General features: G+C 40.3%; 9 protein-coding genes across 13 annotated transcripts; 3 read left to right on the top strand and 6 right to left on the bottom strand.

Annotated features, from left to right (window-relative positions):
- Positions 1-787: 787 nt before the first annotated feature.
- On the bottom strand, positions 788-5,407 carry LOC102783671 (intelectin-like). Its single transcript, XM_006787238.3, has 9 exons — positions 5,351-5,407; positions 4,902-4,954; positions 4,718-4,804; positions 4,431-4,577; positions 4,089-4,336; positions 2,699-2,863; positions 1,913-2,030; positions 1,625-1,731; positions 788-1,314 (listed from the first exon to the last, which is right to left on the bottom strand). The coding sequence occupies exons 3-9, from the start codon at positions 4,800-4,802 to the stop codon at positions 1,171-1,173; spliced, it is 1,014 nt and encodes a 337-aa protein (XP_006787301.2). The 5' UTR covers positions 4,803-4,804; positions 4,902-4,954; positions 5,351-5,407; the 3' UTR covers positions 788-1,170.
- A 12,760-nt stretch (positions 5,408-18,167) lies between these two features.
- Positions 18,168-21,078, bottom strand: LOC102791399 (D(1) dopamine receptor-like). The gene has a single exon (XM_035906348.2). The coding sequence runs from the start codon at positions 21,076-21,078 to the stop codon at positions 19,708-19,710; it is 1,371 nt and encodes a 456-aa protein (XP_035762241.2). The 3' UTR covers positions 18,168-19,707.
- An 8,937-nt stretch (positions 21,079-30,015) lies between these two features.
- Positions 30,016-37,003, bottom strand: chrna9a (cholinergic receptor, nicotinic, alpha 9a). Its single transcript, XM_006787239.3, has 7 exons — positions 36,958-37,003; positions 36,638-36,783; positions 35,117-35,271; positions 34,814-34,994; positions 34,024-34,375; positions 33,080-33,690; positions 30,016-30,619 (listed from the first exon to the last, which is right to left on the bottom strand). Exons 1-7 carry the CDS (start codon positions 37,001-37,003, stop codon positions 30,449-30,451), a joined length of 1,662 nt encoding a protein of 553 aa, XP_006787302.2. The 3' UTR covers positions 30,016-30,448.
- Positions 37,004-43,585: 6,582 nt separating this feature from the next.
- Positions 43,586-44,317, bottom strand: rhoh (ras homolog family member H). Its single transcript, XM_006787240.3, has one exon. It carries the CDS (start codon positions 44,231-44,233, stop codon positions 43,646-43,648), a length of 588 nt encoding a protein of 195 aa, XP_006787303.1. The 5' UTR covers positions 44,234-44,317; the 3' UTR covers positions 43,586-43,645.
- A 4,270-nt stretch (positions 44,318-48,587) lies between these two features.
- Positions 48,588-63,411, bottom strand: n4bp2 (NEDD4 binding protein 2). The gene is made up of 16 exons (XM_087841771.1): positions 63,021-63,411; positions 61,345-62,338; positions 60,010-60,134; positions 59,304-59,392; positions 59,008-59,084; positions 58,750-58,890; positions 55,825-58,469; positions 53,431-53,516; positions 52,937-52,982; positions 52,547-52,770; positions 52,321-52,445; positions 52,063-52,189; positions 50,802-50,978; positions 50,495-50,663; positions 49,669-49,792; positions 48,588-49,582 (listed from the first exon to the last, which is right to left on the bottom strand). The coding sequence occupies exons 1-16, from the start codon at positions 63,271-63,273 to the stop codon at positions 49,537-49,539; spliced, it is 5,448 nt and encodes a 1,815-aa protein (XP_087697897.1). The 5' UTR covers positions 63,274-63,411; the 3' UTR covers positions 48,588-49,536.
- Positions 63,412-65,096: 1,685 nt separating this feature from the next.
- pds5a (PDS5 cohesin associated factor A) lies at positions 65,097-93,174 on the top strand. 4 transcript variants are annotated; one of them, XM_006787241.3, is made up of 33 exons: positions 65,097-65,201; positions 66,117-66,266; positions 76,149-76,352; positions 77,037-77,123; positions 77,423-77,520; positions 77,791-77,917; positions 78,014-78,094; positions 78,238-78,378; positions 79,999-80,114; positions 81,409-81,503; positions 81,622-81,767; positions 82,087-82,238; positions 82,832-82,945; positions 83,287-83,368; positions 83,462-83,510; positions 84,325-84,464; positions 84,796-84,911; positions 85,409-85,514; positions 85,626-85,786; positions 86,006-86,129; positions 86,273-86,431; positions 86,618-86,686; positions 86,818-86,954; positions 87,091-87,214; positions 87,325-87,529; positions 88,045-88,159; positions 88,330-88,462; positions 88,709-88,828; positions 89,357-89,419; positions 89,578-89,726; positions 89,811-89,898; positions 89,979-90,247; positions 92,027-93,174. In XM_006787241.3, the coding sequence occupies exons 2-33, from the start codon at positions 66,156-66,158 to the stop codon at positions 92,028-92,030; spliced, it is 3,885 nt and encodes a 1,294-aa protein (XP_006787304.2). In that variant the 5' UTR covers positions 65,097-65,201; positions 66,117-66,155; the 3' UTR covers positions 92,031-93,174. The 4 variants fall into 4 exon arrangements, with proteins under 4 accessions (XP_006787304.2, XP_006787307.2, XP_087697899.1 ...); XM_006787244.3 differs by having other exon boundaries at positions 89,817-89,898; XM_006787242.3 differs by lacking the exon at positions 65,097-65,201 and adding an exon at positions 65,280-65,429.
- Positions 93,175-94,894: 1,720 nt separating this feature from the next.
- Positions 94,895-100,990, bottom strand: ube2kb (ubiquitin-conjugating enzyme E2Kb (UBC1 homolog, yeast)). The gene is made up of 7 exons (XM_006787246.2): positions 100,644-100,990; positions 99,723-99,816; positions 99,572-99,630; positions 97,962-98,044; positions 97,783-97,882; positions 97,467-97,595; positions 94,895-95,507 (listed from the first exon to the last, which is right to left on the bottom strand). The coding sequence occupies exons 1-7, from the start codon at positions 100,704-100,706 to the stop codon at positions 95,433-95,435; spliced, it is 603 nt and encodes a 200-aa protein (XP_006787309.1). The 5' UTR covers positions 100,707-100,990; the 3' UTR covers positions 94,895-95,432.
- Positions 100,991-102,668: 1,678 nt separating this feature from the next.
- smim14 (small integral membrane protein 14) lies at positions 102,669-111,817 on the top strand. Its single transcript, XM_006787247.3, has 5 exons — positions 102,669-102,826; positions 105,362-105,457; positions 106,475-106,523; positions 106,639-106,793; positions 109,497-111,817. Exons 2-5 carry the CDS (start codon positions 105,383-105,385, stop codon positions 109,533-109,535), a joined length of 318 nt encoding a protein of 105 aa, XP_006787310.1. The 5' UTR covers positions 102,669-102,826; positions 105,362-105,382; the 3' UTR covers positions 109,536-111,817.
- A 1,708-nt stretch (positions 111,818-113,525) lies between these two features.
- On the top strand, positions 113,526-119,508 carry map9 (microtubule-associated protein 9). 2 transcript variants are annotated; one of them, XM_006787248.1, is made up of 13 exons: positions 113,526-113,930; positions 114,027-114,117; positions 114,610-115,131; positions 115,213-115,379; positions 115,487-115,580; positions 115,940-116,007; positions 116,497-116,558; positions 116,650-116,812; positions 117,168-117,254; positions 117,348-117,509; positions 117,597-117,742; positions 118,061-118,196; positions 119,366-119,508. In XM_006787248.1, the coding sequence occupies exons 1-13, from the start codon at positions 113,859-113,861 to the stop codon at positions 119,483-119,485; spliced, it is 1,890 nt and encodes a 629-aa protein (XP_006787311.1). In that variant the 5' UTR covers positions 113,526-113,858; the 3' UTR covers positions 119,486-119,508. The 2 variants fall into 2 exon arrangements, with proteins under 2 accessions (XP_006787311.1, XP_035762259.1); XM_035906366.2 differs by lacking the exons at positions 113,526-113,930; positions 114,027-114,117 and adding an exon at positions 114,131-114,468.
- The last annotated feature ends 1,150 nt before the right edge of the window (positions 119,509-120,658 follow it).

Genomic DNA, 120,658 nt, shown 5'->3' on the forward strand with positions numbered 1-120,658 from the left:
TATCTAACCAGATTCTTACTCTGGATGGCATTACCTTGGCCTCCAGTAACACTGTGAGGAACCTTGGAGTCATTTTTGACCAGGATATGTCCTTCAACGCACATATTAAACAAATATGTAAGACTGCGTTCTTCCATTTGCGCAACATCTCTAAAATTAGAAATATCCTGTCTCAGAGTGATGCTGAAAAACTAGTTCATGCATTTATTACTTCCAGGCTGGACTACTGCAATTCATTATTATCAGGATGTCCAAAAAACTCACTGAAAAGCCTTCAGCTAATCCAAAATGCTGCAGCAAGAGTACTGACAGGGACTAGAAAGAGAGAGCATATTTCTCCTGTTTTGGCTTCCCTTCATTGGCTTCCTGTTAAATCCAGAATTGAATTCAAAATCCTGCTCCTCACATACAAGGTCTTAAATAATCAGGCCCCATCTTATCTTAATGACCTTGTAGTACCATATTACCCTATTAGAGCACTTCGCTCCCACTCTGCAGGCCTACTTGTTGTTCCTAGAGTATTTAAAAGTAGAATGGGAGGGAGAGCCTTCAGTTTTCAGGCCCCTCTTCTGTGGAACCAGCTTCCAGTTTGGATTCGGGAGACAGACACTATCTCTACTTTTAAGATTAGGCTTAAAACTTTCCTTTTTGCTAAAGCATATAGTTAGGGCTGGACCAGGTGACCCTGAATCCTCCCTTAGTTATGCTGCAATAGATGTAGGCTGCCGGGGGATTCCCATGATGCATTGAGTTTTTCCTTTCCAGTCACCTTTCTCACTCACTATGTGTTAATAGACCTCTCTGTGTTGAATCATATCTGTTATTAACCTCTGTCTCTCTTCCACAGCATGTCTTTTATCCTGTCTTCCTTCTCTCACCCCAACCGGTCGCAGCAGATGGCCGCCCCTCCCTGAGCCTGGTTCTGCCGGAGGTTTCTTCCTGTTAAAAGGGAGTTTTTCCTTCCCACTGTCGCCAAAGTGCTTGTTCATAAGGGGTCATATGATTGTTGGGTTTTTCTCTGTATCTATGAAGCGCCTTGAGGCGACATTTGTTGTGATTTGGCGCTATATAAATAAAATTGAATTGAAATTGAATTGACTTTGCCTGATCTGGTTACATCTGGGACTGCTGAACAGACTTTAGTCAAAGGCTACATGTACACAAATCCTCTCAGCGGTAAAACAGTAAGACAGCAGCATCGGTCATCTCTCTGGAGGCGCTCCAGCCTTGCTCCCTGCCCAGTCTGTCGTAGTCAAATGATGGGAAGTCCCCACACTGGTCAGGGTGGAAATATCCTCCTCCTCCTATACAGTACTGCAAACACACAGACACACACAAATATTGTCAGTACACTGGATATACTTTGATATACAAGGTACCGTCCCTACACGCTGCATTGGTGGCTGCCCACTGCTTCACTGGGTGAATGGGTTAAATGCAAAGGAGTAAGATTAGAGATTAGATGAAACTTTATTAATCCCTCGGGTGGGTTCCTCTGATAAATTCAGTAATTTCCCTATGAGGACTAACACATACACATTATTAAGCATTATTATTATTAAGCATTTATACCATTTGTTGTGATTACTCATTGCCTGCAGATGTGTGATGACTGATTACTCACATGTTCAGTGTTGTAACCAACAGTCGGCTTGACACCAGAGCAGATAGCCATGGCGGCACGTTCATTGTTTATTGCTCTGAATGTGATGAAGCCTGGTTCAAACTCATCTTTCAAACAAGAAACATAAAAATATCATTAACTTTGGGATGCAATCTACACTTAAAAACATTTTACTTAACCTTTTATTAGTATAGATGATAATCCACGTGTATCCTATTCATCAATAATGGTATACACACACACACACACACACACATAGATAGATAGATGGAGTTTTTATCTTCTTACTTCTTGGATTGGGTCCATACAACATTCTGGTGGACTGCTTATCCCCGCGGTCGTATACGATGGGAATAGCTGGCCCTCTGTCACCGTATGACCCAACATTGTATCTCACTGGATATTGCTGAAAAGATGAGACAGTCTTATTATGTGTAGATCTGCAGGTTTGTTTGTTAACAACATTTTTAACCACTGTTTTATTTTATACTAAAGAAGTCTCAGCTATAACTGGTTAGAAATGGCTCAGGGCTGGAGTTATTTACATATCTGTAAATAGTTTCTGACTGAAAAGCAAACAAATGTAATGCTTTTGAAAAGACATTTTAAAAATCAACATGTATGGCTGTGTGAACGTGATTTCTGGCTTCTGTGGAACAGCTACAGGCAAAACGAGAAGACTACAGAGACAACAAAAAAAGTGTCCGAAGGGAGTGAAGGAGTGCAGCCAGATATCTTCTTACCATTTACTTAAATTTAACACTATCAATTTAATTGAACAGGACATTTTGACAGAAAGACGTCATAAGTGCAATATTCTTTCTTTGTGTGAATCTTCAAGTGTTACAGAAAGAGAAAGAAATGCAAACAAAAACACTTATTTTTCAGTTTCCTTTTCCCATGCACAGACCACCCAAAGAAAGAGATCAATGGCAACAATTATTTGTACAAAGTGTCACCCATCCAGTAGTACCACCTTGTTAATGACAGACACTAGCTGACAGGTAACTTATACCTAGCGGTTTGTGACCTTTTACCCTGGTTATAAGTTCGGTTTTTGGACAACTAAATTACCTTGAAGAGCTGAAAGAGATTTCCTCCATACAGGCTGAGGAAGCGGTTTTCAGTGTGGTAGCGGAGGACGGCTGCAGCTTCCATGTTCCAGAATTCCAGCGGGAAGTTGTTGGGAATGTGCCACACAGACATGTCCTCAGCTGTTATATCGTAGTAACCTGGATTCTGGGAATGTGCACACATTACTGCTGTGACTTTAAATAAGACTTTTGCCACACTTATGCAATACTTATTTTGCAACAAATAGGTACATTTTCTCATTTCACTCAACCTTTGAAATCATGAAAGAGAACTTACTTTAAAAGTACGTTTTGAAAAAGTAAAAGACAATTCCTAAATACAGAGACTCATAACAGAGACAGTAGAACAGGCAGTAACAGCAAGATGAGACAGAGAGAGGAACAGACATGGAAAATGAGAAAAAAGAAATCAAAGCAGAAATTCTAGGACTCAACAAGGGCTCTAAACTCTTTATTATGTTCTACCTATTTACCCTCAGGTACAGCTAGTTGCAGGTAATTGTAGCTAGCTAGTTTTATATAGTAGAGTACAGTAAAGGTGCACAAATCACAAAAGTTTTACTGACTCTTTATCTTCTTTACATCTAGGTTCTGGTAAATCCAATAGAAACAGAACTAAATTTATTATCTTACTATGCCTTTTTATATGTAATGCTGATGTGAAATAATATTACAATCAGTTAAATGCAGTGGAATAAAATATGAGCTAAAAAGAAGTAGAAAGTAATAAATGGAATTACTTAACCAACCTCCAAAAAAAGTGAAGTAGTGTTAATGTCTTGTTGTATTATAATATTATTTTATGCCATGTTAGACCCCTAATTAAAGATTGTGAATTATTATGTAGCTTTGGTTTGCATTATTCTCCTGAATTAGAAGAAGGTGATAACTATTACATTTGTTAAACTGATTTGTATTACATTAGACTGCTGATTTATTGTGAATGAATGATATTGTTTTATGATGCATTATACTGCTGAGTTAGAAGAAATACTGTTCGCAGAAAGTCATCGCCTTATTTGTCTGATTGGAAGAGAACAGAGCATACTGCCCCATCTCAGCAGGAGCAGATAAACAGGGAGCCAAGGTCGTAGCTTAGGCGCTGTGTGTGAGAAAGAATGTGAATGTTTAGGCTCTGATGATTAGGAGGGGGCCACTAGAGGCTATAAGAGTTTGATCAAGGCTCCACCATTTTGAGATCTGATGCTGTCTGTGTATGGTGTCCATCTCCCACGCGTGTGTTCATTAAATCTTCGTTTGACTTGACCCGGCCGGACCAGTGTTGTTATTTTGGTTTTTCCTCCTATATCCATCCCCAATATTTGAATCCGTAACAGTCTCTTTCCACCACTGGTGATTTGTTATTTTACCTTAAAGTCATCAGAAGTGGCGCTCTCTACTGTTCCAAAGGTGTTTCTGTTGGACCAGTTCCCGTCTCCATCCGGCAGGTCAGCATTGTTGCCCTGCTGGCTGGACCAGCGATCACCCACAGTGCACCTTCCATAAATGCTGTTTTCATGGACGCTCGCCACCAGCGTCCATCCGCCTCCAGCTGTGGTCATGTCACAGTAAGTCTGGTACAGCATGCCATTGCCTGTTGTCAGGTAGTATACTCCATCTGGAAATGTTATAGCATTAAGATAACATAATTCAGTCTTAAGAGGACATAAATGCCTTGACTGTTATGTTACATTTATGAATCTTGTCCTTACCTTCTCGTTCATCATATCTGTCCCTGAGGTCTTTACAGCTCCTTGCAACACGAATGGATCTGTTCCTCACTTTCTCCAAGTGCTCAAAATTTGTCCTGGTAAAGTTCTGCTTCCTCTCAGCATACTCTCTTGTTTCTTTGATATTTACTAAAAATTAAAGCAAGTTAAAAAAAATTACATTTTGACAGCAGGAAGGGAAAGTACACAAAGTGCATGGCTATAAGCACATATATGTGTTGTATCAGGCTGTAAGGCTAATAGACATAGTTCACACATTTTTGAATTACCTATTTGTGAAGAAGGAACCTGTGCAAAGGACACATGTTCCAATGACAGCAGACCCACAAAAAGCAAAAATATGTTGTGTAACATCTCTGAGAGGGGAAACAAAACAACACAATTTAAACAATCAAACTGCTCAATGTTCTCTCACACCTTTCAGAATATGAGTATGCATGTGTGTGTTTTTACTGTGTTTCTTCTTGAAGGAGCTGTCTTGGCAATAATGAAGCTGTTTTCAGGTACTGAAAAAGAAGTGATTTGTAAAATATTTCCATATCTCCCTTTTTCTTCTATATATTCCAGGTTTTTGATCAAGAAAAACAAACAACTCAAATGACTACAAAACAGGTATGAATCTTATCTGTAGACCAACACAGCACTGATGTGTCTGTCAGCAAGATTTCACAATAAAATGCAAACCGGAACTTTATCATAAATGTGTGAGAGGAGTAAGGACAGAAAGAGAACCTATCACATTTTTGTGCAGATTTGGATTAATTTAAAAATAAAAGTGAGGATAAGCAGTTATAAACTGCTTATCAATACTCTGTATAAATAAAAATATTTTCAAGATTTTAAAAACTAGTACACCCGAAGTTTTAAACCAAAAAAAAAAAAATTGCTATTTGTATCCCTACCATGTAGATCCTGTCCTGGGTCGAAATAAGGAAGTTGGAATAAGGCTTTTATTCACGTAACAGAAGAATATATAGAGCTGTTACATCTGTCATGTGACATTAAGAGCAAAGTTTAAATTCATAAACTTTGCTCTTAATGTCAAAGTTTAAGAGCAAACTTTGCTCTTAAATAACTTGTTGTTTACTTTGCTGGTAAACAACAAGTTATTGTTTACCAGTGTTCATAAATCATTAATGTCCTTTTTATTGATACTGGATGTTGACTGACCTTGACTGTCCTGAAATGTTAAGGTTATTGACTGTGGAAAATTCCTGTTGTTTCACTTTTCCATTTTGTTTAATTATAATAAAATGATTTGTAATCCTCCTAAAGTCCACATTTAAGTGTTTATCCTTAGCTCAAACTCTTTAACATAAATTAGCGGGTGTAATATCTGACATCAGCCACTAGATGCCGTCGTTCTTGTGCCTGTATCAGGTTCATTTTCTGACCAGGACAGACAAAAACTCTGCTGCTTCCCTCCGGGTCCGTCTCATCCTGGTCTATTCTTAGAGGTTAGAGGGACACTGTGAGAGTGGGCTGGAAGGTTTTCTGACACCTCGCACTAATAATTCAACTGCCTCACACAACAGAACGAATGAAAACTGGCAGGAAAGATGCACCGACACAGCTGCACCGGCCACTTGTGGCCGTCTGTTGGAACCGTTTCTTCTTATTAATAAAGCATTGTGTGTCCTCTTCTTGCACTTCCCCAATTGTTTTCTCTCCCCCTCCAAGTGTTTTTTTTTTCAACCCTGGAGCTATTTCTGGCTCTTGTCCCGTGTACAAATGTAAATCAAAACTGTTACATAAACGCACGTCTGAATTATTTACTTTGAACGGCCTTTGAACGGACACTGGCATTGGCAAAGGTTATTTTTCTTTTAGTTTCTCTGAATGATTGTTTAATCAAAGTAATTTTAAACCTTAGTAAGCCTGCAATGTTTCATTTTAACTCAAAATGTTGTTTTACAACAATAAGATTTAGTTCTGGTCCTGCATTCATTTTTTTTATTCTGTATCTATTTTCAGTGCAGATCAAATTCTGGCAAACACACAGCTTTGACTCGGTTTAGTGGAATACTCCAGACTATCTCTACCTTTACTTTTTTTTAACTTTCTTTTTTTATCTGGCCTAATTCTCTCATGTTCTTTGACTTGAATGCATGCTCTTGTATAAGAGTTGTGTAGATGTAATTATAAACCAGGACAAAATCTAAAAAACTTTAAATGTGTTCTCTATAAATCTATAATAATGCTGAAAGCAGGGACTTCTCTCCCCCCAAAGACTTTTAGGATTATTGCAGCAAACAGGGTGAGAACGTTATGATCTGATTTCCCAAAGGACCAAAGGGGGATTATAAGATCTGTCAGATAGAGAGACTTTACAAACCACAGAGGAGAAGAGAGAGAGGTGTGCAGGGGAGTCCACGTATCCTACACATAACTGCACATTCTCATCCAAAAAAATTTTTAAGTTGGTGGGGGGGGGGTTTCTGGAAGCAACAGTTCAATCAGATTATGGTGGTTTTTAAAATAATTCAGGGATTTCCATATTATATCCCACAATTCTAAATAGATAGGAATGCCCAAAAACTAATCTGATTATGCACTGATTCACATCAGTGAGTCAGATTAAGCTACAGTTAGGGTGATGTTTCTGGGCATGGCAGAAATATCACCACCAATGGCTATCATTCAGCCTCGGTAGTAATGTGGCTTTGGTTAAATGCACCTATTCACTTACACTGACATTACTTTAAACCTCTTAATCAGAAAACAGGTATCAAATGTTCATTCAACACCTGAAATCAGGTGTTGAATGAACAATTTTTTTTTTTTTTACCTGTTCAATTTGTTGTGAATTAACAAGGAAGCAGACCTCATGGGGTAATGAAACTGCTTGTCAGTCAAAAGTTGTGTGCATAAAAATGGCTGTAATTCCTTAACAGTAAATCCAATACTTTTGTTAAAGTCTGCAAATTAAAGCAGAAATTCCACACTTCAGTCATACCTCTATTGTGTGATTTATAATGCTCTGTGCAGAGTATGCAGGGGTACAAAAGCTTTGCACTTCTAAATACTTATGGGCCTTAATCTAATTTCCAGCTCTATATGTTTATTCTGCGACTTCATTATAGTAGCTTTTCACAATTTGTACTTCAATAAAATTCTGTATGTTATTTTATTTTATATTTTGCCTAATGTTGAAACAACTGATATGATCTCTGGATTCCTTAAAGTGCCTTAAAACCCTCCCTAAAAGCCCATTTTTATCAGACTGGCAGGCCTTGTGGAAGCCATCAGCTTGTGAACTAACCCTCCATGTGGTTTAAAGATTCCAAAGAGAAACTGTAAGCCGACTGAATTTTCTTGATTGGAAAAGGCAAATAAAATCCATCAAAACTTGTCTGGGTCTAAATCCGATCCATAAGAGAATGAGGAGAATGAACATCCGCAGGAAACAAAGATTAGAGTGGGACCTCTCTCATCATCATTGTGTAGGATAAGAGTAGATTTAGCCTTCCAATCACAAACCATATGCAAAAAAAAATGGTTTGTGATTACATATACACACTCACCAGTCACCTCATTGGGTACATCTGTACAGCCTAAATCATTTAGGCATGTAGACAGGATCAAGATGACCTGCTGATGTTCAAACGGAGCTTCAGAAGAGGGAAACGGTGATGTAAGTGACTTTGAACATGGCACGGTTCTTGCTGCCTGGTCTGAGTGTTTCAGAAACTGCTGATTTGCTGAGATTTTTTTTTTTTTGCACAAACGTCTCTACAGTTTACAGGGAATGTTTAGAAGAAGGCGAAATAGCCAGTTGCTCTGTTGATGTCAGAATGGCCAGGCTTCTTCCAGCAGATAACACGCCATGTCACAAATCAAAAGCTCAAATAATCTCAAACTGGTTTCTTGAACATGACAATGAGTTTACTGTGCTCAAACGACCTCAACAGTCACCAGATCTAAATCCAATAGAGCACCTTTGGGATGTGGGGGAACAGGACATTTGCATCACGGCTGTGCAGCTGACAAATTTGCAGCAGCTGTGTGATGTCATCATGTCAACGTGGACCAAAATCTCTGAGGAATGTTTTCCAGCACCGTGTTAAATCTGCACCATGAAGAATTAAAGTCACTCTGAAAAAACAAAAGATGCCCCAATCTGGCACTAGCAAGGTGAACCTAATAAAGTGGCTAGTGAGAGTATATGTTCTGCTATGCATACAAGAAATCCACTAAATTACAGAGTGAAGTGGAAAATGTTTGTTTTCAGGAATTAAAATTCTGCTTTTTCTGTCCTGTTCTTTTTTGAAATATTTGGTCAAAGCTTTCTAATAACTAATTTAAGACCTAAACATTTATTCAACGTCTCAGACTTAGTAGAAATTCCTGTTTTCGAATTCATGAAATAGAAATTAACAGTGAATTAACATTTGGAAAATGCCTCACTTTTTCTATCTGCTCCAGATTTTACATTGAATCTTACAGTGAAGATTTTACTTCTCTTCACTTAAAAATTCTACAAAAAAAAGATAATTGGCCATAGATAGGCAACTTTATTATTATAAGGGAGGGTTATCATGAGAAACCATGTTCCTTAGAAAGCTCAGTGTAGGAATTACCTTTATTAGAGGAGTTCTCCCTATTCAAGTGCACACATCGATTAACACCTCCCTCAGAATCTCTCTGCTGCAGGGGCTCTTTTAACTCTCACACTATCAAGGTAGGCAGATGTGGCCCATAAAAACCTTCCCCTGGCGATCTACCTTGGGAGACACATTAATGCAATGAGCTTCTTTTGGGTAAGAATGAAATGAGGACAGTCATTAGTCAGTTAATATTAATAGATATAATCACTTCATCATGAACGGCACTCCAGTCAGACCATAAAAAAGACTTTTCTCACTCCCCGTGCAGCATCTGCACATTTTAAAACATTTATTTGACCTTTGTTTTATTAATCCTCTTTGGTGTGGGGAATATTCTTGTGCACGGTGCAGCTGAATGTCCCATGAAGGTTGCAAGAGCATTGCAGAGTGAATATTATAATTAGAAACATACCATGATGTCTTTCGCAACTCTTACAATGCACAGACACAAACACGGTATAACTGTTGCCTTGAGATTATATTATAGCTCTCCATATGTTTTCAGTACAACTGGGAGCTATGACTAACAATTATTTGCTGCTGTTAATTAAAGGAAGAATTTAACATACTGGGAAGGACAGGTTTCAGTTTATAGTTGGATGACAAAAATTCAGTTGCAGCTGAAAAATGAATCCATTATAGGAAGCGTGTCAGACTGATGCTGGCTATAGGAGAGAGAGAATCTGCATAAATTCACATATTAAATGAGCTGCTTTGATACACTTACAGCCTGTTATAAAGAAAAGCAGTTTTGGCTTGTATAGAAAATATTACCCTTTATAATAAGAGTATGGAAAGGGTTGAATTTTTATACCTAAAGTAAAATGTTATAACCGAGTCATTCCTCTGAGATGAACTATGCCTTCAGCTCAGCTGTCTTCAATTTGCATCAAAGTTTTATGATAGAAAATTTGAGTGTTTATATGAATGCTGTGATATTGTAGCTTCATGTATTATATACATAATTATCTCATAACCTTTTAAAGATAAGACTTTACTCACTAAGACTTTACATTGGGAATATATATACATACATATGGTATATTGTTGAATTACACAATTTATACATTACTGCAAAAAAAGCATGTAGAACACATTTTACCAGGAAATTCTGAGTCACAAAAATTAAAATCATATTTACATTCAACTTTTATCCTGGAGCAAGTATGATCACAAAAAACGTTGTAGCACAAAAACAAAGATATCAGTAGATTGTCCTGTACAAACAGAACAAGGCGTTTCCAGATGGTAGTATGATTATAACTCACTAACTAAAATATGTGGACAATTTTATTTTTTAATTTTCAAGGCCTGGATCACTCCAATGTCAAATCACCACATTTTTAGAATAAATCTTCACATTGCAAAAATAACTACTGACAATTTATGAATAGTATATAATTATATTTCAAAATAATGCGAAAATAAAACAATATTTTTCAAAGAAATTTTATTTTCATTTAAATTTTGAGCAAATATTACAAAGCTGGACCACAAAAAGAAAAATATTAGTAAATCATCTGGCCCGAATAGAGAAAAAATTCTGGGATTTTCTCAAATTATATCTCGGAAACAATTTTGTGAAACGTCCATATTTTTAATTTTTAAGACCTACATACCCATCTACTTAACATTTTGAAACCTACTGTGCAGTAAGAGTTCAAGTTCAGATATGCTAAGAGGTAAAAAAAAAAAATTATATATATACAGTGTTGGGGAGTAACGGAATACATGTACCGCCGTTACGTATTTAAAATACAAAATATGAGTAACTGTATTCCGTTACAGTTACCGTTTAAAAAGGTGGTATTTAGAATACAGTTACTTTGTTGAAATAAATGGATTACACGGCGGTACTTTCCTGTTTCATATTGTGGCGGGTCAGGCCTGTTTGGGTTTTGTTTGACAGCTACGTTCTGTTGTTCCAGGCGGCAGCGTTACGGTTGCCATGGTTACAGGGTGACGCTCTCTCTCTGCGTGTTTCCTGGGTGAGAGAGCGCCTGTTGTTGTTGTGCTAAGCTAATAGGCAGAATGCTACAGGTATAGAGATTGACAGACCACGTGACTTTCGCGCATTGCATGCCGGTAACTCGTGGCAAAACAATCCAAGTACCGCATCAAATGCAAGCATTTGCAGCACCGCAAAACGTTCATTCTTCGGTTCCAATACCTTCTTGCTTTTTCTTTGCCCCCCAAAAAAGTTATGTACAAAACGAAGGAGAACAATGCCGGACCGTACAAAGACGGACTTGATGAAAAGTCAAAGAAAAGATACGAGGAAAAAATCAAAGGAGTGAAAGGGTTAGACCCTTACGAGCACACAGAGTGGACAACATACGTTAGCGTGCTGCCCAACTTTCACCGCGCTCATATTTATAATCATACGGTTCTTGGAGTGAGTGCATACACTCATGAAGTTTAGTAACTTCAGGTCACTGCAACAAGCCCAGGTACAGTTTACCGACGGATGGGTACAGGACCATGAAATGCACCGTGTAGAACGAAAGACCATCATACGTATCATAAGTTTACCAGTCTCACAAATCGTCTTCATAAATACACATTCGTTAACCGTTTATTAATAGGACCTTTGAGCTCAACGGTAATTAATTAGTAGTGGAAATAATTTCTGGTTCGCATTACAGAAATGTAGCAGTGACAATAATATTGTATGCTGTAATCGTACTGGGCAATTAGTGATAGCATAGCGCCACAATTTCTGTTCAGCGCCAGACTTGCTTGTAACCTATATCACCAATTATGTTATGAAAAATGACTATTAACTACTACAAAACACTGACCACTGTGGAAATGTTTGGAGCAGACTAACCTGTGAGCTGGAGTGTTCTGGGACGTTATATTTGGTCTTTGAATGGCTGCAATCCAGGCCATCTGTCGCCTCTTTTTACTTCGGAAACATGGCTCGAATAATTTCTCTTCAACGACGTAATCCGATAAAAAAAAACCGATCTCTTTACCCGTCGGCTTCATGGCTGTCATGCGACCGGCTATTGCAGTTAATAATACAACAGCTTCTTGACAGTTTTTTGTGTTTCTTTTTATCGCTGTGTAACTGATTTCAATTGCAAGCCTGCGTGCGCTAGTACCTCTTGCCACGAGTTCCCAGAATTCTTTGCGGTTTTACCCTTGAATGACGTCACATTTTCAATCTCTATAGCTCTAAAGAATGTAGCATCATGGGCAGTGTAGTCCGTGCTGCAGGGAGAATGGACTGCCATACACGTTATGTGTCTGTGAGCGAGGGAGGGAGAAAAAGGAAAAGTACGAGCTGTCATCGAGCAAAAACGGGAGCTGGAAGCATGTAAATATAATAATAACCACTGCAGCCAAGAAGAGAGCCTGACGAGCCCAGTTGTAAGTAAGCTATTAAGACTCGACTGTTCGTGTTTTCATCCAAAAACAATAAGTTCCGTTGGAGCAGCCTTTCAACGCCTCTCTCTGTCTCTGCTAGCAAAGTTGACCCAGACAACAAAGTAAAGCTAGTTTTCGGCTACGAGCCCGACACAGAACCCACCGTATTAGCCAGAGGTCCCTTTACTACGGTTCGGAGCCGCGGACCTTCAGTAACAGTAATAAATCACAGCAATAGTACATTCATGTAGTTGTAAACAGCATGATAATATGTTAAGTAATCCAAAGTATTCAGAATACGTTACTCTCATTGAGTAACGTAACGGAATACGTTACAGAATACATTTTGGGGCATGTATTCTGTATTCTGTAATGGAATACATTTTAAAAGTAACCTTCCCAACACTGTATATATGTATATATATATATATATATATATATATATATATATATATATATATATATATTAGGGGTGCAACGATACTCCTATCGATATTGAACCGTTCGATACAGTGCTTTCGGTTCGGTATGCATATGTATCGAACAATACAACATTTTTAATTTATTTTATCAACTTTCCTTCTGACGATGCTGTCTGTGTTGAGCGCTCAGTGGATCTGCGCTCGACAGTGCAGCCTAGGCGGAGTAGTCGAACACAGATTCACTGAGCCTAGGGCAAGCTAGCGAGACAGAAGCTAGGCTAGTTGCAACATGGCAAATTGAACCTCCCCCACCCTCATTCAGATCTGGCGTTTGGAACTATTTTGGTTTTCATGTGACGTATGACCCTGAAGGTAAGCCTGTCATGGACAAAAGTAAAACAGTATGTTGGATGTGCCAGCAATGCTCAATTGGTGGGAACTAGTGTGTTAGCGCAGTTAGCTCGTTAATGTGTTGACGTCTTCCAGCCCCACTCATGAGGCGATCCGCGGTAGCTCGTTAACGGAGATTTGCCGTGTTGTGATATTAACGTCATTTCAGATTAACGCTGATAGCACTAGTGGGAACACAACCAATATGACTGCACATTTACTCCGACATCATCCTAGTGCAAAGACAAGTGGAAGCAGACAAAAACAAGCACGCATGCTACAAACTTTACCCGAGTCATTTAGACAGCCGTTAGCACATGATTCTCCTTATGGGGACCTGATATGTTTAATATGCTGCTGAGAATATAGCCCAGAAGAAGCGTATAGTATAGCTTTTATTTTGGAAAGAGACATTTCTCCATAATAAACTCTCTTTTCCAAAGATGAGTGATTCCTCAATCAGATACAGGGCTCGCAAAATCGCTAGCCCGACGTCCTGGGGCTTTTTTCCAGTCGGGCTACCAAAATCTATCTCTGCCCTGCCCGTCGGCCTATCGTAGGAAGGAAAAATATATGTCAATGCTTTTGCATTCTTTCGGAAATGTAGCTGGGTAATTATGTCATTGGCATCGGCCACTGTCAATATGTGACATACTGAAATCGCGTTTGAATTTGCGCTTGTTTTTTGCTTTCACTTTGCAATCCACGAACTGTGTATAGAGAGCGACAGTACTGATTGGTGAGTGATGATAATTTGCGCACCAATTCCTCTGACATCGTCTTATCAATCGTTAGCTTACTATGCAAACATGACAAGTGAAATCTCCCGCAGCTTAAACATGTGAGAGGTTGATCGCACAGAGAATCGCTGAGCGTCATGTGAGTGCGTGTGTAAAAGCAGCAGGATATATATTTTAGTTCTGCTGAGCCAAATAAGACAGGTCAGGGTGAAGAAGTGACAAAACGGAAAAGTTATGACAAATCAGACTATAAGGCAAAAAGAAAGTGCAGCTTTATGGTTTCATGGACAAAAGAATTTCTGTGGCTGCAATATGACAAGCTAAATAACCAGGGCTGCACATAAGTGGTCCGCAGGTGCGCATTCGCTGTCAAAATAAAAACGCGCACAAGATAAGAAGTTGCAACGCGTGTTTGCGTACATAAGATTTTCAGGAGGACAGACATTTGTTTAGAACTCTTAAAGATGTCGAAGAAGCTCCTTTAAGCAATTACTGTGATGTTCCTCCACCTCCAAAGAAATGTCAGAAGGAGTCCGAACCACAAAAGAAGCACGTATTCTCGGAAAAGTGGTTGCGGGAGGTGAGCTGGCTTCAAACAAATGATGAACGCACAGAGATGTGGTGCAGAATGTGCTGTGAAAATTTAATAAATGACAAATTAATAAAAAGGCATGAACATTTTTTTTGTATCGAAAAAATATCGAACCGTGACACCAAAGTATCGAACCGAACCGAACCGTGAATTTTGTGTATCGTTGCACCCCTAATATATATATATATATATACAGTGGGGCAAAAAAGTATTTAGTCAGCCACCGATTGTGCAAGTTCCCCCACTTAAAATGATGACAGAGGTCAGTAATTTGCACTAGAGGTACACTTCAACTGTGAGAGACAGAATGTGAAAAAAAAATCCATGAATTCACATGGTAGGATTTGTAAAGAATTTATTCGTAAATCAGGGTGGAAAATAAGTATTTGGTCACCTCAAACAAGGAAAATCCCTGGCTCTCACAGACCTGTAACGTCTTCTGTAGGAAGCTTTTCTGTCCCCCACTCGTTACCTGTATGAATGGCACCTGTTTGACCTCATCATCTGTATAAAAGACACCTGTCCACAGCCTCAACCAGTCAGACTCCAAACTCCGCCATGGCCAAGACCAAAGAGCTTTCGAAGGACACCAGGAAAAGAATTGTAGACCTGCACCAGACTGGGAAGAGTGAATCTACAATAGGCAAGCAGCTTGGTGTGAAAAAATCAACTGTGGGAGCAATCATCAGAAAATGGAAGACATACAAGACCACTGATAATCTCCCTCGATCTGGGGCTCCACGCAAGATCTCATCCCGTGGGGTCAAAATGATCATGAGAACGGTGAGCAAAGATCCCAGAACCACACGGGGGGACCTGGTGAATGACCTGCAGAGAGCTGGGACCAAAGTAACAAAGGTCACCATCAGTAACACACTACAACGGCAGGGAATCAAATCCCGCAGTGCCAGACGTGTTCCGCTGCTGAAGCCAGTGCATGTCCAGGCCCGTCTGAAGTTTGCCAGAGAGCACATGGATGATACAGCAGAGGATTGGGAGAATGTCATGTGGTCAGATGAAACCAAAGTAGAACTTTTTGGTATAAATTCAACTCGTCGTGTTTGGAGGAAGAAGAATACTGAGTTGCATCCCAAGAACACCATACCTACTGTGAAGCATGGGGGTGGAAACATCATGCTATGGGGCTGTTTTTCTGCCAAGGGGACAGGACGACTGATCCGTGTTAAGGACAGAATGAATGGGGCCAAGTATCGTGAGATTTTGAGCCAAAACCTCCTTCCATCAGTGAGAACTTTGAAGATGAAACGAGGCTGGGTCTTCCAACATGACAATGATCCAAAACACACCGCCCGGGCAACAAAGGAGTGGCTCCGTAAGAAGCATTTGAAAGTCCTGGAGTGGCCTAGCCAGTCTCCAGACCTCAACCCCATAGAAAATCTGTGGCGGGAGTTGAAAGTCCGTGTTGCTCAGCGACAGCCCCAAAACATCACTGCTCTTGAGAAGATCTGCATGGAGGAATGGGCCAAAATACCAGCTACTGTGTGTGCAAACCTGGTAAAGACCTATAGTAAACGTTTGACCTCCTTCCATCAGTGAGAACTTTGAAGATGAAACGAGGCTGGGTCTTCCAACATGACAATGATCCAAAACACACCGCCCGGGCAACAAAGGAGTGGCTCCGTAAGAAGCATTTGAAAGTCCTGGAGTGGCCTAGCCAGTCTCCAGACCTCAACCCCATAGAAAATCTGTGGCGGGAGTTGAAAGTCCGTGTTGCTCAGCGACAGCCCCAAAACATCACTGCTCTTGAGAAGATCTGCATGGAGGAATGGGCCAAAATACCAGCTACTGTGTGTGCAAACCTGGTAAAGACCTATAGTAAACGTTTGACCTCTGTTATTGCCAACAAAGGTTATGTTACAAAGTATTGAGTTGTATTTTTGTTATTGACCAAATACTTATTTTCCACCCTGATTTACGAATAAATTCTTTACAAATCCTACCATGTGAATTCATGGATTTTTTTTTTTCACATTCTGTCTCTCACAGTTGAAGTGTACCTCTGGTGCAAATTACTGACCTCTGTCATCATTTTAAGTGGGGGAACTTGCACAATCGGTGGCTGACTAAATACTTTTTTGCCCCACTGTATATATATACAATATGTGAAAAACTGGCCAGAAAATAAGTCAAGTAACCCTTTTTATTTTTGTTCTATTTATTTATTTTTTATTATATATGTGAAAAGTGTTTGACATATAAAGCTAAAACGTTGCAGTAAAATTTCACAGTAATCATTATATATGTTTAAAAATATGCTGATATTTAATTAAAAAAAAATATTTTCTGCCTTTATGAAAACAGTTCCATCTAGAAACTCCAGAATTTTGTTCTATAATTGTCTTTTGCAATGTAAAGTTTTTTATTACTGTGTACTCAAATATGGGAAGTTAAAGCCAGTGCTGAGACATTTTTAATGTACCGGCCCCAAATTATAGATCCACATTTATTCTGATAGGGGAAAAAAAAGTTGTGAAAATATTAAGCTAATTGTTTTGCAGCATGGTGGTTAGCACTGTTGCCTCACAGCAAGAAGGTCCTGAGTTCAATTCCATCAGGCCGGGGTCTTTTTATGTGGAGCTTGCATGTTCTCCCCGTGGGTTCTCTCCGGGTACTCCGGCTTCCTCCCACACACCAAGGACGTGCACTTAGTGGGGTTAGGTTAATTAGAAACTCTAAACTGCCCATAGGTGTGAATGTGAGTGTGAATGATTGTCTGTCTCTATGTGCTAGCCCTGCAGCAGACTGGCGACCTGTCCAGGGTGTACCCTGCTTCTCGCCCTAAGACAGCTCCAGCCCCCCTGCAACCCTGAAAAGGATAAGCAGAAGCGAATGGACGGATGGATGTTTTGCAATAGTCATGTTCAAACATTGCCTGAAAGTGGACAGACTATTTTTCAATTATATCTTGAAAAATATATTTGATATATTAAGCTAAAATGTAACTTCACTCATAATATATGTTCAAACTTTGGACCATAAAGGTTTTTATAACTCACCTGTTTGGATTTTAACGTTTAAAGTTTGGACTGTAACCACCTTGATTGAAAGCTGTGCTGACAGAGGAAGGTGTTGCAGTCACCGTCTACTAGACTAATTCTTGTCATTCAACCATGTTACTCATGTTAATGCCTCTTGGAACATTTATGATGGTTTTATTTGAAAAATTAGGTGCTATGCTATGACGTACAGCCTATTCAGGAAGGGCTTCTTTGGTTTGAGAAACAGCTAATATATTGATGTCAGGGAAAAAAGTTAACATGGGCTTAATAGAGCTTTTCACAACTCTATTCAAAAGAAAAGGAAGTTCCATTTTTTTGGATTAACAGTAGGGCTAAAGAAGTCCCAGGTTTCACAAGTGCTGGAAACATTCCTCTGAGATTTTTGTCCATGTTGGCATGATAGCATCACACTGTTGCTGCAAATTTGTTAGTTGGACATGCATGATGTCAACCTCCTGTTCCAACACATCCCAAATGTGCTCTGTTGGATTGGGATCTGTGGAGGCCATTTCAGTGCAGTGAACTCACCGTCATGTTCAAGAAACCAATTTAATATTAATTAAGCTTTGTGACATAAACGATTATCCTGATACACGATGCATCAACAAGGATGGATCCAGGCTTTGTAGCCTCAGTTTCCTGTTCTTACCTGATAGGAGTGGTACCACACGTGGTCTTCTGCTTCGGCTTCAAAATTTGACATATTGTGCCAGAGATTTTCTTCCACATACCTTAATTGGAACAATTAGTTATTTGATATACTCCTGCCTTCCTATCAGTTCGAAGCAGTCTAGCCATTTTCCTCTGACTGCTGATATCAATATCAATTTTCACCCAGAGACCTGCTGCTCACTAGACATTCAGCCCATTTTCTGTAAATCCTAAACATGCTTGCACAGAAAAAGGCACTAGCAACCATTTCATGTTTAAAGTCACTTAAACTGACTTTCTTGCCCATTCTTATGCTCAGTTTGAACTTCAGCAGGTGATCCTGACCAGTTGCTCCAGTGTGATTGGCTAATTGGATATTTGTATTAACAAGCAGTTCCAAAAGTATACCTAATCAAGTTGCCAGTGAGTATAGACTGGAAATGAGTAATACAGGTACAGAAAGTCAAGTAGAAAGTTCATCCAGAGCAGACGAAACTGCGTGCCTCTGCTCTTGTGGTGGCCATTTCTGCATCAGCCTTACTGCAAAGAATCACATCTTGTGTTTTCAGGAGTTGTCACCATAAAAGCTTCTGTGTTCTTGCTGGTCAGGACATCTTTCACAGGAACAACCACTACAAATAATTCATGATTGTTTCTTTCAGGGGAAAAAGGGAGAGGTGGCTGGGTTAGGTGGGGGTGTGCGGGGGTAACAGAGTGCACCGTGCATCCACCAAGATGCACAGCTGACGGGTGCTAATGTGAGTTACTTACATAATCCCATTTCTAGAGAGTCACAAAAATCCTGACCTCTGGTAAATCTCTCTCCACACTGGGGGAAGAGAGAGGGGAAAGCCAGCTATTTGCCTTTTGAATGGCCACTCTGCAAAACCTCTGTCATACTGAGTAAATTTTTATGTTAATCCACCCATCCATGTAAAACATCTACTCCGATCTGAAAGCTGGAGGTGAGGGTGAGAAGGATGCACCTCCCTCTGCCTGATTCAAGCATGTATTCACCTACATGTGTCCACTTTACTTCCAAAGTACAATTATATATTATTTTTTTCATAAAAGGTCATATTTTCTCTTTTTTTTCCTCCACCTAACTTAACCTGCTATTTTTATAAACTTTTCAACAGGCCCCCTTCAAATTTTGCTTCAGAATATTTTAACCTAAAGATTTTGTTGGGTACTGATCAGCAAAGATAAAGCTTATGTCTACACACAGGTAGAAACAGCTGCACCACCCACAGTTATCCAAACACACTCCCTAATCCCAAGAGGGGAAAAAGACTTTAGAAGACATCCAGATGTAGTGTAGCAGTAAGGTGGGTTATTTTGTGGGTCCTCGAGATCTCCCTGGTGGGAAAAATTCAGTGCTTCGCTTTTCCTGTCCCTCTACATCCGGGGTTTAGTCTGTTCTCCTTGTGTTTGCCTTACCCCTCGACCCCTAAAATGATCCCGCTCACATGGGAATGTGCGTCAGCTTGTCTCTGTCGCTCCTGTCCTCGGTGTCCGTCACTTGTTCCGACCTCGTCCCTCTGTGATAAAACACAGTCACCGTAGTGTTCCCACTGTCCTCACTTCCCCTCGTGTTTGTCGCGCAGGAGACGTCCAGCCTCACCTTCGTCGGGCTTTCTCGCTTGGAGTTTCCCGCCTGGTTACTCGCCATTACCGTCTCCACCGCGGCACTCACCGCGGCCAAAAAGCCGCGTCCCCGGCAGCGCAACAGGCGCAGGAAAGCGTCTCTGAAGTCCGCGTTGAACGCATATATGACCGGGTTTAAAGACGAATTGCTCCAGCCGATCCACACAAAGACATCAAAAGTTTTTTCGCTAACGCAGTAAGGGGCGCGTTGGGCCGCCGGAGCAGCTGGTCCGGGACAGAAAGGCAGAGCGCAGTTGAGGATAAAGAAAGGCAGCCAGCAGCAGACGAACACGCCCATTATGATGCTCAGAGTTTTGAGCACTTTTGTCTCTTTTCTGATGGAGACTTTGAGCTCGCAGTGTGACTGATTAGAGGGCTGGCAGTCCGGATGTAGACTGATGTGAGACTGAGACGAGCGCGTGCTCATTTCTGTGCACAGGTGCGAAATCAGTTCAGGAACGTCCGAGCGGCAACTCTGCGCGTGCTCAGCAGCCCGCTCCAAGGAGGATATCATGCGTATCTGCATCTGGGCTATCCGGTAGATGCGTGTGTATGTCACAATCATGATCGCGACCGGGATGTAGAAGCTGATGAGGGAAGAGGAGATGGCATATGTGCGGCTGAGGCTTGAGTCACAGCTGTCAATACTACTACCGTAGTGCGCCAGATTCTCCCCGGTTGGGTAACCGATCTCCGCCCGGTGCCAGTTTAGCTGCACAGGAACGAAGGAGATGACCACAGACACTGTCCAGGTCACACCGATGATGACGGATGCCACCCTCCTATTCATACTCCTCTCATAGCGAAACGGGTTGGAGATGGCCCAGTATCGGTCCACACTAATGACGCACAGGTTTAGGATGGAGGCCGTTGAACACATGATGTCGCAGGCCAGCCAGGTTTTACAGAAGCCCCCGAACGGCCAGAAACCGGCCACTTCGGCCACCGCTTTCCACGGCATCACCAGCACGGCCACCAGGAGGTCCGACAGAGCCAACGACACGATGAAGACGTTGGTTACTTTTGCGCGCAGGTGCCGATAGCGATAAACGGCCGCGCACACCGTGAAGTTACCTAAAAGTGTCCAAATGATGAGCAGCGCCAGAACACAGCCCGTTAAGACGCGGTGCGCCGGTAACCCTTCCCGGCTCCTAGCTCCTACCAGCGCCAAGCCGGTTGTATTATTCATCGCCTCGTCCTGCGCTCGGCCACATATCGAAGTGAAAGTGCGAGAATCCTCGCCACTAACAAAACAAGAGTCTTAATGGTCACCCACAGTGGCGACTGAGTGTCCTGCTCCACTCGGGCTGATCTCAGCTTCTACTCTGAGCGCAAGGCAGAATGACTGGGGACCTGATGCACCACCAGCTATGCTCACTGCTGACAGCACAGCTCCCAGACGCGCAGAGCTGAGAGAAGTTTGCCACCCGAGAAAAGCAGAAATCATGTCGAGCCATTTTTAATTTTCTCTGTGAACAGTTTCATTCTGCATTACTGTTTGAGATTAATCCCTTCCCGGTCTCTCGCTCTCTCTCTCTCTTATTTTCCTAATCTCAGGACTCTTACCATCAGTGGAGACGTTGCTGTAACTAAATGAAAGCAGGATGATTCAACACAAACACACAAAAGACTTTCCTTTACAGATGTTCCCATTAATTTAGGCCAGTTTTTCAGTTCATAGAGATTACAGCCAGAAATGCTGAAACTAAAATCCCCCCATAGAGTTTTATTATTACAATTTTTTTGTTTCATGCATTTGAATCAGGATATTCGTTTTGGTTTTCTTTGTTTGTTTTTTCCTCACAGACACATTCAGTGTCTCTAATCTTCAGTGTCTTGAATATTTATGTATGACAGGAATACGTGGCTTTTTGGTTTATTATCTAAATATGTTTGTCAAGATATTCTGTGTGACAGGCAGAGTGTGGACCCAAATGCAGGACATAGAAACAGTCCTTAACTCCAAAAAGTTGTATTGCTTTGTATTTTAGTATTCTCACAAAAACCAAAAATACAAAAGCCAAGACAGTGCTGGAATCAAAAATGCAGAAAACTCAGAAACTAAGGGAAAACTAAGGGAAAACACAAAATACGGGAGCACACTACTAGAGTGGAGCCTCAGAAAATAAATACACAAGAGGTGGGAGCACAGCTGGAACTAAAGTTAAACTAAACCCTTAACTAAACTTAAATAAAAACCTAAAAAAAAATGACACAAAAGTTACCAAAACAAAACTAACTAACTAAAACAGGAGACAGTCAAAGGAGCTTGCAAAGAAAAGCGTCTGGACTTCTTTAAGTTACTTGAAGACGTTTCACCTCTCATCCGAGAGGCTTCTTCAGTTCTAAGGTCAAATGGTGGAGAGTCCCAGATATAAACCTGGTGGGGGTGTCCCCCCACAGAGGGACAAAAGGACCCCCTGATGATCCTCTAATCGCCTGAGCCAAGGTGTGGAACTGGGTGTGGGTCCCAATCAGCCAGAGTTTCGGGTGAGTTCATTGTGAAACCTGGCCCCACCTTATCATGCGAATTCCTGAGGTCAGATGGCCCAGGGTGTGAGTGGGCGTTAAGGCATCTGGGAAGGGATCTCAAAACTGGATTATAGATGGCAGAGAGTTGGTGTCGTAAACCACCGCCTCTGTTCAAAGATGGTCGCTCACAGTGTCATCCCCTATGTAGCCGGTGTATCAGGGAAACTCAGGAGAGTCTTCTCCAAGCATGACATCCCGGTGTACTTCAGACCCAGCAACACACTCAGACAAAAACTGGTTCACCCGAAAGACAAAACGCCAAAACACAGACTTAACAATGTGGTGTATGCCGTACAGTGCAGCGAGGAATGCCCAGACCTCTACATTGGAGAGACCAAACAGCCACTTCACAAGCGCATGGCACAACACAGAAGAGCCACCTCCACAGGACAAGATTCAGCTGTCCATCTGCATCTTAAGGTCAAAGGTCACTCTTTCGAGGATGCCAATGTTCACATTTTGGACAGAGAGGACAGATGGTTTGAAAGAGGAGTGAAAGAAGCCATCTATGTCCACTGTGAGCGACCATCTTTGAACAGAGGCGGTGGTTTACGACACCAACTCTCTGCCATCTATAATCCAGTTTTGAGATCCCTTCCCAGACGCCTTAACACCCACTCACACCCTGGGCCATCTGACCTCAGGAATTCGCATGATAAGGTGGGGCCAGGTTTCACAATGAACTCACCCGAAACTCTGGCTGATTGGGACCCACACCCAGTTCCACACCTTGGCTCAGGCGATTAGAGGATCATCAGGGGGTCCTTTTGTCCCTCTGTGGGGGGACACTCCCACCAGGTTTATATCTGGGACTCTCCACCATTTGACCTTAGAACTGAAGAAGCCTCTCGGATGAGAGGTGAAACGTCTTCAAGTAACTTAAAGAAGTCCAGACGCTTTTCTTTGCAAGCTCCTTTGACTACAATGACCTGGATGACTGAGAACCTTCACAGACCTAAAACAGGAGACAGCTAAGACAGAGCCAGAGACTTAACAAGGTACGGGAAACACACAGCAGGCAGAATAAACTGAAACAGAATATAAGCAAACTATAGCCAAGAATTAGAAATATAGCCTGAGTATATAAACAAACATAATATCTGCAATCCATTAATTAAAAAAGAGTCCATAACACACAACGTTGCATCAAAAGACCCAGGACCATGACAAAATCTCTTCATCTGGTTTCTCTCAAAAATATTTGTATGTTTTCAAAATAGTAAAGTCAGTCACATCATTTGTAGTGTTTATTTTCCCTCAATCATCTAGTATCCAAACAATCATGTCCTTAATCTCATTATATTGTTTTATCAGCTAATCATTATTTTCACATAATTTCTGTAAATCCATGCTTTGGTCAAGGACACAGGAGTATTATTACAGTATTAAATTATTCAATTTCACAACAATAGTTTGACTTTCTGCTCAAAAAGAGGCTTTGACTGACCAGAGGACAGCTGGCCTGTATCCAAAGGTAACAAAATCAGTCTAGGCTAACACCTACAAAATCCAGTTTGTCACATTATCAGTCTTATAATAAGTTAACAGACTGCTGGCTGTTACTTACGATGATGGTGATATGGTGGTTTTTTTTATATTAACTCTCAGAGATTCAGACTGTATTCCCTTGTGTTTTGTTTTCCACTGTACTCATGCACTGTGTTGTACTGTTTTTTCTCTCCTCTCAGGGAGCAGTGGTTTCGACTAAGGCCTTCATCCCACCGTAGGCGTCACAGCTGGCTGCAGAACGTCCATCTTAAAAGTATGCACAGCCATTCCAACTTGCATGCCCAGGGACGTGCACTAACATTATTACAGGCTGTCACTGTGGAGAATCTGAGGTTGGCATCCAAGGAGGAAACGACCTCAAAATCTCCACAGATATTTAGCAGGATATAGCTAGCTATCCACACATAATTTCCTGCTACAGTCACCTTAAAGGGGCCGACCTGAAACACCCACTGATAGACAAAAACGCTGAGTGTGAGTCTGAGTGTGTGAGCACCTGGATTAGACAACCACTTTTGGTGCCTTTCATTTGTAAGTGAGCTATGATGTGTTAGGGATTTGACTGTGTTTTGGATCATTGTCTTGCTGAAACATCCACCTTCGTTTCATGTTCATCATCCTGGCAGAGGGCAGCAGATTTCAATCAGTTTAATCAAGAATATCTCAGTACATTTTTCCATTCATCCTTCATTTAGTTATATGGAGTGTAACAGTGCCATAATAATGGAGTCATGTATGGTGAGTGTGCATACAGGCCATAGCAGTCAAGTGCATTACTTATTGTTTCCTTTGAAACAATTGTATGTTTTGCAACAATAAGACCTCACAGGTCTCTTTGGTTTTAACCATCATGAGATATTTCTTGTGTGAAACTTTGGTAATTTTTTTTATAGGCCATCAGTTAGGACTGAACAGGCTGATATTAATTTGCACTAAGTGGCAGGATTGTTTTCTAATTACTTATAGATTTCAGCTGGTGTGATAATCTTCCATGTTTTTTCCACCTCCCTTTCTTCATGTGTTCAATACTTTTTCCTTGTGTCTTTTCTCATTTTTGCACATAACTTAATTTATAGACATTTATGGTTCAATTTCTTTGCATGTGTGGATTGGATGGGTTGTTACTGACAACTATGCTATGTCAATAACACCCTTAGAAATACATTTTCTTTAAAAAAAAATTGGCGATGTGTTCAATACTTATTTTACCCACTGTATATCTATTCATATCATTGGTTTCTCTCTAAAGATTTGCATGTACTCAAAACACTAAAGCCAGTCAGTATTTTGTGTGGCTGTGGCTCAGGAGGTAGAGCATGTCACTTGCTAATTGCAAAGTTGGTGGTTCGACTCCCGTCTGCATGCAAAATATCCAGCCACATGGAGAAGGAGACTAGAGGCCAGGATCAAGGTAGCACGGAGGGAAGTTAGCCAACTATTGCTGCTGCAGAAAGGTGCGATGAAGAAGCTGCCTAAGAAATATAGAAAGCTGTCCATACCTGAGGCCTTGGACACTGCCAAGGAAAGACTTGAAGAGGTACACCAGAGAGATAAAAGGCAGGAGAACCCTCTTCAGTGGCAGGGAAACAATATGAGAACAGGACCACCAAGGCTGGAGACAGAGCATTACTGGAAGAGCATATGGAAGAAGGACGTAACCCATAACAGCAATGCTATCAGTGGGTAGTGGATCTAAGAGCAGACCACAGCAACCTCCCTGAACAAGGTCCAGTAACCATCATAGTGGCGGTCCTCTATAGTGTTCTCTAGACAAGATCAACATGACCCTAAGAGCCTTCATCAGGAACTCAATGGGGATGTGGTGAACAACACTAAAGACCAACTTCAAGCCCATAGCACAAGTCACAGTCAATGTGGGATCTACCAAGTGGACGCTCTGTCCCCATTGCTGTTCTGCATAAGCTTGAACCCCCCTCAGTGAGATCATTGATAAGACTGGCTAAGGATATCGACTACAGAATGAAGCCATCGTCAGCCACCTCATCTACATGGATGACATCAAACTGTATGCCAGGAGCGAATGATACATCAGTTCACTGAGCTACACCACAAGGATCTACAGCAACGACATCGGAATGTCATTCAGAAGTGTGTACGCGAGCAGATCCAGAAACAACATCCGAGATCCCTGTCCAGAAGAACGCAGTCCTAGAAACAGTAAAGATACTGCGCAGGACCCTCAAGCTGCCAGGCCTCTGGTAGAGAACCCAAACTTGAAGTATATATATATACATACACATGACATACATACACATTTCTTCAGAAGACTTTGACATATACTTCTTTTCTGGAGACTTAATCTAACCCAAACTCAGACTGCTACTTTACTCACTTTATTTTCAGGTGAACTCTGAAACGAAGTCTGAGAACAAGTGTTCAGCTGAAATAAAGTAATTCACATTACTGGAATTCATATTTTGTCTCCAAAACAGAGTTAGGTCAAGACTGTATAAACAGAATAATGGTTCCCACAACATCAGTAATACAAGTGCACTCAAACACAGACGCACACAGACGCACAGGGCAGTGGATAAAAGCAGAGTTTTTGTCTGGGAACAGAAGCAGATGGCACAGTTGAAGTCGCAACATCGGTAATGAAGCTGAAATAGCACTCAAGCAATATTTGATCTTTATTAATGGCAATGGGATTTTATTCGAAAAAAGGTTTAAATGAAAGAGATAGAGATAGCAGCACAAAGCAGAGGGCGTGGAGGTGATCATCAGATTATGTCTGTCACTGTTGAGATTTTGTACTTTTTTTTGTGCTTTTGGCAGGGTAAGACATACAAAGGAATTAGGTCTCTTTGTTGAAATGAAAGTGTTTACACATGGGCATTAACTCCCTGTTGCAGGTAATGGTCAAATCAAAGAAGACAGTTTAAAGGCCACAGCATATTGTAGTAATTAATAATAGTAATTATTGTGCCAGCAAACACGTGAATGGAAAACATTTAACACAAAGTGTTAGTGCTGTTATTGTACACAGTGGTGAGTTCCAGCATTCACAAAGCTGCATTCAGTCTCATCTCTTGTCCCTGTGCTGTCTCTCTGCAGAGATCCTAACACTTACTGTCAAACTGCTTTTTCATCTTTGGGATTTCCTTGTCGCAATTTTCTCGTTCTCTTCACAGGTTGTCCTCCAGTTGTCTCTTGGGGCTTTCTTCACCAACTTTTTGTTGCTCAAACTTTATTTTGATGGGTTTTACTTCATCCTCAAAGGCCTCAGTTCTCAGCTTTTCCATCGTCTGCTTTTCCATCTGCATGTCCATTTCTTTGTGAATTTTCTTCCTCTGATCTGTGAGTCCATCATCCATTTGCTTTTTCCCCTCTTCTCCTCTGAACTCTGGACGAATGAATTTAAGTATCCTTTTTCTTTCTACTCCACCTGCTCCTCAAACATGTTGGTAACTTTGTGAGGTCTTATCAGTCAAGTCTTACTCAGAACTTCAGTCAACTGCTTCTCTTGTATCTTCTCCTTTCTGTCATTTTCCTCAGGCTCTCCCCTAAAATCCTCCCCTTTTCTCTTACCAGTTTCTCCTTCCTCTGATTTTTGCTGAACCGTCTCTAAATTTCTCTCATAGTGCTAATTTGTTACATTCTGCTGCTCCTAGTTCTTATTCAATACCCACTTCTCCATCTGTAGGTGATGAGCTACATCTTCATCCATTTTCTAGCAATTTCCTGTGATTTTGTGCTTTTTTTTAATTACCTTGCTTCATAATATCTACCAAGCAAAAGGACTTCCAGCACCTGTTCTTTGCTACAACATAGTACTTTCCATCTCTTGTGGCCAGCAGCTCAGCCAGATTCCTGCTCCACCTATCACACCCCGTTCATGGATGTGCACCACCAAGAAATGTCTATTAGTTCTGTCTCACTTCCTCTTTTTCCTCCTATCTAGGAAGTAGAGGAGGCTAATACATCTTTCTTCTTCCACTTTCTTCTTCACTTTTTGTGAACAAGAAAGGAAAAAGCAAAGTGCAAAACTGATGAATGACATGAATTATTGTTTATCCTCATTATTCTCCCAAAACACTGTAGTTCTGTAGATATCTCGGTAGGTATGTCAGACCATATGGTCCCTCTGGACTCTAACCATCATTACTGCTTTTTTTCTCATGATTGAAGAAAGTTTGTATATCTGTAGCACTCGGCTCAGCAGGCCTCTGCTCTGAGAAAACACAGTCCAGAAAGAAGCAGCCTGATAATGCAGATACAAGCAGTTTGTGAAGAGGTTGGGAGGAGTGTTGTCAACAGGATAGTAATGTGATATTTATTTATGTATTCGTCATTTAGGTACCAGGGGTCAAAAATGAGTTGTTATTCTGTCCTTGGTCAAACAATCCAAAGAAACAGACTGAAGCAGACACATCTGCACAAGAATGTCTAAAAGTGTTTACAATAACTTTGTGTTGCATCTCTTGGCGAGAGGAAATTATCCGCTAAATGTTGTCCTTCGTGTTGCTTTCATAGCACGCTGCTAACTGTAGGCTAACGCAGTATTTCTTTTTCCAAACTCCACTAGATGGAAGCAAAGATTAGTTCTTCTCATAAGAGCCCGACAGCGATGTCTTTGTGACAGCAATGACAAGGAGGACAATAGACATTTTTGTTTTTTAAATATTATGCAACAATTGATTGGTTTTTTTTATTATTGATGTAATTTTTTTAAAATACTGCAGAAAGAAAATCATTTAGTCAGCTATGAAGGAATTTATTCGGTGTCTGAAAATGGGAAGATAAATAATAATGAACTTCAATTTAAGCCTGCAATAAACTTTATTACTTCCTATTACTAATATTTCCTTCCCATTCAAAAGAGATTTAAAGAACAATGTGCTTTTTTGTTCTTGTTTTTGTTTTGTGTTTTTTATTTAGGAACATGAGAGCCAGTCAGTTCCCCAGTTCCCCTCCCCAGACCTTCACCCACTGCCAAACCAGTCGTGTTGGATCATGCTGCATGCAGTATTACATTTACTACCGTGTCTCCAGACTCTATCAAGTATGTCACATGTGCTCAGTGTGAACCTGCTGACATCTGTGAAGAGGGCAGGCACAAGAGTTGGACCTGCTTGTTCTGGTGTTCTCTGGTGAATGCTGATTGATCTGCATGGGGCACTGTTGTGACCACAGTTCCCACTAAAGGACACTGAGCCCTCATGCCAGGCTCAGAAATTTATATGTGTGTGTGTGTGTGTGTGTGTGTGTGTGTGTGTGTGTGTGTGTGTGTGTGTTTTATATGCTTGTCTACCTGATTTTAATGAGTACTGACTTATAGAAAAAGTGCTAATACATTAATTTATGATTCTATCCTCTGTTTTTACCTCTTGTACTGTTAAAGTATCTGTGGGACACTTGGTTATGCAAGTTCATTCATTAATTCATTCAGTCAGTAACTGAATCGTCTCTAATTTGACCTAATCTGCCCTCCAGAGGCTCTTTTCTGAATTGAAACATTTAAATAAAATAAACCAGGTTCATTCAGTTGCCTGCCCTCTACAGTCCAAACAGACTGCTAATCATCAAAAGACAGGTGAGGGAAAATGACTGTCTGTGATATGGATAAGATATAATGTTAAGTTTATAAACTGCATTTTATATATAAAAAAAAAAAGGACAATAAGAAGGGGACAGCATTCACACACACACCAAATAAGATTTAAACCACCACAAACTGAGCAACAATCATTTTTAATAACACAATATCAAAGGTTTATTTTTAATTGTGCCATTGAGCAAAGTGTAAATTAGCAATAAGGTAGAGTGCATCACCCTTTATTGTGAAAAAGTATCACTAAGGTCAGATAGTGTGTTAAAAGTCTTTGTGAGGAGGTAAATGTTCACTTTTTCTCTTCAAGTATGGAGAACTTGTAAACCAATGTCAGTTTCATGTGGCTTTAACAGCATTAACTTACACGATCTACCAGTGATAGTGTCTATAAGGACAGATGTGATTCATCATAGGCTGTGTCATCGACATTTACACTGTTTCAAAAGTATTTCAGGTTTTCCTCTTGGTGCTCCCTCCCACATCGTAGCCAACTCTGGAAAATAGCATCCTCTGGTTGCTTAAAACGTAAGGCAAGAAATGTAATGCCTATCGCTGGATGTTTGGCTGTTAGCTCATCAATAATAGAGTCCATGCATGTTCAAGGCAAGGCCTGGATTGTCTTACTGCTCCACTGCTCTGTGATACATGCAAACAGATCTTACATAAACTAACCGAGAGGCTTTCCGTGCACACGCGTGGTTAAATGGATGATTTGTGTGCAGTGACCTCGTCTTCTTTACGTCAAAACAAAACAAAAACCCCAGACAAACACTCACATACATGCACACAAACACACACACACACACACACACACACACACAATACTGACATGAAAGACGGTTTTCTTGCAGACAAAATAGTCTTCATTTGTCTCACGTTGCATTAAAGTCGAACAGAGGTGTAACAAGACTGGAGGTTTAGTGTTGATGAAAAGTAGAAGAAGCTATCAAGACGCCTTGGCAATGATGAGAATGCTCATGAGGAAGACCATGACGAAAAAGATCCACATAAAAAACCGATCCATCACCTTGGCAACCTTCTTCCACTCTGCTACCTTGATGCACGTGGCTCTCTGCTCACGGAAACAGTTTGCAATGTACTCGATGTTCTTAACCACCTGAAGAAAGGACAGATGGACACTTAATGGTTATTTATATAACATCTAGAAAGCCATTGCTGCTAATGACACTTGTGGCCATTAGACAAACTGCAGTCTATACGTTTCTAGAATTTACATGACAGCAAGAGGTTCATACCAGACCGTTCAGCGCTGTTATGTTGCAGTGTCGCATTTGCTGTATGTCCTTTATGCTTTAACACAAGCAAGCCATCTTGAAATGCTTTCAGACACTTAGTTTGAAACATCGTCTAAATTTAATTTAATTTCAAATGACAGCAGGACATGAGAATACATCACCAGTGAAGTCTAATAAAAACACTTTTACAAATTGCTGGCTTTCCCCCAAATAAGGTTTTTAAAAAGATTTTTCCCTGGAAGTTTTACTACCATCAGTGCTGTCAGGTGAGTCCAGTGTCTCCTCCTTATAATCTGTACAAAGCAACAGTTTCTTGCTTTGTACCACTGCTTTTATTTATTCTTGGATAAACACACAGTCAGACTCAACACTTAAGTTGCACCATGGCTTACGTTGGCTGATGAAGCATTTTGGTGTGCATATGCATAAAAAAAAAGGTTTGCAAGCTATTTATAACTTTGCTGATAAATTAATTTACTGATTAAGCCATTTAAAATGATCCAGATTACCAGCCATGGTAGCCCTGAGAGTCTGAATAAATTAGTTTATTCGCACTACATTCGATAGTTAGGCAGGCTAAAATTACCTAACATTAGCAAGAAGAAAGCTTGGGATCGGCTTTTTCTCTTGAGGTTGTCCTATTTGGTTTTCTTCTGCCTCATGTTAGCCAGTGTTAGCAACAATTCCAAGTGTTAAAGTGGACTGGAACTATCCGGTTATGATGTTCCAGCATTTCCCAGGATGCAGCCTAACTGCTCATAGGCTTGTTGCCAGTTGAAGTTCAGGGTCTTGCTGCTGGAGTCAGCAGTCACTCCGATTTCACTCTGGATTCTTGACTAGCTTAGCATTAGCATGCCCTCTTGGCAGATGCTTTCAAAAAGCCAAAGTTGTGTTAGCAGCATGATGTGTTTGTTTCTGTCCTGGATGCAGTTTTCCACTTTACCATTTATTTTGTCCTTTTGTGCAATAATAATAAAATAAATGTCCATATCTACACTCTAGACTGTCGCTATTTTCCTCCTCTGAAATGCAAACTGAAATCAGTTGATTGTAGTACGAGTGCAAGAACCAACAACGGGATCGATAGGTAGACGTGCTAACAAGTTTAAGAATTTGGACTATTTCTACAGAAACCGGTTCCCTAATGCTGTAGTCTGGTGCTGCTTCCTCCTGATAGCATAGAGATGCTTGCTTAATATAAAGAAAATAATATCCAATTCCCACTTACACCCTCAACATATTTTTTTCTTTCTCAGCACTGTGTTTCTAAATCACGCATGATTTTTTAAAAATCAGATATTGGATCAATGCGTCATCCATGAAAATACTGGGAGGTTTAGTACAGATTAATACTGGATAAACTGGTTAGTTTGCAGTACTGTAGTGAAGTTTACAGTGATGCAATATGTTAGACTGGTGCAGGGTAGTCTGTGGCGTTCATTGTCAGTGTAGGTTACATCAAGACATCAATTTATATTTAAGCTGATCAGCTTATATATTGTTCAGTTCAGTTAAATCACAAAAGATCAGTAAGCTTCAGATCAGCAGGAACAGAGTGTTAATGGTCTATATGGAAAGAAACCCAATCTACTGGAACTCACAATACAAGTTTTTATAGATCATTCAGAAGTAGCTTGAAATTTCCAGGTATTTAACCCCAAACTTTTAGATAATATCTAAAAAAAATTTGACTTTGATCTAAATCTTCCTGGCATTTTCTTTCCAGTGGCAGAAATAAGCTTCTAAAGTTTTGTGTCTATTTCTAGGTGGTTTTTGTAGGTTGCACAACTAAACCAGATATTAGGGTTTCCCCTATCTGACAAAGCACAGTTTAACCCCTGGCCAACACAAATGGATTTCTGACTTGCCAACATAGCAGCTAGCTCATTAATCTTAGTTTGTTTCCTCGCTAACATTTTTAAAGAAAAATCCCCATTAATTGATTACTCATTGGTTTCTGTCCTTATCTGGAGTTTCTTTTAGAGTTTATGCTGTGATGAAACAAACTGTTTTGTGGTTTGTACATTTCCTTGTTCCTTGCCAGCTATTGTTCCGTAATGGCAAATGGGCAGAAGAGAGACACTGAGGGAGGGATCATTAAAATGAAAATAACTCCATATTGATTTCCTCTGAAAATCCTTCCCCATTCACCAAGTTCACAGGCTGTAAGGGGCAACCCAAAGACATGGAGAAGATGTCATTTTACCACTCACACACTGGCAATAAAAAATATTAAACATATAAAAGTCCTATATATTGCTTCTAAATGAATATTAGTTGCGTTTAAAAGTGGTAAAGGATGAAACAGCATGAAGTGTCACCTGTTTATGTTGGATACAGGGGCAGCAGCAGGGACAGGCAGGGACTTGAATCTTCTCTGAGGAATAGAGGATCTGCTCCTTAAACCCCCCGTTCAGGTGTTGGAGGTGCAGTGGATGCCGAGGAGCCTGGTAATCTAGTTCATCCCTCCTGATGTGGTGGTAACGCTGAGTGGGCTCATGCTTTGCGTCACCCCTCTCCAGCCTGGAAGTGTGGTTGTTATGGTTGTTGTAATGGTGATGCCTGCTGTTGGTGTTGCCGTTTGCTTGTCTTTTGTGATGGTTTTTGTGATGATGTACGCCATTCCCATTGCTGTATTTGTTTGGATCACTGTCAGTATAGTAGAAGCCATCATGGAAGTGGTCGTCGTGGTAGCAGCTCTTATCACCCATTGGTTCCTCTGGGTAGAGCGGGGTCCTCTCGCTTTCTGGCGTGGTGCAGTTCTCCCCGACTTCATAGACAAAGAAGATTTTTGACATGTAGTCAATGATGAGCACCTTAGCCCAGTAAGGGACTGGTTTGGCTTCAGCACCGCAGAAATGAATGTTCATGATGAAGATGGTGAGAGAAGTGGAGGCTGTGATCATAGTCATGGTGGCAATGTAGTACTTCCCTAAAAAGGAAGATAGAAGAAATTACAGATTTATAAATAGAGTCAGACACAATCTATCTATTAAAAAGTCTGTAAAAATAATAAATACATAGGGTCAAGTGTATGGGTAGCTTAAAAGTAGGTAATACTGGTTTATTTATCTTGAGATACCATGCAAAATTTTAATATATAATCACAAGACTAAGTAACCAGTGGGGCCCCGATTTATGTGTAAAATCTGTCAAAATTTTGACCTTGTGCTTCATATTTTTGAATGAATTTTTATGCATTTTTATTATGCCTGTTTTTATTACGACTTTCTACAGTTTCCATACTTCCATAAATAATTCAGACCTATGTAGGGCATGCTTTCTGCAGGAGGCATGCTCTCAGCCACCAACAACTGGAACACAGTGAGCGCCAGCAGAACCGTCACCCCCAAGGAAACTTTCTCCCCCGAGTCGGCTGGAAGGTAGAAGCCCAGCGGGGCCAGGAAGGAGATGAGGAAGCAGGGGAGGAGCAAGTTGAAGATGTAGAAGGAGGAGCGCCTCTTCAGGAGCAGGGTGTAGGTGATTTCAGTGTAAGGATCGGAACAGCAGCCATACATCATGACGTTTCTAACCGCTGGCATGCCGTGACACTCCCACTCCACATTCTCCACAAAGTCAGACAGGTCCCCGCTGTCCATGCCCAAACTGATGTCCACCTATGTGGAGACCATACAAGAGCACGATGAAAAGATGTCAGTGAAATATGTACAATGAAATCATGTTAAAACCAAGAAAATGAACATTTAAATCACAAAAAAACAACACCCACCACAATAACTTAAACCCAGTGTTGAAAATTAGAAAATCATTCCACCCTGGAAAACAACAGTTCAAAGAAAACCTCAAAATTACCACAATGAGTGTATTTAAACTTCTACCACAACTATATGGAGAAATAAGCTCCTTAAACATCTACTATAGCACATTTTGCTTGTGTTCATCTGTTCACTCAGTAGTGTCCATGAGTGTTTCCATACTTTCTATCCCTGAGTTCAGCAGTGAGAACATACTGATAAATATTTAAGACGCTATGTGTTTGTCAGCCATATATCTGTCGCCTTCTTGCTCTGCATGCTCCCTGTGTGCAGACACACCTGGTTTCCATTGTAGGTCCAGGAGCCAAATGTGAGATTGCATTGCTGCCAGTCAAAGGGGAAGTAGGAGACATCCACCACACACGAGCTCTTTGTGATGGCCGGAGAGTCCCAGATGATCTCTCCGTTGTAACGCAGCTTCACGTTAGTGTTGGATGGGCCTGACGACTCCTCATCTGCTCTAAGTGGACAAAAACAGAAAGAATGCGTGAGCTCGATCAGATGCACCTTTTCCATTTGATTAACTATAAAAATATGATTCCTCATCTTCTTTCTGTTCTTCTGTCTTTGTTTGTTACTGACTTGTTATAGAGGACAATGTCGGGCTTCCAAACCAGGTCACTGGGGATGTTGATCATTTCTAGGTCATCATATTCCTCCTTGTCCCACTTCAGGTAGGCATCATGCCAGACCTGCCTGATCCACAGGTATGTGGTTAACACCTGATTCCTCTCATCCTAAACACACACGAACATAGACACAGTGACAGTCCCTCGATTTATGGCTCCCACAAACGGAGCACACTTGAAGACTCCTACTTTATACTACATTATCCTGAGTGTGATCCTCACAGTACACCGAAAGGCTGTATGCTGAAACCCATCTTTATCTGTAGCTCTGAAGATGTGACCACTGGGAGTAAAAAACGCTCTGTGAAAACAGCCTCTTTGTCAGATCTGAGAAGAGGCCTACAAAGGTTAAATGATCTGGGTTTCCCAGCTAGTGCTTTTAGAAATGTAAATTTGGTACTGAATGCTTAAGTTTCAAACTGGAGGCGTGGAGTTTCATAACAGCCAGTGAGGGTCTAACACAGCAGGCTGCAGGGTGGTTTAAAGGGGACTAAGTGTGGGAGCCATGGGGTTTGGTGGGTGCTTGGCATTTGGAAATTGCAAATTCTTCAAATTAGCATAAATATGATTATATCTTTATTCAGTTGCAACATTGCTTATCTTCATTATGACAACCGCAGAGCAACCTCAGCACTAAAACATACACGACTGAGTGTCAAAAAGATGGAGCAGTTGAGTATTTTTAATTGCATTAGTCTGCGCAGGCATGCCTAATAAAGTGGAGGCTGAGTGTATGTGAGTTATTACCACTGTACAATAAATCAGCTGAAACATGTTACAGGAAAATGTGACTGTCAGCTGCTGCTTAAATTTCTTATCTTTACAGCTCAGATTGTCATCAGATCGATGTAAAATGTTACCACATTATTTGTTTTTTATTACACACCATCTTAACCCTTAACACCTACTGAAGCATATTATTTCTGGGTTTTTAGGACTTTTGCATCATCAGTGGGATTTTTTTTTTACTCCTCTGAAAATCCAAAATAAATTGCATAATACATCTTTAAGCAATACATTTGAGGGGGGAAAGCCAGATGTAGAAAATATGACACAAATTAAAACTCATATATTTAATTTTTTATTTAAATTGTCTGCAATGGTTTCATTGTCCATGCTTTAAAGGGTTAACCTCGGCATAATGCCACTCTGGATTTTATTGCAAAAACTGTGCATGTCACTGTTAAAAGGTTGAACCGGTGTGGCCAAGCAGTGGTCAAATCCACACAATGTTTCTTCTAATATAGCAGTCATCTCACAGTTTGAAAAGGGAACAAATACACCTCGCTATTGTTAAATGTAATTAAATTTTTTAAAAAAACTACAAAATACCTTAATTTTTTTTCCACATTATATATTCTCCTGCAGGCTTTTAAAGAAATGATGGCTTGGATTTGGACATACGCGTCCCAGACTCGTATTGAAAAGTTTAAGTAACATAAGGGGGCGTCCACAAACGTTCCTCTCTACTCACCATATCTTTGATCTGTGACAGAGTGATCTGCAGGGAGACATTGAGGGCTTTGTCTGTGTCCTCTACGGGTCTCAGAGCATTGGAGTAGTTCTCCATCAGGTCGTTTAGAAGTTTATGGGCATAATGACCCTGAGCACAATGGGACACTGAGGAGCAACACACAGAAAGAGAATGGAAGGCTGCACTAAACAGAGAGAAGGAAACTACAGATGATGAAGAGTAACAAATCTAACTTGGCTTATTAAAGCAAACTCCCGCCTCAGCAGTGCAACAGTTAGTGACAGCTGCGGCATCAAAATGAGCCATCATGAAGAACTGACCTCGCACCAAAAGGCCGATCCAAACCATCAGCGATGCCTTCCTCATTCTTAACCGGTCACAGGCCCAAGGATCAATTATTCAGCAAAGCAGTCGCCGGGACAGCCTGTGTCCTAATCCTGCGTCACTCGATTCTGATCTCCATTCTCCCTCGCTGAAGCCGAGCCAGCCGAGACCACAGAAAATTCTCGAAATCTTACATCCTGTCAGAAGCTCTCAATGCTTCGCTAGTTGTTAGTCGCAGTTAGTCTCTGTCACTGTCTCTCTCTGTGTGTAATCGCTACTGGAACAGGACCTGGAGCTATCACACACACACGCACACACAATCACACATGCATGCACACACAACCACACAAACACTCAAACACAGGTACAGGTGCAGTATCACATAGCACACATGCACTGGGTGAAATGCGATGCCTGCAGCCCCATCCACTTCTGTACATGACCACAACCAGCTGTATGACACACACACTCATGCACACACACACACACACACACACACTGAACCCGACTGTGTTACACAGCTAATGACAAATGTCAGTCACACACATTCAGTGCATCTCAGTGACACTTTCTTGCCCATGTTCATGTCATTTAACAGGAACACTGAGGATGACAATGAATTTTACACAGATCTGGGTCTCACTCTGTAAACAGGAATTTAATAACATGGCAACAGATCAGCCACTGAGAGCAGATTTCATCTTCAGCTGTTGAGGAATCTACACCTAATAGATCTCTGTAATACCAGCCAACAGTCGTGGCATCTTTAACACTTATACTAAAGTACTGCTTCCATGTTTGCTTGAATTCTGTTGAATTCTAACTCATTCTGTTCTCAGATATTCTTGTTTTCTGTACTTATACAATATATAAATACAAAATACAAACCGAGTTTATTTAAAACATAGTCCAAAAAGTGAAATTATGATCATGTATTCAGAAATACAACAATACAGTAAGAAAAAAGGGAAAGAAAGGTATTAAACAAGCATATTCATTGGAAGAAAATGTAAAAACAAAACAGAAAACCTGTAAAGTCTTACAGTCTGCATCTATGAAACAGAAAACAAAAGCCTCCGCATCAGTAAAAAGATGCTTAAAAAGTGATTATTGTCTAAGGAAATGAAACGTGAAGCTAACTTTCATTTATCACACAGCGTAAAGATGCTAAAGTTGGCAGAGCTGTAGGTTATGTAAATGTGAAGCAGGGCAGATCTTAAAGAGAACAAGAAATGCCAATCAGCTTTATTCACAAAAGTCTAAAACTTCAGCGCTTGTTCAGTAATGCAGAAAATTAGGACAGGTTTCAAAACTCTCTCTAGCTACAGAATGCAGAAGCACTTATCTGTTTATTCTGAAATACACATAAACTTAACTTTGGAAATCAACATAAATCATTTCCTTTGAACTTTGTGCTAATTTGTTCACACACAAGATAAACATTATTAATATAATAGCAAAAACAGAAGCTCACATTTCAAAGTATTTATTTAATTTACATCAGCGCACCGGTTACGTCCGGTTAAGTCCAATACTGGTTAAAAACGGATCCTTGTGTCCTGGAGTAAACAAATACTTCTGAATGATGGGAAAGATGGATTAAGGAATCAAACGTCAGTGAGAAATGTTACTGACACAGTGTTACTGTCTTATTCTGCAGAGAAGTGTGCATGGTGATGTGATGTGTTAATGTGTCACTCAGTTTCTGTGGTACTGAGCTCGTATAGGACAGGTGTTTCCTGTGTGTGCATGCGTACGTGCATGCGTCTGTGTGTGTCTGTGAGGAAGGAACGTGTGAAATAGAAGACTTAGAGTTTGAGAAAGTCAGCTTTTTAAACCATTCCTTATCTTCATTTCAATGTTTGGTTCAATGTGTGCTGCCGGTACGTGCTGTGTGTGCGTGCGTGTGTGTGTGTGTGTGTGTGTGCGTGTGTGTGTGTTTGTGTGTGTGTGTTTGTGTGTGTTTGTATGAGAGTAAAAGAGAGAAAAGGGGGAGATAAAGACAAAGACATGGGCACAGAAAACTCAAAGAGCAGTGGTTTGGCCCTAACTGAGGAAAATATGTTTAAACTGATTATCACCCTCCCACAATAATGAGCAGATTCTGGAAAACTGACCTCATTTGCAATAAGAAAAGCACTTTGATCTGAAATATTCTGTCTGGTAATATAATAAATGATTTTATATTGCCAGATCCCATCAAATATATAAACAATTAACAGTTAACTAATAATATCTAGCGAGAATTGTTTGTGTAGCCACCGTGTGACTTTACTTTTCGGCCCTGTGGTATAGAGCTCAGATCAGTTAGCCACATTATCGCACTGGAAAGGCCCCCTTTTTTCCTGAAGTGATTTTGGCTCGTTGAAAAACAAAGGTTAAAATATTAAGATAGCTCATTTGCTTTTAGCTGCATTTAGTTTTAGGGATGTGTGATGACTTACTGTCATACTGACTGAGGCCACTACAGCCTGAATACCACAGGAAGAAGACTGGAAAGTACTGAGAGGTGGTTTGTTACTTTTGGCCTTTAATTGAATTTTTCACTGGAATTGTTGAAAATCAGATTGTTACGTCATTTAAAAAATGCAAAATAAGGACAAATACATTTATTTCTTCTTGTTTTTAAGTAAATCGTGTCTGTTGGAATCAGTTATTAAATATGCTGCTTTTTTTTCTTTCTTTTGTGCAATATTGTAAGAAATGGAAACGAGTGGCTGTTTTTCCTGTAACAGTAGTGCAAGAGCTTTGGAATAAAACCAAAGTTAAATGTTCTCATTGTCATTAACGTTATTAGCGACACTCGTGTTTATGAAATGTCCTCCAAGGCATATGAGAAAGAAGCACACCCACCACTCTCTGACTATGAAGTGGCTTGGCTGCATACAGTTCTGTACACCACCAGTGTGTGTGTGTGTGTGTGTGTGTGTGTGTGTCAGAGAGGCAGAGAGAGAGACAGAGGCATACAGCGACACAGAAGACAAGGATAAGGTATTGTGGTAGCTGTGGCAGAGAGCACAGTGAGAGATGAAAGCTGTGACCACAGCAGGCTGTCAAACATGCTGAACTCTTAAAGTCAAGCATTTCTTATTTGTCACTTATAAAACTGCCGACGTGCATCGAAGGCATGTAAAATGTCCTTTTACAATTTACATTTATCGTCAGATACATTTGAACATGTGACAGCATCTTTGGATTACAAATACCCTTCAAAAATATACCAGCAGCAAAGTAGAAATCGTGCTTTTGCTACTAAAAATCAGAAGGAAACTTGACAAGAGAGGGAAAATAAAGAGACTGGCTCAAGATTCTCTAAACTGTTTTTGTCCTAATAGCACAGCAAACCTATGAATTATATGTGTAACCTTTGTACATCTATGAAAATGAACACACAATTTCATGTGCTGAAAAAATACACAACTTCTTACTGTTGTTTTTATACGTTTGATTCACACTTAATTACTTAAACATTTCACAAAACACTTGGCAAGAATACACAAAACATACAAACCAATATAGTAACACATCCACATCATATCATATTTATACATTTTATAACATCTTTACAAAAGTTGCTTCTATGACAATGTGTGTATCACTCCTATAAAGTCTATTGAGGACCAGCTAACGTAAACAATCAATGTTAAGATTATTTGCCTGACAGAACAAACAAGCTTATTTGGCTTCGATTAGAAGATACCAAAATTAAATGAAAGTTAAAACCAGTTTGTACACTTGATTTATTTTTATTTCAAAGGCAAATACAGAATGTAGCAGAAACACATTTAATTCTGACAAACGACTTTTGGCATGGGGCTTTATTTATATTGTTAAATGTTTATTATGTGAATTAACTGAAGTCTAATTTCTCGTGCTCATGTCATATGACACAACTTTAGCAAACAAACTGATCTGTAAAACTTAATAACTTTTTTTTTGTTAAAGTAAATGAATCAAATAATAGAATAACAAATAGAGTCTCACTGGTTCATTTGTACCCCGGATAACTGGCTTATTGTACCATCGTTGATGTTTCATCAATTTCATCTCACGCTCTTGTGTGTTATCTACAGGGAGCTGTATGGTTGTCAGCACAAGTGTAAGTGTGTGCAAAAAAAAAAACGTGTGTGTGTGTGTTCAAGTGTGCGGACAGATGTGTTGAGAGTCGCTGTGTGTGTTTGCACAACTTTGTCTATATTATATACAGACTATACGTGTGTGTGCTGGGATGTGGTTAGGTTTATTTCACCATATCCTTCAAAAGTCTTCATTTGTACCTCTCATCCTCAGCAGCTCTAAACACCATATAGGACAGAGATATGTAGAGAAGCAGCGGGAGACAGCATGAGGGGGGAGGAAGAGCTCCTCTGAGCTTCGTCCCTGGTGCTTTGCTTTTCCTGGTTGTCCTTTTTTAGACTTTCATTTAGCCAAAACAATAAAGTTTGGTTTAAACTGAAATAAAATAGTTTCATACGAACTAATTTGTTCAGCCATGTGTGTCGTTCTCTGATGTACGGGTCTCACCCCTCATGTTTGGGACAAGTGATGATGTATTGACGGCATTTAAAATCTAAATGTTCACAGTGTCAATAACTCATATATCAAAATAATGAAAATTATTCTTGTTGCCTGCTTTTGCAGAGTTACTGTTACAGACTGTATCTTACGTTTTGACTTGAAATGGAGCTTTAGACGAATAGATTTCTGTGTGTGTGTTGATTTTAATTGATTTTACATACAACACAATATACATACAATATCAAAATCTTGTAAATTTTTTTGACAAGCCTGACATCTTTGGCCTTCGCACTTGACAGTGTGAAGGCCTTACATAAACACCAGAAGGTATTTCTAATCATACCGCTTCTGCGTATAACGGCTTACACTGATACGAGTCCCAAAACCCTCAGGAGCAAGTTTTACGCTAAATAAATAAATCTAATAACTTGAATAAAGTTTTTATAATATGCATATTTTTCATAATTTATTTAATCATACAACAGTAACATTAACATTTTTCTGCACATCACTCTGCATTAGTATATATCATACAGCTACTACAGTTATATAAACCATACGTTCAATGGCTGCGTATTAAAGGTCTGAGTCCTTAGACGTCTAAAGACTGCAGACGAGCGTTGTATGCAGAACATGACACATTAAGTAAACCCCTATATGGAAGCTCATTGGTGTTCAGATCTTTTTCAAATCCGCTTGGTGGGCTTTTTTTTTTTTTTTATGATCCAGCACATCCATCCAGTCTTTTTGATTGGTTGATAAAGCTTTCTTCAAACAAAGTGTTTTTAACATACTTATCATTAGTTTAAAGAAATAACCAAACAGTTTATAGTTTGAAACAGCTATTCTCAAAATGTGCTGAAAAAATATAAAACTTCTTACTGTTTTTTACACACTCTGATCCACACTTCCTTTGAGTTTAATTGCTTCCATATTTCATATAACACTTGTTAGGGATACACAAAACATGCAAAACAGCATGGCAACATAAAACACCGGCCACGCGATATACACTATATGCATATAGTGAAGTACAACATGTTTACAAAAGTTCCCATCATATTCTGTGGCACTGCGTACAAATTTGTGTTGATTTGCTGTAATCAAAGTGAAAACTATTCACATTACATGACAAATAATGTGAGGCTTCTAATGGCAGGCAAATAAACTTAAATCCAATGCAATTACACCTAAAACACCAAAAATGACTGAATATCTGACACTCAAAGTAACATACACTTCCCAGTGGCTGCACATTTGTGCAGCCCTCTGCTATGGGTAAAACTGTACAAACACACTGAATGTTCACATCAATGGAAGCTGTAGTCAGTGTGTTAAAACCTTAGTTGTTCCACAAATAAAATACACGCACGCACACACACAATAGGGGGGACTTTTTTATATATATATTTTCTGAGTAGAGGTTTTTCGTTTTGTTTTTTTTTTAATACACATTGCGGGATTTCAATAAAAATAAAAACTTATTTACTGAGAAAAAATTCTAGATCATCTTTAGATTTTTGTCGTTAATTAAAAAGACCTCACATGTAAAAATGCAAATCTAATCTAGAGAACATTACGCAACATGTATGCATTTCTGTCAACTGTTTGTTGACTAATTAACACTTGTTTTCTGGTAATATCTAATCAAATTTAACTATATATACGAGTACGTTCAGCCCAACGTGGTAAAATATTCTCATTTGGCTCTTTGAGTTGACACGTACATTATCGTTTTCTTGGTATGTTAAATAACTGCTGAGAAACAGCAACACAAGCATATCATTATTTACTTCATCCCCTTAAATAAAATGTCTCTAGGGTTTTTATAGACGTTATCCTTGATGAATAAAAGCTTTAATTAAGAAAAATTCCTTCGCCACAAATGCTTTGTCCCTTTAGACCAAGAATAAACACAATTCTCGAGGACATGTATGGGTAAGTCAAACATATGAATGAGTCTGTTAGGTTTTCAGTCAGTGTAATCTCAGTTTAAATACTGATCCAGTTTAGGAAGGTCTTGTGGGGAGGTTAGTGAAAAAGTTTATTAAAGAAATCCTAATTTGTGTTCTTGTACCCCTACAACACCCAACTGAGTTTGAATAATAAGTTTAAAAAGATCATCTGATAAAAGGCTCAGGAGCTCACAAAATCAAGGTGAATGGGTCAAAAGACCTTACACTGGTTCAAGCTGAACATGCGTCTTCTGGCCTGTTTCTTGGCCTGGTTAACAACTGTCCGCACAGCGTACTCAAACACCTGCTGCACACCGCGGTTGCCTAAGGAGGAGCACTCCAAATAGCCTTTAGCCCTAACATCTTGAGCCACGTGTTTACCCTCGGATGGTGTGATGCATGTGCCCCGGTGCCCACCCATTTCCCTCAAGTCTGTCTGGGTTGCCACAACCAGCACCGGTACCCTGGGCAAGTGTTGTCGAACCTCATTGATCCACTTGTTCTGGACACTGGCGAGAGAGTGGGGGTTAGCCACAGAGAAGCAGATTAGGACGACATCGGCCTGCTGGTATGATCTTGGTCGGATCTGTTTGAAGCTGTCATTGCCGGCCGTGTCCCACAGCCCCAGGCTGATCTGGATACCGTCCATGTACACCTCCACCCCTGTGTTGTCAAACACTGTGGGCTTATAGCTGTCGGGGAAAGTCTCCGAGGTGAAGCGAACCAGCAGGGCCGTTTTTCCGACTGCGCTGTCCCCGACTAGGACGCACTTAATTGACATTTCCGGAAAGTCATTCATGATTGCCTCAGATTATTTCCCTCCTTAAGTTGCTTGGCCTAACTTTTTTTTGTTTTGTTTTTGTTTAGAGGGACGCAAAGTCCGCAAGGCAGACAAAAGCACTGATCAGTCTGTGTGCTGTACTTCCGTATCCAGGCGGTAGTTTTGTGTAGCCCTGCTTGGTGTAAGCTTCATTAATAGATGCTCTACTGCAGTGGTCATTCAGTTTATTGAAGGGACTTACAACGTGTCTCCTGTCACTGACAATAAGTGTGTACAGGCAGCTCTTCTCCAACAAACAGATTTATATATACGCTTCGCATAACCTCTTAGATCTTCAGGCCATCTCAGCTCGCCTCACTTCCGCATTATGTGCGCAGCAGCTGGTCAGATTCTGGTCCTTCTCTCTAACCATCTCGAAGATCCTCCTTTTTGTTAGGCAGGTCTAATCTCGGCACTGAAGACCAAGATTTGCTGGGAAAGAGAAATGAAGACACAGCATTTTAAAAACAAGAGGTATCGGAGAGCCCCTAGAACAGTTTGTTCAGCTGAAGCTTCATTTGCACGTCTCTCTGTACGTCTGACGAAGTCTTCCCCTACAGCGTGCAGTCTAACATGTAAGATACCTGCAGCGCAGCTCTTAAAACAATATGTTTGCATGAGAGAAAGGATCAGAAAGAAGATGATATGAAATAGGAGCTCAAACAATCAAGCTGTCAACCGCTTGAGTCATGTATGTATAAGATGACACTCACTTTTGCTTTTTATGATAATTTTAAGTATAAAGATTCAATTCTGTGTCAAAGTTCTGATTAAAACACGGAAGTAAAGACTGCTGTGTTTGGGCGTGACCCAGAATTCACAGCTTTATCCTGTAAACTTTAACAGGTGCTCACAAATAAAATCTCTGAACTCTCAAGCTCACATATAAGATCCACCTTGCGTGTCTCCTTTCTCGATTCTGCAGTTTATACCACAATCTGACATCTGACCAGGGGTGAGGATGTCTCAGTTTAACAAGGTGACAAACATGAATCTTGACAACTAATGACCCAGTTTAACAAAATCTACTGGCAGATCTTCATTATTCACTTTTAAACTGACGGTTTTATTAAAGCAAGCGGCAGACATACCAAGTGACAACCTCAAAACCACCTGCCATGTCACACAGTCATCCAAAATGGAAAGCCCTGCGTAAGGCAGATGGGACGCTTTAATCAGTGGTTTTTCCACAGCTCATTTCTCACTAAATTATCTCACTAAAATCATTTTTATTTGATTCTGTCATTGGTCAGAGGAAATGATGTAAGCCATTTACTAAAAATAGGAGAAAAAATGTGACCAATTTGTTAAACTAGTGAACTGTCCTACCATCCTCATCCTCACACAGTGTAGCTATAGTTTAATGTAAAATCTTACAAAACATCCACAGTTCTTATCAATTTGCACTTCTCAGATTTCAGGAACACACTTTAAAGAGCTCATGGTTCAGTTTTAAAGTTTGCTTAAAAACAAAAAAATAAAAAAATAAAAATATTTTTTAAAAAACTAATAACGACCCTTTTAATTTCTAAAAGATTATCATTCACATAATTAATTTATTGTTAAATTTCAGAACTGAGTAGAAAATCTGGGTCATAAAGGCTTCAGGAACACGATGTTGTACCAAGACAAAGAGAAAGAGAAAGATAAAGGCGAGAGAGAAGAAGATGGTTCGGCCTACCTTTCTTGTCAGTCTTCTCAATCTTTAACGGGCGGATGCTGGCTGCTGCCGCCTTTGTAGACTTCACAGAGCTGGTAAAAATCACTCGTTAAACTCCCAAAAGGGCCCTCTTTATAATCATAAGAAGCCGGCCCGCTTTTTTGTTTAAACGCCCCTGCCACGGGCGCTATTAATTAGGACAAAAACGAGACGAGATATTGAGGCACCTTCCTAAATAATTGTCTCGTATGCACCGAAAGGAAGTGAGAAAGTACGAGAAAAGTCAAGTCAATTGCATCCGCTTGTTGGAGTGTGGAGGTGTGACTGAGTCTACTGCTCGCCTCCCCCACAGCAGCTGTGCCGTGCGTATCACTTTGTTTCTGTTGTGGATTTGTACTGTTTGCTTGCAACTTTACGCACAGCTGGCGCACGCTATAAAGGGCTTTTATAACAGTGTTAACGCAGCCAAACTAGCCGCTGTGATCGCACTATGATGTGGGCAATTATTGCAAAAAATGGGCTAAGCTGTGTGGGTTTTTTTTGTTTTTTTTTAATTGTCACTAATAAACAAGAAAGCACATTTAGGTGTATATGCTTATTGCGCCTTATATGCAGAAAGTCCGACTTATTTTCCATTTTTGATGGGAAAAAGTGGGATTTTACAGCTTTAAACTATAAAGATTAAATAAAAGGCAGTGTTGGTTGAAACTGAAGTGGGTTTGAGTAATATAACAGATCAAAGGAGATGAATTCATTTTTTATGTGCAAAAACGTATGAAATTTTTACTTTTATTTCCACATTTTGTTAACATTGCGAGTTAATGGTAACTTTAAATTTGTACACAATGCGTTGACAATATACTTGTGCATTGTACAATATGTGGACAAATTAGGCAGCATATATACAGAGACAAACCCGTCAACGTGTGGACAGGAGTGCGTGTAGATGGGTGCGAGCAAGTGTTATGTGCGAATGTGTTTTACTTAGTTCAGTGTGGGAACAAGAATGTGCAAAAGGGAGACGATCGAAGTGATATTTTTTTAAACCTTCTTAAAAATGGTTTTACCCCTCTGCGCGTCTCCGCGGCTGTGCGATACAAAAACAAACCACCATCAGGGGCCTCTCTGGCAGCTTAGGCAGGGTCAGCGATTCTTTGGTTAATTCGTTGAAACTGTATTTTGAACTTTGATTTACTTTCATATCTATCTGAAGAATGCACAGTGAGTAACCAATATCAGACGTGTGTCACGATACCTTAGCCTCAATCAAAGATGTTTATTTACTTGCAACACCTGTTTCCAAAAAAAGATGTTGTGATATGAGTAAAATGACAGAACCCAATTATCTGACACATTTTTATATATTTACATGAAAATAGTTCAAAGACAACCTATAAACTTGTCTTTGTTGTTTTCTTTATGCCACTTCAAAATTAGTTGCCATTATAACTTAAAAAGAAACGGAAACAGTGGCAACAAAGACTAAAAACTTGTTTTATGCTTTAAAAAAAAAGAGAAGGTAACATAAACCCCACAGGTAATTAGGTTAATTGGCATTAGCTTAGTAACATGACCTGTTGCACCATGACCTTTCACTGATGTGAGGCTGCTGGTTCCCCTAACAAGGTCCCCTCAATTCACAGTTACATAGAGCACAGAAGGGATAATCCTACTCTTTATACTGACCTAATGTAGATGTGACAGTAATGATTTAATCAGGAATGAGTAATGTAATTAAGTAGTGTTGATTACTTAATTACCCCCCCCCCCCCCCCCCCCCCCAATTGCTTGTGATTTGTTGGGACTGGGTTAGGATAGGGGAGGTTCAGAGGATAGGCGGGGAGGAGGGTTTGCTCATGAAAAGGGGTAGTGAATGTATAAAAATCACTGTCGTTCATAATGTATAGAGTTAACTTGTCTTTGATTTTATAAAGTATGTGCGGAGAACAACAAAAAAGATGCTGAGAAGTTCATGACTGAAAAGTGTGTAGAGAAATGGTTTAACAAAAATGTTTTGTAGTGGAAATTTATAAAGAATTTGGGGATTTCACAATTTAAATACATGAGATGATGAAAACATTCAGAGCATTTGGGGAAATCTTTGTACACGAGGCACTAGGTTAAAAACTCACAGCACTAAATGGCCACAATCTTCAGCCAAATTTTTTTTTAGTTGAAATTACTGCAAGGACTCAGATATTTCTGTCTCTACAAACAAAACTTTAAAAATTACCATTAAAAACAACAACAAAAAAAAAACAAAAGGAAAAAAAAATCTGAATTTGAACTCGTCTTTGAAAATCATGCACACAGACTGAAGAGGAGCAGGACCACCTGGCATGTTATCTGTGCATCGATCAAAAGCACACATACAGGATAGCATGAGCAGTTTGCACATGTGTGAAAACAGCACTGTTGCTAAACAATATAGAAGTATTGTGAAGGAAAAAAGCATAGTGCCTAAGTTTATTTAAGCAAGATAATACCACACTACATACTGCATTTATTTATAGCAGGTTCGCTCTGTAATAACAAACTCCAGGTGCTCAACTAGCCTGATGACTGTAACTGTAAAATACAGTTTACATATTAGAGATGTTTTATATTTGTTACTTATTCAAAAACGATAAATGTAAATCACTCACACAAAAGCACAGAAATATTAAACTGTAAGTTTTATTCCACAATTCCATGTCTTCTTTAAAAAACACAAACAACCAAATACAAAAATACAATCTTTATAATTTATGTGGTCTCAACAATATGTACATTCGGTAAAAGCCGTCAACACTGTTGTTACACATTATCTGAAAAATATTATAGAGAAGCTATTTTAAAACTACAAAACTAGAATTCTAACCGTTACAGTACAGCTGCTGCAAAATATGGCACAATGTTTAAAAAAAAACTACAAGGAAAAGCACTGGAAACAATCTTTAAACTTAGAGTTCATCACCTGAGTGTCAGTATATTAGCAGCAAAACGTTGCTTGGACTTGCGCAAGAGTAAATGAAGAGCACTGGGTTGCAGAAGCAGCTGCTGAGGCAAAAAAAAAAAGAAAGAGCGATTTCTGCAGAAATCACAGTGAACGTTCTTCAAACTGCTCAATGACACCACATACTCGCTTTCCTTCTGAGCACTGGGCTTCATGAAAAAAAGCATCAAATTATTAAACTGTGTAAATATTTTTGTCATATCACTTAAAACCCTGGAGAGAAACCTCCAAGCAGACAGCATGCCATCAGGTCTGAAATAAAGCATTATAAAACACTTACATGTTTAAACAATTAACAACTTAATTGAAATGGAGATTTTTAATCTTTAAAAAGATTTCTTAAAAATACACACTATAAAACAATTAAATATAAAATATGCACACAATCCGTCTTTACAAACACAGCGTTTCACACCATAAACATGGGAGAAAAACTCGAAAGGGAGAGCGAGTGAGTATATATCAAAAAAAAAAAAAAAAAAGCTGAGACAAGACTGATGGTGGCGGAGAATCATACTAAATAAACGGTAACAGTTGTATTGTGGCGTCGTAGAAGTGGAAGGTGAGAGATAAAGAGAGTGTTGTCCTCCATAGCAGCTTCAGTCTGAACACAATAAACGGATTCTTTCACTTCAAAGAGACCAACACAAGACCCGGCTTTGGCTCAGTGAACCTGAGAGATGCAGAGATACGAGAAAATGTGGGTGAAGATGAACATGTAAAGCATGCAACATGTCTTGAGTGTGCGTGCGTGCATACCTGTAGTGTTTGTTAGTGAGGTAGTCTATAACAGCGGGACGGATGCGTGCCACGCCCCCCTGGCTGCGGTTCCCTCTTCCTGTGATGACAGAGAGCTGAGGTCGGCACAGACCCTGCTCACACTCTACACCGAAAGAGGCCAAAGAAGAAGAAACACAAGCAGAAAGTTACAGTTTACAGCAGTAATAACGAACGCAAACTCTGAAGGGGGCATGGAGTAACTGCGCTTTCTAACAAGTGTCCTGCTGGGTAATGATGTACACCACCGGCGCTTGTCCCTGGTTAGCGCCTGGACTCGAAGCAATATTCAATCACTTTTACACATTCAGTTCAGAACATCTCAACTTCTTCTTTTCTTCGTTACAAACCGAGTAAACTGTAGTACAGGTGTCAAGTCTTTTTTAAAGTAAAAGCGATTTTCAGACATGGAATATGTAACTTTGCTGGGGGGGGTTTACACATGGCAGCCACCACACTTGTGTGATCTTTAGCACCTGGTGACTGAGAGAAAGGCAGACATGAGACGGGGGCTGTGATAATATATGTACGTACTACAGAGACTGTAGAGCTCGCTAACATGTTTCTCCTTGTACTGCTGCAGCTGTTACACTTTTCTGATAACATTTCATTCAGACTTGGGCTCTGTTGCAATGATACTCCGTCCAATAATGAGGTCAGTGGGGGGAGGGTTTCACCTAAATGTCCCCACATGGGGTTATTCTGACATGAGTGACGTGTTCAGTTGCCACAGATTAACATTAAGGAATTTGTGAAAAGGGCATCTGTAACAAGCTACCGCTTACTGAATAGATAATAGTTTAAGCACCTTTGGTTTTGTCCAGTAAGACCTGAGCCAGATGTTCCAGGGCCTCATTGACATGTAACCCATGGAGGTCCAGGATATTGCTGGGCAGCAGCGATGAGTTGACCCTCTCAAAAATCTGAACAGCTGCACGGTGATTAGCCTCACGCATACGCTGGCCATGGAGGTGCCCCTGAAAAAGCAGAAAGAAAGACAAATTAAAATAAAAAAGGCACAAATATATTTATTTAATTAGATGGCAATGACATGCTACACATTCAAAAACAGTAATAATAAAATGTTGTGCTTCGTGTTGTGCTCAGTCACTCACCTGCTGTGCGTAAAATGAGGCCACTTCTTTGCGTCCCTGCTTGTAGGCCTCTGCAGCCTTAGCAAAGCTCTCGAGCTGTCGGCTCCTCTGCAGTCTGGCCTCGGCCCTGAAGTCTTCATAATCTGGATCTTCTGTATCCTGATAATTAGGTACGGCTGATTCCACGGCCCTCTGCTTCTGACAAATTAAAAGAGCAGAATGATCAAGACACACTTAAGGGTGTGGAAAATTAAAGGCGACTGTCAGCTCTCTGCATTTGCTCAGATATGATGTTGTACTGTAGGTAAACCTATTCTATACATTATTTCTTTCTATTTTTCTGGGAAAATGGGAAACAGCTGCAGCAATTTATTGGAACACATGGAAACATACATGGAAATGCAGTTTATAAGTCTGTATGACAACCTCTATCTCCAGGCCTATGTCAGGTCTTTGCTGGATATTTCTTTCCTATTTTTTAAGGACATGACTGTCGAATACTGTTCAATCTGATAGTTTTTAAAGCCAACACCTGTTCTTTTTTTTCCTACTTGTGCAGTTTCTTCAGTTTTGTTTGTTTTTTTTTTTTGGGGGGGGGGGGGGGGGGGGGGGATAAAATGCAAACCAATTCCATAATATAAGTTTTCAGCTGGTAAAAAAAAATAATAAATTTTTTGCCAATCGAACTGTTTTTGGCATTTTATGTAAATTTTACTAAAGATATGAGAACAAATTAGGTGTTCTGCTAGTAATAACATGCAAAATTTAAAATGGATTCTTTGCCAAGTTGTCTTATGTGTTATGGTTTCTCCTTTTTTAAGCCTTTTTTACACTTCAATGATTCATAGTACAGTCTTCAGTGGCTTAACAAACTGAAAAAGCATTCCTTTGAAAATGATTATGTACAAGGACTGGACTGAAAATGAGAGAAAAGGTAGCCAATGTTAAAAGAAAACCCTGGAAAGGCCTCCGGAAAGTCTGGACAGCTACTGTTCACGAGCACTTTAAATAAATTAGAAAAAAAAGGTCTGGACTTTTGCACAGTACTTCTACAAGTTGAATCTCACAATTCAACTTGTCTGTATTGTAAAATGATAATTGTCGAGATGTTGCAATGAAACAAAGGGATTTCTCCGACATCCAAATATGGAAAATACAAGCTAAAAAGATTGAGACAGTAATTAAACAGTTCATGTTTTCCCACCTGTGAAACAGATCTAATGTATACTGTACATGTGTTCAGTTCTCCGTTGTTTTCATTCTCTGCCTGTGTTGTGAATACCTTTTCCCTCTCCTTGCTGGCTGGTCTGTGGTGGTCAGAACGAGGAGCTTCTGGAGCAACTACAGTCTTCACAGGCTCCTCGTTCAGCAGAGAACGAAGAAACAATTCTGCCTCCGTGAGGCTGTAACTAAACAAACACACACACACAAAGAAAAAGACACATTAGCCACTAAAATCAGTACACCAACTAATGTTTAGAGGACTATAAAAAGTTTCTCAAAACAATGTTAAAGTTCAGTGTTACAGTCGTTTTCTCACTTGTGGTCCCTGAAAATGTCCTGCAGAAAATGCCTGTCAATGGTGGGGAAGAGGGCATACAGCTGCTTCTCTTTCAAAAGCGTGGCTCCGTTACGTTGGTCAAGGTCTGCACGACTTTTTCTGGTCTAAAAGAGAGTGTTGGACTTTAAGAAAAGGATATCAACGCAGAATAAGATCATTAAATAAAATCTAAAAAATCTGCAGGTGCAGTAGGCGTGCGCGTTACCTTCTCTAAGTTGTTCTGCAAAGCCTGTTCTTCTTCCATAATCTCTCTAAGAGAGACAAGCGGACGGGACGCATTCCAGTGATCCATGATTGGCATCGGACCGCGAGGCTCTGGGTGGCTGCCCATTGACGTGTACTCATCCGTGCTGATCAAGACGTTTGCTGACTGCGTCTGGTCTCGCGACCCGGTTTTTCCCGTCTGTGAATCACCCCAATGTACCGAACCTAACAATCCAGAAAAACTGTTAAGTCTGTGCATGTTCACAGACTTAACAGTTCACTGCATATGCACTGTCAGCATGTGTATTGTATTCAACAGAGTATTACTCATATGCTGAACAGATTATTCCTGAATGTCATTTAAGAGTATTTTGGTGTGTATTAAACTTACTTTCCTGAAGCAGGTGAAAGGAAAGAGCCGCTTGTCTTTGACTTTCCTGAAAAACATAAATTATACATGAATGCACAATAATTCACGCACAATAAATTACAACAGAGTAGGGACATGAACATAAGGCCTGCAGGCCAGAACTGACCTGGTAAAGAATAAAGCCCAGTGTACAACAAAATATGAGGTTATCAATTTTGGACTTCTAACGATTTCTATTTTATTTGTTTTACACCTTTTCCTGATGATAAAGACCTCCCCCATAGCCATTAATTCTATATCAGAGTAGTTAAGAAACAGATAAACAATTAAATAAAAAAGGCTGTTGAAATTGCACTTTTTTATCTTATATTACCATATCTCGAGAATTAAATGTGTAGTTAAACATCTTTACACAGAAAGTGGAGTTTCACTTGTCTGGCCCATTTAAGATTAAAGCGGGCTGTTGACATCTTGGTATTAGACCTAATGCAGGTGAAACAGTAGTTTAAACTCACTTGAATGGTTTCCTTCCACTTCTGGTGGAGCAGCTTAGCAAGGTTCAAGTCCATCTGCACTGCATAGTCATTTGCAGAGCACGAACCTGAATAAAAATCAAGCAGGACATATACAATCATGTCAGTTTGGAGTAGCAGAGAAGAATAAAAATACCACTAAAGGCATCAGTTGGATCAGTTACCAGAGTACGAAACACTGTATCAAACTGCTAGGGGTGCAACGATACTCGTATCGATATTGAACCGTTCGATACAGTGCTTTCGGTTCGGTACGCATATGTATCGAACAATACAACATTTTTAATTTATTTTATCAACTTTCCTTCTGACGGTGCTGTCTGTGTTGAGCGCTCAGTGGATCTGCGCTTGACAGTGCAGCCTAGGCAGAGTAGTCGAACACAGATTCACTGAGCGCAGAGCAAGCTAGCGAGACAGAAATTAAGCTCGTTGCAACATGGCAAATTGAACCTCCCCCACCCTCATTCAGATCTGGCGTTTGGAACTATTTTGGTTTTCATGTGATGTATGACCCTGAAGGTAAGCGCGTCATGGACTAAAGTAAAACAGTATGTTGGATGTGCCACGCAATGCTCAATTACATGGGTGGGAACTAGTGTGTTAGCGCAGTTAGCTCGTTAACGTGTTGACGCCGTCCAGCCCCACACACGGGGCAATCCGCGGTAGCTCGTTAACGGAGATTTGCCGTGTTGTGGCGTTAACCTCATTTCAGATTAACGCTGACAGCACTAGTGGGAACACAACGAATATGACTGCACATTTACGCCGACATCATCCTAGTGCAAAGACAAGTGGAAGCAGAGAAAAACAACAAGCACGCATGCTACAAACTTTACCGGAGTCATTTAGACAGCCGTTAACACATGATTCTCCTTATGGGGACCTGATATGTTTAATATGCTGCTGAGAATATAGCCCAGAAGAAGCGTATATTATAGCTTTTATTTTGGAAAGAGCCATTCCTCTGTAATAAACTCTCTTTTCCAAAGATGAGTGATTCCTCAATCAGATACAGGGCTCGCAAAATCGCTAGCCCGACGTCCAGGGGCTAGCGATTTTTCCAGTCGGGCTGCCCTGCTCTGCTCGTCGGCCTATCGTAGGAAGTAAAAATATATGTCAATGCTTTTGCATTCTTTCGGAAATGTAGCTGGGTAATTATGTCATTGGCATCGGTGAGCCACTGTCAATATGTGACATATTGAAATCGCGTTTCAATTTGCGCTTGTTTTTTGCTTTCACTTTGCAATCGCGCGAACTGTGTATAGAGAGCGACAGCACTGATTGGTGAGTGATGATAATTTGCGCACCAATTCCTCTGACATCATCTTATCAATCGTTAGCTTACTATGCAAACATGACAAGTGAAATCTCCCGCAGCAAGCTTAAACATGTGAGAGGTTGATCGCGCAGAGAATCGCTGAGCGTTGTGTGAGTATTTTAGTTCTGCTGAGCCAAATAAGACAGGTCAGGGTGAAGAAGTGACAGCCAAAGAAAAGCTTACCACAAAACGGAAACGTTATGACAAATCAGACTATAAGGCAAAAAGAAAGTGCAGCTTTATGGTTTCATGGACAAAAGAATTTCTGTGGCTGCAATATGACGAGCTAAATAACCAGGGCTGCACATAAGTGTCCGCAGGTGCGCATTCGCTGTCAAAATAAAAAACGCGCACAAGATAAGAAGTTGCAACGCCTGTTTGCATACATAAGATTTTCTGGAGGAGGACAGACATTTGTTTAGAACTCTTAAAGATGTCGAAGAAGCTCCTTTAAGCAGTTACTTTGGTGTTCCTCCACCTCCAAAGAAATGTCAGAAGGAGTCCAAAACACAAAAGAAGCGCGTATTCTCGGACAAGTGGTTGCAGGAGGTGAGCTGGCTTCAAACAAATGATGAACGCACAGAGATGTGGTGCAGAATGTGCTGTGAAAATTTAATAAATGACAAATTAATAAAAAGGCATGAACATTTTTTTTGTATCGAAAAAATATCGAACCGTGACACCAAAGTATCGAACCGAACCGAACCGTGAATTTTGTGTATCGTTGCACCCCTACAAACTGCAGAACCAGAGAGCGACGGGAACACTTTTGTAAAAAAGAGAAATGTGACATCACACCCAGATTAACAGAACACCTGTTTGGAGCTGCAAAAGAGTTTTATATGATTCTTTTACAGTTACTTTACTCCTTTTTGGTGTATACAGCTGAATGAAACAGCATCGATGCAATTTAAGAGGCCATCTCTAAACCACATGCTTTTACTGCATCTGTAAGAATAATGATATAACGCCCCTCCTCCCCCTGGCTTCATCCATGACCAATCACAATAAGGCCTCAAGTTTGCCATTTCTTGGTTGAAAACCTGTGTGTTAGTTACCTGGGTCTACTCCCACAGGGCCAAATAGTTCAGTTAACTGCAGTGCCAGCTCAGTGGGTAGTTTCAGCTCCACGCTCTGAATATCCAGGTGATGTCGACCTCGTGTTTCCTCTCCCCTCTGCTTTTCCTCTCTCTCCTCTCTCTCCAGCTCCTCCAGCTCAGCCCACAGCAGTCGGTTCATCTCTTCCATGTTGGCAATCTCGTCCTCAATCTTAGCCCCTGACATTTCAATTATTGCATTATCTGAGCTCCCACCCCAAGCTCCTCTTTCCTGGTCAGACTCTGATATTGCTTCGGGTTCAGCGCTGTCACTTCTCTCTCTTTCCTTTACTGATTCAGGAACACGGAGATCTGTTTCAGGAGCTTTTTCTGAATCTGGGATTGCATCAGGATGGTTTGTAACCAGAACAGCTGCTCCTCCAGAATCGGACACATCTATATTACTGACTGTCACACTGGTTGATTGCTGGGTCTCCACCTCAAGCACAAATGGCTTTTCCTTTGGCCAATCTTCAGGATGATCCTCATCCAACATATTAGGATACGAACTGCTTTCTACAGCCTGACAGGAAGCAGCACACAGATCAGATGTGTCGTTGATGTGAGCCAGACCATCCTCCTCTTCGCCATCTTCATCTCTAAAGAACCTTTCTCCAGAGTCCAGCAGCAGGTTGGTGGTCCACTCTATGTCCTGACTGCACTTGTCATACAGGTCTTCTAAAGTGTCAAAGCTAACGAGCCTAAAATGACGACTGAGAACACGCAGGCTCTCGAGCCGGTTTTGAGTCAACCCGAGCTCTTTTTCCTCCAACTGTGTGCCTTTCTCATGCACCACACGGTAGGGTACCTCTCTGTGGCCAGATGGGTGAACTGCATCTGCTGCACACACGGCAGAGGAGAGCTCTGGCACAAAACGAGAAGAGTCGCCATACAGGACTCTGATGTCACCAGTGGCCAATGAGTCGGCTAAATCATCGGGGTTGGTTTGACGATTGAGACGCCAAAGAAGGGCAAAGTCTTGAGGTTCTGTCTGGGTGAAGCAGCCAGTATCTGCCAGAGGTGGCTGCAGGGATGCCTCAGATTTAGACAGATCCAAGTTTGGTTTAAGATCAAGAGTAGTGTTCGCATTAAACTTGGTTTCACCAGCTGAGCCACTATGGCAAGAGTCTGAGTTTTGAGCTGTGGAGTTGGGACAATCTACGGACAGGGGGCAGTTTTGAGTGAAGGTGAGTGCGAGTTTGCACTGCTTCCCTGACCTACGACCCTGACGCAGTTTTCCCTCCTGACCACCTCCGATGGAGGGGCTGCTTTCTGTTTCCACAGAGCCTTCACAAACAGGACTCGGACACATTTCACTCATATATGTACAATCAGCCTCTGCGGCAGTCTCTCGGTCATTCTCAGTGCATTTACTCATATCCACATGAGGAGTGGCCTCATCTTCAGTACTGTGGCTTCCTGTATCACTGTTACATACATTTGACTCTAAAGTTTTGGAGCTGTCTAACAAATCTGTGGCAAGAGCTGAAGTTGGATTTTCTTTATTGGCTGAATTTAGGTCTGCAGTCTCTGGCTCTGTAGTATTCCTTTCCTCTTCATTAGGTCCTTCGTTCTCGATTTTAAATCCATCCGAATCATCAATTCTTGATTCCTGGCCAATACAAGAGGCGGCAGCCTTCCAGTCTAACACACAGTCTGGTAAATCACCTCTGCTGACATTAATTGTGTTCTTGTTTCGTTTTCTCTCTTTACTGTTAGATCTGCTGCTGTGGGATTCCTCAGAGCTTCCATCTGCCTCATCCTCTCTCTCGGATCTTTCTCCAGAACTCAGAGAAAGGAAGGGAGAGTGGGAAGAGCAGGTTGAAACTGTGGCTATGCCAGTCTGGATGAGATCAAGAAGCTTCTGAACCTCAGTTACATCCGGACCTGGCTGTGCTGGCTGTGCTCTTATTGCTTTTTCATAAACACTGGCTTCTTGACATGCGTCTTCATCTTCCCTTCCATGTACCTCATTATATCTTTCTCTTTTTCTTGCCTCCCGCTGCATTAGAGGCCCTTCGCATGGCCAGTCTCCCACAAAGTTCATCGTTTTAGGCGTGACCTTCTCTTCTTCGTACCTCACCACCTCGAATCTTTTTACTTTCTCCTCTCTTATCATTTCTTTCACCTTTGTCATGCTGTCAACTTGGTTAGTGTCTTTCACCAGATCTGCAGGCTCCATCCTCCTGCTTGGTCTTTCTCTCTTCACTCTCTGTCCAATAGACTCAGCGAAAGCCACAGGAATTTCATCCCCACACTGATCTTCATTCATCACCGATTCTACAATACAGTCTGGCATTCTCTGCTCTAATACTGGGTGATTTCGCTCTAACTGAGCATCTAGCTCAGAGTCTAATTCCCCCAAATTCATATCATCATTTTCATCAGAAGCTTCCGGGCTGTCTGTAGGATTTTCTCCAAGGTGTAAGTTGAGAGACTCAGTGGATTTGGGGCTGCCTTCTCTGGGCATTCCCACGTCTCCAGAAAAACCAACAGACGACACATCTGGGAGAGAGAAAAAGCGCTGAGAGGTGGATGTCTGACATCCTTCAGCTAATCTGGGCTGACCTACAAGGTCAGGACAAGGTGCTTCAGAAGATGTGAGCCTAAAGGAACAAAAAACATACGCAGGCATGGTCAGACGTTTACATACATTTATCATGGGCATGAATGTCTGGTAATTTTGGCCTTTTAATTATTTCTTTCAATCAGTCTTTTCCCAGAAAGGAATGATTGTACAGCATGCACCTTTAAAGACTTTAAAAATCAAGAACTGAGTGCAAAAGTTTAAATTTATTTAGGATTTTCTCTCACACACAAGCTCAAATATACACATATAACATAATTTCTCAGGTATATGAAATGGTAATTTTGAGTGAAACTCACTGTGAGATTCTGTTTTGCAGAAGAACCTGTCGTTTCCGTTCAGGCATCTGTGAACCCATGATGGACTGGACTGTGACGAAGCGCTCATATCCTTCAAGCATGCGGCGGACTGTGTCCACGTGTACGTTATGTGTAGTACGCCTGCACAGACCACCAAAAAGCAAAGCTGAAGGGATGAAATTTTTTCAAGCAACATTTTCAAAAAATCCATTTCTACACTGAAACCATAGGCTGCTGTAATTCCTCTGTTACGCTCACCTCACCAGTTCTTTGGGTTTATGTTTCCACCAGGTGTCTGGCTCTTTGAACAGTACCTTATAGTCATGTTTTAGCGCCTAGGAAAGATTAAGGGAAAATCTTTTTGTGTAGTTCATAACCAGTTTATGCATACTTCAATATCCAGCCACTTATTATAATAACTACACCCTAAATGTTCAGTTTGCCTCTAGACTAAACTGGACTGCATGTCTGAAAACACATATAGTAAGCAAAAATACGTTCTTAAAAGCCCATTTGCAATGTTGTCTCTTACGTTTACTGATAAGATGACTGACCTGTGCAACATATGGTTTCATCTCCCAGCCCTGCATGTTGGTATTATCAATGATGATGGGATTATTCCCCTTCTCAAAAGCCTCCTTAGCTGTGGGACAAGAATAAGGGAGATAAGCCACAGTGTGATTCTTCCAATAGTACAACAGAAGCTGAAAAAGCATAAAGCAATCAATAGCAGAGACTTGCTATCACTGTGTGTGTGTGTGTGTGTGTGTGTGTGTGTGTGCGTGCGTTCCTGTCTAGCTATCTTTGTGAGGACCGAAATCTGCATTCTACTATACTTGTGAGAACCAACGGTCACTTGTAAGGACACACTCACCGGTCCTCACAAGCTATAAATGTGGTTATAGTGTCAGGGTTACAATTAGGTTAATAATAATAATAATAATAATAATGGATTGGATTTATATAGCGCTTTTCAAGGCACCCAAAGCGCGTTACAATGCCACTATTCATTCACTCTTGCATTCACACACTGGTGAAGGCAAGCTACGGTTGTAGCCACAGCTGTCCTGGGGCAGACTGACAGAAGCGAGGCTGCCATATCGCGGTTATGGTTAGGGTAAGGGGCTAGGGAAACCATTATGTCAATGAAGGTCCTCACTAAGATAGCTGAACGGTTAATGGCGTATTGTGTGTGTGTGTGTGTGTGTGTGTGTGTGTGTGTGTGTGTGTGTGTGTGTGTGTGTGTGTGTTGTTGTTTACCTCGTTTATGGTTCCACTCATGGGCCTCCCCCAGGACAGTGGGGTCAAACTTATATTCTCCATTGTGAGTGAAATAGTCGTCGGTGCTTAGTACAACTCCACCAGGGTTGTTCTGTAGCAAGGCTCTGCAAAGACACAATGAAGTGTAAATGCAACACAGCTGCTGATTACTGTAGCAGAAATCATCGACTCCTCCGGAACAGGGGTTGCTGAAGTGTTGCTTAGATTGTGTCTCTGCTGTTTCAACATAATACCGGCTTTGTTGTAAACTAGTGGTGAATCATTCCTCCGTTGACCAGTAATCTTTTTTTATATTTAGATAATGTGAACATTTTATCATGTTGGTTGTCACTCTGGAACAGAGTCTCTTCCCTGTCTTTAAAACATCCAACACAAGGTTGCAACATACTATGCAACTAATGGAAACACGCTAAAGTTGTGAAAGATTTCCAATATTTCCTACAGTGCTTGAGCAACAGTTCTCCAGACTTTCTGAAGGTCTTTCAAATCAGTTGCTTTTTCACTCATTATTATACCAAACCATTTTTTAGAGGAATATTTTTGCTACTAAAAACTCTGACCTATGAATCATTCGAGCATGAAAATGGGTGTTGTGTTTATTAATAACAGATGCTTTAGCAAAGAAGCTATTTTAAATTGTATCATTGGGCTCTGTGCTACAAGCAGCCTGATCCTAGCCTTTAACAAGCCTGGAGAACTAATTCTAAAGTAACAAAATTACAAGAAAGCTTGCCTAAGAGACCAGGCTGTCTTGGAGAAGAAAAGTGGTCATAAAAAAATGCTGCATTTCAAGTTCCCGAGAACAGAACAAACTCTGTTTTTGGCTTAAAAACTGCATTTCAGTTTGCATGTTTGAATAAATTGCTGCACCCATTTCCATTTTCAAAGCAAAATGGACAAATGAGTGGTGGCTCAAGACTTTTGTACAGTGCTATGTTTAAATTATATGTCAGTAATTTAACAAGAAATATTTTATCTTTTCTGGTATTTTTTTAAGATATTTAAATTTCACTGTTAAAGTATTATTTGTAGCACTTTGTAGTAAAATATAAAGAGAAAAAGGAAGATAAACAAGGCAGCAGAATCTAGGTTTTGCAATTATATGTATGAAACAAGGAAAAGTTACTATGCAACATCTTGTTTTTGTGTGTTGTAAAAATAGAAACCCCACAATTAGTTGCTAAAAGCTCAAATCTTACCAGCCAAGTTATCTAAACTGAGCACCTTATTGGCTGATTTAAAAATTGGTTTTCAGAAAAACCTCCTGTTGAACAGCTGTTACTATTACTTTTTAGGCCATCAAAACATTCCTACCTTGCCAAGGCGGATTTGCCAGACCCCGGTGCGCCCCGCAGGAGCACAAGCACCTTCCCTTCCAAACGAAGCCTGCTGTTGCGGGCAGGAAGCTGTGGGGGAGCAGGCTGGGCCCAAGACTTTGGAATAGTAGCAGAAGGTTTGAGAGGTGCTTGAGAGAGAGGGCCATGAATCAGATAGGGGGCAGACAAATATGAATGTGTGTGAGCCACGGGGGTAATAAAGGCTGGCATCTGGTTTCCATGCATACGAGGAGAAAACACTGGTGCCTCCAGGTTCCAGTGTTTTGATAAGTGGTCGAGCTGCTCCAGATTCACCGTGTTCATCTTGGATCTCGCTCCTCTGTCGGATTGCATGGCCCCAGCGCTCTCTGAAAGAGTGTGTATCAGGTCTTCCTTTTTATACACCTGGAAAGCAGAGGGACGCCCTGAAGCTGCCAGGTCCAAGGCAGGTTTTGGGGTGTTTCCAGATGTTTCTGTTGTCAGGTGTCTGAAATCCAATACAGGTTGCTGCCCTTCTGTGTTCTTTTGTTCCCATGTGCTGAGCTGGTCGAGTGGAGAAGAAGCTCCAGATTTATGCTCTATGAAATGTCCTTCAGGGCCAAGCCGCTCAGCAGAGGGCTCTCGAGATCCATGGTCCAAGCTGGACTGAAGCAACTCAGGGAGAGCTTGCTGAGGAAGTGGTGGTGGACAGAAAGAAGAAGAAAGCGATGCACCAGAAGATAAATATTTGCTGCTCTGGTGCTCCTCACCAACATCCTGTTGCGCAGCTAGTGTCTCTAGCTCTTGATCAATCAGCAGGTCAAGCTCTTCTGTCAGCAGGTTTGAGGAGGGAGGAGAGGAAGGCTTCTGTGAGGGTTTTGAGGGTTCAGAAAAGTGCTGTGGGGCAAGCAAGGCTGCAGCAGTGCGCTCAAAGCCAGAAACAGAGGGTGGGGCAGGGACTGTGTCTTCAGCAGCCACAGAAAGTTCCAAGAGGGAGTCCATTGCATGTTCAACTATGACACAAAAAGACAGATAAGAGAAGCAGAAAATTTTCCTGCACAACTGAAATGTGTTAAAACAGCACTCAATATCTGAGTGCCATTTTAACACATTAAACGGCAGAGCAAAGTAACACCACTGATTTATTTACTCACTGTAGAGTAAAATCTATGGATAAACCACACCATAAAAAACGGATGATTTGTTACTTGGTAGCTATGAATCCATAAGTTTGTCCTTCAGTGACTTTACATGCTCAGAGTGTCAGAAGAGCATAAGCAGACCAGGCTATCAGAGGTTTATAAGGAGACTCGTCAGAAACAAATCTGAATTATTTTCTGATTTTATACCTTAGACAGGTGAAGCTGTTACACACAGAGTCACAGATGTTGGGTAAATCATTTGTTGGACAGTTGCCATCTTTAAGTTGGATCCTTGCCCATCCCTTGCACCTCTGCTCCTGGACTATTTAAGGTGCGACTTTATCCAAATTACAAAATACAAATTACAAAATGACTGATGGCAGTCTTTGTGCCTTTGTATTGTTATATGTTGGTCTTGATCTGCACTACAAAGCATAGTAAAACGCCTCAGTACTGTCAGAAATGCATGACTAAGAAGCTACACAGCTAACTGGTTAGTCAAGTTACAACAAATACCTTTCCCAAAAGTGACACAGCGCGTCTGTCACGTTACCTTTGAAGTCACACTCGGAGAGCACGATGTAAATAACTTCGGGGTCCAGGTGTGAGAACATCTCCTGCATGCTTCTGACGATCTCATCTTTGACGGTATTGGGTGGAAAGTTGCTGGACATACCACCGCCGTATCCCTGCTGTAGTGGGTAGCCCGTGTTCTGACCGAGGTTTCCCCGCTCATTTGCACCGCCGTCGGGGAGCCTGCCCGGACTCTGGCCATTTTTCTTTCTCCGAGGCATTCCGTTGGTCATCAGCTGCTCTCATTGGCAGCTAACAGAGCTAGCCACGTAGCCTATGACCTACAGGAGGACGGTTCAAAGCTGAAAACATGTTGTAGCGCCAAAGTGCAAAAACTCTGTAATGCTATCTAATAGCAGCACGAACGACAACACAATTGCACCGGAAGCAACCCACCGGAAGTCATGAGGGTAACTTCAAAATAATAGGCTGTTTCTCAGTACTCCTACTCGTTATTGAGAAACGCCCAGATTTCCATGGCCTTTCAGAAAAATGTCACACCCTGCTGTGGAAGCTTGTTTCCGCCGTTGAAAAAAAAAAAAATATCCATACGTCAGAGTTTCAGGTAATCATACGAAAATTCGAGTTAATTGTAAATTAGATATAATTATATAATTTATATTTATTAACTTAAACATCTGAGAAAATGCCTTGCAATTTCAAATTATCAAGTCAAACTTTGAGAACTATTTTTTTGGGATTTATTATAATAGTATATAACCATTAAACACTCTCCTCACTTCTAGATAATCAAATATATATATATGTATATATATATATATATATATATATTTTTTTTTTTTTTTTTTTTTTTTAATCAGTATTAATTCCATATTAACACTGAGAACACAAATGTACTCTGTGCATTAAAAGTAGCTGTAGGAAAACGCTTGTGTGTATCGACTGGATTTGCACATTTCCCACACTCACTGACAAGTCAGCTTAGGTGCCTTCATAATCTCCATCCAACTCTTCTCTTGATCTCTGTTTTATTCTTAGCAAGCTTGCAATAAATGGATTCATTTTTATTGTTAGATTTTACTTTATTTTCTTTTACATTGTGGGTAGTTGTACTTGCAGGTGCAAATGCAACGTATACACATTTATATAGCACTTTTCCATTTTTTAAAAAAATTACAAATCACATTTTATCTATATGGTCCTGTAATATCTTATTCTATACACTAACCTGACTGGGACGTCAGGCTGTGTGCGGGAGCCCACTGGATGACTTGGAGCAAGGTCAGTCCAGGTATTCTGCAATGGGTCAAACATGCAAACTCCACACAGATATGTCCCAGCCACAATTTGAACCATAAACTTTATTTATCTGCGGTGTTAACCACTCCATCAGCCACCCTATTTCAGATCATGTGTCTGAAATGAATAATCATATATGTACCATATAGGATTACTCATATGCAGTGTTACTATTGTGTTTTTAGGAGATCCCTTTATGATCCTTCAAACACACAGATAGGTCAAGGTCCATCTTGAATATCTGAAACGACCCCCCACCCCCCACCCCCAAAAAAAGACCAAAACAAAACAAAACAGATATGGCATGTACAGTTTCAAGATGTCCTAAAAACACAATTTTAATTGATTTAACCCACACTGGTGGATCTAAAGTCCATCTGAATAGATATGGCTCACATTTGACCCAGCATAGCACCTGCACAACTGTCTAAAATACTTTAGGTCACTTTAGGAAAAGTTAACAAATTTCAGACTTAAAAAAGGAAATTTATGGTTGTTTGAGCATATGTCTCAGCATTTGTAAGGGTTAACCCTGTTGAAAATAAAATTTATATACAATTATATTTCCAGTGTTTTTGTCCATGAATACTGTGTGTATGTTATTATATGCCAGTTTAGATAAAATAGTATAAAGATTGCATTTAATGAGTTCAAAATGTTCTTTGATATAAGTGCACTTTAAGGATAAACCCACAGTGGGTTGAGGAACAGAAAGTGTGCCAGCTATCGGTTACAGACTCCCGCCATGTATGTGGTGCAGTAGTACCCGTCTGAGACCGAAGGGGGCGTTCTGCACCCAGCCTTCACACAAACAGCACTGACTGAACGGACAGAGAGCTTTGTGCCGAAAACTAAGCCCAACCTGTGTCAGACTAATGAATTAAAACGGCCTGTTTAAGAGGTAAATACTACCGAGGAAGCGCTTGGCAAACAACCCGGGGTTTGAGTCGCAGTCGTATAGTTGAAAGTAGAGTCATTTTGCATTTGTTAGGGTGTTCAAAATCATCCGTGGAGCAAGTTGGTGTTGAGAGAGGAGGGCTCAGGGCGACGGTAGCAGCAGCCCTTCTTTCGCCTGTGAACTAGCGGCAACACGGAGCGATGCTCGGAAGTTGAGAAAAGACAGTAACAAGTAAATTAGCTTCATTTTTAAACTTCACAAAGTAGTTGCATTAGTTGTAAAGCACAGGAACTGGCCACGAGCATGGCTATTTTAGGCAAAGAGGAGAGGATACTTAACTTCCTCTGTGATTGTAGCTGGAGATGTGATGGGTACCTGAATAGTTTGCGGCCTAGGCTAACCAGTTAGCTAACGTGTACTAGCCGCTCGATGCTAACTGCTAACATGGCTTCCTTCCCGCAAAATGCTAACCGCTAGCTAGTAATGTTTGCATTGCAGCTAGCGAGCTAATGTAATAACCTGTATGACAGTAGATATAGACCGGCGCCTCTCGTGTTGTTATTTAAAGTGATTTTCAAACTGTTTAGCTGTACGAATAGCTGTGATATTACCGAAACAGCAGCTGAGATCGTTTCTGCATCCAGGCGATGATTTATGAGAAATCTACGGAAAATGTAGAGCTGATGTTTATTAGCTTGCACGTTTAGCATGCAAGCTAATAGTATGCACGATGCTTGTTTACTGCTTGCTTTCTGTCTAAAAAGTTAACCGGATTAGAATATCGTTAAATATACTGGTACGGTTTTATCAGTTTCAGCAAACAAAATTAATGATTGGCAAATAGGGAAGATGCTTAAAACGAGGTTTTGGTAAGTGCGGTAGCATGGTTGTGTTGAACTTTTGTTTTCTGACCCATAGAGGCCAGTAAAAGACCGTGTGGACCATATATCAACAAGCATGGAGTTCCCGCAACAGCAGAAACCGGCGGGGGAAGGAATCATTTATCCTCCTGGAGTTAAAGAGATTACGGACAAAATCAGTAACGATGAGATGGTCAAACGATTGAAGGTATGTTTAGTGGGCTTTCTTGCTCTAATAAAACACAATTTTCTGCTGCCCCTAACGTAATTTAAGAGTGTCCAGCCCATGGCGTAATGCCAAAAAAATCTTCTAACTTTGTAAACTGCTCTATATTAAGTCATTATTGGCCCTTGTTGTCTTGGCTCTTATTTTGCTTGTAAACAATACTCCTTGTCATGTTCCTAACAGAGTGTTTTTAAATTTGAGTGTGACACCATACAAAACAGGCGGGGGTATTGTTCATAGGCCTCAACATTTTCTAGGCTTTCATCCTATCTCCCCAGGGTAGAAAAATGGAATGGTCCCAAAATCTGAATGCAAGAAAAGCAAACATTACACACTGAAGCTATTTTTACTGCTGGTGAACAAAACAGAACAGTGAGTCATGTTTAAGTGAGATTTAAGAAGAGAACTGCAGTAATAAAACTGATTATAAACAAGTCTTTTGACCTTTGTGGATGTAAATAAAACTTGAGGAGTTACCACATCTTTAAAATATGTGACAGCTCTGAACTAAACTAAACTAAATAAACAATAGTGTTAGGCCATACTAGAAGTACCTTTTATCTATTTTATCAATTTGGGGAAACTGTGTAAGCCCATTTTTCATACATTTGTGGGACTAAAATACATACACTCAATGGCCAGTTTATTAGTCATCCATTTAATTGCTTGTTAATGCAAATGATCAATCCCATGGCAAAAACTCATTGTTTTGTAAGCATGTAGACACGGTCAAGACAACCGTCAGAACATGACTTAAGTGAAGAAAGATGATTTAAGTGACTTTGAACATGTTCGGTGCCAGATGGACTGGTATGACTATTTTATAAACTGGTGATCTGCTGTGATTTTTTTTGACACAACCACATCTTACAGAGAATTGCAATAAAAATATCCAATAAATAGCAGTCCTCTGGGTGAAAATGCCTTGTTGATGCCAAAGGTCAGAGAAAAATGGTAGGACTGCTTTGACCTTATAGGAAGGCAATGGTAACTAAAAATAACCATTGATTATAACAAAGGTCTATAGAAGAGAATCTGAACCATTGAGACATTGAACTTTAAAACAGATGGGCTACATAAGACCACATTGCCTGCCACTCCTGTCAGCTAAGAACAGGTCATCTGACTGTTGGGGTTTGTCTGTATTATTGTACAGTATTTACTATACAATATTAAGCACCTTAAGGCGATTGTTGTTGTGATTAGGTGTTATATAAATAAAACTGAAATGAAACTGGGGCAGCGTGGAGTTTTCATGTTCTCCCCATGTGTTTGCGTGGGTTCTCTCCGGGTACTCGGCCTCCTCACACAATCCAAAGACATGTAGGAAGTGGGGTTAGGTTAAATGGTGATTCTAAATTGCCCATAGGTGTAAATGTGAGTTTGAATGTGGTTGTCTGTCTCTATGTGTTAGCCCTGCGGCAGATAGGCGACCCTGCCTTTCACTGTATGACAGCTGGGATAGGCTCCAGCTCCCCCACGATTCTGATAAGGATAAGTGGAAGAAAATGAATGTAATGTAATGAATTGTAATTGAAACTGAGTTCCACAAAAATAATGCAACATAATATTTGAAACATATTGCCTGGTCTGATTAATCTTGATTTCTCATATGTCATTCAGATGATAGTGTCTTGTATACACACTTTCAGGCTGCTAGTGGTGTAATAGTGTATGAGAAATTTTCTTAGCACACTGTGGGCCTCATAGTATCAACTAAGACTGTTTAAACTCAACAACCTTCTTGATTATTGTTGCTGTTCATCTCCATCCATTTATGAGCACAGTATATCAATCGTCTAATGGTTGCTTCCAGCAGGACAACACACCATGTCGAATTATCTCACCGTGGTTTGTTGAACATGACAATGAGCTCACTGTAGTCAAATGGCCTCCAGTCACCAGATTTCAGTCAGCTGTGTCATCAACTGCACATTCACCTTAGGATTTTAAAATAGAACAAAGAAAATTGACAGGCCATTATTAAATTCATTATATTCCTGGCCAATTTGTACCCAGCAGCTATGCAGGGATATTATATTATATATCAGTTGTGATTGTGGCTGCCTGGAAATTTCCAGATTATCTTTTTTTAGCCCTGTTTTTGGTCTAACCTTCACCTGAGGGAAATGGGAGTTCCTTAAGTGCTCACTCCTCTGTTGTGTTTATCTGTTATTTGCTAACAGTGTCTGGAATTCAATCTGAGTGGACATTTGGATTTTAGAACTTATTTATTGGTAGCTGCTGCAAGAAGTAACTGCATCCAAGGCTGACTTGTGAATTAAAACAGTAAAGTTTTGGACTGGAGAGCTAAGCAATAACCTAGAGCTCACTAGAGAGTACTGTAAAGCTAGTGGTGGCTGAAGATTGTGGCGAGTTCTCTATAGGTGTATCACTATCAGTAAATAACACTTAACACTGCTGTATGGTTATTTATTATAAAAAATACACATTAGAGGTGTTTTAAACGTGTGCATTTAACCTTTATATCCACACTTTAAACAGTCAGCAGTTTTAAAGTCAGCATTTCTACTTTTTTTATTCAGGGGTCCTGTGATTCCTTTTAATCATATTAGAGTGTTTACCACATTAAAAATGGTTTCCAGACAGCAGAGAACTGATTAGAGTGACCATAAAGAACACGACCCTTGGCCTTGTCAAGTAGGGCAAATGTACTGAATGGCAGGGTGCAGACTGTATAAGACAGATGTGTACAACCGTTTAGCCTGTGCTGGATCGGAAAGTTTGATATTAGATCTGCAGTAGGGGTTGCATTGTACTGTGCTGCCAGCAGAGAAGTTAGTGTATTTTGTTTTAGAAGGGTTTTGATGTCATTTCCTCTCTTTAAGTTTTCTAGACTTTGAGTTGTGTGGTAAAATTATATAGTCGTTGTGTATTTTCTAGTTGTAGGTTGCATAGTGTTTGTGATATATTGTAGGTTTGTGTTATAGTGTAAGTAAGTACTATATCAAACTCGTGATTGATGTGAGATCATGATTGTTCCACATTTAAAAACAGCATATTACTTTTGTGACCAGTTGTGGTTGCAGGTTTCTTTCTGTTAAAAGTGAGTTTTTCCTTCCCACTGTCACTAAGTGCTTGCTCATAGGAGGTTGTTTGATTGTTGGGGTTGTCTCTGTATTTTTTAGGTCACAATATAAAGCGCCAGGCGCTTTATATTGTCAAATAAAAAAAATTATGTTCGAATTGTGACAAGTGTGTTAAAAAAAACAAGCCAGTAAGGTGACTGTTGTGATGATTTGGCCCTCTATAAATAAAATTGTATTGAATTGACATATTGACTGCTTTCAGTCTATTAAATGGTACTTCATAGGTATTGCTGTCAAGGATAGCCTGCCAAACCACTCACTGCGTTGATCTGTTTGTCAACAAGACATTATCTCTGGCTATGAGTTAAGCTTGTGTCGATCCTGTGTAACACGTTCCACAGATTTCAGGCTGAAGTCCTGGCAAGTACGGTAGTGCAGAATTAGAATTGGAAACCAGGTGACTCAAAGTGATTTAGGTGTAATCTGGTATGTGCAGTGCTTATGTAGCTGTATTTTTTAAAATGCCTTTTATTACTCCTGAGCATTTATTTTGTACATGTAGTCCTAAAAATATCAACATGCCTCATTTTAGAATTTACTAAAAAAAAACAAAACAAAAAAAAAAACCTGGGTTTGGCTGTTTAATAACTGAGAAATGGCTTTACACTTAAGGCATGTTTAAAAAAAATAGCAGTGGTGCCTATTTCCTGAAGAAATTCAGGTTTCAAGGATAAAATGTTATGCTTTATGCAACATTGGTATTCATCAGATGCGTCTAAAGCACGCACTGAGAAAATCTGTTGTCATTCAGAATTTAAAGGAGATGGAAAATCAGTGCCAATATCTGTCCTTACTCATTTTTCTCCTATTTTGACATGGCTGCATTCACTTTGTGAGCAGCAAAATGCTTCATTTGTGGGAGTAGCTTACAAGCTGACTCTGTATTAGCCAGGCTTTAAAGATGAATCAAATGGAAAATGGCTATCTCATCCTGTAATAAAACCCTATTCAAGTTGCTGGGATAATATTAATATTTTTATTTATATTTATTTATTTTAAACAAGCTTCTTATAACATATCTTTTTTTAATTGATAAAGACACATAACAACTTTAAAGTTGTTATGTGTCTTTCCCACCAAACTTTAAATGTTTGGTGGGAATGGCTTTGGTTTGGGGACTTTTAGTGACCTTCAAATCAAATGCATCCTTATGGGCTCTGCAGGAACAGTCTGCTTTAGTCAAACTCTGCCACCATGCGCTGGCACTTTGACCATTATTTTCACCACCACAGACTAGTCATGCCGTTATTAAGCTTAAAAAAAGCATCGTGTACAGCATCTGCTTATCTGTGTGTCAGCTGTAATTCACTGTTTTAAACCCTATTTAAAAACCTGAATAGTTGAACACTTTCTTGCTAAGTTAAACCTGAAGACCAATTTAGTCTTATATGGATAAGAGTAATGGATATACCATAAGTTCAATGTAGGCAATATTGCTGCTGGTTAAAGAAGTGTGATTCATGGTAGTGTCTTTGTGGTTTTTTGCTTGGGTATTTGGCAACTTGGAGAGAAGGATTTTGGGTGTGCAACCTATGCAGATGTGCTTGTGTGCAGTCCTTCACAAAGACCACAGCACATAGCACCATCTCCATGGGGCGTCAAATGGTGACTGGTCAAAAAGTGGACCTGAACAGGAAAGGGGGCAACACTGGAGTTTGCAGAGAAGAAGACAAGTGCATAAGAAGCAGCATGAAAAGCACAAAGTAGCTGCAGGGGACAGATTTCATTGTTTTTAATACTTCAGCTATTTATATGTTATGACATCAGTCTTCTCTGTGGTTGCCTGAAAGACCAACAACAACACAAGCAAGTGCAATGCTATGCATATGACCTAATTGCGAAAAATTTCTTTATGCTACAGTCACACTAGGAAAAACTGTTGTTGGAGACCATTGCATGATCACAGTTATTGTGACTATATGCAATGAGCTTGTGTACTCGTTGCCTTTGAAATGGTTGCTTCAAAGATGAGGACCAGGTCTGAGATCACTCGCAGTCCGTTGATGCCTTCAAAGCAACTTTAGGTGTCAATATACGCTCCACAGTGGTTGCTTCCCTCAGCACTGTTACATCATCATACAGATGCAGCCATTTATGCCCGTTGTTAAGGCACAAGAAGCCACAGCGGTATTCTCCTAAACAATCGGTGTTGCCACTCAGACAATATTGCGTTAAACGCCCTGATAAATGTGCATAACTGACCGACGCACAACAAAGATTGTCTCGCGACACAGGATGTCATGTCAAAATCGTGACTTGGCTAGCATAAAAGGCCCTTAGGTGTGTTAAGAAAGTAATATAATAAGATTGAGTCAAGTTGGCAGTTGTAATCTGTTTTTGATAAATCGACAAAAACTTCAGATCTATTGCCATCTGCATGCACAGAATTTCACATTTGCGACTTAAACCTCTTTTCTATTACTACCTAATTGGGTCGGTTCACTACGACTCACTTCAGCTTTCAGGGTTTTTCATTAGGTCATAGTGCCTGGTAGGGCTGCCACAAACAATTATTTTGATAGTCGACTAGTCACCGATTATTTTTGCGACTAGTCGACTAATCAGATCGTGCATCCATTGGACGTAAAACGTACCGCTTATTGCACAAGCATACATCTGCTCTTATATAACTATCATTAGCTTACAGCTTTAAGTGTTTAAGGTATGTGCTAGCTAAAAATAAAGACAAGATGAGAGTTTATTCAATTTTAATGACATTTGCAGATTGTTTCAGTGAAGTTTACTCTGCTTGACGTTTATTCAGCTGTGTAAAAACTATAACTTTAAATCGGTTTGGCTGAGATTAATCAGGAACAAATAAAATACTAAAAAAAGCCAAACAATAACATTTTTAAGTTATCTAAGTGACTTATATATATATATCATGTTTAACCTGAGTAGCGAAAGACGGCGGTGGGTTTGAAAACGATTTGCTGGGAGTCCGGTGTTCTCACCGGCTCTAGTGAGCCTTGAACCCCGGCTAGCTATCGTGCTAGTGGGTAACAGACGTCTCCGAAAACGTCGGAGCGCTTTTGAAAATATGTGGTGTCTTGATAAACTGAGCGGATATTTTAGGTTTATACAGTTACATTCTCGCCTGAAAATATGTTAAATGTTTATTTTGTTACTCAGAAAGAATAATAATAATAAATATAATATAATAAGTAATATTAAAACTAACTAGCTGCCGCCATTGTTGGAAACTGAGCTGGGCCGCGCTATGAATTCTGGGTCAGAGCTTCTTCTTCTTCGGGGTTTAACAGCAGCTGGCATCCTTGTACATGCAGTGCTGCCATCTTCCGTTATTACACTCTTAAATCCTACTACCTATTCCTGCGCCTTTTGGGATCTAGCGTCAAACGACGCGTCGACTATTAAATTAGTCGTCAACGATTTTAATAGTCGACGTAATCGTGGCAGCCCTAGTGCCTGGTACCAGGTCCTTTTTTTAGTACCTACTCTGCCAGGGTTCAAAGTGGTCCAAGGTAATCCAAAAATGTGACGTTGACAGATAGCATGCCAGTGATTGGCTGGTCAGTGGTGTCGCTCGAAGCGTCATAAGAGCATCTTGCTCTTGCGTTTATATAGAGACATAACCAGAATACAGCTGGTTGTTGACAATCTTCATAAACTGGATGAGAAACACTTGCAAACCTTTGCCTTCGTCTGTCTCAGAGTAATTGCAGTCAGTCCGAATTGATTACTTAGAGACTAGAAGTTAAGGTTGTTGAAAGCTCAACCTCTAGGTGACCGGCTGCTTGCTGCAATTTCATGCAAACAGTCTTGTCAAGCTGCATCTGACAAGACAACTTGTCAACTGCTGAGCACATAAACAGTGTTTTGGAGGACTTGGATTTTGAAGTTGCAGCTGTGATGTTTGGTACACTTGGGGTGCAATTACTAGGCAGATAAAAAATTCAGCACTCCTTAATATGTCTTATTGGTTGTTTTTCTAAAAGGCGCTTTCTTAATTAAAAATATTCCATCGGCCTTACAATGTAACTATAAAAATAAAATTATAACAAAATTTTACTTCTAAAGCACCAACACGAAGATTTTCAGCACTTCTTACCAGTTAAAATCAACAGTCTCACTACAGACAAGAGTAAAATGTGAATAAAATTTAAAAAGTTCTGTCGTTAGACGCAAAATGTCTTTACACATGCGCTGCTCTGTGGGTCTCTAATTATTACCCAACAGAGGGACGTGCAAGAACACGTTTGATGCAGTTGGTTTGGACATTAAACAGTCTTTAACCTGCAATCTTCCCACAAATGAGCCCATGTGAGCACAGTGCAAGTAACAGGTAGATCTATTCAAAGTGGGTGATGTGTCTTCCTGCTGCACTCAGCCTTGTCAAACCACACAGAATATTTCCAGTTGTCAAAATGCGTCTGAAGTGGACTACTTCCTGTTGTGTACTACATGTGAGAAAGGACAGACCTGGTTCTCATTGTAAGGAGTTTATGTGTGAAAACTACTCTGAGCTCTTGTCAGTCATCTCTATATGTGGAGGTGGCTACTGTCTCAGGCTGCATCAAAAGTAGCCATTAGTCTATTTAGAGAAAGCTTCTGTTTTTTTGTCTGTAGAAATTCATAACCAACATGTATCAAGCTGACGTGCAATGAATGGGAGTGGCTATAAATGTGGCTCTTAGACTTTTTGATTAGTTAGTTTGATAATGAACTCTGGCTGGTGTTTTACACATTAGATTTGCACAAGAGTAGAACTTGTGGTCTTGGATGATTTGAGTAAAACATTGTACTTGACCTGGCTTCACTGTTTCTACTGTCCTCTTTGTACTTGTTACATCGGTGTTATACTTAAGGCATCCATAGCCCACTTGGGTCTGTATGCTTTAGGTGGTCAAAGTGAAGCTCTGTAAATGTCCACGTGCCTTTAGTTTTGTTGTAATCATGACGAATAGTCCGCAGTAACACTACACTACAAGGCCCTCTCTATGCATTTGTTCTCCAAACAGACTCTTAAGAGGAAGGAGTTGAAATAAACATGTTAGAGGATAAAGTTGTGGCTTAATCATAACAAAGACACACGCTACTCAGAGAATTCTTGATTGAAAATAATGAGGAAAACCTGGAACAGCACAGATGGTAGATGTTTAATTTGTAGTAAAAAGAGCAAACGTCCGTATCAGATTTGATTGATGATGCACCTGATTATAGACCTGTGACTGTTAAAATTAAGGCAGGTAAAGCTTCATTAATAGCTGCCTTTGTATATACACAGAACTGTTTTGAGCTGAAAGGACTTCAGCCTAATTTTAGCCTAACGTTTAGCAGTTGTAGAAAGAGTCAAGAACTTGGTTTAGCAGTTATTTGAAAATGCGTCACTTACATTTTATCACTGAACTAAAGATTTTGTTATATTTAGGTTGCAGAAATGCAGGTAAACAGTCCCACACATTTAGCATAGAGGGCCTCAGCTCTGGGTAGCGAGTGTTTCAACAGAGAGTAGAGAAGCTTGGGGTGCATGTGCGAGTGTGTGTAGGAGTGAAAGGTGTGTATGTATGTGTGTGTGTCTGTCTGTAAGAGTAATTGTGGTGCTCTGCAGTCTGCTGGAGCTCTTGGCCCATCCCCCACCCCTGCTGGCTGGTTATTGAGCTCTGCTGCTATGCTTCAGCTCGCTCTCATACACATAAACACTCACGCACAGAGGAAGCAGCAGCTTAAAGAGAGATACCGTAGCTGTAAAAAGTCATTGGATTGATAAGACTGGTGTGAAGATAAGCTTGAGAAGCCAGTGTTTCATTTTACTGAGAAATAAAAAGGTCCTCAACTGAAGTTTATGTTTGTGTTGTGTGATAATCCAAAGGGCAACGACAACATCAATACCGATGAGTGCTGGAAAGCTGCCACTTTCTACTCAAGTTGTCTTTTTATCTTAGTCATTTAACTCTTTATAACCCACAGCATTGGTACCTCTCGATATTGGTACCTCTGTTTCCTTAAATGTTTGAAGATAATGATGCCGTGCATCAATAATTTGGTCTTTCTTGTTTTAAAGCCCGTCCCAATTTCTATATTTGCTAGCCTGCTGAGCAGGTTGCTGATGTGGTGGTCCATACTATTATCCAGCTGCTTTGCTAAAGAAGACATCATCTCTGGGTTAGATGTAGTCCAGGGTCACCATCTTGGAGCTCGGCTTTGTTGGGCTCCAGAGCAAAACAATGACTTCCTTTATCAGCTGCAATCCAAGACAGTGGAGTTGTTGTTCATTTGCAGGTGTAGCTGGTCTAGTGGTCAGCCATACATCACAAAGTACATTGCAAATGTTATGTTTGTAGAGGAGAAACACATAAATGGATAAGGAAAACGTGTGCCTCTCATGGCAGTACCTGTCTTATGTCATACAGATGAAAAGTCACCTGTCTGCTCTCTCTGGTGGATGTTTTGGTGAGACTGCTTTTCTATTAACCTAAGGGGATTAATTACATTACAATTGCATTGTATGTAAAGGCCATTCAGCAATTTTTGTAGAACTTCTTAGGGCGCATTCCCCATTGGCTTAGAGATGTTGCTGTTAGCCAGAAGGTCTATAGTAGAAGGTTTGGGTAAGATGTAGCTCACCTCATACTTTTTACATACCTTTTTTTTTCTATGACAAAAACACTGGGAACACAAGCAACTGTATTTTGTATTGAAACAGAGCTGTGAAATATTCCACTTGCTTTATGTTTTTTTAAATGCATGCATCCACCATTTCAGCCTCCACCCTTGTCACTCTGTTTAACAGATGGTGGTGAAGACATACATGGACATGGATCAAGACTCAGAAGAGGAAAAGCAGCAATACCTCGGCCTGGCACTCCACCTTGCATCAGAGTTCTTCCTTAGGAACCCCAATAAAGATGTTCGGCTATTAGTGGCCTGCTGCCTGGCTGATATCTTCAGGATCTATGCCCCTGAGGCTCCCTATACCTCCCATGATAAACTCAAGGTTAGATACCAACCTTGGACTGAACACTGTCTTCAAGGGAGTCTTATAGTAGTCCAGATTTTTTGATGATTAGACAAGTTGAAATGACAGCTGTCATCAAATTTATGGACTAAATCAAAATATTGAATTTTGTTCACTTATTGGCCTGTTTCCTGGCTAATAGTTGAGTGTGTTTGATTGCTAGTTTATGGTAAACCAAAATAACCCTGAAATGTGCGTCTACTGTGATCTCATGCACACACGCAGGGTCATATTGGTTTGCAGGGGTGTGGCTAATGTTAAAACTGTTAGCGTCAGCGGCTTTCTTTCCTGATCGGTTAACACCTGCACCACATGCGGTTACACATTGCCCTTACTAGTGAGGGACCAAAGCTTAATCTCTAAGTGTAGTAATTGTGCATACCCCTTTAAAAATGTGCTCAGATCTTATTGAGTCCATTAATATAATTTGACATCAAAAGTAAACAAAATTGAGTTGTGAATTAATGGCATGGTTGAATTTGCAGCAAGATTACAGCGTTGACGGCCAGTTCTTTCATTCAAAACCACAACAAAGTTATTTTACCATGAAGCACACCTCAAGTGAATGTTGGTTGCAAGCCCTCCATTGATCATCTTTGTCACTACTACTGTGAAACTTGTGTGTACTCAACAGCACTAACTCAATTTCCCAAAATTCCCTAGGACATCTTCCTCTTCATCACTAGACAGTTAAAGGGACTAGAAGACACCAAGAGTCCTCAGTTTAACCGATACTTCTACCTGCTGGAGGTAAGGTGCTAAAGGAGAGATCACTGTTCATGTTTGGAGCTAAAACAGTTTGGGTGACTAACAAAAAAAAGTAATTAATAATTTAATCTGTTTTCATGGAAAATTTCCATTCTGTTTCCAGCTACTGAAATAGCAGGATATGTTACTTTGTGTTGTCATAGTAAATATTTGATAGTATCATAAGCTTTTAACCATACACAGTCAGTGTGTTTATGGATTTTAGTTCAAGGTGAAGTACGCAGTAATAGTATTAACTGCTAAAAAAACAGTAACATTTATGGCTTTGTTGTTTTCTATAGAACCTGGCTTGGGTGAAGTCGTACAACATTTGCTTTGAGCTGGAGGACTGCAATGAGATCTTCATCCAGCTTTTCAAAACACTCTTCTCTGTTATCAAGTAAAGACCTTTGTTATTGCTCGAGTCTGTCAAACTCTTTTTACACCAGAGTTTAAAATATGTAACTTGAAGGAAAACCGATAGATTTATTTTAGCATAAAGACATGTATGCTTTTAGATTTTACTACTAAATGGGATTATAATAAACACTGTATGAATTGTTTATAGTTAGTTTTTGATTATTATTATTATTGTTGTTTTTATTTTTGTTTGTTTAATTATTCCTCCTGTTATTACACTGAAAAGATTTCTGTCTTTCTTCCTTCACAGTAACAGCCATAACCACAAGGTACAGATGCACATGTTGGATCTGATGAGTTCTATCATCATGGAGGGAGATGGTGTCACACAGGAGCTGCTGGACACCATCCTCATTAATCTCATCCCTGCACACAAGGTAAAAGGCAAATAACATAGCAATGTACAATATAAAATCAAAAGAATAATACACTTCACCAGATTTAATTTTCATTTTTTGCCTTCCTTGGAACAGAATCTGAACAAGCAAGCATATGATCTTGCTAAGACTCTGCTGAAGAGGACTGTCCAGACTATTGAGACATGTATTGCAAATGTGCGTAGCGTCCTGCACTCAGTTGCATATTTTAATGTTTTACTTGCACCTTCTCCCTTGTATTTGGTTCGTTTAAATTTCAGTGTGTCTCTAACGTTTTGTTTTGTTTTAATCTAATGCAGTGTTTTATTTTTCATCTTTAGTTCTTCAATCAGGTTTTAGTGATGGGCAAGTCATCAGTCAGCGATTTATCAGAGCACGTCTTTGATCTCATCCAGGAACTGTTTGCCATTGATCCTATGCTGCTTACCTCTGTCATGCCACAGCTGGAGTTCAAGCTTAAGGTGAAGACAACAATCACAAAACAGACTTTAACCCTGTTGTTGATTAACAGTATGCATTATAAATATTATTTAACCTTTGTGGTGTTGGTGTTTAATGGGTTGTCAACTTACTGAAGGTTAAAGGAAAAGCGGAGGACTGTATTTGACTAATCTAGAGTGAGTTCAGCAATTTTACATATCAATGCAGCTGTTTGTGACACTCTTTGGGAGTACTTATGTTCACAATTTGGCAGCTGGTACCTTTATTTTATCCTGTTCATTTTCGTTAAAAATCGTTCGTGGTGGGCGTCCGCGGTTCAGGGGGTTGGGAAACTCATCTTGTAACTGGAAGGTTGCCGGTTCGATCCCCAGCTCTGTCTGTCCTGGTGGTTGTGTCCTTGGGCAAGACACTTCACCTACCGCCTACTGGTGTTGTGACAGGGCCAGGGGCGATATGGCAGCCTCGCTTCTGTCAGTCTGCCCCAGGGCAGCTGTGGCTACAACTGTGGTTTGCCTCCACCAGTGTGTGAATGTGAGAGTGAATGAATAGTGGAATTATAAAGCGCTTTGGGTGCCTAGAAAAGCGCTATATAAATGCAATCCATTATTATTATTATTAAAAATCATCCATCCATCCATTTTCTTCTGCTTATCTGGGGCAAATTGCAGGAGCATCAGCCTAAGCAGAGAAGCCCAGACCTCCCTCTCCCCAGCCACCTCCTGTAGTTTATCTGGGGGAACACACAGATGTTGCCAGACATGTTGAGAGATATCTCTCCAGCATGTCCTGGGCCACCTCCCGGTGGGACAAATCCAAAATACCTCACCTAGGAAGCATCCTTGTTAAACCTTAACTGGCTCCTTTCAATGTGGATGTCTCAAATAACCGAACTCATCACCCTAAGGGAGAGGCCAGCCACCCTTCAGAGAAAGCTGATTTCCGTCGCTTGCTCTGTGATCTTGTTCTTTAGAACAAGAAATCTTCATCATAAAATATGACCTGCTTTAATATATTTCAGTTCGTCGTCCAATGAGCTCTGAAAATTTAGCGAGAGCAAGAGTCATGTGGTAGAGCCGATAAACATCAGCCACAGACATCAGTGAACCTCGTCATGTTTGATATCAGTCAGCAAGGCGATATCTGCCAAAACCCACTCTTGGCTGAGATATCAGTGCATCACTGAGGTTTCATCTTGCATCACCACTGAGTAATGACTTGTCTGTTATCTTTCATTCACTTTTCCTTTTCTTAGTTAGATGCTCAGTTGTTTTGTTCGTCACGCAGATGTTTTTGAAGACCAGCTATTCTTGTATGAAGTCTTTTTGGTCATGACATGACATGAGTGCCCAGTACCTTTACACCATCACAGTAAGCCACCTCTGTATTGAGTTGGCCGTCATATCTGAGCCGTTTCTGTAAATACTGTAAGAATGAGTGACCAGCAAGTGGGGAAAAAAAATTCATACTTTAAAATAAAACTGTCTTCAAGGGAGTGGCTGAAACATGCGCTGCTCTGTGTGTGCAGCAGTATGTGAAATGGGTCTGAGCACAAGACATGAACAGTATTAATAACAGCTTCAAGATAAAAGCTGCAGCCGGTATTAAAAATAAGTGTGTGTGTGTGTGTGTTGTGTTTGCAGAGCAATGATGGTGAGGAGCGTCTTGCTGTTGTACGGCTGCTGGCAAAGTTGTTCGGAGCCAAAGACTCTGAGCTGGCCTCGCAGAACAGACCGCTGTGGCAGTGCTTCCTAGGACGGTGGGTGACGTGAACACAGACATGAAGTAATGTTTTAAGCTGCCTCAATTCAGTCACGAGAGACAAAGAAACGTGTAAAGAGATGGCATTAATGCAAAAATGTAATTTTTATTACAATTATATTAGTTAAGGAGAAGTTATGTAGAGAGAAGTGAATTTACTTCCATCATCTTATGATTTATCTATAAATTGGATCTGTAGTGTGTTTTAATTGGGAACTGGTCTATGCATTTAGCACAATGGGGGAAAAGGGAAAGTTTCCTGGCTCCAAAAATAGCTCAGATTAATGGAGAATTGGTGAACAGTGTAAGGTGTGACCTCAGCTCACCTATCAGTAAAATGTGTACAGATTTGTCCTGCTAGTTGGGTTTCCTACAGATTTGGATCCTATTCATGGTGTTGACAGGTGAGGGTTGGGGTGATGGGGTTATCTGTGCATGTGTGTATGCAAGCCACATGTTTTGGTAGTTAATTTTGAAGTATAATTATTAAGGTCAAAGGACAGCAAATGTTTCCCACACTCAGTGGACTTCACCCAGTAATGGAAAGTCCTTGTTCTGCTCTCCAATCTTGGGTCGTTTGGTGTTGCGGTGAATGCAAAAATTCTCTACCTGGTTCTGGTTACAGCAGCTGTCCAGAGCAGAACAAAGATCCCTTCATTTAAGGAGTCCTGTAAGGAGGTGGACTCAGCCCTCTATTTAGAGGCAGCTGAATAAAGGTTCTTTTTCTAACTTCGCTCTGTGTTTCACTATGAGAATCGTGACTTCCGTAGTTGGTCACACCAAGGTGATTCCCACAGTGAAACACCTGACTCTGTTATCAAAGAACCAGGAATTACACTAAGTAACCCAACGTTCTAGTTTGAGCTTGCAGCAAGTCCAAGACTGTGGGGTTGAAGCACATCAAGCAGGACGTAGTCATCTTTGATGATCGAACCGAACGATAGTGAGGACCACCACAAGAGCAACTTGGCCAGACAGCAGAGAAAACACAAGGCAGGAAGGGCACAGGCTCACTAATAAGCAGTGTCTAACCTTTAAATTTTCCTCTAGTACTTTTATTGCAGAGAGGGCGTTTTCTGTGTAAAAACTTAAAGAAGAAAAGAAATGCTTAAAATAAGTGGCCAATTATTCTTTGGTGCCTGTGAGACCTGCCTATGTAAAGTCTGTGTGGGGAAACAGTGTAGGCCTCATCAGTCTTTTTTACTAAGTTTTACTGAGGCACTTTTTTTTTTTACCTACAAAGTTTAATGCCTAATTAAATTAATTATGTGTAACTATATTTTGGTTTCCAGGTTCAATGACATCCATGTACCAGTCAGGCTAGAGTGTGTAAAGTTTGCCAGCCACTGCCTCATGAACCACCCAGACTTGGCAAAAGACTTGACAGGTTTGCTTTGTTTTTTTTGTGTTTGGGAGTTTTTCCACTTGCAGTCTTAACCCGCTGTTTTTCATCTTGATTTAACAGAAATATTCTTGCTTATCTTTATTATTCTTTATTCCCTCAGAGTATTTGAAGGTGCGTTCCCACGACCCAGAGGAAGCCATTCGTCATGATGTCATCGTCACCATCATTAATGCTGGGAAAAAAGACCTCAACTTGGTCAATGACCAGCTGTTAGGCTTTGTACGGGAAAGGACCTTGGACAAGAGGGTAACATAAATATTTGTAGTACAGATATTGTAACGGGCATGTGTTACTTTAGAACTAGTGACGTGTGGGTTTATTGGCTTGTCACTTAACGTTGTCATGGCAACAATAGTGTAATTTTAGTGCCATCATCAGTAGTTATTGACCTTATGAAGTGAATTATGTATAACATATAACAGTGTTCATAAAAGAGATAAAATTTCCCTGAATGCAACATAATTTCCTTATCAAACAAGAAATAATATAATTTACTTCCAAAATCTTAATTACATTTTTTCATCTTTAATCTTTTTTTCTTCCCTTTTCCTCCCTCTTGCTGCAGTGGCGTGTGCGTAAGGAGGCCATGATGGGCCTGGCTCAGCTTTACAAGAAATACTGTCTGCACCACGAGGCTGGAAAAGAGTCTGCCCAAAAGATCAGCTGGATCAAAGACAAACTGCTGCACATCTACTACCAGAACAGCATCGACGACAAGTGAGAACATGCAGGCTTTACAAATTGGACTAATTATTTACTGCTGCTAAGAATCAAATTCACAAAACCCAAGAGGTTTACTTTTTATTTTATATTGTTTGTTTTGTTTATATTTCATTTGCATTTTAAAAGGCAAAAGTGAATCTGCGAGGGCAAAAACGTAAAAGTACTGAAGTTATTTTGTTTTTCATTTTTAGAAAAGGAAACGGTGCGGATAAGTTTTAGATTCAATTAATTGATATTTGTGTTAGGAGGACTGAGGTGAAATATTTGAGCATTTGTACCTTGTGACCTGCAGACCAGCCTTAGCAGTAAGTCCGGTAATCAGAAATGAGGCTGACAGACCAATTCAGTGCACCACTTTACAGCACCAGGTCTTTGCTGCAGGCTAAGAGGACAACTTGTGTTTTAAAGGAACTGTTTTCCTACAGTGTTTTTGATAATGAGTTTTTCTCCTGGATTAATGTTGCAGAATAAGGCTAGTTGTCCACTACTGGGTAGTGTTTAAAGCAGAGAAGGCCTTTAAACTTGCACCCTAGCTGATTTATTGATTTTTCTGTGTTTTCAAACAATTCTTCCTTCCTTTCCTGCAGGTTATTAGTTGAGAAGATCTTTGCCCAGTACATGGTCCCTCACAATCTTGATACAGAGGAGAAGATGAAATGCCTCTACTACCTGTATGCCTGCCTGGACACGAACGCTGTCAAGTCAGTAAACCCACACTAATGACACCATCAAATCATGTCATATATTTTTATATTACACACACCATAAAACTGCCTGGATTATTCTTTACACATGTATGCGTCCCGTAGAGTCTATGTGACATAAATTTCATCATCTTGCAGTAACCGTAAGGGTCTTTGCGGATGTCTGTGTGTCTGTCTGGTTTTCGTTTTTTGTGGCGGCGTGGACTTGTCTGCAGAGAATTTGTTTTACAATGCACAACTTACACATGTGCCCCAGGCGGCAGACAAGTGGACTTCAAAGAAGCATAACAAGACTGAATACTTTTCTCTCTCTCGGTGTAATTAATTTTTGCTTTCAGGGCCCTGAATGAGATGTGGAAGTGTCAGAACATGCTCAGAGGCCTCGTCAAGGAGCTGCTTGACCTCCACAAGCTGCCAGTGGTACATTTATGCAAACACACGCACTGATCACCCGTTCCTCCTATTCTTTAAAACTATAACCTGGTTCTTTTTCTCTCTCTCCCTTTCTCTTAGTCTGAGGCCAACAACACAGCAATGTTTGGGAAGTTGATGAGTATTGCCAGTAAGTTGTAAACACACAAACACTAGACAGGTTCTTGTTCTTTAAGGCCAGCTTCTCTTTAAATCGTCTTTGATTGGTTGCCCCTCATAAGCATGGTTTGAGCAGCAATTGGGTTATTTGTCCTCACACTAATAACCTACCTCCTGGTTGTAGCTTACCAGGTCATCTTCTAATTGGAAGGTTGGTAGTTTGATCACTGGCGGCTTCAGCCTGTATCCTTGGGCAAGATACTGAACCCCAAGTTCCTCTATGATGCTTTCTTTAGGGTGTTAATGGGTGAGTGATGCATGTTGTATAAAGTGCTTAAAGTGCTCAGGTAAAGGAGAAAAGCACCATATATGAACCAGTTCATTTACCATTTACTCACAGCCGGAGATGTGTTCACATTAAAGACAGGCTCTCTCTTTTACATCACACAGAGCCAAGACTAGAAAAACTGTCAGAAACTAGACGAGTGTTTAAAGCAGTTTGAAACCTGAGCTTTTTACCCTGATTATTTGCATTTTTTTATTTGAAACTTTGGCCCAGTATTAGTCCTAGTATCCACCATTGAAACAGTGTGTATTTGTGTATATGTAGCACAATATCACTATTCTTTAAATACATGCAAATAGTGTCGACATGGTTGCTTAACATGTCCAAGCGTGTTGTTCACAAATCATGAGGTCAATATTTGTCTCTCGGCCACACCAGTCCTCATGTCAAGGTGTCATTGTTGCAGTCTGTGGATATATGATGGATAATCCAGTGGGTCAGCTTGAATTCTTTAGGTGCATAACTTACCGCCTATTATAACTCTGCCTTGTATTTTCAGAGAACCTCCCAGATGCTGGGAAAGCTCAGGACTTCATGAAGAAGTTCAATCAGGTACTCGGTGAGGATGAGAAGCTCCGAGTTCAGCTGGAGATGCTCATCAGTCCGACGTGCTCCTGCAAACAAGCTGAGATTTGTGTGGTGAGATGACATGTTTGATGCCTCCTCTCTTTAATGGTTTGGTCCCTAATTTCAGTGCTGTTAGTTTGAATGTATCAGACCAAAAGCACGAAATAACCAAAACAACTTTATTTTTCAATTAAAGGTCCAGTCAGTCAAAGAAAATGCAGATTTCTGTGACAGATTTCAGTCTTGAACTGTGATAGAGAGCAAAATAACTGCTAGGTTTACTTTTTTTCCCCTCTTAACCAGAGTTTTAATAATATATGACTTGCTGTGAATGTGCATGCATAATAACATGCACAGAATGACAAGTATTAAGATGTTATGATGCTGTTTATACTCTCTGCAGAGGGAAATCACTCGGAAGTTGACGTTCCCCAAACAGCCCACTAACCCGTTCCTGGAGATGGTGAAGTTCCTGTTGGAGCGTATTGCTCCTGTTCACATCGACTCTGAAGCCATCAGGTCAGAAAAATTCGCATGTGAACACTGATGGAACGGACTCAAAACGGAGCTAAAATGTTAACATTTGTTTAAGTTTAAACTCTGATTCCAGCAAACTGGATCAAAGTAAACCAGTGTTTTTGTATGGTCTCCAAAACAGGTATATGACTAGCAGTGTCTCCCTTCCCCTCACTCAAACTGCTTCATGCCCTAGCTTTGTCTCTGTCATTGTGTAACACTTTACCATAGACAGACTTTCCTCATTCACTGAGACACCTAGTGGTGATATGGTGTAACTGCAGGCCTCTGGCAGGGCATAAGTTTAACCCTTTCTTCATTGTGGAAAAACACCATTAGGAGTAAACACATGTACTGAATGACTTTTACTTCTCATTCTTTGCAGTCTAACAGTTCCTACTCAACCCTTTTTACTTCCTGAAGCTATAACCAAACAAATTTGGACATAAATTTGCTTAATTTAGGAGTAGTAATAATCTTTGTTTCATCTTTTACTTTAGTGCTCTGGTAAAGCTGTTGAACAAGTCTATTGAGGGCACAGCTGATGATGATGAGGAAGGTGTTACCCCTGATACAGCCATCCGCTCAGGACTGGAGCTACTCAAGGTACATGCTGTCACCAAAGTGTACTGAAATCAAATTGTCAGCACACAATAATAAGAAGAACAAAATACCTGTATGATACTGCTTAAAAAACATTTCCTTCTCTGTTTCCAGGTTCTGTCTTTCACCCACCCCACTGCATTTCACTCGGCAGAGACCTACGAGTCTCTGCTCCAGTGTTTGAAGATGGAGGATGACAAAGTTGCAGAGGCAGCCATCCAGATTTTCAGAAACACTGGGCAGAAGATCGAGACGGAGTTACAGCAGATAAGATCGTAAGTGACATAAATTTACAGAGACGTAAATGCGCCAGGAGTCTTTAAGTTTCAAGAGATGTGCCTTTACTTTCAATATACTTACTTATTGGTGCTTCACTAATGATAAATCATTAAATAACAGCACTATACATTTGAAGATGCTAAGTTAGGGGTTTAAAAAAAATTACAAAATTAGCTGTGTTGGTCTTTAATCGCTTGTTCTTGTTTGTCCATCAGGACACTGATTCCTATCTTGCATCAGAAGGCCAAGCGGGGCACCCCTCACCAGGCCAAGCAGGCTGTTCACTGTATTCATGCCATCTTCAACAACAAGGAAGTGCAGCTGGCACAGATTTTTGAGGTATTCAATTATTCCACTTGAGCAATCGTATGATTTTACATCACCTCGATTGCATATTAAATATGTGGCTGCTTTATTCAAACATTTTGTCATCTTTCCTTTCTTTGTATTGATGTATTCACACCGTGTGTTTCTTCTTCCAGCCTCTGTCACGTAGTCTGAACGCAGACGTCCCAGAGCAGCTCATCACGCCTCTCGTGTCCTTGGGCCATATCTCCATGCTGGCTCCAGATCAGTTTGCTTCCCCAATGAAATCCATTGTTGCCAACTTTATTGTAAAGGACTTGCTCATGAATGACCGGGTAAGTGGAGACCCCTGTATGTAGGCAAGAAGTGTGTGTGTGTGTGTGTGTGTGTGTGTGTGTGTGTGTGTGTGTGTGTGTGTGTGTGTGTGTGTGTGTGTGTGTGTGTGTGTGTGTGTGTGTGTGTGTGTGTACACAAAAAGAAAAAGTGAAAATCTGATTGGCTTGTGCCTTTTGTTTCTTCAGTCGGTAGGAAACAAGAATGGAAAACTGTGGACCACTGATGAGGAAGTCTCACCGGAAGTTCTTGCTAAGGTAAGAGGTGATTTCAGTTGTAATACAGTCTGTTTGAGGTTCTTCATCAAAACTATTTTTGTGTCATTATATTTTAAAAACAGAATCTTTATAACAAGGATCTTTCTCTTTTTAAATTTCTGTTCCCAAAGGTTCAGGCCATCAAACTGCTCGTGCGTTGGTTACTAGGAATGAAGAACAACCAATCCAAGTCAGCGAACTCCACCCTGCGCCTGCTGTCAGCCATGTTGGTCAGCGAAGGAGACCTCACAGAGCAGAAGAAGATCAGGTACCTGGGGCTGGAGGTCCCATTGCTGAGTGACAGCTGTTAATAGTCATATGTGTGGGAGTGCTTTGGATGGAGACCTTAATTTTTCTTGGCTCGTGTTTTGAGGTGACCGGTTGTTTTTTCCTACTCCTGACAGTAAATCGGACATGTCCCGTCTGAGGCTGGCTGCAGGTGGAGCCATTATGAAGTTGGCACAAGAGCCGTGTTACCATGAAATCATCACACCTGAGCAGTTTCAGCTGTGTGGCCTCGTTATCAATGCAAGTCTCGCCTTCATATCAGACTTTAGTGCCTCTGTCATTGATGAAAAAGTTAAAAAAAACAACAAAAAAACTTCGTATCCACTGACGCGGTTTGTTCCTCCATGCAGGACGAGTGCTACCAGGTTCGTCAGATCTTTGCACAGAAGTTGCACCTGGCTCTTGTGAAATTGCTGCTGCCCCTCGAATACCTGGCTGTGTTCGCTCTGTGCGCCAAGGACCCGGTGAAGGAGCGCCGCGCACATGCCCGACAGTGCCTCCTCAAAAACATCTCCGTCCGCAGAGAGTACATCAAACAAAACCCCCTCGCTCAGGGTCAGTTCTCTACACCGAAACATCAGCTTTTAATATGCTCTTTCTTAGATGGCAGTTTAGATGATGAAAGAGGATCGGAGTAATGTTTAATCCAAATGTAGTACAAATTGTTACTAATGTCATGTTAATATTAGGCTTTTGAGTCAGTTGGAAAAACAGCTTTTGGAATAAATACTTTAGTCAGATGTTGTTAAGTCACTGCATAATTAAAAAAAAACATCAAACAGAAGAGAGAAACATGATGATAGTGATTATTTGTTGGTTTGTTTTTATTACAGCATCCAGAACAGCTTTGTTTTTGTCCTGCCAAAGGTCATTTTACAGTTTTATGTTTGGCTTTTCTAATTCAAACACAGCATCACAGAAAAAGCAGCAGCATTGTTGGCTGAGATTTATTGAGATACTTATTCAGCAAGTAACATTTTACCTGGCGTTTTCTTTTTCCCACATTGAAAAAGGGGACATAGAAAGTTACTCCCACGCATTAAAATTAGCTATTGTCTCTTTCTCCTCAGAAAAACTTGTCTCTCTTCTTCCTGAGTATGTGGTTCCTTACATGATCCACCTGCTGGCTCATGACCCAGACTTCACAAAACCGCATGAATATGAGCAGCTCAAAGACATCAAAGAGTGAGTGTGTTTTGATTTAGTCTCCCGCTGAGACTGCCTTTCCAAAAATGCTCTTATTTCTAAATTGCTCTTTTGTTCTATTATAAAGTCCAGCGAATACAGATAAATGATGATCGTACAGCTGTGGCATAAAGAATATTTATTTTGTGTGTGTGTGTGTTCATATATAGATGCCTGTGGTTCATGCTTGAAGTGCTGATGACTAAGAATGAGAACAACAGTCATGCCTTTCTTAGGAAGATGGTAGAAAATATCAAACAAACCAAGGATGCTCAGTGTCCTGATGATGCAAAGGCCAACGAGGTATGTAATAGTGTTACTACAGTTTTGCATTTTAACATTTAAAAAATTTGACTGGACGTCCAGTGTAGTTTATATAATAGAGTTAATACTTTGAATTGCATTTACAGTTTGCCAGTAAACTATAAATTTGAGTCATTCCTGTTCTTTAAAATTACAAAGTAAAATCTTTGGATTCTGCATTATTGGGCAGACAGTGTGTTTAGCAATCGGGCAACTGAATGGCTTTCTTTCATGTTGTGATTACAGAAACTGTACATTGTCTGTGACGTCGCTCTCTTCGTGATCGCCAACAAGAGCACTGCGTGTCACCTGGATTGTCCGAAAGAGCCTGTCTTACCCTCCAAGTTCTTCCTCATACAGGACAAGGTCACACACACACACACACACACACGTGTGTATTTATATCCTCGTGGGGATATCTCATTGGAGTAATGCTTTCCCTAGCCACTTACCCTAACCCTAACCATCAAAAATGAATGCCTAACCCTGACCCTTACCCTAAACCCAACCATAACCTAATTGTAACCCTAACACTAAAACCACATTTGGAGTCTCAAAAATGTCTTCAAACTTGAGGGGACCGGGATTGTGGTCCACACGAGGGCTGTTTGTCCCCACAAGTATAGTAAACTTCCAATTTTTGGTCCCCACAAAGATATGTGTCTCTCACACACACAGTGTTTTGAGAGACAGGAAAATGGTTAGGCTTGGACACATTTAGTCATCTCAGGCACAAATCGAGCTGTTTGACCTCTTTCTGGGGATGGAAAGTGATTCATGCTGGTATAGAGCTGGGAAATTGTGCTTATGTGCAGTTAGGAATCTAAATCATGACCTTATTTATGGTTTGGCTTTACAGTGATCAGTTGTCTTGTTTTTAATTTCTTTCAACAGGACTTCAAAAACGATAAAGAGTATTTGATGGCAGAAATGAGACAAATGCTGCTCACTGGAAAGGTAAATGCACAACACCGAGGCTTGTTACGTTACATTAGGTTAGTTGCCCACAGTTTGTCAGTGAACTCTAAATTGGAGTCATGATGTGGAGCTAGGAGGTTTAAAAATTTGCCACGTTATTCTGAGCACAGAAAGCTGAATTCTCTTTCACTATGTAGCCCAAACCAGCTCCTGTGTTAGGAGCAGTAAACAAGCCTCTGACGGTACCAGGGAGGAGGATCTTCACCAAGACCACCACAGCTTCAGACACAACCAGTAACACCAGCACCAACTCCTCTCCTCTGAGCTCAACAATCAACAAGAACAGGTAAGCACGCAGACACAGATGCTACAGGCGCTCGCTCTTAAACATAAAGTTTCTGGTATCACCAACACTCTCTGCGTCTCACAGTAACAGCAGCTCTACCATCGAGTCATCAGAGAGCAGAGCACAGGAAAACAACGAGAACCCAGTCATCAAGGCTGAAGAGGTGAAGAAGGTAATCTCACGTGGGAACTACACATTTCCTGCGTTTAAGCACTGTTTTTACTCAACTGAACTCTTACTGCCGTTTCCCAGGTCGAGCCCAGTCAGAAAGCAGCTCCCGATGCCGGGACAGAAGCGTCGCCTGTCAAACGACGTGGTCGCCCGCCTAAATCAGCTGCTGCTGCTCCAGTAGCAGCTGACAAAGAGGGAGGAGCGGCACCAGTGGGAGGTGGAACCAGCAGAGGCAGGAAAAGGGCAGCTGACCCCAACTCGAACCCGTCTGCAGAGTCAATCAACATCAAGATGTCAAAACAGCAGCAGCAGAATGACGAAGGGACAAAGAGACAGATTGACCTGCAGAGGTGAGGAACGTGGTTTGCTGGGTTCAGATCTGGTGATCGTGGAGGCCATTTGAGTACAGTGAACTCATTTTCATTAAGCTTGGCCCTTGACCCTGCTGGAAGCAGCCATCAGAGGGTGCTTAAACAATGCTCTGTGTGTACTAAGGCAGCGGTCCCCAACCCCCGGTCAGTGAGTCATTTGGTACCGGGCCGTGAGAGTTGAGACTCGGGTGTGAAATGTCTGGTTTTTATCGGTTTTTAGCATTATTTTGTTATCGCTTTTTTTCGTTAACTCAGTTTTCCTGGGTCTTTTCACGTGTGTTATGAATAAATCTTCTTTTTTTCGGTGCCGGTACTAGTTTTATTTTGTTGAATTTATCCGCGACACCTTAAAGGCCGGTCCGTGAAAATATTGTCGGGCGCAAAAAAGGTTGGGGACTGCTGTACTAAGGAGCCCAGAGTGCTACAAGAAAATACTCCCTACATGATTACACCACCAGCAGCAGCCTGAAACATAATACAAGCCAAGATAGATGCTTTTATGGTATTTACACCAAATTCTGACCCCGACCTTCCCAGTGTGGCAGCAGAAATCAAGCCTCAGTTTTGTGCTGTCCAGTTTTGGTGACGTGTGAACTGCAGCCTCAGTTTTCTGTTCTTGGCTCACAGGAGTGGCACCTGGTGTGGTCTTCTCCTGCTGTAGACCATCTGCTTTAAAGTCAAACTTATGTGTTTAGAGATGCTCTTCTGCATACCTTGGTTGTAATGAGGTATGCACAGTTATTGCTGCCTTCCTGTCAGCTCACAGCCTTCTGGTTATTCCCCTCTGACCTCTGGCATCAACAAAGTATTTTCTCCCAGAGAACTTTTGTTCACTGGATATTTTCTAGGATCATTTGCTGTAAATCCCAGTAGATGAGCAGCTTCTAAAATACTCAAACCATGGACCATACCACGTTGAATCACTTGTATCACCTCTCTTCCACTTTTTGATGCTCACTTTAAACCTTAGCAGGTTGTGGTGACCGTGTCTGCATTCCCTAAATGGACTAAGTTGCTAACAAGTGATTGACTGATAAGAGATTTGAGTTTATGAGAAACTGAACATGTGTACCTAACAAAATGAACGGCAACTTTATACTTAAAATGTCCATTCGCAGCCCTTTTCCACCAATACCTACTTGGCTTAAGTCTATCTCCCTCGGTTTTGGTCATTTTCCATTATCTGAAAGTTCTGTGACATAATTTGTATGTGACATGAACACAACAATGGAGGATGTGGAAGTGATGGTATACCTGTCTTTGTTTTTTGTTGGTTTTTGGGGTTCTTTGTGTAGCTATATCCCTAGTCACTGGCTTTCAAAATGGCAGTTTTGATTTTTGCAAAGGAGTCACTAATGTGACGCCACCGTACAGTCTGTCGGAGCAGAGAGTGCCTACTCTGATGTAGGAGCTTTAAAAAAACTTTGTTTGTTCCTCCCACCTCTGGGGTAATGAAAATATTCCTGTGGTCTGAAAGTGATATCTGTTCCTACAGATTTTAGGGGCAACCTGCATTACAAAGTGATCACTACTGAGATGTTGCTCAGAATTTACCTTTTAGTTTTTACAGATGTTTGTACAAGTGGATGAACTCTTGGGGAGATCCCTGATTTAAAGGAACAACCTAAAGATTATCTAAGGATTTGTGTACATGTTACGTTGATGATGATGATGATGATGATGATGATGATGATGATGATGATGATGATGATGATGATGATTGCGCTGACACTGACTCAAAACTTCTTTGTCTTTCAGGTAAAGAGGAAACCACTGAAGGTGAAACCAAGACTGTAGAGACTGGGCCAGACTCTTCCTTATATCCTCCCAACCCTGCGTACAAGCTCCTCTGACTCTTAAAGCTTTCCTGGATACATTATGGACCTTTCTTAAAACACACAAACAGGCACACACACACACACACACATACACACACACTCTAGAAGGTTTTACCTTGTAGTCATGATTTGAAGCTCATTGTATGTAGGTCTTACTCAGAATCATGTTATTTTTTTCCTTTGTGTTTGTTGCTCTTTGCTTCTTTTGTGGAGCCATTTTTAAGAAAAAACAGGATGGACATTTTACAGCCGTTTTAATCTGGTTATGATTGTTGCTTATTAAATCCCCTGGGAAAATCCTACTGTACGTCTCTTGACCTCTTCCTCTTTGTGTCTGTGTTGCACAGTATTTTTTTTTTTTTCTCATCGGGTTTTTTACACAGTTATATTTTGTAAATATGCCTGTGTAACTTTCCACTGAAAACTTTTTGAATATCTAAGTGAGAACAGTTAAAATCTTTGCAGCAGTTGGCTTAAATATGGGAACACCTGATGCGTTTAACAGACGTACCGGCACCAAAATTTTATACACTTTGGTAAGTTTAGGTTTCTAACTTTGGTATGTTTAGGTGCTTTCACTTGTTTATAGCATCACAAGGCCAGTTAGAAACTTGCAGGTGCTTCTCAAGTGACACCAGTAATGCTTTTAAAGGCCTTTTGATTTATTTTCAGTGCGTGTAAATGGACAAAATTAAGCGGTCAAGCATTTCTGGATACTGTGCTCCCAGCTCTGCTCGCTGCCTCGTGCCCTGGACATGTCAGAGGCTCTGAAAATGAGCTGGGTTTTAATGACTTTTGTTTTCTTTTTTTACTTCTGAAGTACGTCACTTTGGATTGCATAAATGATATATAACTATCCAAGTATGTGTTCAGGTTTTTGTTCATCTTTTATGATTGAATATTTTTTGTACTTTTGTCAGTTTTCTGTTGGGTTATTCCTGATTTTCAAGCATTGAGTGAGTGGATGCCATGTGGGTTGTGTTGATGACGGGGACTAAATATGCCTATACTCATGATCATATTTAATTTTTTCCAAAAAGAAAAAAAAATAAATGCTTTTAGATGTTATGGTGCAGTGCGTTTGTCTCTATGCCTGTTTTGGAAGTGCAGATTTCAAAAACAGGTGATTTTTTTCCACTTTTTTTTTTTTATTCAAAGAAACATGACACTGTCACAATAAATAACCATGCTTTTTATACTGCAGATGCTTGCTTCCGAGAACAAGGAAAAAAATAAGTCTCAACCCAAATGGAGAAACTGAGATGCAACAGGCCCTTTTCTATGCTTGTAATCGTGCAATATTGTACATCATGAGGAAGACTGGGGAGGGTGGTGTCCGTTTTTGTCTTTTTCTTAGAAAATATTCGATCCAGCCATCAATGGTGCACTCTAGTGATGAGATGGCTCTTTATTAAGAACCAAACCCAGCTATTTACAAGTAAGGGAGATGGCGTGTGCATTCTGCCTGCCTATGAACTTCCTTTTTTTCCCCCCCCACACTGTGAGCAGAGACGGCTGCACATTAACTCCATGTTGCAGTGTAATACACTGCTGTGCTGGTAGGGACTGAGCTGGAGGTTAAGCAAAATAATTCCTTTATTAAAAACAGAATGGCCCCTTGTGTGAGGATGCATCCACACCCTTTCTCTAAATGCCAAACATGTTTTTACAGTCCATGTACCTCAAAATCAAAAATATGTGAAAACACTTCCCAGGTCTGCTATTTCACTTCATAGAATAACAGGAGTTCCAGCCTCTTTTACTACCTAGAAGACAAAGTTCAAAGACGACCTCAGTGAGTGTTTTATTTGGCTGTGTAGTAAAGCATGTTTGGGGATATAGGACATCGCCTATATACCTGTATATATGGCCAAAGCCTTTGATTGACTGGATCAGCAATAAAGTGTACAGCGCCACCTCCTATTGGTTATGTTAATGAGCAGATCCTCAATCTGTGGCCGAGGATGTGCGTATGGTTAAAAAAAAATTAAAATAAAACAGCACTGCAAACCCAAATCCTTAATGTCACTCATCAGAATCTTCCTCTCAAATGTCTGAAAAAAAATTCCATTCGCTTTCCATCAACGTGTTCGGTAGGGCTTTGGTTCCCTACCAGTGTAACGCCAAACTGGGTGGTGCTTGGTGGCTTTCCCCATCAGAAGTTCCAGGTGTCTCTGATTATATAGAATGAGTCCTGTGAGATCCAAGAGTGTAGGAGAGGGATGTTAAACCAAACAAACACCCACTGCATCATCTGGCCAAATCAAAATAAAGGCAACAACATGAAAGGACAATAAACACGTGCACAAAAAAAAACGTTGGACTGTAGATGATTGCAGAAAAAGTGGCTGAGCTGGCTGTTAGCTCCTGTGCCATGAGGGCCAAGATTTTGGCTGTGCCACCCTTTTAAAAAAAAAAATACATTCAGAGGGACTTCTCATGGATCACAAAAGCATGAAAACATTTATCTCCTTACAATTGTAAACTAGGCATAGTTTATATTTAAAATAATCTGTTTTACAATGCCATGTAAGAAAAAAAAAAGTACATCCCCACTGTATTTTCAAATTTACACAGATCTATTTACAGATTTTTCTTCTGTGCATGTGTGCAGATGTTGGCAGGTGTGTATGTGTGTGTGTTTGTGTGTGTGTGTGTGTGTGATTTTGTTCTAAGTCTACATACAGAAAATAAAACCTGTACATCCAAACTTCTGTAGTGGATTGAGGCATCAATGAAAGGTTGTTCAGGAAAAAAAAAAACATTACACTGCTCATGCACAGCACTATCCAGTCAAGAAAATTTAATCCAGCAAGACTTTTTTTTCTTTACAGTACTAAAAGTCTGTAGCAGAGAAACACACACGGTCCAACTGGCTGCCGAAGGAATTAAACGGTGATGTAGTGTAGAAGCAGTCAGCAGGCTTTCCTTTCCTTACATTTTACCCTGGAAAATCCACCTGATTACAGCAGCTGTTCGATCCTTTACAACTTTAAGGAAATTTGTGGGGGGAAAAAAATAATGTGTTTAAAGGGCATGGAAGACTGGATGCATGGGTGGATTCTTTTTATTTTTTAAGGGTGGGAGGGCTTAATACTGAAATACACATATTGGGTAGGTGGGAGTAAAGACTCGGCAGGCAACGGGGTGCTGTGCATATTGGCAAATGCAGCGCTACTGGTGTTGACTTAGTAGCAAACAAAACTGGTAATAAAAGAAGGCTCAGACTGCCATGGTGGATGGGGTGTTTGTTTTCTGTGTAACAAAAGGCAGTGGTGGAGGAGCTGACACTGTGATGAAGGGTTTTTGGATCCTCACACCTGGCTTCAGTTGCTTAGGAGCAGCTCTGTCGCCGTTTCCACATCCCAGGATTTTGAAGACAAGGCCGCTATTACTGCATTCTGTATAAAAGGAGGAAGAAAAGTTGAAAAATGATTCTCATCTGAGAATTCGCAGATCTCACAAAGGCTGCAGAGAACAAGAACCACCAACTGCAGCTGGAGTCCATCCATGAGACAAGAAACCCACTGGAGACACAGCTAAATATGTGGTTTGTTTGTCATAAAGTACTGCGGTAATGTAAATGTTTGCATAAGCTTACTGCATAATAATAAATTCAAGAACGCATGCTCACGAACTCAAATGAATACTTGTGTGTGTTTTGTGTAATCCATCTTGCAAGGCCAAAATTTACAAGGCTCCAGCCATTTTGAGAAAGTTATTTATACACTAGAGACTATTCTGAACTATAAAGTAAAGAAAAAAAGATCCACAGACATAAAAAGGAAGAAATCTACATACTATCTACTACAACTACAATCTACTACTTAAAGCCTTAATTCTGGCAGGTAAGAAGGCCATCAGGAGGAAATGGTTGAGCCCCCAACATTAAACCATATGCACTGCTGAAGAACTTTACAGAGTGAAAAACAAAACAACCCATGAGTTGAGAATTAAGGCCGTCAATACCTTTGACAAAAATCTGAATAAACTATGTAAAGATAAGTAATAACCTGATGTTTCCAGCTTATCAGTACTGTATATCATGCCCCATTCATTTCTTACTTCTGTACCTGTAAAATGTTCTGGTTTAAATAAAGACTATTAAAAAATACTAATGATAATAAAATTCTGGCTACCGCCAATGCTACCCAATAGCCTCCTACCAGACACATCTATGCTATCAATTTTAAAATCCTATGTTGTTTTGTTCTCAACTTATCGGATTCACAAGAGTTTCAGAAAACTTGACCTCTGACTTTGACATTGAGGTCTCTGAGATTCAAACTTCTCCAAGATTTTCAGGGGACACGCTGCCTCATCCTCGAGTTGTCGCATTCACAAATTTAGGTATTCACCTTGTCTGCCCGGCTGCCCCGCAGGGTGATGTCAATATTCCATCAGCCTTTTACAGCTGAGGGGTAAAAATCATGTAAAAATTATTACATCACCATCCAACTTCAAATCACCCCCCTCCAAAAAAATTACATTATACACATATATTATTGTGTATAATGACCGTATTGAATATAATGCCAGCAACAAACCAGAACACCAATGAATCTCATGCAGCGGTCGATCCATCACAGTTCACAGGTTACTGTAATGTGTAGGCGATCATTGTGTGCCAGTTGGTTTAAATCTGACCAAAACTGCAGCAAGAGTAGTGATTCTTGTGAATTGTAATCGAACAGATGCATGACAGATGGCTCGTCATGGTATGAGTTCGTCCAGCATTCAGCTGAACAAACTAAAAAGTTGACACGCCACATCTCACTGTTCATTACCAAATATTTAGTTTTTATCATTGGGTAAAAACATGGCGCCAGAGATGGAACAAGTCTTCAGGGAAGTGAATAGAGGGTGTGGGAGGGTAAAACTTCAAAGAAGTTGAGCATTTCATTATCAGATGAGAAAAGAAAAAGGTAGAAGGCCTCAAACTGAGCAGCTCACGTCTTTTATCAGGAAAGAATGAAGCAACAGCTTTCAAAACAAAAGCACTTCTCTTTGTTTCACAAGCACAAAATGCTGTTGAAAGAAGATGTGATGCAACAGTGATGAGCATCGCTCTTTCTAAATGTCTCTAAAGCATGTTGCTGCCATCAAGCTGAAAATAAGCATGTTTCTTAAAATATGATGTTATTATGTTAAATATAAGCTCAGTTTCCCAGACAGCAATTAAGCCTAGTCTTAGACTAAAAACTATTTTATCATTATTTACTTTTTTAACGGAGAGCTTCAGTGAATTTTTCCCTTACTCTAAAACAAGGGACGATTAATGTTTGGGAAACTGGCTGATAGAGTGTAACTAAGTTTTACCTATAAATGTGAGGGCACAACAAAAACAAAGGGGTTCTGACCTTATCGAAGCCCATGGCACAGAGTTTGTCTATTTTACGTGTATAGTCAGGACTGGAGACAGGAGCGCCCGCGTAGACGTGAGACCAAAGCCTCGCAGTCTGTTTGAACATTTCTGGGTTCTGCTTATACTGAGGATTCAGAAATACAGGTCTGTGAGCAACATCACAAAATTAACTAGCAAATATGGCAGATTTTATTTTAGACACAAGTTCACACCAGGTACCGAGACACGTACAGTTACCCAAATATAATTTGGTACTTTAATATCCAATTATAAGCAGACAAAATGCAAGTCGTGCATTAAGTCCTTCCCACCTGGTTTGCTACTACTGCATCCTGTGGATCGTCTGGTTCTGCTGCAGCGAGGAGAGCCTGTAGAGATAACAGCACTGTCCTCAAGGTCATAGCAGCTGCCCTGAGAGAGGGTGAGAGGGCAGGTTAAGTGGATGGAGCACACAGGCACACTGAGAACAGTTCAGATACTTTGCACTTACCACTGGTCTTTTAAAATGTCCAGGCATATTGCTCCTGTCACAGAACTGATATTAGGATGCCAGATCTTAGTGATGAAGCGCACCTAGGACATACAGATGAGGAAGCGTTATCTAGAGAAGAACGTGAGGTGACAGAAAGAAGAAATATTTACAGTTTCTTGCAACAGATATGTCAGCATCCAGGCTACACTACAGTAGCTGTCATTTTACCATGTGCTGATGTATTGTAAGCCATTGCGAGGGAAATACTGCAAATTAATGAGCCAGCAGTTATGGTTTATGGCACCACTGCATTTTACATCTAAGTGACAAATTAACTTGATGTGTTAAGCATTTAAATTACTGTATAAGCCAAACGCCGGTAGTTTAAACCCATAAACTGTTACCTAACAGGTTATTTGGTGACATCATTTCAGGGAAAGATTGATTTCTTACCACCCCTGTGTTGAGGGTATGTTTACAAGATTCATTTGGTTACAGGAGGGAGACAATAAATGTTTATTTTCACTATTATCAGTATTAGACTTTCTATTTCGTTTTTAACATACAAGCTAATAGTGACCAGAAACCTGAAAAGGCTGTTTACAAGTCACGTTATGCTGTTCTCTGAGAGCACTAAAACAAACCTAAGGTTTTGTTAATTGAAGCACAATAGCTGAATTTACCTCAAAATTCTGATGCTCATAAGAATTATAAATTGATTCCGGTCAAAGTGCCACATGCTCGCTTCTCTTCATTGGCTCACTGTTAAATCCAGAAATGAATATAAAATCCTTCGACTCACACGCAAAATCTTGAATAATCAGGCCCCATGAGATCCTAAAGACCTCATCTTACTATACACTATACTTCGAATACATATCGTTCTTGGACTGCATACTTGTGGTTCCTAAAGCGTCTAAAAGTAGAATGGGAGGCAGAGGCTTCAGCTTTCACGCCCCTCTTCCGTGAACCAACTCACATTTTGGATTTGGGAGGCAGACACCATCTTTACTTTTAAGATTAGACTTAAAATTTTACATTTTGATAAAGTATATAGTCAGGGCTGGATCAGATAACCCTGAACCCTCCCTTTGTTATGCTGCTACAAGCTCTGACTGCTGCAGGGCTTCCCATGATGCACTGAATGTTTTGCTCATCATTTATCTCCTTACTCTACCTGTTTTTATTCACCACCACTGTATTTAATCATTAAGCTCTGGTTCGCTCTCCTTTAGTTTGCCTTTTGTCCTATCGGTCTCTGCTTTTTTCACTTTCCTCTCACCCCCAACTGGTTGTGGCAGACAGCTGCCCCCTCCCTGAGCCTGGTTCTGTAGGAGATTTTTTGTTGCTATATGTGAGTTTTTCCTTCCCACTGTTGCCAAGTGCTTGTTTAGAGGGGATTGATGTTTCTATTATCGTAGAAACATGGGTGCTACATAATTAAAAGTGATTTGAACTGCAGCACTGGGAGCGGTTTTTAGAGTTTGGTACCATGCACAGGGTCACTTAGGCATGAGCAGTGGCAATTAGTGACAACCGGTTTTACCAGCTATAACAAAAGTGTACATGTTTTCAAAATAACTGAACAAGGAAGAGAGGCAGAGGATGAAAGACACTAAAGCAAATACCTTTGGTGGGTTAAAAGGATATGTTTCTGGGATTTTTATTTCAAGTTGATATCTGCCACCTAGGAAAGAGAGAAAAGCAGACATGCATTAGTATATCAGACCACATGATGAGTATCACATATCTTGGCCATCATTTCCAATATTACAGTACCTTCATATGGTGTGTCTGGAGGCCCTGCTATCTCACCCCTCAGCTCTGTGAAGTTCTCGTCCACCAAATCTACTTTAATCTGGTTTTTACTCGTCTGTAGGTTGGAACAAATGCAAAAAAGAAAGAAAGAAAGAAAAAGGAGTTACCCAGCTCATGTCTTCACATTAAATTGAAAACAAGAAGTCCCTGGCAAGATGGTTGCTAGAAAAGGCACGGCTAGTGTCATTTTGTGTTAACATTAAAAACCAATTTGAGCCCCACTCCCAGAGGAAACACTAGGACAATTCAGGTTAGCACCAAAGTTACAAAACTATAAAACAGTATTAACAGGAGTTGGGCAGGGGGTGATATGACAGCATACACCTTTTAAATAAACGCAGTGTATTCAGATTGTTAACAAACAGCTGATTAACGCCTGATAAGTTTGTTGAACGTTGCAGCAAAACATCACGGCTGCTAATGCTAACTGTGGATACATGTCAAAATAGCGTTAACGTTAGCAAGCCTTGCTAACTGCCGCTAACTCATTTACGCTGCTAAACAGCTGCGGTTCCCTGCCTGAGGCGCTAACAGGCCACACACTCTAGGTTTACTTGACTTGTGTAATTAAAACAAAGGTGTGCGACGTTATTTGTTAGGCATTCAGGGCCTGTCAGTTGAGAGAGCTGAATCCCCGGTGTTTCCTGAACACACCCACCTGACATAACAAGGGAGGTTCGCCTGGACGCTGATTTGAAGCTAAAGCTAGCTAAAGTTCTCCTGTTTGGGCCTGACCTGCTGCAACAGAAGACCCAAACCTGACTAGGGTAAATCTATTTGGTCACAATAACGGCTGCCGGTAGCGTATATTTTAACAGAGCTGACACAATTTTAAAGAAAGAGCTGAGTAGAAGTGAAAATAAGCCGGTAGCGTTACCGCACCTCTTCGCTTTTGAGAACTTCTTTGAACTCCCGTTTGATCCTTTGGACCGCAATGTTGGCCATGGCTGTGTCTGCTGAGCTGCTGCCGCCGCTGCTGCCTTCAAGCTACACCCGTGGCCCGTCTCCCTGTGTTGTTTGTTTGTTTGTGTGTGTGTGTGTGAGGGGGGGAGGCCGCCTGTTCGGTGCTTTCCACACTTACGGAGCTCCTTTCACTTTCACCGTGTATAGCGCTTCTTTCCAGCTCAGAGAGAGCTCGCAGTCCGCCTGCCTGCCTGCACTCAGCGTCAGTCTGTCCAGAACATACACACACATAGAGAGCAGCTGCATGGAGCACACACTAGAACTTTCATTAATGAGCTCTGGTGACAGCCAACCTGGGTTCATGCTCTTTTGTAACTTCCCTTCAGGGCATTTCTGTCATGGTTTCCATCTGATTATGAGGGATGTTCTTACTGGAATGGGAACTCTTTCTTACTCACATTTTATCTATATGGTGGTCAGTATCTCTGTGTATATATATGTAATGTTCTGCAAATATGTTAAAAGCCATATATGCTATTAACAGTCACATTGCAGCTTCTGTCACTCCCTAAGTATCTTGTGATAACTGGCAGGCAGCTGTCTATGTAGAGCGCACACACTCTTTATCTACAGTTCTTCAGCTTAAACGTAAAACGTTTCAGCTGCATTCATACCTTTGTGGTTTGTAACATGAATGGCATTTCAGTTGCTTTCATCTCTTGGAGGTGAAGAAGAGAGCGGATGGAGGGGGTGGGGGCATGTTATGAGGGGTGATTTGAGACAGAAGGATGCAAGAGTGAAGGGGATGTTTATAAGATGATATGATGTATGGTTTGGAGATGTCAAAATTGACAAAAAGACAGAAGGCTGAGCAGGAGGTGACAGAGCTGAAGATTCTCAGGTTTTCATTAGGATTGACCAGCATGGACAGGAATAGAAACCAGTACATTTGAGGGACAGCTCAGGTTGAGCAGTTTGGGGATAAAGTTGTAGAGACAAGGCTGAGATGGTATGGGCATGTACAGAGGAGGAAAGGAGATATATTGGGCAAAGGATGTTGAAAATGGAGCTGCCAGGCAGTAGGGAAAAAGAAGGCCCGCAGAGGAGGTTAATGGATGTAATGGAGGAGGACATGCAGAAGGTTTGTGTGACAGAGATGGATACTAGGGACAGGGTGAGATGGAGGCGAATGATCCATTGTGGCGAACCCTAAAGGGACCAGATGAAAGAAAAGGAGTTGCTTCCATCTCAGATGCATCTGAGATAGTCACTAGAATAAACTTTTGTTTCATTCACAGAAGTGAATATATTCCAGGTTGGTAACAGATGAAAGTAAGGTAAAGAACCTCTCATATTTTTTTAATATTGATAATAATATTAATAATAACCTCCACATATATTATTATATTCAATGAGATGTCTTTTTAAAAATGCTTTGGTGCAATGACAGATTGCACTGTTTGTTTGGGGGGGGGGGGGGGGGGTAATGGTGTGTGTAACTGAGCTTGTAATGTTTCTAAAACTTGGGAAATACAACAGGTTGGTGCTTCTCTGGCTCTTATTTCTAAGTATAGATAGATTAACTTCCACTCCCACAGTGACGAAATAAAACCAATAAGTTATATAATAAATAAATAAATAAAAGCCCAGATTCAAAGTTAAAGTTGCAGAAAGGTATCTCTTTGTTTTCCTTATTTAAAATAATAAAATGTATATAGTAGCATAAAACTTAAATACTTTAACTATTGAAAACTTTAAGTAATGAAAAGTATTCAAGTCGAATCCACCACCATGTATTTGGTTACACAACTGCACAGATGTTGTAGATTCATGGGCCTCTGTAAGCTGACAGGCAACTGGACTGTTTGTTTACTATCCAGAAAAAGTGATCGTTGCTTGTTGTGATTGGCTCAAAGGGCCCGCCCATCAGACTTTCAGACCAATAAGCAGGACAGCTGTTTGGCTGAACACAGAGCAGAGCCATCGGGGAGCCGCCCCACTCCCGAGGTCCCGGATGAAGAATAGCCGCTGGCTCACGTGTATTAAACAAAACACAGACGGTGGTTTGATGTGTTTGCAGTTTGATGGTCTCTGTGTAGAGCAGCGGTGCAGCTCGGGCCCCTGAGAGACAGTGATCGTTTTCTTAACATCACGCAGCTCCAGTAAGTCGCTGTTTTTTGCTCTCATGTCTTTGTTCAGTTAATAACAATATAAAGACAAGGGAGTGGGGTGGGGGGGGGTGAGTTTCCTCTGGCTTGCCTGGCGGGGTTAGCAAGAAGCTAGTGTAAACGTTAGGCTAAATCACGTAATTTTAAAACTACAGGGAAGTAACCGTAGATGTCTTTGACCTCGTTTTAGCTGACTTCCGCAAAAGTGTAGGCAGTCACCCGTGGATCATACTGCAACCTGTGTATGTCTGATGTTAAACCTCCTGCAGTCTTAATCGGAAAGCCGCGCAGTGACAGATTACGGTCTTCGGCTTTAGCTGTGTTGATTCAGGTTGTTTGTGGTGTTGTTGCACTACGTTGCTTCACATATTTGTGTTGTTTAGTTTACTGTCATTGACGACAGTGGGGTGGAGAAAAAAGCTAGCTATAAGCCAATAGAAATTTAACAGCACCACCAAACGAAACCTTTAGAATGCCCATAAAGTTCACCCAACAGCCCTCTAATTTATTACACAATCTTTGGCTGAAGGCTGTGAGGTTTAGCCAGGTGTGCATCACTGGCCGCTGGGTGTAGTCAGTCTTAGGTAAACATGTTTGGCTTTTTATTTTGTTTCTTTGTGGTGTAGACAGATAATTCGGATGTCTATTGTGTGCTGGTGGATGCATAGCAAGAGACATGAAAATAAAATAAGTGGTTGAAAATATCCTAATCACTGTATATATGTTGGCCGCTGTTTTTGTTTTTGTTTTTTTTGTTTTGTTTTTAAATGAGAAGAAGATATAATCTTGAAAGAAATGTCAGCCAGTAAAAGCAGCCAATCCCATCACAGGTATTCAGTGCATTTAGGCGTGCAGATAAGGTCGAGAAGAAGTCCTGAGGTTCATAGTTTGTAACAGAATGTGGAAGAAAGGGGATTTAAGTGACTTTGAACACAGCGTGAAAGTTGGTGCCAGATGGGCTGTGTTTCGGTAACTGCTGGGTCCTATTCCAGGATGAGGTTTAATTTAAAAACTCTGAGTTTGTTAATCCTGAGTTGAGGACTCTGGGTTTTCTGTTCCAGAGAGAGCATTAACTTCAACTCTGAGCCAGTGTCCAGGGGTAACACTGTGTGAACCCAACCTGCTCACTGGCCGGTTTACTTCAACAAACTCTGAGATTCTATCAGAGCTCATAGCAGTGCAAATCCATTTGCAGAAGCCTCAGTTAGGTTATAGTTTGCAGTTTTTTTTATACTTAATATGAGCGCTTTTATAATCAACCAATACTCAGTGTAAAGATGTATCCAGCAATTACACTGCAGATTTATTATCAGTGCAAAAAATAAACTCTGTGCTCTCTGTTATAACCTCTGTGACTCTGTGGGCAGTAATTGAGCTGCCACATTGAACAGAGCAAATGGGCTACAACAGCAGAAGACCACACCTTGTGCTACTCATGTTAGAAATAGGAAGGTTACCGTTCACATGGGCTCATGTTATTTGACAACAGAAGATTGGAAAAATGTTGTCTGGTCTGACCAGTCTCGTGACCAGTCTTGTGCAGTGACATTAAGATGATAGAGTTAGAATTTGGTGTAAACAGCCTGAAAGTATGGATTTTCAGGTTTCATATAAGATGATGGTTCAGCAGCCTGAATTGTTGAGGCTGCTGGTAATGTAATGGGCCCAACAAAGTACTGGCAAGGTGTACCTAAGAAAGTGGAAATGAATGTATTTCAGTATCGTTATGAGCTTTAGAAGTTCATCTGGGGTTTGTTATGGGTTTGATAACCACGATTAGACACCTGTAGCAGACATCTGTGTGTTTGTGGTTGTTTTGTTTTGGGGTTTTTTTTTTTTTTTTTGGGGGGGGGGGGGGGGGGGGGTTGAACCATTGTCAGTGTGTGTTTCACCTCCATCATTGTCAGCATTAACCAGCTTCATCTTACTCCATCAATGCTTTATCCAAGCCAGTAATAGCTCATCTTCCTTTGTCACTCATAATGACAGCAATCATCCAAGTTCTTGCTAGTATGAGCCACTTTATTAGCAGGCTCTAAGCTCATAGTTGGACTGCTAGTTTGTGTCACATGGATTCATCTTTTTAAAAAAAGTATGGTCATACAAAACATGTTAATACACTGAGAGTGCAGAAATCAGCTCTGAATGATCCAACATGGTGTTTCATAAAGGGCTTCATAGAGTGATAAAGGTGAAGGCTATTTTAAATAGAGGCTCAACATTCCACAGTTAAAGTTTATTTTCTCTTTCAAGGTTACTGCGATGAAACTGTGAGATTGGCGGAATATGGGGATTTGTTGGTATTCCCAGCAAAAGCAAGAAAACCGAAATTAACTTTTCACTGTTGCTGACATGCAGCAAAACGAAACGCCAGCACTCTATGCTGAGTCTCCTTACCTAAACAGTCTCCTCCCCCTAATCAGTGTGCGCTTGTAGAACAACAATAGAGCGAAGCAGTGACGAGAGGGAGTGTTAGGTTTCTTTCAGTTGTTCATGTACGTCCTAGTTACATGCTGTACTTCTCTTCAGGTGGATACTGTCTGGTGAGGAATGGCGGAGGGAGGCTTTGACCCTTGTGAGTGCATCTGCACGCAGGAGTACGCAATGAGGCGCCTCATCAATTTGGTAAGCGACACAGCTTGGCGGTTTTCTAAATCGCCTCTAATTTAAGTTGAAGAGACGGCGTGTAGACATGTCAAAATATTCAAAGTATGTGGTGTGAAGTGATAACATCATCAGCTGAAGTTAAAAAGGAAACGAAGATCAACTTGCAAGTAAATTCAAGCCTTAAAGAGATGTGGGGAGAAGGAAATGCAAAGCTACATCCTGGTTCCTGCTCAGTGTTTGTCTTGAGAGCCTGTCTGCTCTGCCATGCAAAGACAGTTTTATTGGCCTCAGGCTCGTATTGTGCTTGGAAATATACTTTGGCTCTTCTTATTTCAAAGTATAACATTTGTTGTGAGTTTCCCAGTTTCATGAAGGACACAGTTCATAGTTACTGTATGTCAGCTTACAGTTGACCTAATTTACATTTCGTGCACAGGTGTAGCCTACATGGCAGAGAGCAGGATACACACTGGGCCATCTGATTTGCTTACAGTATTAAAGGATGTTGTTCAGATGTCTAAATAATTCTTCGTCATAGCTATAGTGTTTATCTCAGGAACCAGGTAAATGGCTTGTATTTGTATAGCGCTTTTACTAGTCCCCCCCCCTAGGGACCCCAAAGCGCTTTACACACCCAGTCATCCACCCATTCACACACACATTCACACACTGGTGGAGGCAGCTACAGTTGTAGCCACAGCTGCCCTGGGGCGCACTGACAGAAGCGAGGCTGCCATATCGCGCCATCGGCACTTCTGGCCATCACCAGTAGGCGGTAGGTGAAGTGTCTTGCCCAAGGACACAACAACCGAGACTGTCCGAGCCGGGGCTCAAACCGGCAACCTTCCGATTACAAGACGAACTCCCAACTCTTGAGCCACGATCGCCTGAGGTAGAGCTCTGATGGTGGCTTTGTAACACTGCTGACCACAATATCTCTGCTGGTTAATGAATCAAAGTTAGTAGGCAGTGTCATTCCCTCCCAGTTTGAGGGCAAAGAGTAAATCATTTTGTTCTTCTGTAATTTTCTTCCAGCTGAGGCAATCTCAGTCCTACTGCACAGACACCGAGTGCCCTCAGGAACGTATGTATGAACTTCTCTCAGTGTAGCTCACATTTTGTAAGTGTTTGAACGCACGATAGGACTCAAATGTGTGTCTGAATAAGAAGTATTTTATTTATTTATTTATTTTCTTCAGTGCCAGGTCCCAGTGGGTCAGTGGGCGGGGGAGGTGACCTGACCCTCCCCATGGTTCTGATGGGATGGGCGGTGTTAGCCCTGGTCCTGTTTTTGCTGCGCCCATCCAGTCTCAGGGGAACCCATCATTCTGGCAAGCCCAGTGGACCCCGCAATGTGAGTGCCAATCACACTCATTTTACATAACAAATATATCTGAAACGTAAAGACGTACAGTAATGTGCAAAAGTCTTGAACCGCCACTCATTTCTTTATATTTGCTAGGAAAATTAGAAAGGTGCAGCAGGTGCAGGACAAGACTTTGAGATGATGTTCATCTGCTGGAGACGTGTTTTTAGGCCTGACACTTCCTGACATGTTATCTTTTGCGTTTTGTATAGATTCAACTAAAGAAATGGGGAAAATGTTTTTTGCAAAAGACAAAGTGACAAAGGTCTTTGCTAAGTTACCTGTTATGTGTATGCACAAAACTAGTTAATGCCTTGTATTAACTACCTGCAAAGTCTGGCTTTTTGAAAACAAAATAAAAAGACATGAGGTGTGGCTCAAGACTTTTGCACAGTACTGCAGTTTTTTTCTTTTTTTCCCTTTTGCCTCCATCTGAACAGTCCAGATACCACGTGCACATTAAATAAAAAGGAAGGTGTTTATCAGGGAAACATATTCCCTTGAATCTAATAATGCAAAGTTTGATTGCTATGAATGAAAGAGAGCTATTATTACAGATGATTAAATAGAAAAGCCAATTTGGTTGTTAATACGCTGTATTCTGCTTATTATTAAAATAAATTCGTGTTAAAAATATTACTGAAAAAGGTTTTACATCTGGTGTGTACTGCAGAGTTAGTAGGGCTAACAGCTGCTGCATGAACTTATGTTTTAAAAAAACATAGACCAGTGTTTATGTAGCAATCAGCCTAAAAACACAAAAGAAGGACCTTTAGTCATTGCAATAAAAGACTTGGGGAAGCACGGAGGAAAATCTGTGTCATCTGAAATTAAAAAAAGGTTTTCTTGTAATGAGGTCAGGGGATTAGACAAACCTGATACCTCTTTGACAAGGCACATGTCTTTTATAACAAAAGGCTGCAACATAAAACCAACCAAGATCTCAGAGTAAAACTAACATAAAGTCACCTCCAAACAAGTTTTTCTGCCACTAAACATTTGATTTTTGAATTTCTCTCTGCCTGCTAGTAATAATAAATGTAATTGTTGGGAATGTTGTTGTCATAGCTCTGTTGATTTTTATAACTGTGTGTATTATTTGAGTTTTAGACAAGTAACATTATTTCCCAATGCAAAAAACGCAGTTGCTGTATTTGAAAGCGGATAGGTTAATATTTGGAAAGATGACTAATTCTCTCCCTGAATAGAAACCAGGAACCTAATATTTATTCTGTGACGTCCTTCACAGACCAAACTGGAGCTTTATTTTAAGGACAACATATTATGACATTGTGGTTATTATGGTTTTGGGGGGGTTCTCCTTCCCTCATAGATCCTTTTATATGTATGTGACAAAAATCCGCAGAGTTGCAAAGCTCAACTCTAACAGCAAGTCTTTCCTATAATCTAATTTTTTAATTTAAAAAGAGGAAAGAATAACATTTCTGCTGTACTTGAGTCTACAAAAAGTGACTATAATGAGCAGCTGCCTGCATCTTGTCCCATCTCTAATGCTAAAATGTCTCTATATAGACTATATGCTGATTTGCAAAACTTGGTGGATTACTTTTGTTCTTGATGCCACTGTCGCCATTAGCTTTATATGACTAATGAGAAACTGCAGAAACTTCAGACCTTACTTATGAAATACTAGGAGGACAGTGTGTGTCAGTGTGTTTGCATGTTGCCTTTTGTGTTGTGAATTGCAGCCTCGTCATAACCAACTGCTTCATTAGCAATACAGGAAATGTAAATGGTCAGGATGCAATAATGTTTTTTTTTTTAATTTTTATGACAGCAGTTTTACTTGTGACATGTGAGCATGTGCAGATCATCATTTCATTTAAAGCTACAGGTACAGAAACGGCTTATTTGAAGTTGGCTAAATTGAGGGGTATGTGGCCATGTCTGTTAGCTGAAACTTCAGCTCCAAACACTGCGAAGTTTTCCTGAAAGGATCATGGTTCAAACCTTTGTAAGGGACACTTTTTAAGCCTTTAAAAATCAGTAAATTATTTATAGACTTTTTTGGATTTGACTGGTAATTCCATGCTAGGAGTTTTTAAATCCCAGTGATCTTTGAAAATACATTCACAAAAAGCCACTTACAGCTGCTCCCTTATTTACAAGGATTTGCAACAGGTGCAGGAAAACAAAAAAACAAAATAAGCCTAGCTCTAAGAGTGGCCAAGTCGACAGTGTGGTACATTCTTAAAAAGAAAAAATGCTCCGACAAGCCCAGCAATGCCAAAATACATGAAAGACCACAGATGAAGTAAAATGGATGATGACAGAAACTTATATTTTGGCTAAGAAAAACAGCTTCACATCATCTAACCAAGTCAAGAGCACTCAAGTAGGTAGACTTGTCATCGTCTACAATGACCTTGACAAAGATGTCTTCCAGAATGGAAATACAGAGGATTCAAAACTATGTGCAAACCACAAGTCAGATTAGACTTTGGCAGACAACATCTAAAAGAGTTCTTTGGAAGATTAAACCAAGATTAACTTGTACCAGAATGATGGGAAAGGAAATGCTGCAAGCCTGCACACTATCTGTGAGGCAAAACCAAAAAAAGGTTAAAAACATTGTCTTTTTTCATGTAATTATACCCAAATCTGAGATATATAAATTATTATTTATTTATTTATTTATTTTTTATTTCTGGGTTTGTTTGTTTTTTGCAGAGTGATGGAAGAGAGCCCCCAGCACCACCTATCGACTAGCAGTGGAGCCAAACAAACAGCAAATGTACACCTCCTCTGACTGGAGTTGCACAGTAGCTGCAACCAGGACAGCACCATCTGTCTTTCTGTCAACATTCCCTCAAATATCTTTTTCTTTCTTCTTCTGATGCTGTCGCAGACTTGTCTTTGATTTCTTATTACTAGAGTCCAACTGATCAATGAGGCCAGCACAACTATGATATTTAAAGGGGACCTATTATGCTCATGTCCAGCTCCAAAACTTATTTTACTCAATTAGTATGGCATGATTTAGAGTTTGAAATGATCATTTTTTAGGTTATACTTGTCCTGGTGCGGCTCCTTAGCTGGAGAGGTGTTAGCCCCTCCCTCTTTAAGTCAGCTTCATTCTTATTTGCTGCCATGCGCAGAATTTGAAATGAAGGTGGGTGTAGCTTCTATGCTTACAGTCAGAGCTGCAAGCCTGATATCAATTAAGGATTACTGCTTTCACTGACATCACAAAGGAGGAAGAGTAGAAAAAACTGAGCAACTTTGACCGTATTTAGTATGAGTATCCACCCATGTAAAAGCATATATGTGACACACATGGGGAAAATGGTGAAAAGCAAAATATGTCCTCTTAAAAACAGTTGCATTTCTCAATTTAAAAGATTTTATCCAGAGGAATGTGATAATAGCTGAACACAATCACATAAAAAATATAAAACCTGGTACGACACATGGCTTTTCATAGCAGAAGTACACACTCAACTGGCTTAAAAATATATATCGGTTGGATTTGCTTAAATGAGCAATCGCAGGCATCAGAGCTGGTCCCTAATCCCAGCTGTGATACCTGTGGATCTGCAGAGACTCAGATGCAAATCTATGATGAAGGAATGTGTCACATAATCGGGGAAGATGGGAGGGGGCAGTAGTAAAGAGTTCCTGTTAGGTCGTTAAATTGTTTTTCCGGTGCTTGAAATAATAAAGGGTGGAGGGTCCTTCAGTCTCTCTCAAACATTCCACACTTCTTACTTTATGAAGATAAAACTCTATACGGTGCCAGTAACCATGACATTTTGTATCATGTTTTAGTTTCATATTTAACCCTGCAGAATTTATTTGATAAGGTTATAGTCTCATTACAGTAACACAACAGAGGATTCTTAATGCAGTGAGTAAGTCTAGTGTGTTTACATTCAGGCCTTGGTGAGATACTCATCTGACTCAAGCAGGTAGTCAGCTCTGCTATATTGACTGTAAGGCTGTCCCTTTAAATAAGGTGGTGCAGCAGCACGTTTGAAGGACAAAATTGAAGTAAAGTCTGTAAAATGTGAGCAAAATATTTGATGCACACGCCAGAGAAAACAATTATTCACCTCCAGTAATACAGAGATGCTTGGCCTCATTTGACAAAATGAAACTATCTGCAGTTATATCATCATCGTATGTTAGGATGATTGTGTGTATTATTGTGCTTTAAAAGAAAGTTGTACTAGTAGCCAAAATAATACATTATTAGCACTTTTTTGATTCCTTTTGAAGGTCTTGTGTACAGATTAAGCTTTCTATAAGATGAACGCAATCAAAGTTTCTGCTTCACAACTTCTGTACTACGGTTTGTCAGTGGAAATTAATGAAACGTGCCAATGTGAGTTTTTAGTTTTGAATTATTTGTGTTGAAATAGCAATACTGAGGGGTCCTTTTATTATTTTCACTTTATTTGGGAATGATTTTTCATTTTCCACATTTTAATTGGGAACATTACCGATACTGGAGCCTTACCATGAATAAATATATAGCTCCCTCCTATTGTATTGACCCACACAAAGCAACAAAACCATTGAACCCACATATTTTCAGAACCATCTGCTGAGTGAGTCTGTTTGTGTTTTGTGAACATCTGTATAGTGTGTGGTTATTAAAGTGTATATGAGCCTTGGGATATATCCCAGGGTGTCTGTGATACCAGAAATTACATGCATTAATCTTAAAGTGGAAGAGTATTTGTTGAATGCACGGAGGGAGTTTTAAACACTCATCTGAATCTGGCTGCTCTTCATTATCAGCGAAAGTCCTCTGAGTTATGTTGTACTATGGCTTTCTAGGGTTGTTCTGCGAGGTCACGGGGAAGAGCTGAAAGATTGAAAATGCTGGGTCAATTGTATGGTATCAATGGGGAAGCCATGAGACTATTGAGATGATTGGTGGCATCACAGTAGACCTCAATTTACACTGTTACTGTTTAAGAGTAAAAGGGCTTCAACTATGCACTTTTCCTACAACAAAACAGAAAATAAAAAGACTTAAGTCTGAAGCTTGGCTGTGTTTTTGTGTGAAGCTGGCACATTTCCTTCTCATCAGATTTATAATTGATATATGCTTCGAGCCAGAGTAAGAATGTAACACTTAGTCTGTGCTGTACTGAAGCACAATTTTAACGTATTCAACAAAACCACTGATAGTCTTCTACTTGCTCAGCCACTTTTAATGTATTTGTTGCTGTAAAACGTTGCATCTGGATTGTAATAATCAAGCAATACAATTCGGAAATTTTGGCTTATAGAGGAGGGGTGGAATTTTAGGCTTATTTTGCCACCAGATGAGCTGGACACTTTGCAGTCACTTTGAGTCCACCATGAACTCCTCAGTACAAGTATCCTAGAGTCAAATGTGAGGTCAGTCAACAGGCTGATGATCCCATGCGCAGCATCAAAGCTACAACAGAATGGCTGAAAAAGAAAAGAATCAAGGTGTTGCAGTGACCTTGTCAGAGTCTAGACCTCTACCTGACTGAAATGCAGTGAAGGGACCTCAAGAGAGCTGTGCATAAACAAATGCCCGTAAAACCTCAATGACTCAAGCTATACTGTAATAAACAGTGGGCCAAAATTTCTCAACAGTGATATGAGGGACTGATTAAATCATATAGAAAATCACTTCTTCCAGTTATTGCTGCTAAAAGTGATTCTTTAGTTTTTCACAGGACTGCATATTTGTATGTGCTTGTCATCCTTAAAGATTAGGCTCTCTCTAGTTAAGGTATTTTCAAAAGAAATTTTAACGCTGTTTTATGTGATTACTCCTCTTGATAATTAAATCACTTATACAAAAAAAAAAAAAAATACGGTCCTTATTAATATCAATTTGAGGCTAGACTGGGTAAATAAAGTAGATAACTTCTGACGTTACAGTATTTTTTCACATAAAATTCCTTCATTGTGTTTTTGCTATATAGCTCTCTGGTTGTGTGCAACCCCCCCTCCCTTACTGTAGGGAGACCTCTCTGTGTTGAATCATATCTGTTATTAACCTCTGTCTCTCTTCCACAGCATGTCTTTTATCCTGTCTTCCTTCTCTCACCCCAACCGGTCGCAGCAGATGGTCGCCCCTCCCTGAGCCTGGTTCTGCCGGAGGTTTCTTCCTGTTAAAAGGGAGTTTTTCCTTCCCACTGTCGCCAAAGTGCTTGCTCATAGGGGGTCATATGATTGTTGGGTTTTTCTCTGTATCTATGAAGCGCCTTGAGGCGACTTTTGTTGTGATTTGGCGCTATATAAATAAAATTGAATTGAATTGAATTACTGTAGTGTTCCAGTCACAAGTGACCAGTCAGTTTTAACAGCTCTTAAATTAACATAAGAAACATTTTTCACCACCAGATTCAGTTCAGTGGGTGGGTCAGTAGGTCGTTCAGTGGTCATTCACTTGGCCATTCAGTGAGCCATTCAGGGGGTCAGAGGCCAAAGGGGCGTGAGGGGTGGATTCCCATTCATTTCCTAAAAAACTCAAAATTCAACGAAAGAGGTGCTCATCACTTTTAGACGTTCAAGTGCATAGTGTGGAGGATGCCACAAGTCCTCGAGGAAATCGGATGTAAAAAAAAACAGTTATGAGTTTTTACATTTGTAAATCGGTCAGATTTGACCCGAACACGGCAGGAAGGTTTTAAATAGTCTATCTCTAATTAGCCTTCTTCCTACTTTTAGATAAACTTTGGACTATAAAACTATGAATCATGTCACTCAAGCACTGAACACAATAGTTTAGACTTTTTAATAATTAAATAAACAAATATATTCCTTCCGAAACAAGTCTTCTGAGCATGCGCAGTGCTAAAGCGGAACTGTCCGTCTGTTTCCCTGGGTTACCATCAACAACTTCGCTAGCCCACAGTATCTTTAGTATGCTAGCGTGGCTTTAGGGTCTCGTGTATCATTATACATCGGCAAAAAAAATTGTATAGAATAGGTTATTAAGCTTGAAGAGCAGCACGGGAGGTTAATAACGTGTTTAGAGGCTAATTAGCTCGAGCGAATGAACCCCAGCTAGCATTTTAGGAAGCTGTTTGCAGCTTTAGGATGACTGAGCAGGAGTACGGGACTCTTGCTTATTCAAAAAGTCCGAAAACATCTAAAAGAACAACATTTCAGGTAAGGACCGTTTCTAAACAAAATAAGAAATGAGCGGCTCAGTTAAACCTGATTATTAAAGGAGAATCATGTTAACCTGAAATTATGTCGCTTTAGGATGAACTCCAGGCTGCTGTCTCTGCCAGGGCGAGCAAAGCCAAGACAGATCAGTACTCCTACTCTGACGACTTCGAAGAAGATGAAGATGGTATAAGGAAAAAGCGTTATTATATCTAAAAAGGACTCTAAGTGAATGGAGTAGTTCATTTGTTACAGAGGGATAGTAGCGAAGGTTAAAGGGAAGGCTTAAAAGATGGACGTAAGACCTGCTGTGATGCGTGGTTTAGAGACCGTTATACTGAAAAATACACAGGAAGTGGAGCTGAAGGTGACAGAGCTGGAGATGTTGGGATTTTCAATGGGAGCGACTGAGATTGACAGCTTGGGTTAGGCTGTCAGGAGACTAAGCTAGAGAGAAGGTTGAGATGGTTTGAAGACATGCACAGGAGGGATAGTGAATACACTGGATAAAGGATGCTGCAGGTAGAGCTGCCTAGATGTAAGTGAAGGGGGACATGTAGAGGGTTGGTGTGACAGAAAGGGATGCTAGGGGTAGGGTGGGAGGGAAGAAGATGATTGATAAAAATAAAAAAAAACTACAACAAAGAGTGTGTTGACAGTTTATCTTTTTGTTTTTCAGATTTTTTAAACAGACTCGTTAAATTAAGAAAAAAGAAGACAGATTCTCTCAAAGCTGGGAAGAATAAAGCCAAAATCATTAACAACTTTGACCTCTCAGATGATGAAGACAAACACAGGAGGACAAAGAAAGTTTCATTCCTGAAAACACAAAGAATCAGCTCTCCCTCCAACGGCACCACTGCGTCAGAGTCACAAGAAAAAAACGAGCCCCTAGACTCACACACGGCTGCACGTGATAGTTCTAATGGGTCAGCATCTTCACAACGCTCCACAGATGACGCACAGTTTAAAAATGCTCGTGTGGATTCAGCTGATCCTCAGATCACAAGAGAAAGCTCAAGTAAATCTCTGTCATACCAAACATCAGACGATACTCTCCTGGACATGCCTTTACCGTTACCATCTGACAGCAGCGTGGTGGAAACTCCAGGGCCAGAGCAAAAGAGTGGCTCTACTGCTGAAGAACGCTCACAGACTTCACAGTTATCAACATGTGACCTGAACCACACAGCTTCAGCAGGTCTGTTCAGTTTAATACACAATACTGCTATCAGGAATCAGTGCAGATTTTACATTTAGATTTACACCTGTCACTATTCAGATAGTGTTTCAGAGAGGGAGCCACCAAGACCCAAACCCCGGCAAAGGACCCTCGGATTGAGCTTTCACACTTCAGAGAAGCCTGCTGAAGACCTTGAGGATCTCAGCAGGCCTCAGACTTCTTCTATATCAATTCCTCTCTCAACTGATACATCTGGCACCATAGCTGTAAGGAGCTGCAGCCCAGCTGTGCTTTGTTAATCAGTGTTTTAAGCTGCAAACTAAAATTAAACTTTTCATAATCAGAGGATGTTTGTGATGTTGTTTCATCATAGTGGACAGAAGGAGACCACACAGTTTCACCCTCTTCAAATAAGAGTGCACGGTCTGCACTCCTCACAAAGTCCACTGTTGATTCTGGATCGAAAGGTAATGATCATAAAAAAAATCTTCAGAACCTTTTTATTCAGGACAACTACAGATAATATGGTGTGACGTTAGCAAATCGTAAGGAAGACGAGAATAAAAATACTTTTATATTTATAGGTATTGGAGTTTGCATCCAATTATTGATTAGTTATGCACTGACTTGTGCAGCAAAATTTAACCCAAAAAATATTCATTAAATCTAGACTTTAGAAAAATGTGTTGTTTAAATTATTATTTTTTAAACCTACTGTGGGAGAAAAATCAACAAATCCTCATTATAATAATCATTGAAAAGTCAAAAGAAAATAACCAATATTTATGTCTAATTAATGCTCTTAATATTTGTTTTATTGTTTTAGATGGCTTTATTTCTGATGACAGCAAAGAGCAGGAGAGGAACTACTCCACATCATTTGAAGAATTTACTGTAAGACATATTCTGCACTGTGTAACGTCTCTGTGAAGTTTAGTTTTTTTTTAATGAATCACAGCTTATTCTGAGGAGAGCTCCAGCTTCAGTTTGTGTGGGTTTTCAGTCACTCGGCTGATGGTAGTCTTAAGCGCTTGAGTTGAGGCAACAGGACTGTTTTGTAGGTTTGTGAAGATGTTACACATGTCATCCAAGAAGCTTCTTATGTTCTAAAAACTGATGGAGAATTCTGTGTATTTAACCTATAGCGAGGTCGTCCTCTTGGAGGTGGTCCTGAGAGTTGTTGACCCACCTTGTAATCATTAAAGGTCATATGAGGGTCTGAAGGTATGAATCAAGGCATGCGTCATTATGCTGCATTCCAGACTGAACACATAGAAGAAGCCTTGTGGATGAGAGGTCAAACATCTTCACGAACCAAAATAAAGTCCAGTTTCTTCCATTTCAAGAGTCTAAGAGCTCAGTCTGTGCATTGTTGTCTTCCAGGGATGCTCAGGAGATCCCTCAGCTCATCTCTCTCATGTCTCTGAGGAATCTGTTGAAGCAAGGTTGGTAATCAAGCTGCAGTAGCAAAGCTCTATGTGTGAAGCAGACCTGATCACTTAGCTGGCCTTTCTGTTGTTGTTTTGTTTAAATTAGGACTTTGAGTTCTCACTCTAAGACCACTCCAAGATCTCAGAGTGCATGCTCCAGGAAAGTGGAGTCCAAGTATTTGGGATCTCTCAAAGTTCTGGACCGTAAAGTCTCTTTACAAGAGTCTCAGCCACAAGAAGCAGATTCCCTCCGAGCTGCCATTTATCAGGTCGGTGTGGTACTGAGGGTGTTGTCTTTTCTAGTTTTTTTTACATTGTCAGCCATGCAGTGGAGGAAAGCACTGTGATGTACCCTTATATCTACAGTTAAAAGTCTGTGTAGAAAAGACAATGAAAACCTTACTCAGCACTGCTCCGAGGAACCATGCAGCTAAATATAGAGTAGCAGTAGTTTTATTAATCTAAATTAAAAGAGTGTTTCGTAATCGTGTGAGTTGTTGGGAGAAAACAATGTACTGCACATTGAACATTTAGATTTGAATGAATGTGTGTATGTGTTAAGAGGGCCTCTGAGTATCAAAAGCACATTCTCAGTCCAGTAAAATCTACCCTCACTTTTACAAGGAATGGCTCAAAAAGAAGAAGGAAAAGTCGAGGCAGAACATTCAACTGAAGAAGAAAGAGGCTATGTTGAAAGAAAAAAAGGAAAAGGTGAGTCATCTGTGTTTTAGACAAACTAAAGAGCACCTTACAAGCTTTAAAGATTACATGGATGCTCTTCAATTTTTTTCAAAAAACAAACAGGAAGAGGAGGCAAAAAAAGAAGATGCTGTTTCGTTCTATGAGGCTTGGAAGAAAAAGAAGGCAGAAAGCCTCAAATCTAAGGCAAGAGAGAAGGAAGCTGTGATTAGAAAAGAACAAAAAGCAGCTGAGGAGAAAGAAGAAAAAAGGCAGACTGCTCAACAGGTAAAAGCATACACCACTCTGACACCTATAATGAGATTGCTTGTGTGTATCCGTGAGGTTAATTTGGTATTTTAATAACAATTAAAGGTGTTTGAGAAATGGAAACGTGAGCATGATCATCTGCTAAAAGAGAATCACCGAAAACAAAAGGAGGCTGAAAATGAATTGAAGCTTAAAAACAAAGAACAGGAGGAGGCGAGAAAAAGGGACAGCAGGTCTGCCTTTTCTAACTGGTGAGTGGAAATCATTCATTATTAATCCATTTATTTAAAGGTGATGAAAAGAGATGCACTGAGAATTCATTTCTTGCAGAATGGTCTGAACAACAGATCCAAAAGATGACTGAGCTTTGCTTTTAGTGGTGGTAATACGTAGATTTAAATGTGCATATATGTTTAATAAAACTTGTAACAGCTGTGGTGCCGGGTTGAAAAATATCGCCCACCAGATGGCAGTCAAAGCTCAGATCTTCATCCACTGTTTATTTCTAAAAACCTCACAGAAAAGTCATGTATACTGATTTTTTAATCCTCTTTTTAAACATGATTAAGGTGTGAAAAGAAGAAAGAAGTTATCGATGACAAATTCATGTCAGAGCGCAAAGAAATCAAAAATAAAGCGGAGGAGGAGAAATACATGAAGGAAGAAAGAGATAAAATGGCTTTAGAGGTGTATGAAAACTGGCTGGTAAGTAGAATTATTAATGATTATTATCAGTATCTGAGGTGCTGCTCGCCGCATGCTTTTTTGTTCATGAGACAGATGGTCTCTCGCTTAGCAGTCGCGACCAGGCTCCAGTGTGAACTCTTCTTTTGTGACTACTTAGATGGCACTGACTGAGATTTCACTGCTCAGGAGGGGAAAATCTGAACGTTCAACCAACTGTTTCAGCATATCTTTAATGAAAATTTAGTGAATTTCTTCTGATTTAATGCTTTTACCTTATTCTGTTTCTGAGAATTTTTTCTGAAAGTTTTTAAAATAAAAAAAAGTGTGATAGATTAATAAGATCAGAACCTTGCGTTATATAGATTGTAGATTAAATCAGCATCTAAATATATTTTTTGTTTGTGTAACTTTTTGGCCAAATGAGCCTGCATTTTACACATAAAGCTCAAATTAAATATGTACAGTACTGTGCAAAACTGTTGATCCATCCCTCATTTGTTTATATTTTGCTTCCAAGGAGCCAGACTTGGTGTTGAGTGATAAATCTCCAGGCTTTCTGAAGGTCTGCTGGACATTTTTGAACTCATTTTTAGAGGATTTCTTTGTTTTTTCTTGTGGATCACCATGCAGTAATAAAAGTATTCGTATGAAATATTGACTTTCAAGCTTGTTGGTATTGCACCAGGTATGGCTCAAGACTTTTGCCCAGTATTGTATATCCAGGCTTACTCCCTCTTTGATTAATCATTTCCTGACCTCTGAGTTTTATGTTGTGTTGCCTTGGATGTGCGTGACTCGTAGCGCAGTAACTCTCTCCATTTCATAGAGCTTTCACAGCAAGACCACAGTTAAGAAATTGTACACGTGTCTTGAGATCATAATAGGCGTGATCTTTGCCTCAGAGCTTTGTTTTGTCTGTCTGAAGTCCATCTTCTGCCTCGATGTTCAGACTAATTTATAGAGACGAGATCACATCATCCCTGTCACTACCCGTTACATATATAATTGATTTGAACTTTTATTAAGTTAAATATGAGGTTCACACCACTGTCCCACGGGCTTCTTAATTTCTGGTTGTATAAGGCGTTGTTATCAGGTGTACAAATCTAGTATTTTTGAATATACTGTAGGTGTGAGCAGTCCTTGTCCTTGTGGCTAGTGACACAGATTTTCTTGTTGTTCTTTAGGCAAGAAAAGATCTAGAGCAGAAGAGACGCAGAGAAGAGAGACGGATACAAGAGATACTCGGAGACAGCCCACCTCCACCATGGAGCCCCCCAAATAAAACCATACCGTTTCGAAGATGACGAATAAAATGTAACATAACACCCGTGTAATGTCTGTTGGTGCTATGTTACATGTTTTTGTAATGTAAGTTTTGTAATGTATGTTGTCCTCTGACAGCTACTTTCATATGATTTTGTATTAGACAGCAGATCTAGTGTGTGTTTATATTTTTATATGTTTTCTAACTCAGATGTTTGCAAAATTGGAAACAATTGTGGGACAGAATGATTTTGTGATATGTCAAGGAAAAAGTCATGTATTTAATTTTTTTAAATTGTATTTGATTATTTTTATAAATATGTTTATGCTTTAGCATGTAATAATAATAATAATAATGATAATAATAATGAATGTATTTAAAGGCCCTTTACAGGCACTCGAGGACATGTTACACCCAATTAAATGTCATATTATGATTGAAATTACAGTTGGAAAAACAACTTAGAATTAAAATTTTCAATAAAACAATAGACAATTAGGGCTTAACATAAGAATGTGCAGTAAAGCAGTTAACATTGTTGTTGTTGTTGTTGTTTTTGCTGATTCCCTTTTAATGTTTATTTTTGTCTTCGGGTTAAGAAGAACTCACAAACCTGCAAATGATTCTTTTTTTTTTGTATTGTAAATGGCCTGCATTTGCGCTATACAAATACAAATGCAGGCCATTATTGTAAGGGCATTTCAGTAATTACTTAATAATTTCTCACCCACAGTTATGTTTATAAGTATTTGGAGGAAGACAGGTTTTTGTATTTTGCCTCTGTACACCACCACAGTAGATTTTGAGGTGCAGACTTCCTGTTTTAATTCTGGGGGTTTAACTAAATATTTAATAATTGTTTTACACAGGCTCCTATTTTCACAGCTCAAATGGAATTAGTGAATTAACTGACATGTAGGAGGCCCAAAATGCAGAGTCATCGCCCAGATGTGCCCAGAGATCACGGTGACTGTTGTGGAGGTCAATGGGTCCCGTTAATTCTCATTCATGATACCATTATCTAAAAAGCTGATATGAGGATAGTAAGACAGGATTAATTGTTAGAGATCTGGTAAAGCTTTAACTAGCAGCAGTAGGTCATATGCTCACCTTTGAGATTCAAATACAGCATCTCAGAAATGCTTCAAGCTTCATTCATTTATTTGACAGAATTCCAAACATGGTTTAAAAAAACAACTTTAAATTGGTTGCT

The sequence above is a fragment of the Neolamprologus brichardi genome, chromosome 6, assembly GCF_056152115.1.
Source record: "Neolamprologus brichardi isolate AB-2024 chromosome 6, ASM5615211v1, whole genome shotgun sequence".
Classification (NCBI taxonomy): domain Eukaryota; kingdom Metazoa; phylum Chordata; class Actinopteri; order Cichliformes; family Cichlidae; genus Neolamprologus; species Neolamprologus brichardi.

What these genes read in the sequence shown, in the direction of transcription:
- LOC102783671 (XM_006787238.3), bottom strand. Translation starts at nt 4,802, where the DNA reads ATGTTACACAACATATTTTTGCTTTTTGTGGGTCTGCTGTCATTGGAA. An exon ending in GGTTCCTTCTTCACAAATAG is followed by an intron (nt 4,578 to 4,717) that starts GTAATTCAAAAA and finishes TTTAATTTTTAG; the next exon opens with TAAATATCAAAGAAACAAGA. An exon ending in TTGGTTACAACACTGAACAT is followed by an intron (nt 1,315 to 1,624) that starts GTGAGTAATCAG and finishes GTGTGTTTGCAG; the next exon opens with TACTGTATAGGAGGAGGAGG.
- LOC102791399 (XM_035906348.2), bottom strand. Translation starts at nt 21,078, where the DNA reads ATGAATAATACAACCGGCTTGGCGCTGGTAGGAGCTAGGAGCCGGGAA.
- chrna9a (XM_006787239.3), bottom strand. Translation starts at nt 37,003, where the DNA reads ATGAGGAAGGCATCGCTGATGGTTTGGATCGGCCTTTTGGTGCGAG. An exon ending in GACATTGTCCTCTATAACAA is followed by an intron (nt 34,995 to 35,116) that starts GTCAGTAACAAA and finishes TTGTCCACTTAG; the next exon opens with AGCAGATGAGGAGTCGTCAG. An exon ending in AGAAAGCATGCCCTACATAG is followed by an intron (nt 33,691 to 34,023) that starts GTCTGAATTATT and finishes CTTCCTTTTTAG; the next exon opens with GGAAGTACTACATTGCCACC.
- rhoh (XM_006787240.3), bottom strand. Translation starts at nt 44,233, where the DNA reads ATGAATGACTTTCCGGAAATGTCAATTAAGTGCGTCCTAGTCGGGGAC.
- n4bp2 (XM_087841771.1), bottom strand. Translation starts at nt 63,273, where the DNA reads ATGACCAACGGAATGCCTCGGAGAAAGAAAAATGGCCAGAGTCCGGGC. An exon ending in CTGCAAAACAGAATCTCACA is followed by an intron (nt 58,470 to 58,749) that starts GTGAGTTTCACT and finishes TTGTTCCTTTAG; the next exon opens with GCTCACATCTTCTGAAGCAC. An exon ending in AGTGGAAGGAAACCATTCAA is followed by an intron (nt 52,983 to 53,430) that starts GTGAGTTTAAAC and finishes TATGTTTTTCAG; the next exon opens with GAAAGTCAAAGACAAGCGGC.
- pds5a (XM_006787241.3), top strand. Translation starts at nt 66,156, where the DNA reads ATGGAGTTCCCGCAACAGCAGAAACCGGCGGGGGAAGGAATCATTTAT. An exon ending in CAGCTCAAAGACATCAAAGA is followed by an intron (nt 88,160 to 88,329) that starts GTGAGTGTGTTT and finishes GTTCATATATAG; the next exon opens with ATGCCTGTGGTTCATGCTTG. An exon ending in AGGCTGAAGAGGTGAAGAAG is followed by an intron (nt 89,899 to 89,978) that starts GTAATCTCACGT and finishes GCCGTTTCCCAG; the next exon opens with GTCGAGCCCAGTCAGAAAGC.
- ube2kb (XM_006787246.2), bottom strand. Translation starts at nt 100,706, where the DNA reads ATGGCCAACATTGCGGTCCAAAGGATCAAACGGGAGTTCAAAGAAGTT. An exon ending in ATCCTTTTAACCCACCAAAG is followed by an intron (nt 98,045 to 99,571) that starts GTATTTGCTTTA and finishes TGTATGTCCTAG; the next exon opens with GTGCGCTTCATCACTAAGAT. An exon ending in ATGCAGTAGTAGCAAACCAG is followed by an intron (nt 97,596 to 97,782) that starts GTGGGAAGGACT and finishes CTGAATCCTCAG; the next exon opens with TATAAGCAGAACCCAGAAAT.
- smim14 (XM_006787247.3), top strand. Translation starts at nt 105,383, where the DNA reads ATGGCGGAGGGAGGCTTTGACCCTTGTGAGTGCATCTGCACGCAGGAG. An exon ending in TGAGGCGCCTCATCAATTTG is followed by an intron (nt 105,458 to 106,474) that starts GTAAGCGACACA and finishes ATTTTCTTCCAG; the next exon opens with CTGAGGCAATCTCAGTCCTA. An exon ending in CACCGAGTGCCCTCAGGAAC is followed by an intron (nt 106,524 to 106,638) that starts GTATGTATGAAC and finishes TATTTTCTTCAG; the next exon opens with TGCCAGGTCCCAGTGGGTCA.
- map9 (XM_006787248.1), top strand. Translation starts at nt 113,859, where the DNA reads ATGACTGAGCAGGAGTACGGGACTCTTGCTTATTCAAAAAGTCCGAAA. An exon ending in CTTCGAAGAAGATGAAGATG is followed by an intron (nt 114,118 to 114,609) that starts GTATAAGGAAAA and finishes TTTGTTTTTCAG; the next exon opens with ATTTTTTAAACAGACTCGTT. An exon ending in AAAGGCAGACTGCTCAACAG is followed by an intron (nt 117,510 to 117,596) that starts GTAAAAGCATAC and finishes TAACAATTAAAG; the next exon opens with GTGTTTGAGAAATGGAAACG.